Source organism: Chiroxiphia lanceolata, chromosome 3, assembly GCF_009829145.1.
Source record: "Chiroxiphia lanceolata isolate bChiLan1 chromosome 3, bChiLan1.pri, whole genome shotgun sequence".
Taxonomy (NCBI): domain Eukaryota; kingdom Metazoa; phylum Chordata; class Aves; order Passeriformes; family Pipridae; genus Chiroxiphia; species Chiroxiphia lanceolata.
Genome location: NC_045639.1, coordinates 116,570,650 through 116,692,545, shown reverse-complemented (window position 1 = coordinate 116,692,545; position 121,896 = coordinate 116,570,650). Strand labels below are relative to the sequence as shown.

Genomic DNA, 121,896 nt, shown 5'->3' with positions numbered 1-121,896 from the left:
GGGGAAGGAACGGGCGGCTGCTCAGACTCGATTAACCACAAGAATGTTTAATCTCCCCCCACAGCCCCATAAGGAACAGGGATTATTCCCACTGGGCTGTGCAGGGATGCGCCAGCCTGCGAGGGGACACAGAGCCTGGGGCAGCCCAGGGACCCCCAAACACTGCAGGGCTGCCAAGGGTGACCCTGCCAAGGGTGACCCTGCTCTGCTCTGCAGGGATGGGATGGGATGGGATAGAGTGGGATGGATGGGGAGTTATCCCTGTGCCTGCTGCCAGACCCAAGGAAAGGGCTTTGTCCCTGCTCGAGTGCTGGGGATGGGCACCCCCTGCCTCTCCAGTCCCTCCTGCACCCTGCATCCCAATCCCAGAGCCCCCATCATGGACCCTGCACCCTGCATCCCAATCCCACAGCTCCCATCATGGACCCTGCACCCCAATGCCACAGCCCCCATCATGGACCCTGCATCCCAATCCCACAAAAGTACTCTGCATCCTGCATGCAAATCCTGCATCCTTCCTTCTGCAACCCACATCCTGCCTTCCAGTGCAGCATCCCAGCCCTGCATTCCAGTCCTTCACCCTTCATCCAACATCCCAACCCTGCTTTCTTCACCCCACATCCTGCACAGTGCATCCCACATCCCAGTCCCGCATCCCAATCCTGCATTTTTTATCCCACGTTCCAATCCTTCATTCTCTGCCCTGCACCCCAATCCCGTGCTCTGCATCCTGCATCCCACCCCTGCATCCTTCATCCCACGTCCCAGCCCTGCGTCTCAGCCCTTTATCCTTCATTCTACACCCCGATCCCGCATCCTAACTCTGCATTCCAGCGCAGCATCCCAGTCCCGCACCTCTCATCCCTCATCCTGCCTCCTTCGTCCCCCATCCCAGCCCCGCATCCTTCGTCCCCCGCCCCAGCCCCGCATCCCCAACCGCGCAGCACAAAGGCCGCACTACAGCTCCCGGCGTGCCCGGGGGGAGCCGGGGGGGGGGGGGTCGCAGCGCTCCCGGGTGCGGGGGCGGGCGCGGGGGCGCGCTCGGGGAGGGGGGGGGCGCGCGTGCGGGTGCGCGCCCGGGCGCGCGGGTGCGTTGCGGGGCGCGCACCAATCGCCGCCCGGCCGCGCCCCGCCCCGGCCCGCCCCGCCCGCCCCATCCCCGCACCGGGCGGGGCGCAGCGGCCGCGCTGCCATGAGCGAGCGCCCGGCGGGGCCGCCCCGCCGCGCCCCGGCCCCCCGCGCCCCCCGCGCCCGCTCGGCCCCGGCCCCGGCCCCGGGGATGCCGCGGGGGCGGCGCGGCTGAGCCCCCCAGCCCCGCTGCGCCGCCGGCCCCGCCCGCCGCCGCCATGGCCGGTAAGCCCCGCAGCGGCTGCGAGGCGCTCCGGGTGGTGGCCCGGTGCCGGCCCATGAGCCGGCGGGAGGAGGCGGCGGGATACGAGCGCGTCCTGGAGCTGGACGTGAAGCTGGGCCAGGTGAGCATCCGCAACCCCCGCGCCGCCCCCGGGGAGCTGCCCAAGACCTTCACCTTCGACGCCGTGTACGACGCCAGCTCCAAGCAGGCCGATCTGTACGACGAGACGGTGCGGCCGCTCATCGACTCGGTGCTGCAGGGCTTCAACGGCACCGTCTTCGCCTACGGCCAGACCGGCACCGGCAAGACCTACACCATGCAGGGCGCCTGGGCCGAGCCCGAGAAGCGCGGCATCATCCCCAGCGCCTTCGAGCACATCTTCACGCACATCTCCCGCTCCCAGAACCAGCAGTACCTGGTGAGGGCCTCGTACCTGGAGATCTACCAGGAGGAGATCAGGGACCTCCTCGCCAAGGACCAGAGCAAGAAGCTGGAGCTGAAGGAGAACCCCGAGACGGGGGTGTACATCAAGGACCTCTCCTCCTTCGTGACCAAGAACGTCAAGGAGATCGAGCACGTGATGAACCTGGGGAGCCAGACGCGCTCCGTGGGCAGCACCAACATGAACGAGCACAGCTCCCGCTCCCACGCCATCTTCCTCATCACCATCGAGTGCAGCGAGACGGGGCCGGACGGCGAGGAGCACATCCGCGTGGGCAAGCTCAACCTGGTGGACCTGGCCGGCAGCGAGCGCCAGAGCAAAATGGGGGCCCACGGGGAGCGCCCCAAGGAAGCCTCCAAGATCAACCTCTCCCTCTCCGCCCTGGGCAACGTCATCTCCGCGCTCGTGGACGGCAGGAGCACGCACATCCCCTACCGGGACTCCAAGCTGACCCGCCTGCTGCAGGACTCCCTCGGGGGCAACGCCAAGACAATCATGGTGGCCACCTTGGGCCCGGCCTCCCACAGCTACGACGAGAGCCTCTCCACCCTCAGGTTCGCCAACAGGGCCAAGAACATCAAGAACAAGCCCCGGGTGAACGAGGACCCCAAGGACACCTTGCTGCGGGAGTTCCAGGAGGAGATCGTGCGGCTGAAAGCCCAGCTGGAGAAACGCGGGATGCTGGGCAAGAAGAGGAGAAGGAGCAGCCGGAGGAAGAAAGCGACGGACGGAGAAGGCACCGTGGAGAACGAAGGGGAGGACGACAACGAGGAGGGCCTGGAGAAGAACATGGAGAACTACTTGAAGGAGCAGAAGGAGAGGCTGGAAGAGGAGAAGGCCGCTATCCAGGATGACCACAGCCTGGTGAGCGAGGAGAAGCAGAAGCTGCTCCAGGAGAAGGAGAAGATGATCGAGGACCTGCGGAAGGAGCAGGAGGCCACGGAGCTGCTGGCCATCAAGTACAAGGTACGTGTCACCAACGAGGCCGGGGGAGAGACCTGCTGTGCCCCCAACCCCTCCCGGGGTGTGGGAATGGGCCCTGAGCAGGGAACCTGTGCCAGGAGCCCACCGGGGTGCCCAGGCAAGGGGGGCTCTCAGCGAGGTGCCCCCAAGAGCCCCTGACCCGGGCTGATGTGTGGGGCTGGGCCGGGGTTGCCCTCAGACACGGACGTGGGTGGGAACCCCGTGTGGAGCTGCAGGGAGGCGGCTGGGAAGGGCTCTGGGGGAGTGGGTCACTGGTGGCACGAGTTTGCTGTGCTCAGCTCCGGTCCCCCTCGGCACAACAAAGCAGCTCGTGGCAGGGAGGGGGAGTGACGGGAGTGATGCTGCAGATTCATCCCCGTGGCACCAAGAGCGTGCCCAGGGCTGGGGCTGGGGACACTGTGCACCTGCCCCCTGCCAGCCCCCCGGTTCTGCTGGGCTGGGCAGGGCTGGGAGCCCTTGGCACAGCCTGGCAGCTCTGCAGGGACCCCTGCCCCCCTCCCAGCCCCAAATCCTTCCTGGCACCCTGAGCCAGAGCAGGGTGGGTGGGGGCATGTAACTGGCACCACTACCAGCTCAGGGATGCTCAGGGATGTGGGGCTGAGGGTGAGAGGGGCCATGGCATTCCCTGCTGTGCTGGGGGTCTGGGGCTGCACCTCTGCCCCCACCCCAACCCTGCTCCTGTCCCCAGTGAGGCTGGGGGGGTCCTGACCCACCCCACATGCCCTTGGCAGCCGTGGGGCGGGACCACAGTGAGGGCGGTGGGGAGGGAGCCCAGACCCCTGACCTGGGGGGGGGACAGAGCCCCAGCCCCCTGACCTGAGAGGGGACAGAGCCCCAGCTCCCTGATCCGGGGGGGAACAGAGCCCCAGTCCCCTGATCCAGGGGGTTACAGAGCCCCAGCCCCCTGATCCAGAGGGGGTCAGAGCCCCAGCCCCCTGACCTGGAGAGGGACAGAGCCCCAGCCCCCTGACCCGGGGAGGTTACAGAGCCCCAACCCCCTGATCCAAGGGGGGACAGAGCCCCAGCCCCCTGATCCAGGGGGGTGACAGAGCCCCAGCCCCCTGATCCGAGGGGGAAAGAGCCCCAGCCCCGTGATCCGGGGGGGACAGAGCCCCAGCCCCGTGATCCGGGGGGGACAGAGCCCCAGCTCCCTGACCTGGAGAGGGACAGAGCCCCAGCCCTCTGACCCGGGTGGGGACAGAGCCCCAGCTCCCTGACCTGGAGAGGGACAGAGCCCCAGCCCCCTGACCCGGGTGGGGACAGAGCCCCAGCCCCCTGACCTGCCATGTCACGCTCCAGCACAGCCCCTCCAGCACAGCCTCTCTGGCACAGCCCCTCTGGCACAGCCCCTCTGGCCCCTCGGTGGCCCAGCTGCAGTGACAGGGCTGCAGCACAAGCAGGGACCCCTCTGGGGGGCACATGCTCGGAGTGTCGGGGCTGAGCAGGGGGGGTCCAGACCCTCCTCTGCGGGCAGGGCTGTGTTTGTTGCAGCCCCGGGGAGGCAGGGCCGTGCCCAGGGACACATGGCCGTGCCCAGGGATGCGTGATCATGCCCAGGGATGCGTGGCCGTGCCCGGATGCCTGCACAGAGACCCGTGGGAACCCGCTGGGGCAGAGCCGTGGGGGGGACACTGGTCCCTGGCTGGCACGGCGGGTGTCCCGTGGCTGTTGTCCTGGCAGAGCAGGATGCCCAGCCCGGTCCCCACAGCCACGGTGGGGTGCAGGCTGTGGGGTGCAGGCTGTGGGGTGCAGGCTGTGGCTGGCAGCTGTCCAGCACGGTCTCCTCATCTGGCACAGCACAGCAGGGCTGGCCCGGGGCCACCGTGTGTCCTGGAACTGCTGAGTAACAAGGCAGGGCCGGAGGTGAGGTGACACCACATCCCCTTTGGGGGCCTTTGGAGCCACTCTGTATGTGGGGACCCTCTGGCCGTGGGGGTACAGCACAGTCAGACACAGTCAGGCACAGTCACACCAGTGAGGTGTCACCTCAGGGAGCAGAAATCCCCCCTGTGTCAGCCCAATGCTCGCCCCACCGGGCACTGTCTGGGGGGCACTGCAGGGGACACTGGGTGGCCTCCTGGTGCCCACGGGCAGCTCTGGCACACAGCAGGGCCAGGCAAGGAGCCACTGGCTCTGCAGTGGCCGTGGCAAAGGCAGCCAAGGTGACTGGGGGGACACGGAGTACCCTCCACACCCAGGCCGACACACTCTGCACCCCGCGTGTCATCACACTGCTGGACGTGGGCTCTGCCTCTGCCACCCAGCTGGGTTAGTGGGCACCAGGGAGCTCGAAGAGGTGGGGGCCAGCCTGCCCAGCTGTGCTCCTGGGTGCCCAGATGTGCTCCTGGGTGCCCGGCTGTGCTCCTGGGCTCCCAGATGTGCCCAGGGGGAGGGTCAGTGCCATGGACAAGCCGGGTGCGGGTGCTGTGGGCCCTGACAGCTCTGCCGGGGGCTGAGGCCGAGGTCAGCGGGAGGGAAAGTGCTGGGAAGTTATTTGGGTGCCGGAAATAAGTTCCCGGGAGAGGCTTAGTGCTAAAGGAGATTGGGAGTCTCCTCGTTAGAGGGAATAAGGGCTCTGGCAGGGAGGAAACAGCAGCACTAAGAAACCCCTTAATCCGGCGGGGAGGGGAGGCAGCAGGAACATCATCCCTGCACCCACCCGGCCCCCTCCCTGCACCCCAGCGGGGGTGGGGGACACTCAGCATCCCAGGGAGCAATTAGGGCCAAGAACTGGGTTTGGAGGAGAAGGGTGAGGGGCCTGGAGCACCCCAGTGATCCCAGCCTGGCCACTCTGGGAGCCCTGGCAGGGGATGGCACAGGATCGAGTCGGGGGGCTGCCCTTGGGGGTCTCACCCCGAGCAGAACACCCGGCCAGGAACCCCCATCCGAAGGTGTTGGGGACAGGAGGAGGGGGAATCCCAGGGGTTGGGGTCAGGGGGTGGATGGGGCACCCCCCGGGGGCTGTGCCCCCGCGGTGCTGAGTGGCTGCAGGGCTCTCGTGAGGTGGGGGAAGGTGGGAGCTGGTGCTACAGTTGTGGGGTGTCCCGTGGGTGTTGGGGGGCTGCCTGCAGCACCCCAGAACCCCACAGTGTGCCCCCCTGCAGCCAGGAAGGGGAAAAATGGGGGGGGAAACAGGGGAAATAGAGTCTGGCCCCACATGGCTGCTGGTGGGAATGGGGGTCACTGGTTTGCTGGTGCTGGGGTACAGCCAGGGGACATGGCTTGGGACCCCCGTGGAGACCCCTGTGTGGGGACATGTGACAGCAGCATGAATGCCTTCTGTGCCCCCCGAGTCCTGGCACCCCTTGGGCTGGGCTGGTGGCCCTGCTGCCCCTCAGGGCCGTGGCTGTGGCAGTGAGGGGGGTCCTGGGAGTCCAGGCACCCTTGATCTGGGGGGTCCAGAAGGACCCTGTGGGCAGACACCAGTGGGTGAGAGAGGCCACGTGCTGGTGACGGGAACACCCCGGGGATGGTGGCAGAGGGCACACCCCGGGGATGGTGGCTGTGCTGGCTCTGTGTCTGGCAGGTTGATTTTAAAGCTGTGTGTGGTGTCACGGGGACATCGGGGTCCGTCCCTGCTGACACCCCGGAGCGCAGCCGTGGGGACCAGGGGCACCCTGAGGGGAGCAGGGCCGGCACACGGCCGCACACCCGGCTGGCACGAGCACTCACACACGGGCACACACGGGGTGCTCCCCTCCTGCACGGCTCTGCCACACACGGGGCTCCCACACGCACTGACACGCGTGTGTGAGCGTGTGCACCCCGGCATGGCGTGTGCACCCTGGGCCTGTGCACGTGTGTGTGTGTGTGTGTGTGAGCGCAGGCCGTGTGTGTGTGTGTGTGTGTACACAGGCTGTGTGTGTGTGTGTGTGTGTGTGTGTGTGAGCACAGGCCGTGTGTGTGTGTGTGTGTGTACACAGGCTGTGTGTGTGTGTGTGTGTGTGTGTGAGCACAGGCTGTGTGTGTGTCTGTGCATGTGTGTGTCTGTGTGTGTGTGTCTGTGTGTGTGTGTGCACAGGCTGGCTGTGTGTGTGTTTGTGTGTGTGTGTGTGAGGGGTGTCTGTGTGTGTGTGCACAGGCTGTGGGGGTGTGTGTGTCTGTGTCTGTGTGTTTGTGTGTGTGTGAGCACAGGCTGTGTGTGTGTGTGTGTGTGTGTGTGTGTTTGTGTGTGTGTGTGAGCACAGGCTGTGTGTGTGTGTGTGTGTGTGTGTGTGTGTGTGTGTGTGTGTGTGAGCACAGGCTGTGTGTGTGTGTGTGTGTGTGTGTGTTTGTGTGTGTGTGTGAGCACAGGCTGTGTGTGTGTGTGTGTTTGTGTGTGTGTGTACAAGCTGTCTCTGTGTGTCTGTCTGTGTGTCTGTCTGTGTCTGTCTCTGTGTGTGTCTGTCTGTGTGTCTGTCTGTGTCTGTGTGTCACAGCTGGTGGAAGGAGGGGGTGGAGGCCGGGCCCCGCTGCCGGAGCTGCTGCCCATCGGTGGAATCCCGTGGGTTGGCAGCTGTGCGGAAGGAAGTGGGACTGGGGTGGGACTGGAGTGGGACTGGAATGGGCTGGGCTGGGATCCAGCGGAGGGGGCACGTCACCCACACCCCCCCAGCCCCCCAGCCCCGCCCATGGAGCTGAACCGGCCCCGGGCTGGTGGGTGTCCTTAGGATCATGGAATTATTTAGGTGGGAAAAGCCCTCCAAGACCACGGAGTCCAACCATCCCCCCGCACGCCAAGGCCACCACTGACCCGAGTGCCACATCCACACACCCTTCAAATCCCTCCGGGGTGGGGACTCCCCCCTGCCCTGGGCAGCTGTGCCAGGGCTGGACATTCCATGAAGGAATTGTTCCCAATATCCAATCCTATCCTGCACAGCCCCCTCCCCATCAGCTGGGCACTGGAGTGTCTGCTACACGAAGACCTCCAGCCTACCCCAAAGCAGGGATGGGGACAGGGACCAGGGATGGGAGTGACCTCCCAGTGAGGGTGGCCTGAGGCAAACCCTGCGGGGTGGGGAGGGTGACAACACGCTCTGCCCTCCCTCTGCCCCCTCCCCAGGCGATGGAGAGCAAGCTGCTCATCGGGGGCAGGACCATCGTGGACCACACCAACGAGCAGCAGAAGATGCTGGAGCTGCGGCGGCAGGAGATCGCGGAGCAGGTACCGGCGGGGGGGTGGCAGGGGTCACTCGGGGGTGACAGGGGTCACTCAGGGGTGACAGGGGTCGTTTGGGGGTGACAGGGGTTGCTCAGGGGTGATAGGGTTCGTTTTGGGGTGACGGGTCACTTGGGGATGACAGGGGTCATTTGGGGGTGACAGGGGTCACTCAGGGGTGACAGGGGTCATTTGGGGGTGACAGGGGTTGCTCAGGGGTGACAGGGGTTGCTCAGGGGTGACAGGGGTCGCTCAGGGGTGACAGGTCACTCGGGGGTGACAGGGGTCATTTGGGGGTGACAGGGGTCACTCAGGGGTGACAGGGGTCATTTGGGGGTGACAGGGGTTGCTCAGGGGTGATAGGGGTCATTGGGGGTGACAGGAGTCGCTCGGGGGTGACAGGGGTCGTTTGGGGGTGACAAGGGGTTGCTCAGGGGTGACAGGAGTCACTCGGGGGTGACAGGGGTAATTTGGGGGTGACAGGGGTCACTCAGGGGTGACAGGGGTCACCCGGGGGTCACGGGGGCCGTGGGCCGTGTCCCCTCCCGGCTCCGACCGTGTCCCCTGCGCCGCAGAAACGCCGGGAGCGGGAGATGCAGCAGGAGGTGCTGCTGCGGGACGAGGAGACCATGGAGCTGCGGGAGACCTTCACCTCCCTGCAGCAGGAGGTGGAGATCAAAACCAAGAAGCTGAAGAAGGTGAGAGTGTGGCGGGGACGGGGATGGGGACGGGGACAAGGACAAGGACGTCCCTCCCCAGGGCTCACTGCGGCCCCGGGCGTGGGGCTGAGGGGGCCGAGGGTGCTGAGGGTACTGAGGGTGCTGTCCCCCCCAGCTCTATGCCAAGCTGCAGGCCGTGAAGGCCGAGATCCAGGACCAGCACGACGAGTACATCCGAGTGCGCCAGGACCTGGAGGAGGCCCAGAACGAGCAGACGAGGGAGCTGAAGCTCAAGTAGGTGGTTGTGGGGTGGTTGTGGGGCACCTGGGCCTGGGGTGTGCTGGGCTGAAGTGGGGTGTACTGGGCAGAATTAGGGTGTGCAGGACAGAGCTGGGGTGTACTGGGCAGAATTGGGGTGTGCAGGACAGAGCTGGGGTGTACAGGACAGAGCTGGGGTGTGCCGGGCTGAAGTGGGGTGTGCCGGGCAGAATTGGGGTGTGCCGGGCAGAATTGGGGTGTGCCGGGCAGAATTGAGGTGTGCTGGGCAGAATTAGGGTGTGCAGGGAAGATCTGGGTGCACAAAGCAGAGTTGGGGGGCACAGGCCAGGCCTGGGGTGCACAGAGCACAGTTAGGATGCACAGAGCATAGCTGGGCTGTGCTGGGCAGAATTGGGGTGTGCAGGACACAAGTGGGATGTGCAGGACAGAGCTGGGGTGTGCTGGGCAGAATTGGGGTGTGCTGGGCAGAATTGGGGTGTGCTGGGCAGAGATGGGGTTTCCAGTGCAGAGTTGGGGTGCTCAGGGCAGAGATGGGGTGTGCAGAGGAGATCTGGGGTCTCAGAGCAGGGCTGAGGTGTGCAGGGCAGACCTGAGGTGTGCAGGGCAGAGCTTGAGTGCACAAAACAGAATTGGGGTGTGGAGGTCAGAGTTGGGGTGCTCAGAGCAGGACTAGGGGGCTCAGATCAGAGTTGGGGTGCTCAGGACAGAAATGGGGTGTGCAGAGGAGATCTGGAGTCTCAGAGCAGGGCTGAGGTGTGCAGGGTAGACTTGGGGTGTGCAGGGCAGAGCTTGGGTGCACAAAACAGAATTGGGGTGTGGAGGGCAGAGTTGGGGTGTTCACAGCAGGGTGTTCACAGTTGGGGGCTCAGAGCAGGGCTGAGGGGCTCAGGTCAGAGTTGGGGTGTTCACAGCAGGGCTGGAGGGCTCAGGTCAGAGTTGGGGTGCTCAGAGCAGGGCTGGGGGGCTCAGGGTGGGTGCAGAGCTGGAGGGAGCAATCCCCCACTGCCAGGGACAGCTGAGCCCTTCCCACCTTTGCTGGCTGTGGCAGAAGGTGTTGGAACCCTGAGCGCCGGGCGAGCAGCACTCGGGGTGTCTGAAAGCCGCTGAGAAAGGGGAAAAGCAGAAAATATTCCAGCAGAAACACCAGCACAGCAGCAGCACGGGCTGGGGGTGAACCCGGGGGGTGGCAGCAGGGGCTGGGGGCATCTGGAGACCTGCTGTGGCCCCAGTGCCATCCTCAGAGGGCGAGCGGCTCCGGGGGGACTCAGGGTGAGCCCGGCCCTGTGGGAGCTCCCGGGGCACAGCCAGGCAGCCTTTGCCTTCCGGGAGCCTCCCACAGCAGCAGCTGCTGCTCCTCCGCCCCCGGGGGTTTGTTCTCACTTCAAACACTCATCTCTTTCAGTACTTTATCCCCCCCAGACATTTACAAGCACTTCAGCGTTTTTGGGGGAAAACGGTTTTACTGGGAACAGAATCCCATCCCCGATCTCCCCCTTTTCCCTCCCCACACGTGGCTGTGGAGAAGCTGCAGTTGGGAGAAGCAGCTCGTGGATGGGGAACAGTTTTTGGCAGCTGCTCGATTTGCCCCAAAAAACACGGGAAAAAAGATTCCCTTCAGGGTCTGTTTGGCATCGTTGAGCTGCCCTTGATTTTGGGGTCAGGCTGCCAGGGGAGGAGAGGAGGGGGGTGGTTCTGATCCTGCCTGGAGCCCCAGAGCTCCCAGGGGTCCTGGCTCCTCTCTGATGACTGTCACCCCCGCCCTTCCTCTCCTTCCCCTCCCCTCTCCGTGGCTGCATCTATTCCTTCACCCTCTCCACCTCCATCCCGTTTTCATCCTCTGGATGTTTCCTCTCGCTGCGCTGTCTCCCTCTCTTCCTGCCATCCCTTTCCTCTCCCTTTCCGGGCTGTTTTCTGTCTCCTGTCTCATTAACTCCTTCCTCTCCTGCTCCTTCCCCCCATCACTCCTTCTCCTCCCTCTCGGCCGCTCCCTGGCTCAGGTACTTGATTATCGAGAACTTCATCCCTCCCGAGGAGAAGAACAAGATCATGAACCGCCTCTACTTCGACGGCGACGAGGACCAGTGGAAGTTCCAGCCGCTGGTGCCCACCGGAGGGTACGTCCTGGCCCTGGCCTGGCCCTGGCCCAGGTGCTGCCCCGGGGTTGGTGACCCGTGGGCACTGATGTCCCCAGGGCTGGTAGCCCGTGGGCACTGATGTCCCCGGGGCTGGTAGCCCGTGGGCACTGATGTCCCCAGGGCTGGTGGCCCGTGGGCACTGATGTCCCCAGGGCTGGGGGCCCGTGGGCACCAATGTCCCCGGCACTGCTGGCCCATGGGCACCGATGTCCCCGGGGCTGGTGGCCCGTGGGCACTGATGTCCCCAGCGCTGCTGGCCCGTGGGCACCAATGTCCCCAGCGCTGCTGGCCCGTGGGCACCAATGTCCCCAGGGCTGGTGGCCCATGGGCACTGATGTCCCCAGGCCTGGTGGCCCATGGGCACCGATGTCCCCAGGGCTGGGGGCCCGTGGGCACCAATGTCCCCGGGGCTGGGGGCCCGTGGGCACTGATGTCCCCAGGGCTGGGGGCCCGTGGGCACTGATGTCCCCAGGCCTGATGGCTCGTGGGCACTGATGTCCCCGGGGCTGGTGGCCTGTGGGCACCGATGTCCCCGGGGCTGGTGGCCCAGGGACCTGCAGGTGCCCACGTGTGGAAATCCCCTCCCGGCCAAGCCCCAGCGGGAAGGGCCACGAGCCCCCTCAGTCCCTGCTGGGACACGGCTGTGGTCAGTTCGTGCTCCCTAAGGCGGGTTCTCCCCCCCTCCGTGCCCCAGGAACAGCTCCCAGATGAAGAGGCGCCCGACCTCCGCCGTGGGCTACAAGAGACCCATCAGCCAGTACGCCCGCGTGGCCATGGCCATGAGATCCCACCCCCGCTTCCGGGTGCGTCACGGGCACTGGGGTGGGCCAGGGGCACTGGGGTGGGCCAGGGGGGGCACTGGGGTGGGCCGGGGGGCACTGGGGTGGGCCAGGGGTACTGGGGTGGGCCAGGGGCACTGGGGTGGACTGGGGGGCACTGGGGTGGGCCAGAGGCACTGGGGCGTGCCAGTGGGCACTGGGGTGTTCAGGGGGGCACTGGGGTGTTCAGGGGGGCAGTGGGGTGGGCCAGGGGGGCACTGGGGTGGGCCAGGGGCACTGGGGTGTGCCAGGGGGCACTGGGGTGGGCCAGGGGGCACTGGGGTGGGCCAGGGGCACTGGGGTGTGCAGGGGGGCACTGGGGTGGGCCAGGGGCACTGGGGTGGGCCAGGGGCACTGGGGTGGGCTGGGGGGGGCACTGGGGTGGGCCAGGGGGGGCACTAGGGTGGGCCAGGGGGCACTGGGGTGTTCAGGGGGGCACTGGGGTGGACTGGGGGGCAGTGGGGTGGGCCAGGGGGCACTGGGGTGGGCCAGGGGGCACGGAGTCCACGGATAGATGGGATGGGTGGGTGGGTGGATGGATTGAGGTGGGTTGATGGATGGATGATTGGACAGATGGGTGATGGATGGTTGGATGGAAGGATAAGTGGAGGTGGATGGGTGGGTGGATGAGTGGATGGATGGATGGATGGACGGATGGATGGATGGATGGATGGATGGTTGGATGGAAGGATAAGTGGAGGTAGATAGGTGGGTGGATGGATGGGTGGATGAGTGGATGGATGGATGGATGGAAGGATAAGTGGAGGTTGGTGGGTGGATGGATGGATGGGTGGGTGGGTGGGTGGATGGACTGAGGTGGGCTGATGGATGGGTGATTGGACAGATGGGTGGATGGATGGATGGATGGATGGATATGGAGGTGGGTGGATGGATGCTTGGATAGATGGATGGATGGATGGATGGATGGATGGATGGACGGACGGATGGATGGATGGATGGATGGATGGATGGATGGATATGGAGGTGGGTAGATGGATGCTTGGATAGATGGATGGATGGATGGATGGATGGACGGATGGATGGATGGATGGATGGATGGATGGATGGATGGATGGATATGGAGGTGGGTAGATGGATGCTTGGATAGATGGATGGATGGATGGATGGATGGATGGATGGATGGACAAACACTGTGACAGAAGATGGAGTAAACAAGCTCACAGTGACCTGGGATATGCCAACTCAAGCTCCCAGCTTTATCCCACCCCTCAGTAGATCCCTGCTCTCAGCCACTCCCGGAGCTGCTGGCCCTGGCTCCAGCAGCTCCTGCCCTTGGGAAGGACCCGCTGGGAGCTGGGCCAGGAGAGCCCTGGGATAGGTCAGGAGAGCTCTGGGATAGGCCAGGAGAGCCCTGGGATAGACCAGGAGAGCCCCGGGATAGGCCAGGAGAGCCCCGGGATAGGCCAGGAGAGCCCCGGGATAGGCCAGGAGAGCTCTGGGATAGGTCAGGAGAGCCCTGGGATAGACCAGGAGAGCCCTGGGATAGGCCAGGAGAGCTCTGGGATAGGTCAGGAGAGCCCCGGAATAGGCCAGGAGAGCCCCGGGATAGGCCAGGAGAGCCCTGGGATAGGTCAGGAGAGCCCTGGGATAGACCAGGAGAGCCCTGGGATAGGTCAGGAGAGCCCTGGGATAGGTCAGGAGAGCCCTGGGATAGACCAGGAGAGCCCTGGGATAGGTCAGGAGAGCCCTGGGATAGGTCAGGAGAGCCCTGGGATAGGCCAGGAGAGCCCTGGGATAGGCCAGGAGAGCCCTGGGAGAGGTCAGGAGAGCCCTGGGAGAGGTCAGGAGAGCCCTGGGATAGACCAGGAGAGCCCTGGGATAGACCAGGAGAGCCCTGGGATAGGCCAGGAGAGCCCTGAGATAGACCAGGAGAGCCCCGGGATAGGTCAGGAGAGCCCTGGGATAGGCCAGGAGAGCCCTGGGATAGGCCAGGAGAGCCCTGGGATAGGCCAGGAGAGCTCTGGGATAGACCAGGAGAGCCCTGGGATAGACCAGGAGAGCCCTGGGATAGGTCAGGAGAGCTCTGGGATAGGTCAGGAGAGCCCTGGGATAGGCCAGGAGAGCCCCGGGATAGGTCAGGAGAGCCCTGGGATAGGTCAGGAGAGCTCTGGGATAGGCCAGGAGAGCCCTGGGATAGGCCAGGAGAGCTCTGGGATAGGCCAGGAGAGCCCTGGGATAGACCAGGAGAGCCCTGGGATAGACCAGGAGAGCCCTGGGATAGGCCAGGAGAGCCCTGGGATAGGCCAGGAGAGCTCTGGGATAGACCAGGAGAGCCCTGGGATAGGCCAGGAGAGCCCGAGCAGAGCCGTGGGCCGGGTGGAGCTCTCCTGTGCCGCAGCAGCCGGAGCGGGGCTCGCCAGGGCCGGTTCTGCCGCGCGGTGACTCCCGTGCCGGTTCCCCCGTGCTGTGCAGGCCGAGAACATCATGTTCCTGGAGCTGGACCTCTCCCCCCCGGCCATCTTCGAGTTCGAGCGGAGCGGGGACGGGGCGGAGCAGGACCCGCGGGCGCTGCACCTGGAGCGGCTGATGCGCCTGGACAACCTCCTGGAGCGGCCGGCGGCCTCCCGCCTGCGCAAGTCCCGCTCCTGGTGAGGGGCACGGGGGGCTGGGGCAGGGCCGGGATGCTCCCCGGGGACAAAGGGGGGGCTCGGGGCAGACGGGGGAGTCGCAGCGGGGCTGCAAACCCCCTCTTCCTTTGGGGGCTGGAACCGGCCCCGAGTCGCTGGGTGGGATCGGAGTTTAGAATGTGGATCATGTTGAGTTGTCACCGTGCACAGCTCAGTGCAGGAGGGACGTGGAGCTGCTGGAGAGAGTCCAGAGGAGGCCCCGGAGATGCTGCCAGGGCTGGAGCCCCTCTGCTCTGGAGCCAGGCTGGGAGAGCTGGGGGTGCTCAGCTGGGGAAGGGAAGGATCCAGGGAGACCTTGGAGCCCCTTGCAGAGCCTAAAGGGGCTCCAGGAGAGCTGGAGAGGGACTGGGGACAAGGCCTGGAGGGACAGGACACAGGGAATGGCTTCCCACTGCCAGAGGGCAGGGAGAGATGGGAGACTGGGAAGGAATTGTTGGCTGGGAGGGTGGGGAGGGGCTGGCACAGGTTGCCCAGAGAAGCTGTGGCTGCCCCTGGATCCCTGGAGGTGTCCCAGGCCAGGTTGGAGGGGGCTTGGAGCAACCTGGGCTGGTGGGAGGTGTCCCTGCCCATGGCAGGGGTTGGGATGAGATGAGCTCTGAGATCCCTTCCCACCCAAACCATTCCATGACTCCATGATACTCAGATATCCCCCCCACAAGGTGCTGCCCTGCCCAGCACAGGGTGCTGCCTGCAAATGACAGAGAAAACAGCCGGATTTTGGGGATTTTGGGGCCAGTGGGAGGCAGGGCAGGGGCAGCAGAGCAGGGCAGTGTGTCCATGTCTGTCCCCTGCAGGAGGCAGGGCAGGGGCAGTGTGTGACAGTGTGTCCATGTCTGTCCCCAGTGAGAGGCAGGGGCAGGGGCAGCAGAGCAGGGCAGTGTGTCCGTGTCTGTCCCAGTGGGAGGTAGAGGCAGCAGAGCAGGGCAGTGTGTCCGTGTCTGTCCCCTGCAGGAGGCAGGGCAGGGGCAGCAGAGCCAAGCAGTGCCCCTCTGTGTCCCCCAGGTGCCAGACGCCGCGGTCGCTGCCCTCCTCCACCACCCACGTGTCCCTCACCTCCGGCGCCGCCTGTGCCGCTGCGATGCCAGCTCAGATGCCAGCTCAGATGCCAGCTCAGATGCCAGCTCAGGAGTGACATCCCGGAGCCCCGGTCTGGACTGAGCCCCGGGGGGCCGAGGGAGGGCCCCGCTCGTCCTTGTCTGCAGCTGCTTTGTGTGCGTGTGTTTGTGAGACACGAACGGACCTGCCCTTCCCTCCCTCCCTCCCTCCCCGGCCCGGATCTGTCACTTTATTTATTTAACCTATTTATTTATGGAGTGGTTGGTGGCGGAGGCAGGAGACGCGCTCGGACTGTTGGACGTGCAGGGCTGGCCCTGGGCACTGTGCTGACCCCCTGGGTTTGCCCAGCTCCCAGCCCTGCCCAGCACAGGGCTGGGCATGGCCAGGACTCACTCACCAGCCAGGAGGGGCACGGGACCCTCTCCGGGGGCTTTGGCAGGAGCTGGTGCTGCCTTTGCTGTGCTGGATCCCAGGGAATTCGGAGATTCCTACGCGGGTTTGGAGACTCGGTGCTGGCAGCGCCTTGTCAGAGTCCCCCAGTGGGACTCCCCAGCCTGACGCCGATGGCAGCAGGGACATCTCACGGACACGGGCACGGCTGTCACTCCAGGAGCACCAGCTCCATCCACAGGGATCACGGAGTCACCAAAGTCAACCAAAGCCAAGGGCTTTGTCCACCTGTGCCACGCTCTGGAGACACTCTGGAGACAGCCCCGGCCCGTCACGGTGCCTGACACCATCTCCCGTCCCTGGGGTGGGACTCCTGACTGCAACAACAAGAGGTGGAACTTTCCAGCCCCTTCCATCCGCCCATCCCAAAGGCAGGCAGCGTGGGGAGCGGCGCTGCCTGTGGAAAACAGAGCTGTGGGAGGAGAGAGGCTCCATCCTGCAGCTGAAGGCAGTGGAGAAACGTGGGACAAGGTGGTGACGCCCAGGGCAGGGAGGTCATCGCTCCCCTCCGGGCTGGGCAGTGCCACAGGGAGGTCACTCCTGAGCTGGGGGAGATTTCCAACCTGGGGGGGGGAGGGATGGGTGTGAAATGGGTGATGGGGAGGGGGGTCTGCTGGGGCTGTGAATCCCATCCCGGCTGCCGCACGCGCTCGGTGTCCCTGGGGGATGCGGCTTCCGGAGGGAGGGAAGGTGGGACCTTGGTGAAGCCCCTTCCTGGCAGTGCCAGGCCAGCAGCTGTGCTTTCCCTGGCATGGGGGAGGTGAGGAGGTCTGTTTGTGTGGCACGAGTCCCATGGATAAGGGAGTGATCCCCAGCTCACCTGGGAGGGTGTGGATTGGCAAAGGGCCGGGCACAGGGAGTCCCGGGGCACAGGGAGTCCCCAGGCACAGGGAGTCCCGGGGCACAGGGAGTCCCCGGGCACAGGGAGTCCCCGGGCACAGGGAGTCCCCGGGAGGGCAGGTCGGAGAAGATTGCAGGGAGGGAATGTCTCCTGGAAACAAAGAGAATTCCTTCACAGGATGGTTGAGATTGGAAGGGACCCCTGGAGTTCATCCAGTCCCCCAGAGCACGTTACCCAGGATTGTGTCCAGCTTTGGAGTATCCCCAGGGAGGGAGAGTCCAGAAGCTCCCTGGGCAGCCTGTTCTGTTCTCCCATTGTTGGACTGGTCACTGCTCACCCCATGGTCCTGCACACAGGACGGGGTGAGGGAGCGAGGCACAGGCTCGGAGCAGGAACAGCAGGAGCAGGAACAGCAGGAGCAGGAGAACCGGCTGTGCTGAGCTCGGAGCTGGGCAGGTCCCCCCAGCCGTGTCCCGTCGGTGCAGCCGGGGGAGGGAATCCTCCTGCACTCACCTCTGCTCTGGCACGGGGTGTCTTCTCCCCATCCCCTCTAACATTGTCCTGCCTCAAGCTCTCAATCATTGCCCTCTGGCCCCACCTTCCCCTCTCCACCTGCCTCCCATAGCACCTTCTGCCCCTCCAAAACGTTCGTCCCTTCTCCCCCCTCCCAGCGCCTGGCTCAGAATCCAGCTGGGAGCTGTAGGTGCTCCCGGGACAGAGCTCCCTCCCTCCTGAGCTCAGCCTGGGGAGGAGGGTGCAGGGGAAGGTGTTTGAGGAGTGAGATGGGTCCCTTCCACAGCGTGGGGTGGGTCTGTGTGCACAGGGACCTCAGCAGCCAGGGGTGTCCGTGGGCATCCCCCACAGCAAGCTGGCCCCATAAAACCATCCCCATCCCTGCAAGTGTCCCAGGCCAGGTTGGACAGGGCTGGGAGCAACCTGGGCTAGTGGGAGGTGTCCCTGCCCGGGGTAGAGGGTGGCACTGGGTGAGCTTTAAGGTCCCTTCCCACCCAAACCAGTCTGGGATTCCATGATCCCCTAGAACACGGTGGATGGGAGAGGTGGAGCTCTTTGTTTAGTTTCCAGGAAAGCGTCTGGGAGTCGGGGTCGGGAAGCACAACCTCAGAACGGGGAGAAGCTGGGGGGGGGGGGAGGCTGTGGGAATAGATTTTCCTCCTTTCCTTGTTTTCCACTGGCCCCAGTTCACCTTGGGCGGATCAGCAGCTCGTGGAGCCCCGAGGGGTTGAACCAGTGACCGTCTCTGTGGCTCGGGTGTGGGACACAGCGCTGACGGTGCCCTCGCCCCCGGGCCAGGGAGCACCGCGGGCAGGGGGGGTGTGTGTGTGTGTGTCCTCTGGGCGTCAGGGCGAGGGACAGGCCCCGCTCCAGCTCCAGCAGGACTGTGCTCACGGTGGGATCCACGCGGGAGCCCCTCCAGCAGAGCACGAGACGGGCGCGGGAGCTCCCAGAGCAGGGGACGGGATGAGCCCTTTCCAACATCCAAGTGCCGCTGGTACCCCGGGGTCCGCTCGTCCCGCGGGGTCCGGGAGCCTCCCGAGCGCTCCCCCCGGCCCTGCCGAGCCCCCCCGGCCAGCAGAGCCCGCGGAGGGGCCGAGCAGGTTCCCCGCGCCCCGGGCCGTGTTCGTGGCGTCCGTCGGTGTCCGTGTGTGTCCCACCGAGTGTGTGCCGGGTGTGGGGTGTTCCCGGGGTCTGGGACCGTCAGTGTGAGGGGCTGCACGGGGAGAAACCCCCGGGGGGACGGGGCTGGGCTGGGGCTTCCTTCTGTTGTTGTTGAACTGTTCCTTTGGGTTCCAGGTTTGGAGGTTTTTCCGCGCGGGGGTGGGTGCGGGTCTGTTCCGGGTTCGTGGACAAGGTGAGGGCCTCGATTAGGACCAAATTTTCGTGCCTGTTGCTCTGGTGATTTATTTAGAAATCAAAAGTTCACTGTCTGGTGGCCCATCCTTGTCACTATACATAGGAATATACAGGACATATTATAAATATATATATATTATACATACTGTATGGAGAGAGGTGCCCGTCCCCCCGCTCCGGCCGGGACGGACCCTCCTCCCTGTGCTGTAACGTAGCTTCGACCCCGCGCTGGGAGCGCCCCGGGAGCGCCCGCGCCCTCCAACACGGCACCGACACAATAAAGGAATGAGCATCATGGCCAGGGCGTGCACGGCCTCCTTCATCCCAGCGCCGGACACCGGAGCCACCGGAGCCACCACGGCACCGCCCGGCACCGCCCGGCACCCCCTGCCCTGCTCGGGGGGGGTTTGGGATCATCCTCGGGGGGAGGAGTTGGGATGAGGGCACGGACACCGGGCTGCCGGGATTCCTCCACCTGCTTCTGGCTCGTGAGGTGGAGGGTTTGTCCTAAACCAATTCCAGCTCGGTGATGAGGGCGCCGGGAACGGCCCCGGCACAGCCCGGTTTGTCACACGGACACAGCCTGGGGGGTGGTACGGGGGGGGTGGCACAGGGGGGGTTGGCACGGGGGGAATGGCAAAGGGGGGGTGGCACAGGGGGAATGGCAAAGGGGGGGTTGGCACAGGGGGAACGGCACAGGGGGGGTTGGCACAGGGGGGGTTGGCACAGGGGGGGTTGGCACAGGGGGGTTGGCACAGGGGGAATGGCAAAGGGGGAATGGCAAAGGGGAGGTTGGCACAGGGTGGTTGGCACAGGGGGTTTGGCACAGGGGGAATGGCAAAGGGGAGGTTGGCACAGGGGGGTTGGCACAGGGGGGTTGGCACAGGGGGTTTGGCACAGGGGGAATGGCAAAGGGGAGGTTGGCACAGGGTGGTTGGCACAGGGGGTTTGGCACAGGGGGAATGGCAAAGGGGGGGTTGCACAGGGGGGTTGGCACAGGGGGGTTTGGCACAGGGGGACTCGCCAGGGGCCCTGCCCGGATCACAGTGTGAGGAGAACAGTTCTTGCAGAGGAAGGAGGGAAGAGCCTGGGGGTAGGAAATGGGATTGAACAGGGACAGTGAGAGCCCACGAAGAGAGTGAGGAAGGGTGGACACCAGTGAATCCAGGCTGCTGGTGGAACAGGAGTTTGGGTGGCCTCGCTGTCTCAGGAGCGGCCCTTTGGGGTGGGGAAGAGCCTGGTCGTATCCCAAGGGCTGCTGCGTTTTTCCCTTGCCACTGGAAATGGGGGAATTCCCATGGCTCGGGCATTAAAGCAGCTCTAACAAAAAAACCACTGCAAGGGCACGGAATTGGTTTGGGGGAAGGGACCTTAAAGCCCATCCAGTGCCACCCCTGCCATGGGCAGGGACACCTCCCACCAGCCCAGGTCGCTCCAAGCCCCATCCAACCTGGCCTTGGACACTTCCAGGGATCCAGGGGCAGCCACAGCTTCTCTGGGCAGCCTGTGCCAGGGCCTCCCTGCCCTCCCAGGGAAGGATTCCTTCCCAATATCCCCTCTCTCCCTGCCCTCTGGCAGCTGAACTCCCAGCTCCTCTGTTGTCCCTGGCAGAGGGATTTCAGAGCCCTGTGGAGGTGGCCCTTGGGGACAGGGGTGAGTGGTGGCCTTGGCAGTGCTGGGGGAACAGTTGGACTTGGTGCCCTCCGAGGGTTTTTCCAGCCCAACCGCCCCCGTGTCTCTGTGATTCCAAGCACACAGAGATTTGTTTTGCCCCAGTCCTCCTGGGAAAGGTCAGCTGTGATCAGCTGAGTAACAACAAACGCCAGTGACAGGGGGCTGAGGCTGAAATAAGAAAATGGAATATTAAAGGTCTCTCACAGACGCTGGATGTTCCCAAATCAGCCAGGGCGGATTTAACTCACACAAAGGGAATTTGGTGAAGCAACCCTGGATCTGCCATGAGGTGTTTTGGGATCTTGTAGAGAAGAGGCCGAGTGTCTGAACAGGAACAGGACAAACACAAGGAATATCCTTAAAATGGGGAAAGGGGGACTCAGGGGGTTCTGTGCTCAGTTTAACCTCAGCTCCTGAAAGGATCGAGTGGATCAATAAAATCTGTAAGTCCTGATGGGAACACAGAGAAGGGAACGGCCAGCACGGGCTGGTCCAAAGCAAATCCCACCAAACACAGCAGGAAACAGTGAGATGGGAATTTGGGATGGCTGTGGTGAGGCCCAGGGACAGCACAGCTCACCCAGGAGCCATACAGGGCTGTGTCCAGGGGAGAGCAGATGGCACTGACCCAGCCAAGGACAGGTAGTGACGCCGGAGGGCAAAGGACAAACCCTGAGCATCCCTCCCAGTCCTGCTTTCCGTGAGTCTGGGATTGGAAATTCCTGCAGGGCTCCAGGCTGGGTGCCCGGGAGGACAGCGGGACCCTGGGCAGAGCTGGGAGAGCTGGAGAGGGGTGGGATAGGGGAGGGAGAAGGGGGGGTTTGGTTTAACTGCACCCCCACACCCAGGGCAGGCTGTGAGCACGAGGTCCCTGAGGGACACTGGGAATAAAAGGGGGACAGTGACAGAGCAGAGCTTGGGGGACAGTGACAGAGCAGAGCTTGGGGGACAGTGACAGGGTAGAGATTGGGGGACAGTGACAGGGCAGAGCTCAGGGGGACAGTGACAGGGCAGAGCTTGGGGGGACAGTGACAGGGCAGAGATTGGGGGGACAGTGACAGGGCAGAGCTTGGGGGGACAGTGACAGGGCAGAGCTTGGGGGACAGTGACAGAGCAGAGCTTGGGGGGACAGTGACAGAGCAGAGCTCAGGGGGACAGTGACAGGGCAGAGCTTGGGGGGACAGTGACAGAGCAGAGCTCAGGGGGACAGTGACAGGGCAGAGATTGGGGGGACAGTGACAGAGCAGAGCTTGGGGGACAGTGACAGAGCAGAGCTTGGGGGGACAGTGACAGGGCAGAGATTGGGGGGACAGTGACAGGGCAGAGATTGGGGGACAGTGACAGAGCAGAGCTCAGAGCCCACTGGGTTAATGGCTGAGGGGATCCTCTGCCTTTGTGTCCCCCCATCCCTCAGAGCCCAGGGCAGGAGTGCCTGCATGGCCCCAGGAGTGCCTGGATGGCCCTAGGAGTGCCTGGATGCCCCCAGGAGTGCCTGGATGGCCCTAGGAGTGCCTGGATGGCCCCAGGAATGCTTGGATGGCCCCAGGAGTGCCTGGATGGCCCCAGGAGTGCCTGGATGCCCCCAGGAGTGCCTGGATGGCCCCAGGAATGCTTGGATGGCCCTAGGAGTGCCTGGATGCCCCCAGGAGTGCCTGCATGGCCTCAGGAGTGCCTGGATGCCCCCAGGAATGCTTGGATGGCCCCAGGAGTGCCTGCATGGCCTCTGCTCCTGCAGCCATGAATATTGATGGCCCAGGTTCATGAAATTTGCAAGGCAGCAAATCCCCAGGGGGGTCTGGGCCTGTGGACGTGTTTGCTCCTTCTTTGGCTTCTCACAAATGGAACCTCTGCTGTGGTTCCACTGATGGGAACATCCCCTGGATGCAGCAGCCAGGGGGGTTCTCATCTCAGATCCAAAGTTTCCCTGGGAGAACCACCCCCTGCAGGCCCGTGGGATTGCACAGAACCCCACTGTTTCTATGAGAATACTGAGGTTACAGAAATATGGTTTGAAGGGTTATGTCCCATCTACTGACAGCTCAAAAAAGATTATAATTTTCAATTGAACCTTAGAAAATTTAGGGTAAATTCACTGTAAGAACTTTGGTTTCTTTCTTACTACAATTCATAGGGCTTTTTCCCTCATAAACCTAAAATTTATGCTTGAGGTCCTGGCACAGGTTGCCCAGAGAAGCTGTGGCTGCCCCTGGATCCCTGGAAGTGTCCAAGGCCAGGAGGGATGAGCCCTGGTTTAGGTGGATCTCAGGACAAGGTTCCTCTCCCAGAGGGTGGTTGGCACTGCCCAGGCTCCCCAGGGAATGGGCACAGCCCCAAGGCTGCCAGAGCTCAGGGAGGGTTTGGACAACACCCTGAGGGACAGGGGGGATTGTTGGGGTGTCTGTGCAGGGCCAAGGGTTGGATGGATGATCCCTGTGGGTCCCTTCCAGCTCAGGATATTCCCTGGCTCTACTGATTCCATGGCTAAAGCAGCAGTAAAGCTTTTTATCATCCTTGTGGAGTGTTTGGGGATTTATTTGTTATAAAAAGCTATAGAAGAGCCGAACATTCTCACTCCTGGGTGGAGTGTAAGTATTTCAGCACCAAGGGAAGCACAGCCACGGGAATTCCCTGTGTGCAGCTCCCGAGGCAGAGGCTCTGTGGGAAGCCTTTGGTGCAGAGAGGGTTTGGGGGCTTATTTTGTGGTTTTTTTTTGCTGTTCCCTGACACTCTGATGACACCCTGTGGGCTTCCCCCTCTACTACTGTAGCTTTGCCTCCCCGGTGCTTCTTCTACTCCTTTCCCTCCATTTTCCTCTGGTGATTTTTCCTTCGGGCTGTACTTCAGCCTTTAATGAGGAGGAGTCACGTCACTGCTGTGGCTGCCCCTGGATCCCTGCAAGTGTCCAAGGCCGGGCTGGACGGGGCTTGGAGCAACCTGGGCTGGTGGAAGGTGTCCCTGCCCATGGCAGGGGTGGCACTGGGTGGGATTTGAGGTCACTTCCCACCCAAACCATTCCATGATTTGATGATTCCATGCCAAGGACAGTCAATACTCTGCCAAGGTGAGATTCAGACTAAACCTCGGATGAACAGGATGAAAACTCTGGGATGAATTTTATCAGTAATATTTGGATGAATTTTATCAGTAGTATCTGGATGAATTTTATCAGTAATATTTGGATGAATTTTATCAGTAATATTTGGATGAGTTTTATCAGTAATATCTGGATGAATTTTATCAGTAGTATTTGGATGAATTTTATCAGTAGTATTTGGATGAATTTTATCAGTAGTATTTTCCCAAATGGCAGCAGCAGCAGCAGAGTCACCCCAGAGATCTGGTCGCCCTCCAGCTCGTCAGCAGGGCCAGACCAGCCAGTCTGGTTTGGGGAGGAGGAGGAGGCAGTGGATAGTCAGTCACCTCTGCAGGAATATCAGCCTTGTAAGTGTGGGAAAGAGAGGGAATGTTCCTCCCAGGTACAGCTCCCAGAGCTTTCACCAGGGGCTGGGGAACATCTCGGAGTGCTCCAGGCCCCCCTTTAAAATGTTGGGTGGAATGAACTGAATGGAGGCCTCCAGGATGGATGTTTCTCAGGAAATCACAGACTCACAGAACCAAGGAATGGTTTGGGCGGGAGGGACCTTAAAATCCATCCCATCCCAACCCCTGCCATGGGCAGGGACACCTCCCACCAGCCCAGGTTGCTCCAAGCCCTGTCCAACCTGGCCTGGGACACTCCCAGGGATCCAGGGGCAGCCACAGCTTCTCTGGGAATTCAATCCCAGCCCCTCCCCACCCTCCCAGCCAGGAATTCCCTCCTCATATCTGAATTGTTTATTATCTGATTAACATGTTAGGTGTCCACTGGAATGATTTCTGCTCGGAAGAGCCCGTGGCACCCTGCTGGGAGCTGTCAGGAGATGGAGCTCAACCAGGGGTGATGAGCAGAGCTGGGCAGCCACAAGCTCCCTCTGCAGTGGTGATTCCAGCCCATCCCAGACCCCAGGGATTAGTCACACTGTTCCCTGGGAAGAGCAGTCCATTGATTTCCTCTTCCCCCGTGGAATCCAGCACTGGAGGCTGCCCTTCCTCCCCCTGTGCACAGCGAGGGTGGGCAGGAAAACTGCAGCTCCTGCAGACAGGTCCTGAAATCCAGAAATCCAGCTGTAGGGAATGACCCCTCTGCTGGAATGTCCCGTCTGGTGCTCAGTGCATCACTTCCCAGGGAAGGGGAAACAGAGGCTGCGTCCTTCTGTGGAAACAGAGCAGAGTGATCTCGCTGTTATCATGGCTGAGATCTGTGCAGGAGAGGAAGGTCAGACCCTGTCCCAGAGTGATCTCACTGTTATCATGGCTGAGATCTGTGCAGGAGAGGAAGGTCAGACCCTGTCCCAGAGTGATCTCACTGTTATCATGGCTGAGATCTCCTGTGCAGGAGAGGAAGGTCAGACCCTGTCCCAGAGTGATCTCACTGTTATCATGGCTGAGATCTGTGCAGGAGAGGAAGGCCAGACCCTGTCCCAGAGTGATCTCACTGTTATCATGGCTGAGATCTCCTGTGCAGGAGAGGAAGGCCAGACCCTGTCCCAGAGTGATCTCGCTGTTATCATGGCTGAGATCTGTGCAGGAGAGAAAGGTCAGACCCTGTCCCAGAGTGATTCACCTCGTGTGACCGGTGAGATCACCAGCCTGGGGCTCCTGGGAATGACTCACACCTGAGTGTTGGAATGACATCCCACTGTCACCTGGATCCTGGCGGGCTCTGAAGTCACTCTGCTCCACATCTTGCTCTGGACGTGCCCTCAGCAGAGGGTTGTGATGCTCTGGAGGAACATGGGGGTAATAAATGACAATGAGACGATGGTGCTGAAGTTGTGCAGATCAGGTAAAATCTCCCACGAGAGACTTCCTTCTCAGGAAGAGATTCTTTAAGAAGGAATCCTTCTCTGGGAGGGTGGGGAGGCCCTGGCACAGGTTGCCCAGAGAAGCTGTGGCTGCCCCTGGATCCCTGGAAGTGTCCAAGGCCAGGTTGGACGGGGCTTGGAGCAACCTGGGCTGGTGGGAGGTGTCCCTGCCCATGGCAGGGGGTGGCACTGGGTGAGCTTTAAGGTCCCTCTCCACCCAAACCAGTCTGTTATTCTATGATTTTCACAATACTCCCTCAATCCTCTCTAAACTCATCGTTTCTGTAGCTCTCAGTGTGGCAGGCAGTGCAATGGCTGCAGCAGAAACTGCAGCTCCTTAGGGATATTTGGAGTGAGTGGCTCAGGCACCAGCTGCTCTCGGGGTCGTGCTCTCTGATCTAATTTTATCTCTCGGAGCTCTGTGGCAGGAAGTGAAGCACAGCTCGTTGTGAGGGGATCAGTCCATCCCTGATGGTAAAGGGAAGGGCTGACCTTATTGGAGCTGCACCAGCACCATCCCAGTAGGAAAAAACCAGGAGCAAGGTTGTTAAAGTTTGCTTTAAGCTTGAATAATTCGTATTTGTTAAACAGGAGTTAATGCTAAAGCAGAATGGGTAATGACAGAGTGAGAATGACAGACTAGTTTGGCTGGGAAGGAACCTTAAATCTTATCCAGTGCCACCCCCTGCCATGGGCAGGGGCACCTTCCACCAGCCCAGGTTGCTCCAAGCCCTGTCCAACCTGGCCTTGGACACTTCCAGGGATCCAGGGGCAGCCACAGCTTCTCTGGGCAACCTGGGCCAGGGCCTCCCCACCCTCCCAGCCAACAATTCCTTCCCAGTATCCCATCTAATTCCTTCCTAGTATCCCATCTAATTCCTCCCCAGTATCCCATCTAATTACTTCCTAGTATCCTATCCAATTCCTTTCTAGTATCCCATCCAATTCCTTTCTAGTATCCCATCCAATTCCTTTCTAGTATCCCATCTAATTCCTTCCCAGTATCCCCTCTAATTCCTCCCCAGTATCCCATCTAATTCTTCCCCAGTATCCCCTCTAATTCCTCCCCAGTATCCCATCTAACCCTGCCCTCTGGCAGGGGCTTGGTGGTCTGGGGGAAACTGAGGCAGGGGCCGTGCAGGGGTTGATGTAAGGGGGGAATCGGCCGGCACAGGGCACTGGGGGACAGTGGAGGTTTTAGGACTAAACTAGAAACAGAGTCTGGTTTATAAAGGAGACGTTGCTTGTTCTGTGCGGGGCGTAAGGTGGAGGTTTCCACAAACGAAGCGCCCCAAGGAGTAAAAAAAATCACATTTACACAGTAGTATTTTCATCAGCTCACCTGTGCCATATATAGCTGCCGCCTACCTGATGCACATTTATTTAGCCGGTGCAATCAATCTTATGCAATCCTTGTTTCTGTGCCAGCACGGATTCACTCGGGGGGCTCTGGGGGTCGTTTGGGGAGGTGCCCCCTGTTCAGTTTTAGGCAAAGTCCCTCACAGGATTCCTTGGCAAGCAAGATGTGACCCACTGCCCCGGGGCCCAGCTTCTGAACAGCACTTAAACCCACATTTACATCCTGCGGCCCAGCCAGCTGACAGGAGACACAGCCGGTGACAACTGTGCCATAACAGCCCAGGTGGCCCTTTGTGCCAGGTCCCTCCTTCGAGGCCATGGCACCTCTTTCACTGATAGGCCAAGACCCTGTTTCACAACCCCTTCTCTCATTCTCTGTGACTCTCTGGGCGAATTATTTACAATTTCTGAGCCTTGAGATGTTGGCATTGGTGTCACCAGGAAGGTGGTGGGCACCAGGTGGCTGTGAAGGGCAGTTACAGCTCTGAGGGGGCAGTTGTGGCTCTGAGGGCCAGTTATGGCTCTGAGGGAGCAGTTGTGGCTCTGAGGGGCAATTATGGCTCTGAGGGGCAATTATGGCTCCGAGGGGCAATTATGGCTCCGAGGGGCAATTATGGCTCTGAGAGGCAGTTATAGCTGTGGCTCTGAGGGGACAGTTATGGCTGTGGCTGTGAGGGGGCAGTTATGGCTCTGAGGGGGCAGTTGTGGCTCTGAGGGGGCAGTTGTGGCTCTGAGGGCCAGTTATGGCTCTGAGGGGGCAGTTGTGGCTCTGAGGGGGCAGTTGTGGCTCTGAGAGGGCAGTTATGGCTCTGAGAGGGCAGTTATGGCTGTGGCTGTGAGGGGACAGTTATGGCTGTGGCTGTGGAGTGGGCGACGGTAGCTCTGAGGGAGCCGGCGCCATCTTTGCCCCTCAGGCGCCGCGCGCGCGGCGAGGGGTGAGGGGACCGCCGGCGGCCGCGGAGGAGGGAGCGGAGGCTGCGGGTGGCACTTGGTGGCAGCGGGCGAGGGCAGGTGGTGGCGGCGACACCCGGACCGCCGCGGTCGGGCAGGACACGGAGCCACCACGGCGCGGAGAGCGAGCCGCCCTCTGGGGAGCCCCCTCCGCCATCTCCGCCCCCCCCTCAGGCGCCGCCGCCATCTTTGCTCCTCCCTCAGCGAGGCGGGAACGCGGCGGGGGAGGAGGGGGGAGGGAGGGCGAGGCACCAGCGTGACGCGGGGGTGGGCGTGGCTTGTCCCCCCGCCCCCCGCGCGCTGTGGGCGGGGCCGGCGGGCGGGGTCACATGACCGCGGCCCGTGCGCAGCCCGAGCCAACATGGCGGCGCTGGCGGGCGCAGGGGCCGCGCTCGGCGCTCCCCGCGTTTGAGGGGCCGCCCCGGCCCCCGCCGCGCTCCCGCCGGCGGCAACGACCCCGCAGCACCCCGAGCCCCGCCGCGTCCGACATGAGGGAGAAGGGCCGCAGGAAGAAGGGCAGGACCTGGGCAGAGGCCGCCCGGACGGTGCGCGGGGGGGGCCGCGGGGCGGGTCGGAGGCCGCGGGGCGGGCCGGGGCGCTCCCGGCGGGGCTCGGGGGGAAGGGGCGGGTGGAGGGGCGGCCTCGGCCTCCGGGGCCACGGGGCCTGCCCCCGGGGCTCCGCTCCGCCGCCCGCGCTCGCATAGGCAGGGTTTTGTTTTTTTTTTTTATTTTGACCTGTTCTCCAGTTGCTTAATGCTTCCCGGCAGGAATTTCCCTGGGAAGCGCCGTGGGGGAGGGACTGCCGCCTGGATTTGCGGTGGTGAGCGAGGGTTTAAGTCGCATCCGCGCACAAGTGACACGCACAGGGGTGGGTTTTTTTAAGTGTTTGCAGCGTGTCGGTGGCTCGCGTGCCGTAGGAGCTGCGGAGTCGCCCCGGGTCAGGCGGAGTCGCAAACCCCGAAAGGAGAGTTTTTATCGCCCGGTTTCCCATCCCGACGGTGTTTTTTTTGCCGTCCCGTGTCCAGGCTGATCTCGGGGGTAGTCCCTGTGTGGGACGGGCGCGTTACAGGGCGGGGAAGAGAAAAGGGAAGTTGAGGAGCGGGACGGGGATGAGAGAGGGAACCGCAGCGACGCGACCTGCGGGAGCTGGGCTGGAGCTGCGAAAGCCCAGCGAAGATCCCCGCGGGGGCAAAGCCCCCTCCTGGAGAGGGGGAGGAGCTGGAGCTCCGCGAACCTCTCTGGAAGAGGGATCTGTTCAAACAGGACTTGAAAAGTCTGGCTGGGAAGCAAATGTAAATAGAAACCTGCGGCTGAGACTTGCAAGGGGTATTTTAATAAATAAACGCGTTTGGACCTTGTGTTTGCAGCTTGGGAGGCGTCAGAGTAGCTGCTCTGCTTTCAGGAGGTGGGATGCAGTTGGAGATTTTAAGAAATAAGATACTGTCCCACAGGCAAACACTTTGGTGTTTCTCTCTGTGTGCTTTTGGGTATAATTTGTACCTGTTTGTTTTGAAAGAACAGTGGAAGAACGTCCAGTGGAGGGTATAGAGGTGGGACCAGATCTTTTTCCAGCCCCTGTGCCCTGCTGTCCATCCTCTGAGCCCTTAAGTGGATTCTGGGAGAGCTCAAACAGGTCTTTAGCCAGAGGCTGCACTGAGGCCTCAGAACTGCAGGTTCCACGTTGCCCAGTCAGGACAGGGGCAGACAAAAGCAGGAAAAGATGAGTAAACCCCTGCCAAAACCTCAGCCCTGGCAGATGTTTCTGTTGGTGTGCTCAGCAGGAATGTTAAAACTGCTCTGGTCAAACTCCAGCTCCAGTATTCCATAAGTTCCCCTGCGGTTTTTTGGGTTGGAATCGTGGCTTTTGGTTCCTGCCTTCGCCTGTGTGCCTGGGCTGGGCTCTCTGCTGCTGCCCGGGGTTTGTAGGGAAAGTTATAAAACCACACTGAGAAATGTGGCAGCTTCCAGATATCCTGTGCTTCTGCTTTTGGGAGGTGACATGGAACTGTCCTCAGGCTTGGGAAACCTCCCAGTTTGTGTCTGAGCTCCGAGCTGGCCCTGGGCTGGGGTGACCCCAAAAGGCTGCAGGGGAAGGGCCTGGGGCTCTGTGTTTTCCTGGAGCCCTGCTCCTCACAGGATCCTCCAGGTTGGAGAAGCCCCTCCTTGTCACTGTGCCCAGAGCCCTGAGCAGCAGCCTCAGGCCATCCCAGCTGGATGTTCTGGTGCAGTTCTGTCCCCCCTCCACCTCCTCCTCTGCTGTCACCTCCCCACTGCTGCTTGCAGGTGGTTAATGCAGCCAAACCTGCAAAAAAAAACCCATTGGTTTTTATAATTAACTGATCATCTGTTCTCGTGCCAGTTCAGTCTTCCCAGCCAGGAGCTTGGGGTGAGTGTCCTCCAGTGCTGGGGAGATGGTGGGAATGTGGGGAGGGGAGAACACCAAGGTAGTCTTCTCAATTTGCTTGGTCCCTTGGAGCAGCTCAGTATTAGCTGGAAACAAGATAAAGCACAGAAGTGTGGCCTTACTGTCTGCTGGGGAGATCTGGGGAGGGGTGTGGATGAGGGGGTTCAGGGGGACCCCGGCTGTGGATGTTGTTCTGGGGGGTGTGGGGCTGTTGTGTGGGGCAGCAGGGCAGGCTGAGGGGAGGGAAGGTCCCTGTGTGGGCAGGAAGTCACTGTTGATAAACAAGGTTCTTCTCATTTCCTGGCTCGCTCAAAGTGCAGCTGCAGAGGGCTGGGGACTGGTGGCTCTGCTGGGACAGGGGCTGGCTGTCCCTGCAGCTCAGACAGCCCACCCTGGATGAGGTGAGGAGCTCATGGTGCACAGAGTACACAGCACAGAAGCTGAGGAGAGCAGGGCACAGGTTTCAGGTGCCCCTGGCAGCCCAGCCTGTGCCAGTTCTTGAGCTGGACCAGCCACTGGTGTCCAGGCTCAGCTGGTGATCCTGCAGCCAGACCTGTGCCAGGGGGATGCCTGTGCTGTGCCCAGCTGGGGCTGAGCTCAGACAGGGGCTGTGGCAGCCCAGAGTTCAGCAGAGCTCTGTGAGTGCTGCCTGTTAACCCAGGGAGAGCCAGGATTCCTTAGGACTGGATTTAGCCTGATTTGGGATGTGTTATCCTGCTGCATTCCCACAGCATGGGCAGCAGGGCGGGGGGGATCTGCCCCTGTGCCCCCTCAGCTGAGACCCCCCTGCAGAGCTGCCTCCAGCCCTGGGCAACAGCAGCACAAGGACGTGGAGCTGCTGCAGAGAGTCCAGAGGAGGCCCCAGAGATGCTGCCAGGGCTGGAGCCCCTCTGCTCTGGAGCCAGGCTGGGAGAGCTGGGGGTGCTCAGCTGGGGAAGGGAAGGATCCAGGGAGACCTTGGAGCCCCTTGCAGAGCCTAAAGGGGCTCCAGGAGAGCTGGAGAGGGACTGGGGACAAGGCCTGGAGGGACAGGACACAGGGAATGGCTTCCCAGTGCCAGAGGGCAGGGAGAGAGGGGAGACTGGGAAGGGATTGTTGGCTGTGAGGGTGGGGAGGGGCTGGGATTGAATTCCCAGAGAAGCTGTGGCTGCCCCTGGATCCCTGGAGGTGTCCCAGGCCAGGTTGGAGGGGGCTTGGAGCACCCTGGGCTGGTGGGAGGTGTCCCTGCCCATGGCAGGGGTGGGACTGGAGGAGCTTTAAGTCCCTTCCAGCCCAAAGGGTTGCTCTGTTCCCTCTCCCCGGGGTGGTGGCAGGCAGGGAAGTGGGCGCTGCCTGGGCCCATACGGAAGCCGTTTGTTGTTTGTGTTCCACGGGAAGTCCCCGTGTGTGACCCGACAAAAGGGTTTCCTGCTCCCGCTGCACGGCTGCCAGGGCTGGGAGTGCAGGCAGGGGATGGGCTCTGGGAGTGCTCCAGGGTCAGCCAGGAACAGCACCTGGAATGTTTGATGTGAGGGGGAGCTGCTGCAGCCATGGGCTTTAGAATCCCAGAGTGGATTGGGTGGGAAGGAACCTTAAAGCTCATCCTGCCATGGGCAGGGACACCTCCCACCAGCCCAGGGTGCTCCAAGCCCCCTCCAACCTGTCCTTGGGACACTTCCAGGGATCCAGGGGCAGCCACAGCTTCTCTGGGCAACATGTGCCAGCCCCTCCCCACCCTCCCAGCCAAGAATCCCTTCCCAATCTCCCATCTCTCCCTGCCCTCTGGCAGTGGGAAGCCATTCCCTGTGTCCTGTCCCTCCATCCCTTGTCCCCAGTCCCTCTCCAGCTCTCCTGGAGCCCCTTTAGGCCCTGGAGGAGGCTCTCAGGTCTCCCTGGATCCTTCTCTTCTCCATCTGTACATTTCCCTGTTGAGGTGGACTCAGGAGAGAGGGTGGAAGGATCCAAATTGTGGGAGTTGTCTGCAAGCAGCTGAGAGTGTTGTCTCACCCACACACACCGACCTGAAAACCTGGGGAGGTTCCAGGGGGCTGCAGACCCAGGCAGAGCTTGTGGGGGTCTGTGAGCCCCGAGCTGGAGGCTCTGCCAGCCCCCTGTGTGCTCCTGGGGAGCTCTGGCAGAGCAGCAGGGTGTGGTGGAACTGAACTGCACAGGGTGTCTGAGCACAGTGCTTCGTGTCACCAGGGCCTCAGAGGGCTGGCCATGGAGTCATGGAATGGGCTGGGTGGGAAGGGGCCTTAAATCCCATCCTGTGCCACCCCTGCCATGGGCAGGGACACCTTCCACTGGCTCAGGTTGCTCCAAGCCCCGTCCAGCCTTGGACAATTCCAGGGATGGGGCAGCCACAGCTTCTCTGGGCAACCTGTGCCAGGGCCTCCCCACCCTCCCAGCCAACAATTCCTTCCCAATCTCCCCTCTCTCCCTGCCCTCTGGCAGTGGAAGCCATTCCCTATGTCCTGTCCCTCCATGCCTTGTCCCCAGTCCCTCTCCAGCTCTCCTGGAGCCCCTTTAGGCTCTGCAAGGGGCTCCAAGGTCTCCCTGGATCCTTCCCTTCCCCAGCTGAGCACCCCCAGCTCTCCCAGCCTGGCTCCAGAGCAGAGGGGCTCCAGCCCTGGCAGCATCTCTGGGGCCTCCTCTGGACTCTCTCCAGTGGGTCGATGTCCTTCCTGGTTGCTCCAGGGAAAGGTCTGGAGTCTGGGGTGGAGCACAGCAGGTTCTTCCTGGAGAACCTGGGAATGGGCCTGTCCCTCCTCAACGAGGTGTTGAATGAGGTGGTGCTGCAGGAGATTAAATGATTAATCCCAGTTTGTGGCATGAGCTGGTGGCTGAAGCCTGGGGAAGGCTTCCTGGATTTTTTTTTTTTCTGGAAGGGATTGTTTGTTGCTGTGTTGGTTTTTTTTGATGGTGCTTTTTTTTGTTGCTTTAATCCCCTGAGTGTTATCACAGCTCCTTCCCTGCCCTGGGTCTGTGTCCAGGCACAGGAGCTGTGTGCAGGGGGGACGTGGAGCAGTGCTGCAGGTCTGTCTGTGCTGTCTGTTAAGTGCTTTTGCAGAGGTTTCTGCAGGACAGGGAAGGGCAGTTGGTGGCCACTGCCCTGGGGACCAAACCACGTGGCCCAGCGACGTGTCTGCTGGCCAGGGAAACACCTTGGCAGCACTTCCAGGGAAAGGGACTCGTGGCTGCCCAGGACTGAGCCCAAGCTGGCACAAACCCCATCACGTGTTAACAGAGAGCTGCAGCTCCTTCACTCCTCACTCCTGCACATCTCGGAGCAGCCACAGCCCTTGGATGTGTTTTTCCTGCGTTTTTCTGAATTGTTCCTTCAGGATTCCTGTGCTGGCACTGCTGGGGCACCTCCAGTGCTGGGGCAGCTCTGGGACCTCAAACAGGAGTCACAGGGAGGGGCTGGAGTGTGGGCAGGGAAGGGAAGGGAGCTGGGAAGGGGCTGGAGCAGCAGGAGGGGCTGAGGGAGCTGGGGGGGCTCAGCCTGGAGCAAAGGAGGCTCAGGGGGGACCTGACAGGAGGGGGGAGCCGGGGGGGGTCGGGCTCTGCTCCCAGGGAACAAGGGACAGGAGGAGAGGGAACGGCCTCAGGCTGTGCCAGGGGAGGCTCAGGTGGGACAGGAGGAGGAATTTCCTGCTGGAAAGGGTGGTCAGGCCCTGGCAGGGGCTGCCCAGGGAGGTTTGGAGTGCCCAGCCCTGGAGGTGTCCCAGGAAGGCCTGGCTGTGGCACTCAGTGCTCTGGGCTGGGGACAAGGTGGGCATCAGGCACAGGGTGGGCTCTGTGGTCTCAGAAGTTTTTTCCCACCTCAATCATCCCCTGACTCTGTGGGTTCCCTGTGAAGTCAGCAATTGCTCTGCAGGTGAGAGCTCTGCTTTGGCCTCGGGTGGTGGCCTCTGAGATCTGACCTTCTAGGTCCTGGAGCTTCTAGTGGGCTCAGAGTTGCTTTAAGCTCACCTTGGACATCTCTAACAGACACATGGAGGCTTTAAACGTGGGCTCCTGTGTGGAAGCAGAATTTGGAATGCAGGAGGTGGAAGTGTAATCCCCTCTAATGGTTGGAGCAAACCAGCAGACTACAAAATCCTTCTTCCAGTCACAATAATCCAATTATTGCCCTGCCATTTCAAATGCTGACTTCCAAGTCGAGGCCTGTGTTCTCCCACTGGGAATTTTAACCTGTTGAAGGCATCAAAACCCCCAGGTTGCAGCTGTGGAGGTGCAGGTGAGCTCGCTCTGGCTGGAGCTGGGTGAGGCTGTTTGTGGAGCTGATGGACAGACTTGGCTGTCAGTGCTGGGCTGGGTTCAGTTGGTTGTTATCAGCAGTACACCCGATTTCCAGAGCTGCCCGAGGGGCTGGCTCTTGGCTTGGGGGGGCAGTGGGTCCCCCCTGTCCTGAGGCACCAGTGCAGCTGGAAAAATGCTGGAGTGTTGTTTCCCTGCTGCAGAGCAGGGTGGGGCAGGGCTGGGAGAGCCCAGCAGGAAGGTGCCAGGAGGGGAATCCCCAGTGCCCCACCCTGCCCGGGAGTGCCACTCCCAGCAGGATCCCAGCCAGAGGTTTGGGCAGCTGTGCTCCTTGTGCTGTGCTCCAGGAGAGGAGCTCAGGGCTGGGGAAGGACCTCACACGTCTTATCTGTGCTCCATGGGGAACTGATTTGGGTTGGAAGAGACCTTAGTGCTCATCCAGTGCCACCCCTGCCATGGGCAGGGACACCTCCCACCAGCCCAGGTTGCTCCAAACCCCATCCAACCTGGCCTTGGACACTCCCAGGGATCCAGGGGCAGCCACAGCTTCTCTGGGCAGCCTGTGCCAGGGCCTCCCCACCCTGACAAGAAGAGTTTCTGTCCTTATTTAAAACAATCAATGGAGTTTAGATAACTAGTTCTACCCCAGATCTCTACCTTTGCTCAGTTGCTTCCATTAATAGTTTTGGCTCTGAAGGGTTTGGAGGTTCTGACCTCAGTGAGCTCCTCTCTGGCACTGCAGGGGCCTCCAAAGGCTTTTCCCAAGTTGTGTCTCCCCTCCAGTCAGCTCCAATCTGGCCTGAGCATCTCTGTGCAAGGCTTTTCCAGGTGAGGATGGTGGAGCACAAAAGCCAGTTGTGTTTCCTGGGTATGGAATCCCAGAAGGGCTTGGAAGGGACCCTAAAGATCACCTGATTGCACCCTCTGCACCAGAGGGGGCTGTGAGGGAACCTGGTCACTGTGCCCCAGCAGCTCTTGCCTGGTGTGTGAGAGAAGTGGCACAATCAGCATTTATGAGCTGTGGTGGATTCTGGGTCTCACACAGCTTTTCCTGCAGGAAGGGGGAAATCCCAGTCCTTTATGTGGACCCTCCTGTGCCCCAGGCTGTGTTTCTGTGCCCCAGGGGATCTGCAGGAGTGCAGATGCAGGGATGCAGATGGTGTTGCTGCCCAGACACCCCAGTGCCCAGGGAGGCTCAGCCTGTGGCTCTGGGCTCAGCTCTGCCCGTGCAGCCCTTCCCAAAGTGAGTGTTCAACACACCAGAGGCAGGTGCTTGAGATCTGGTTTTGTTTTCCTGTCACTGTGAGGTGTTCTGCTCCTGTGGTTCTGCTGGGAGCAGTAAAAATAGAGGGCCAAGAGCAGCCAGGACTAGTTCCAGTCCAATTCCTGTGGCGTCTCTCAAACATCTCTGCTGTAACCAGCTGTGGGACCTTCTCAGAGGTCTGCACTGCAGCCTCAGTGGGACGTGGGGAAAGCTCTTTCACTGATAATGAACAGCCTTTCACATAAAATGTGGGAATGGGATAATCACCCCCACTGCTGACATTCTGTGGATGCTCTGAAACCCTGCTCAGGATCCTGGGAGTGGGTTGGGTTGGGAGGCACCTTAGAGGTCACCCAGTCCCACCCCCTGCCAGGAGCAGGGACACCCCCTTGCACCAGCTTGCTCCAAGCCTCTCCTCTCAGGGAACCAGGGACAGGGCAAGAGGAAAAGGCCCCAGGCTGTGCCAGGGTCAGGTTGGACACGAGGAGGAATTCCTTCCTGGAAAGAGTGTTCTCCTGGAGCCCTTCTCAGGGCCTTCATGGATACTGGGCACTGTGTTTTCTTCTGATAGCTGCTGGCCCTGCAGGAGCCTGAGTGCACGAGTTCCTGGTGTTTCACTGGGTTCCCAATTCAAAATTGATTCCCTAAGATCACTTGGTAAAAATGGTCCTATTGCTTTTTTCCAGCAAGTCCTGCAATTTGTGTTCTTTTCGTTCCTGCGTCTCATGTGGGGTAATTTGACTTTGCTCTCAAAGCTCTTACAAGAAGCAGCAGTGAACATGGTCCCTGCTGGCTTGCAGAAGCTTTTCCTGAGCTCAGTGCCTGCTCTGTGCCCGTGGAGCATCCCCTGGGATCAGCAGAGCCCGTTTCCCATCTCCCCTGTGTGTCCTGGCACGTGAGGCACAAACGTGCTCTGTGCTCAGTTCTGGGCTCCACAGCTCAGGGCAGACAAGGAGATCCTGGACAGGGTCCAGCAGAGGCCACAGAGATGATTTGGGGTCTGGAGCATCTCTCTCTGATGAGGAGAGACTGGGGGAGCTGGGCCTGGTTAGTCCAGAGAAGGCTGAGAGTGGATCCCATCAGTGCACACAAATATCTCCAGGGGGTGTCTGAGGATGGTCCCAGGCTCTGGTCGGTGGTGCCCAGGGACAGGACGAGGAGCAATGGCCATGAGCTAAAGCACAGCAAGTTCCACCTCACCATGAGGCAGAACTTCTTTCCATGGAGGGGGCAGAGCCTGGAACAGCTGCCCAGGGAGGGCGTGGAGTCTCCCCCTCTGGAGACATCCCAACCCCACCTGCTCCAGGTGACCCTGCCTGGGCAGGGGCTTGGACAGGATGGTTTCCAGAGGGTCCTTCCAAGCCCAGCTCTCCTGGGACTGTGGGATTTTCAGGGCTTGCTGGTTTAGGTCCCTGTCTGTGGGTGGTGGGGTTTGTTGTCCCTCCCCGGCGTGTCCTGTGCTGCTCCCTGGCTTTGGATCCTGTTCCCCTGCAGGGTGTTGCTGTGGAAGGTGTTTGATGCTCCTGCTGTGGCTGTGCTTTGATCCCTGAGAGGGGAGGTGACCCTCTGGATGGTTTGGAGCTGGGTGTCCCTGAGGTGCTGAAATGTCAGCTCATTCTGTGGTAAAGTTCTGGCTCTCCTAAGGAAGAAGCAGAATCCTGTTAGATAATGACAGGAGCTTCCCAAATGGAGTGTTTTAAACAGGCCCTGGCTCTTAACAAACCTGTCAGGGGATGCTTCCCCTGGGTGGGGTCAGGGGGCTGCAAGTGGGAGCTGGAGCATGAGCTCCTGTGGGCTCCTGCCCTGCCCAGCCCATGGAATAGGATGGGTCCCTGTGCCCCATGGAATAGGGTGTGTCCCCTGTGCCCCATGGAATAGGGTGTGTGCCTGTGCCCTATAGAATAGGGTGTGTCCCCTGTGCCCCATGGATTAGGGTGTGTCCCTACCCAGCCCATGGGATAGGGTGTGTCCCTCTGCCCTATAGAATAGGGTGTGTCCCCTGTGCCCCATGGGATAGGGTGTGTCCCTCTGCCCTATAGAATAGGGTGTGTCCCCTGTGCCCCATGGAATAGGGTGTGTCCCTCTGCCCTATAGAATAGGGTGTGTCCTCTGTGCCCCATGGGATAGGGTGTGTCCCTCTGCCCTATAGAATAGGGTGTGTCCCCTGTGCCCCATGGATTAGGGTGTGTCCCTGTCCAGCCCATGGAATAGGGTGTGGCTGCCCCTGGATCCCTGGAAGTGTCCCAGGCCAGCCTGGACAGGGCTTGGATCAACCTGGGCTGGTGGGAGGTGTCCCTGCCCATGGCAGGGGGTGGAATGGGATGGGATTTAAGGCCCCTTCCCATCCAAATAATTCCAAATCAATGTCTGACTGGAAAGGCAGCTCCATCCACCACCTGTGTCTTTGTGTTTGACCTCCTGCTTTGGGACATCTGGTGAATTAACAGCCTGGAACCCCCCCTTTAGGCCCAGCAGTGCCCTGGCTGTTCTCAGTGCCGGGCTCACATCTTGGAATGCCACGTGAGACACGCTCAGGGTGTTGCTTTTCCCCGTCTCCCTGTGCTGAAAGGGTTTGCAGGGGGTTCCCTTCCCTTCCTTCTGCCACCTCCAGCTCTCACTGTGCAAATGGGAGTTCTGCAAAGTTATTTGTTTTTTTCTCTTAAAGCTTTCGAGCTGTAAATAAATGAGCAGCTCAGAAACCAACTGGTTTTATTTGGGGTCTCTACAAACAAGCAGCAAATGTGCTTCAGGTGCCATTTCTTGTGTTGTTTCGGGGTACTGGGGCTCCCTGTCCATCTCTGACCCAGTGTCTCCCCTAGAGCTGGGCACAGTTCCGTGTTTTCCAGCCCTAAAAGGGAGGGATGGGTGTCCAGGTTTCTTCTCTGCTGGAGGGGAAGGAATGTGTAAGAGCAGTGTCCTCCCAGAGAGCTGCCTGTGCCCTCCAGGGTCACTGGGCTGTGGAAACCCAGTGGCTCCAGTTGGCCCTGAGGGTTGGGGTCATCCTGAACTTACCAGGAAGGCCTGGCTGTGGCACTCAGTGCTCTGGGCTGGGGACAAGGTGGGGATGGGGCACAGGGGGGATCCATGGGCTGGGAGGGCTTTTCCCACCCCAGTGATCCCGGGATTCTGTGCCAGTACTGCCCTTACTCTGGCCTCTCCTCCAGCACCCTCGAGTGTGTGAGGCTGCTTGGCAAACTCCATCCTAAAACTTTTTTTTCCCCCTTGACTGAAAGGAAAGGTGCTGCTATTTTTAGCTGGGATCAGATCCCTGACCCTGTTTACCACCGGGCTGGGGCACGTGGCCCTGCAGCCTGGAGGGAGGAGCCGTGCCAGAGCTGTGGGACCACCTCCCAGCAGGAGTGTGGGGCTTTGCTGGGACATGGGGACACTGGAGTCCAACGTTTCTCTGCCCTGAGTGAAGCCAAGCCCCTGTCTGGGTTCAGCAGCTCCGGGTTGGTGTGGATGTGCCTGTGCTCTCCTGCACGGACCCTGGGAGCTGCTCCCGTGTCCCTGCCTGACCCGAGCAGGAGTTGGCTCTGCCCCTGGGCTGGCTGAGCACTGCTTGTTTTGGGGACTTCTCTGTGGGGCTGCTGTGCAGGCTGTGGGACTCTGAGCCCTCCCCTGTGTGCTCTCCTGTGTGCTCTCCATGATTTCCCTGCTGGGAACCAGGGACTTGTCCCAGCCCCGAGCCAGCTGCCTGCTCACCTGGCACTGAGAATGGAGGTGCTGCTGCAGGGCTGGAACTCCCATATTAATTTTATTGCCACTAATACTTACAGAGAGCTTAGGGCCTGACAGCTGGGTGTACAAAAACATCCCACAGCTTTGCTGAGCTTCTTTCAAACTTGTGAGTTGGACTCGGTTCTTGGGGGTCTGTTCCAACTCGTGACACTCTGTGGTTCCAAGAAACTTTATTCTCCACTTGAAGATGAGCTTGTCGAGCGTCTGGGTGGGAGTTTTGGAAGTCAGTGGGAGCCCAGTGTAGTCTGTGGAGTGGTCACGTTGTCTTTTGGTTGGGCAAGTTCTCCGTTAATCCAGATGAGGTTGGTTTGAAGCAGCACTTCAGTGTCCTCTTGGACGTGTCATTGAGATGAAACATCACAGATATGGGCAATTTAGAGGGTAGGTTTAGATGGGAGATTGGGAAGGAATCCTTGGCTGGGAGGGTGGGGAGGGGCTGGGATTGAATTCCCAGAGAAGCTGTGGCTGCCCCTGGATCCCTGGAATTGTCCAAGGCCAGGCTGGATGGGGTTTGGAGCACCCTGGGCTGGTGGGAGGTGTCCCTGCCCATGGCAAGGGTGGGATGAGCTGAGCTTTAGGGATCCTTCCAACCCAAACCAGTCTGGGATTTTCAGTTTGGTTCCTGCCTGTGCTGAGTGTGGGGCACAGCCTCCACCCCGTGTGCCAGTCCTGCCCCACCTCTCCAGCAGTGGAACCAGCAGTTCCTGAGCATCCCTGGCACTGCTGTGGCAGCACAGCCTGCAGTGCTCCGTGCCCTCCTCCAGGAAACGTGGCTGGGGGGTGTCACCTCTCCAGGCTGCTGCTCAACCCCCTCAGGGATGGTGTGAAGTGACAGCATTCCCTGGTGTTTGGTGGCACCTGGAATTGCCCATTCCTTCCTGACCTGGTTTTCTGGCTAAAGCCCCGGGCAGCATTTGGCTAATTGGATGAGTGGAGCAGATACTGCAATCTGGGTCAAGCCCTTCATCCCATGTTGTCCCTGCTGCTGTTCCTGTTGTCCCTGTTGTCCCTGCCCCTGTTCCTGCTGTTCCTGCCCCTGTTCCTGGTGTTCCCATGGCTGCTCCAGGGGGTCTGACCGAGCAGGAATTTCACATTCTCCCTGGGTTTTTTACAGCTGACCCACTTCCCTCTCCAGGGTTTGCGTTGCACAGGGAATGGTTTCCCACTGGAAGGGGATTTGCAGCTCTCGCTGGTGTCTGGAGCTCAGCTGGAATTCTCCTCCTGGAGGGGGATGGATGGCCGGGAGCTCCGAGGTCCCTGCTGGATGTGAGGAGGAGGAGGTGGAACCAGATGATCAGGTTTTGCTGTCTCTCTGCAGAGCATGCGGGGACTGAGGCAGGAACTCCTCAGGCTGCTGTGGATTCCTGGATTTGGGAAGTTTAAATGCTGTTTCCAGGAAGGAGTGCGAGCAGTGGCTGTGTTTGCACCATCAGGTCGCCCAGTTTTAAACCCTCCTTTGCACGAGGGAACAACCAGCAGCAGGAATTCCAAAGTGCCCTTCTCCAAAGGCTCTCTGAAAGCATTAATGGGCTGAGGTGCTCCTTCACAGCCAGCCTTGGAGAACCTGGGGATTAAACCCTGATGGGCTGATCCCTGTTCCAAACAAACACAAACAAACCCCAGCCACTTCAAACACGAGTTTCCAGGAGGCTTTTCTCCTCCTTCCCTTGGAATCCTGGCGTGGTGCACTGCTGGATTTACGTGGGCAGGCCTTGGATCACTCAGAGCTTGATTGGAACAGTGCAGCCAACTCCTGCTGCTGGCAGGGGCTGAGCTCTGAACCAACCTGGCCCTGTGTCCCAGGGAGAGGTGGTTTGTGCTGGGCAGCTCTGGGGAAGGGCAGCTCTGCTTTTGCCTCCCTCACTGAGGGTTTCATGGTCTGTGCTGGGCAGGTCTGAGGGAGGGCTGCTCTGGTTTTGCCTCCCTCACTGAGGGTCTCAGCCCCCCTTTCACGGATGGTTCAGTGCAGCCCTCCCAGGAGTGTGGCTGTTGTGGTGTCCTGGGGCTGCTCTGCAGCTCTTGGGGAGCCAGGAACCTCTGTCCAGGGAGTGTGTGGGGGGGATTTGTTCCCTGGGGCAGAGGCACCGTGTTCCCTGTCATTCCATCCATCCCTCCTGGCCCAGGAATCAGCACTGAACGTTGGGTTTTGTTTGGCAGTGGCTGAGTTTCCCGAGGCCCTGGTGTTGGATCTGGAAGGAGCCCGTTCCTGGTGTTCAATTTGTGTCAAAAATGGTGTGGCCACAGGCCCAGGGCAGTGCCTGTCCCTGTGCTGGGCACTGCTGGGGCACCCCCAGTGCTGTTTGGATCACTGTGGGTATGGAATCCCCATATGGGATCCCTGTGTGTGTATGGAGTCCCCATATGGGATCCCTGTGTGTGTGTGGAATCCCCATATGGGATCCCTGTGTGTGTGTGGAATCCCCATATGGGATCCCTGTGTGTCTGTGGAATCCCCATATGGGATCCCTGTGTGTGTATGGAGTCCCCATATGGGATCCCTGTGTGTGTGTTATCCCCATATGGGATCCCTGTGTGTGTATGGAGTCCCCATATGGGATCCCTGTGTGTGTATGGAGTCCCCATATGGGATCCCTGTGTGTGTATGGAGTCCCCATATGGGATCCCTGTGTGTGTATGGAATCCCCATATGGGATCCCTGTGTGTGTATGGAGTCCCCATATGGGATCCCTGTGTGTGTATGGAATCCCCATATGGGATCCCTGTGTGTGTATGGAGTCCCCATATGGGATCCCTGTGTGTGTGTGGAATCCCCATATGGGATCCCTGTGTGTGTATGGAGTCCCCATATGGGATCCCTGTGTGTGTATGGAATCCCCATATGGGATCCCTGTGTGTGTGTGGAGTCCCCATATGGGATCCCTGTGTGTGTATGGAATCCCCATATGGGATCCCTGTGTGTGTATGGAGTCCCCATATGGGATCCCTGTGTGTGTATGGAGTCCCCATATGGGATCCCTGTGTGTGTATGAAATCCCCATATGGGATCCCTGTGTGTGTATGGAATCCCCATATGGGATCCCTGTGTGTGTGGAATCCCCATATGGGATCCCTGTGTGTGTGGAATCCCCATATGGGATCCCTGTGTGTGTGTGGAGTCCCCATATGGGATCCCTGTGTGTGTATGGAGTCCCCATATGGGATCCCTGTGTGTGTGTGGAATCCCCATATGGGATCCCTGTGTGTGTGTGGAATCCCCATATGGGATCCCTGTGTGTGTATGGAATCCCCATATGGGATCCCTGTGTGTGTATGGAGTCCCCATATGGGATCCCTGTGTGTGTATGGAGTCCCCATATGGGATCCCTGTGTGTGTATGGAATCACTGGGAGAGCAGAGCTTTGGTGACCATCCCAGTGATCCAGTGTCCTGGGTGGAGATCTCCACTGCCCAGAGCTTTGTTCCATGGGGCAGGTGGAGTTGGGAAGGGGAAGAGCAGTGGTGGCTCAGTGAATTCCCACCTTTTCCTGGCATGAGGGGGTTCAGTGCAGGGTCTTTTTAAGCTCTGTAGGAAGAGTAACTTTCCTTTTCCTAGTGAGAAGCAGTAGGAAAATGTGGGGTGTAAGGAGCCATGACTTTAGCCTGTGTGTTTTTTAGGAAGAACTCAGGTGGAGTAGGGTGTGTGGAAATCCCTCCCCAGCTCAGCCTGGCCCTGCAGGTTCCAGCTCCACCTCCAGGTCCCAGCCCTGCCCTGGCAGAGCTGCTGCCTGAGCACTGAGGTGTCAGAGCTGAGGTTCTCACCACTTCCTTCCTGACCTGTTCTCACTCAGCCCTCAGTCCATCCATCCAGTCCCAGCCCTTGGCCTGCTCTCCTGCTTCCAGAGGATCTTCCTGTGGGTTCTCACCTCCTCCTCTGACAAAGGGCCGAGGAAAGGAACAAAACCCAGGAGTGGGCAGCCTGGAAATGCATTTTCTCGTGGCAGTTTTAGCTCTGTTGGACCAGAGAGGGAGCTCTGTGTGAGCAGTGATTTCCACTCACTGGGGAGCAGAGGGGGTAGATGTCCCACTGTCTGCAGGTACAGCAGCCCAAGACACATTTCCCAGGGTCACAGAACCATTTCAGCTGGAGGAGCCCTCCAGGATCACACAGAGTCCTGGCAGTCCTGGTTAGAGCGTGGTTGGGTTTAACTTTTGACACTCTCCCATTTACATGATATTGACACCAGTATCAGCTGATTCACACAAACATCTTCAGCAGAACCATAACACAGAAGAGATGAACCACAGGTTTGCTGAGGTTGGAAAAGCCCTTTAAGGCCACCGAGCCCAACCGAGGTGTAAAATTAGGAAACATCATTTCTTCTGATGATCCCTGGAACTAGAAAACAGGACTGGAACGAGACAGGTTGGAATGAGATGATCTTTAAGGTCCCTCCCAACCCAAACCATTCCATGATTAATGTTTTTTTGTCACTAAGGAGCCAAGTGGACTGTTTCCCCCCCTGAGGGGGTGTGATCTGAGCATCAGTGACCCCATCCCAAGCACTTGGCTTCCCCTGCATTGGGCTGACACTTGTCAGCATTCCCAGCTCTGCCCAGGGAATGAAGGGTCCCAGGACCCAGTGGTGGCACTTGCTGGTTTGTTCTCTGGGCTCAGCCCAGCAGAAAGGTCCTTCATAAACCCTCACTCTCAATCCTCCAGTGCCCCTCAAACCCAGCCCTCTGGCAGACAGGAGTTCTTATTTATCTACACACAGCAACTAAAAATGAAAGCTCTGATAGGGGATTACAGGGCAGAAGGGAGAGGAGGAGGTACTTCAGTGTATCTGGTTTTTTTAAGAGTCCCTTCAATCCTCACTCCTGGTTCCCCTGGCTCAGCCTGTGTGGCAGGAGCCAGCTCTTGGTGCAGCTGGAGGTGTGAACTGCTCTGTCCAGCCAACCAGTTAACATTCAATAAGTTTCTTGAAGAGCACAGGATGACTCTTATCAGGAGGGTGCAGATTATTCCTGGTCCTGGGGAGCCATAGGGGCCTTTTTGATGGGTTTCCCCTGTGCTGGTGGTTGCTGAACACGAGACACTTGGATGCTGAGTTGGCAAAGCCAGGGTGGCACTTGAGGCCGTGGGTCAGTGGTGGCCTTGGCACTGCTGGGGGTGGTTGTGCTCGGTGATCTCAGGGGTGTCTTCCAAGCTAAATAATTCTGTGACTCCAGGAATGTCTCCTGTGCAGCAGAGGAACCCAGCAGAGCTGGTTGATGTTCCGGGGTGACCTGAGGGCGGCCCAGCACCGTGGGCAGGGAGCAGGGCAGGGGTGGCAGGAGGCCAAGCTCGTCCTGCTGAGCTCAGCTCCGGGGAAAAGGCCTGTGGGAGGAAGAGGTGGGGGCAGGTTACCCGGGAGAGGTGCCTGGGGGCATCCTGGGGGCAGGCAGGGATAGAATTGGGAAAGCTTTTCTATAGAATTGGGAAAGCTTTTCTTGCTCCCTGCACTCGCTGGTGAGAGTCCTTGGTCCAGCTCAGCGTTAATTGGCACCGTGGTGGTGAGGAGTTAATGAGCTGAGGGGTTGCTGCGAGATGGGGCCTGTCAGGAGCAGGTCCAGGTGGTGAAAGTGAGGAGAGCACAGTGCCCAGGGAGAAGAATGCCCGGTTGGGTTTGTGTGTGAGCAGTGGGCAGTGCCCCCAGGCTCCCTGGGGATGCACTCCCAGCACTGCCTCCTTTCTCTCCTGGCTTTGCTGCCTGCAGTGGGAAGGTGACACTGCAGATGGAAATGGAGATAAACCTCATTTCTTGCCCTCACTTGGTGCAGAAGAAGCTTTCAGACTGAGCTCCTGGGCTGGTGGAAGGTGTCCCTGCCCACGGCAGGGAGTGGAGCTGGGTGATCTTTGAGCTCCCTTCCCACCTGAACCATTTTGGGATTGTCTGATCCTCTGAAAGTCAGGCTTTAACACCACTTAACAAGAGATTTACCAGGATGGGGCCATCACCTGGAGCTTCCAGAGCTTCCAGATGCAGCCAAATGCAGGGGGTTTTGTTCTCTGAGCAGGGAGAGGCTGCAGCCCAAGCCAAGTCCTTTCCAGGAGAGCAGAACCCTTGTGGGGATAACGGGGTGTTCCCAGAGGGAAGGAGGTGCAGGGGTTCAGGAGGAGCCCTGGGTCCTGCACAGCTGCTGAACAGAGGAACTGAAACTGTTGGTTTCCTCCTGCAGAGTCACTGTCAGGGTGGGCACTGTCAGGGTGGGCACTGTCAGGGTTGGCACTGCCAGGGTGGGCACTGTCAGGGTTGGCACTGCCAGGGTGGGCACTGTCAGGGTGGGCACTGTCAGGGTGGGCACTGCCAGGGTGGGCACTGTCAGGGTTGGCACTGTCAGGGTGGGCACTGTCAGGGTGGGCACTGCCAGGGTGGGCACTGTCAGGCTGGGCACTTGTCAGGGTGGGCACTTGTCAGGGTTGGCACTGTCAGGGTGGGCACTGTCAGGGTTGGCACTGTCAGGGTGGGCACTGTCAGGGTGGGCACTGCCAGGGTGGGCACTGTCAGGGTGGGCACTGCCAGGGTGGGCACTGCCAGGGTGGGCACTGCCAGGGTGGGCACTGTCAGGGTTGGCACTGTCAGGGTGGGCACTGTCAGGGTGGGCACTGTCAGGGTTGGCACTGTCAGGGTGGGCACTGTCAGGGTGGGCACTGTCAGGATTGGCACTACCAGGGTGGGCACTGTCAGGGTGGGCACTGTCAGGGTGGGCACTTGTCAGGGTGGGCACTTGTCAGGGTTGGCACTGTCAGGGTGGACACTGTCAGGGTGGGCACTGTCAGGGTGGGCACTGTCAGGATTGGCACTACCAGGGTGGGCACTGTCAGGGTGGGCACTGTCAGGGTTGGCACTGCCAGGGTGGGCACTGCCAGGGTGGGCACTGTCAGGGTGGGCACTGCCAGGGTGGACACTGCCAGGGTTGGCACTGTCAGGGTGGGCACTGTCAGGGTTGGCACTGTCAGGGTGGGCACTGTCAGGGTGGGCACTGTCAGGATTGGCACTACCAGGGTGGGCACTGCCAGGGTGGGCACTGCCAGGGTGGGCACTGTCAGGGTTGGCACTGTCAGGCTGGGCACTTGTCAGGGTTGGCACTGCCAGGGTGGGCACTGCCAGGGTGGGCACTGTCAGGGTGGGCACTGTCAGGGTTGGCACTGTCAGGGTGGGCACTGCAGGCTCCTGTGGTTTGGGTCTGGTGGAAGCCCCAAGCCAGGACTGGGGGTTGCTGTGCCGGGCTCGGGTCAAAAGCTGATGACTAAGAAGGAAACGAGGCATTTCCTGCCCATCCCCCAGCACAAATGACTGCCTAAAATATCCAAATGACGTGTGGTAACTGGCATCTTCCTTCAGAAGCCTCAGACATCTCTCTGGCCACTCTTTCAATCCTACTTTTGCATCTCAGTGCCCTCGGAAGGGAGGAGAGCTGGGCTGGGGAGGGGTGGGGATGTGTTTGGCAGTTTACATTTCCGTGGACCACATTTATGGACTTTGAAGGCTGACCTGTGTGCAGAGAGTTCCCAACAGTGTCAAACCCCCCCCTTTCCTTCAGCTTCTTTGATCCTTTCAGCCAAACTGAGCAGCAGTTTCGGGCTCAAGGATTTGGGGTTTTTGGGAGTGTTGGGTCTGAGGTATCTCAGAGTTCCTGAAGCATTCCAGGGTGGGAAAGCTGGTGGTTGGGGAGCTGCCCCGGTGCTGTGGAGCCTTTGATTCTCCACAGAGTGCTGTCTAGGGGCAGCACATTCAAAATAAAACTCGGGAATTGCACTGAAGTCCCTCAGCTGCTCTCTGGAGTCCCTCTGCTCCCTGTGTCCTTCAGGGGGTGGCCATGAGGTGGGAGAGGGTCAGCAGTCCCTTCCCTTGGAGAAATCCAAACCATTAAGTGTAGGTTGAATATTAAAGTCAAAATGCAAACGAGTGACTTCCTCTCAATCTGCTTTTGCCTGCCAGGTCCTGGAGAAGTATCCCAACACACCCATGAGCCATAAAGAGATCCTTCAGGTTATCCAGAAGGAAGGACTTAAGGAGATCAGGTGAGTGGAGCACCTGTACCAGTCAGACCCGCTGGTCCCAGCTCAGGGTGGTTTGCTGTTAAACCCCCATCTCCTGGGGATTTTTGGGACTGGAATGGTGCAGGTTTGGTGTCTGGGTCCCATCTGCAAACAAGCCCTCAAGTCACCAGTGCTTTTCCCCCAAGGGAGCTGGAAGAGGGTCATCCCTGATTCCCAGGTGTGCAGGACTCCAGCTCTTTTATGGGATAACCCAGAGCTGATCAGGTGCTTCAGGCACTGCAGGAAACACAGCAGGTTTTTTAAGTTGTCTTTTGACCAAGAAGTGAACTGACAGTTCAGCTGAGGTGTTGAAATGACCCAAACCACACTCAGAGCCGCCCAGGAAGTGACAAAGCAGCCTCAGCTCAAGATCCTGATGCAGAAAACTTCATGCCTGCTGCTGTTTTCCTTGGAATTACCTGGAAGGGGGTGTGTGGTTCTGCCTGAGGGACCTTCCTGCTCCCAAGGGATCAGGCTCTGGGGTGCTGGGCAGGGTTCCAGCTCCCTGGTTCCCATCTGGTTTGGGCACAGGGCAGCTCCAGGGCAGCTGAATTCCAGAGTCCTGGCTCCCCTCCTTCCCAGAGATGGGTGAGGGGACAATTGTCCATGTGAGGTACGAAGTGTTTCTTCTGTTTTCTGAGAGCACATGAAAAGAGAGGGGGGGATAAAGAGGGTTGTCTGGGCCTCTTCTTCTGTTTTGGAACTAAGCAACCATCCCAAACTTGCCTCTTTGCACTGCTCTGTCCTGGTGGCAGAGCACAGGGCCAGCAAACACCCAGGCATGGGGGCTCAGGACCCTTTTTGGGGGACTCAGGACCCTTTTTGGGGGACTCAGGACCCTTTTTGGGAGACTCAGGACCCTTTCTGGGAGACTCAGGACCCTTTTTGGGAGACTCAGGACCCTTTTTGGGGGACTCAGGACCCTTTTTAGGGGACTCAGGACCCTTTTTGGGAGACTCAGGACCCTTTTTGGGAGACTCAGGACCCTTTTTGGGGGACTCAGGACCCTTTTTAGGGGACTCAGGACCCTTTTTGGGAGACTCAGGACCCTTTTTGGGAGACTCGGGACCCTTTTTGGGAGACTCAGGACCCTTTTTGGGAGACTCAGGACCCTTTTTAGGGGACTCAGGACCCTTTTTAGCAGTTCAGGGTGTTCTCTCTCGGGGCAGAGCCTCGAGCAGGAGCTCAGGTGGCACCCAAAGGGTCCAGTCTCTGCCTGCTCAGGCCACATGTGGGACCAAACAGCAAAACCAAAAAGGGCAGACCAGAAGTGCAGCAGTGCCTGTAACCCTTGTCAGCCTCTCCTCCTCCCCTCAGGGTTGGGCTGGGGGTTGAGCCTGGGCTGGGGGAGTTGTTTTCCCCTCTCCAGGAGCTGGTGCTGAGCACCAGGACAGCACAGACTCCTCAGCTCCAGTGCCAGGGGTGTTGGTGGGAACAGCCAGGGGGGAAACTCATCTCAGCTCCTCCCCTTGGCCACACCTGGGTGCTGGGTAGGGATGGTTCCCCTCAGGTGTTAAATTGGTGTAATGAAGCTTTATTTGGGTTAAACCCTAAAGGATTGTCCCATTTTAAGCACTTACATTGCAGTGAGGGCCAGTGCTGGTGGCTGGGTTGGGGTTCTGGCGAGTCACAGCCCGTGGCAAGATGGGCTGAACACAAAATCAACATTTCTTAGAGGAAAACTGCTGTTAGGGGAGGAGGAAAAGGCTGTCAGGGGAGCAGGGGGAGCTCTCCAGGCTGTGGAGGTTCATTCTGGCAGAGCCCCTGGCAGCAGGTGACAGCAGTGCCCTGTCCTGGCTCCTGCCTTGGGTGAAAGGTGAGAGTCTCAGGTGTTTCTAGAGTTTTGGGAGTTGTTTCTCAGTGCAATTCGCTTTCAATAAACCAAATTGCAGATTTCTTGGTAGCAAAGCACTCCCACCAAACACCTCATCCTTAAACTCTGCCAGCTCCCACTGCAGGGGGTGTTTGTTGGGTTTTTACTCACCATTTATGGCCTCAGATCCTCAGTTACGTCAAACCCTTTAGAATCCCTGATTTCCAGGGAGAAAACAATCCCAGAAGTGACAGGTGACCTTCCCAGGGACGTGCTGGGGTGAGGCAGAGGGGAGTGGGAGCCCAGGGGATGTCAATTTGCTGTTTGCAGGGCAGCCAGTCCCTGTCCCTGCAGTGATCCCTGGGCTGTGCTTGGGCAGGAGCTGCTCCTGGAGGAGCTCGAGGGAATGGGGGGGGAGTTCAGGGGACTCAGGGCACTGGTGCTGCTGTAGAGGGTTTGGAATTGCAGGGAAGAAGGAGAATATAAAACAGCTTGTGATATGAAACAACAGCAGCTGAGGGAACAGAGATCTCTGCTGCGTGCAGGGCAGTTTGGCCGAGTTTTGGACAAGGCAAGATCTTTCATAACGTTTTTTTTTGGTAACAGAACAGAAACCCAGGGTGATACTGGCTGGTTGCCTCACCTGTATTTAGGATTTTTTTGTCCTGGTGCTCCAGGAGCCAGCTGGGAGAGTTCCCTGGGGTGGATGGGCAGTGAGAGGCAGCAACAGGGAGTCACGTTTGTTTGAGGAGAAGCAGCTTTTTAAATCCACGTTTTTTAATTTCCTTGATCTCCTTGGACGTGTTAAAATCAGTGAATATCTGACCAAAATTAGCATTCTCTGCTGGCTTCTTCTCTTAATGGCCAGGAGTGTTTGGTTTTCCTGTACCTCAAACCTCCTTCCAGGGGGCTGAATTTGCAAACTGTGAGCTGGCCTGGGAGGTGCTGCAGCCAACTGGACCATAAATAACTTCACACATTGTTTAATTCACAGCTGCTTTTGAAGGTGACCTCCAGATGAGCTGGGACACCTTGAATTCGTGTCCCCTGGCTTTGACATTGGTGGTGTTGGGTGTGTTTGGGGGGCAGGACAGGGACATCCACGTGCCTTGCTGAGGAACCACCAGCCTGGGTTATCTCAGACCTCTCCAGTGAGTGAGATTTTTGTCTCTCTCCTGGGAGATGGCTCTTCTAAAACGTCCCTAAAAGCACTGCCAGCCTCTTAGGGCCGTGCTGTGCAGGATTCCTGACTCACAGCTGGGGTCCTGGGGCTCTTTGCTGATGTTTTCCCGGTGGGAAAGGGGAATTTTTTGGCAGTGTTTTAATTGCAAGGGGCTCTCCAGGGTTTCTCCCTGGGTTCCTCAGGAGTGGGGCTGGGAGCAGGGAGGGTCAGGAAGGCCAGGGCAGGGAGTTCTTCAGGCAGCTCAGAGCTGGGTTTGGTGCTTTCTGGAGGGGACAAACAGTGACCAGCTGACATTTGTAGCTGAGGGCAGAGCAGGGGGTGTTGTCTGAGGCCTCTGGGATGTGTTCAATGAAACCCCTGTGGAAAGGCTCCGGTGTAAAGTCCGGGTCAGAGCTATTTTTGGATCAGTGCCTGTCAGGTGGAGTCCCAGGGAGGGCTCCAGGTTAATGTTTAACCAGGTCACTGGTGTTTGGGTGTCACCTCTGGGCACTCCTGGCTGTCCCCTTGGGCAGGGTTCTGTGCTCTGAGCCAGGCAGGAGCTTCTACCAGGACAATTCCCAAAGTGAGGAAAAGCTGGAGTTGCCACTTCTGCCCCTTGAACACTCTCCTTGAGAAGAGAAGGATCCAGGGAGACCTTGGAGCCCCTTCCAGAGCCTAAAGGGGCTCCAGGAGAGCTGGAGAGGGACTGGGGACAGGGAGAGTAATCCTGTGTTGATGAGCACTGCAGGAATCAGAGCTTGGCTCTCTCCTGGAGAACAGAGGCCTCAAAAAACTCAGCTCAGGGTTTCTCTTCAGTACGAGCTGGCTCATGGTTCTGTGCCAGAAACACAGAGGGGGAACCCAAAAGCACTGGAGCTCTTAACTCTGTGCCCCAAAAGCCTTAGAGGAGGGGGCTTCCCCTGAGTGTGGCTGAGACCTCTGTCTGCACTCCTGGTCCTGCCCCAGCTCCTGGTTTGGGTGCACGTGGCAGCTCCAGGAACCCTCAGGATCCTCCTGTGCAGCTCCAGGAACCCTCAGGATCCATGTGTGCAGCTCCAGGATCCCTCAGGATCCCTGTTTTCAGGCAGAGCCCCTCACTGGCAGTGCTGGTGTGCCCAGAGGGGCTGCAGGGTGTGAGACAGGGTGAGGGGAGCCCCAGTGCTGGGGGGAGGCCCAAATGTGCCTGAGTTGGCATTGTTGGTAGCTTGGTGAGACCATGGATCATCTGTGGGGCTGGTGAAGGTCCTGCTCCATCTGACCCTGGCAGTTTGGGTTCCAGGGCTGCTCTTTGAAGGTTCTGCTCCATCTGACCCTGCCAGTCTGGGTTCCAGGGCTGCTCTGTGCCCTGGGGCTGGTGAAGGTCCTGCTCCATCCCACCCCTACCAGTCTGGGTTCCAGGGCTGCTCTTTGAAGGTCCTGCTCCATCTAACCCCTGCCAGTCTGGGTTCCAGGGCTGCTCTTTGCCCTGGGGCTGTGAGCTGAGAGTTGTGCTGAGTGGGCTGAAGGAATAAGTTCCTGTTCCACTGTATGTCTGCACGGGGCAGACAGACAGACTTCCAGAGGGCTCCCCTGGCTCCTGGGAAGCTCATCCCCAGGGAAGGTGACAGTCCTGTGGTTGGAGCTGCCCTGGGAGCAGACTGGACCCCCCTGGCAGTGCCACCTCCCTCCCCAGGGCTCCCCTGGGCTCCACATTCCCACAGGTCGACCCCAAAACATTTAAAATGTGGCTCTGGTGGATGGAGGGGGGGGAGGGTTTGTGTGAATTAACCATGAGTCCGTTGTTTTGCTCGAGTTTTTAAAGGGGTCTTTCTCTCCTTTTTTTGGGTTGCCCTCCACCTGCAGAAGGTAAGAACCCACTGCTGCCTGCCCCGAAGCTGCTCCTCCCTAACCCCCCCTGCCAGCCCTAATGCAGAGCCCCTGCTTTGCCCCCCTGAGCCCCTGCCCCTGGTCCTGGCCCTGGTGTGACCCTCCTGGCCCTGCCCTGCCCTCCCTGCATGCCCTTTGCCTCCCTCTGGGAATGATGTCCCTGGGGGGTGCCCGGCTCCTCGCTGTGTCCCCTCCCTGTCCCTGCTGGTTTGGGGTGAGGGGGTGCTTGGGTTGCATGTGGGGTGTGTGCACCTTGTCTGGGGCCACCACTGGGTGCTGCTTGTGGGGAAAAAGCCAAGTTTAACGTGGGACCCGAGCTGGGATCCCCCTGCTTTCCTAACCCTGCCCCTGTCTGACGTCCTGGGTGGGATGGGGATGGGGAGGGGGCTCTTGGCTCTGCCCTGGCACTTCCAGACTCCTGGAACCAGGGTCTTCTCAACCACCACCTTTTAATACCTTGCTGAGCAAAAAGCTGTTGGTGTGAACGTTCTGGTTCACGTGGGAAGTGGGGAAGAAGGGGATGCTCCAAAGGGAAAAAAAAAATGGGAAATGCTGCCCCCTGAGCAAAGCCCGGCCCCTGGGGCAGGTTTGGGGGAGGTTTGTGCAGTCCCTGGGGCAGGGAGGGTGGGAATGACTCTCCCTGCTGGGTCACCTGGTGCTGTGTCACTAATGAACCCCTCCCTGTGCTGGGGGCAGCTCCCTGGGGTGGAACCAGTCCCCTTTGGGTGCCCAGCAGCAGCTGCCCCTCTGCCTGCGGGATCCCTGGCACAGGGTGTTGCTCCAGAGGGATCCCGGGGCAGGAGAGTGCAGGGATCTGCTGGGCCCACATTGAAACTGCAGCTTTAACCTGGAGTCACCCCTTGGTGGATAAATCACCCTGTGGGATGTGCTGAGGGGAGGGTTTGGAGGTCCAAATACGGCACAACTGGAGCACTTTGACCATTTTTGTTTGGTCACTTTGGTTTTAAAATCCAGCCCAAGGCAGCTCAGGCCCTTGGAGCAGGGAAGGGGGGAAGGGGGGATGATCTAGTGGGATTGCAGTGCAGGAAGGGATGCTCCAGTGGGATTGCAGGGTGGAAGGGATGCTCCATTGGGATTGCAGGGTGGAAGGGATGCTCCATTGGGATTGCAGGGTGGAAGGGATGCTCCATTGGGATTGCAGGGTGGATGGGATGCTCCATTGGGATTGCAGGGTGGAAGGGATGCTCCATTGGGATTGCAGGGTGGAAGGGATGCTCCAGGGGGATTGCAGGGTGGAAGGGATGCTCCATTGGGATTGCAGGGTGGAAGGGATGCTCCAGTGGGATTGCAGGGTGGAAGGGATGCTCCATTGGGATTTCAGGGTGGAAGGGATGCTCCATTGGGATTGCAGGGTGGAAGGGATGCTCCATTGGGATTGCAGGGTGGAAGGGATGCTCCATTGGGATTGCAGGGTGGAAGGGATGCTCCAGTGGGATTGCAGGGTGGAAGGGATGCTCCAGGGGGATTGCAGGGTTAGAGGGATGCTCCAGGGGGATTGCAGGGTGGAAGGGATGCTCCATTGGGATTGCAGGGTGGAAGGGATGCTCCATTGGGATTGCAGGGTGGAAGGGATGCTCCAGGGGGATTGCAGGGTGGAAGGGATGCTCCAGGGGGATTGCAGGGTGGAAGGGATGCTCCATTGGGATTGCAGGGTGGAAGGGATGCTCCAGGGGGATTGCAGGGTGGAAGGGATGCTCCAGGGGGATTGCAGGGTGGAAGGGATGCTCCATTGGGATTGCAGGGTGGAAGGGATGCTCCAGGGGGATTGCAGGGTGGAAGGGATGCTCCAGGGGGATTGCAGGGTGGAAGGGATGCTCCAGGGGGATTGCAGGGTGGAAGGGATGCTCCAGGGGGATTGCAGGGTGGAAGCTCCACCTCCTTCCATCCCTTCCCCAGGCAGCTGCTGGGGGCAGAGTCTTCACCTTAACCTTCATTTCCCACTCAACCCCCTTTTTCCTGCTCAGTCTGAAGAAGCTTTTGATTCAGTGGGGGGGGGGGGTTAAAACGTCCTGTTTGAAATGTTGACTTTATTTTGGGATTTCTGGGCAGGAAAAGGTGGGATGTGTGTGTTGGGCTGAAATGCTGGGCAGCTGGGAGAACTCCTCAGTGGGGGAGAGCTCAGAACACCCATTCCTTGTGCTGTGGCCTCACAGCTGCCTGTTCCCCACAAGAGCCACCCCTGCCGTGCTTTGGCCCTCCCAGCATCCAGATAAGTGAGGAATGTGCCTGTCCTGCTGGCACAGGGACAGTCCCTGGCTGGGAATCCCCCTGAGATCAGTTCTCCAGCTCATCAGTGACAGTGTGCACGTGGAAAATGGTGATTTTCAGAACTGAGTTAATATTTACAAGTTCCCAAACCCCCTTGTTCGGGCAGTAATGTAAAAAAAAAAAAATGCAATTTGTGTGTCAGTCATGGGTTTATAAATTCCACGGGTCTGTTAAATTGGTTGGTTTTGGCTGGCATTAGCAGGGAGTCATTACTAACCCCCTCATTTCAGTGACTGGCAGCACCAGGTTGCTCCAAGCCCCGTCCAACCTGGCCTTGGACACTGCCAGGGATCCAGGGGCAGCCACAGATCCTCTGGGAAACCTGTGCCAGGGCCTCCCCACCCTCCCATCCAGGAATTCCTTCCCAATCTCCCATCTCTCCCTTCCCCCTGGCAGTGGGAAACCATCCCCCCCTTGTCCCCAGTCCCTCTCCAGCTCTCCTGGAGCCCCTTTCAGCCCTGGAAGGGGCTCTGAAGTTTTCCTGGAGCCTTCCCTTCCCCAGGCTGAACCAGTTTTGGTTCCAGCTCAGCCCTTGGGTTGATTCCAACTCAAACCATTTTGCCTCTGGCAGAGGAAGCTGTGAGGGGTGGATTTGTCCCTCCCTGGTTTTTCCCAAGCCTCAGTACAGTGGGAGTGAGGATAAAGCATCAGTTCTGGGGAAGTGAAGGGACTTAAGACTTCAGGCAGACAATGAGGAGGGCACAGGATCTTGGCCCGTGGCCCCTGCCCTGGCACCACCAGTCCCTTTGTGCTGCCCTGGCTGGGGCAGGTTTCACTCAAAGGCCCAGCTTTGCTGAGCTTTTATTTTTTTTTTTTTTTTTTGGAAAAGGAAAAGCCAGGAAGTTTCAGTGTGTGCTGGGAATGCCATGGAAACCAAGGGAGCCCTGGTAGAGGCTGCTGGAGTCACCCCCGAGCCCCCCAAACTCTCCCAGAGGGATGTTTGTGCTTTAATACCAGCTCATTCCAGTGCACAAAGCCAGCTGGATTTGCCAGCCTGTCCTGATCCAGGATCCTGATCCCAGACCTCCCAAGGGTTTCTCAGCTGAGGTGGGAACCAGTGTAACCCCAGGACATTGATCCAGGTTTTCCCAGGGCTCCTGTCCATGTGTCCCTGGGCTGTCCCCAGCACTGGGTGATCATCCCACCCATCACCACACCACTTCAAACAGGTTTGCTCTCCCTGAACACACAATTCCCAGCTGGAATAAAGTCAGGATAATGCACTGCTGGGAGTGCATCAGTGACAGTCCAGCTGCAAAGGCTCTTTGCTCCCAGCAGCACACCCAGCTCGGGTCTGCACTCACCCGGGGTGGCAAATTCTGAGCGGGATTTGCATGGAAAAGCAGAGCTGGGAGTGCCAGGGGATGGATAACCCGGATCCAGGCTGTCCCCCAGGGCTGTATCTGCATCCTTGCCTTGGTGCACTGCTGGAATTTTGGTCAGAAATGGGTGTTGGAAGCACTGGGTGAGGCACCAGTGGCTTTTGGAGGTGCAGGATGCCTGAGTCAGTGTTCCCTGTGTCAGGATTTATCTGGTTCTCATCAGGGAAGTGCTTCTGTCTCCAGGGAAGTGTCCTGACCAGGCAGGTCCTGCCTGGTGTGTCAGAGCAGGCTTGGAAAGGGCTCCTGTTCCTGGGCAGCACAAAGTTCCAGTGCCCTGGTGCTACCTGTGTTCCATTTCCAGTGCATCAGTGAGATTTGGGATGGAAACAGCCCAGGCAGATCCAGGGAAATCAGCCCTGGCAGGAGCCAGGCCTGGCTCTTCCTACAGTAAATTCCTGAGGGAAACACGAGTTCAGAGAAATCCTAAACGTGCCCTGTGCAGATGCAGCACCTTGATCCAAGGGCTTGGATTTGTGGATGGAATCCTGTCTGGGTGCAGTAAAGTGGAATTTGGAGCTGTCCCTGCCCCTGTGTCCCGGGTCAGCACATCACACACCAAGTGAGGAGGAGACAATGGCACCCTGAGCCATGGAATCATGGAATGGTTTGTCTGGGAAGGGACCTCAGAGCCCATCCAGTGCCACCCCCTGCCACGGGCAGGGACACCTCCCACTGTTCCAGGGTGCCCCCAGCCCCATCCAGCCTCATCCTGATGCCCCTCCTGCCTCTCCAGCCCAGCAGGTTTGTGCATCTGCACCTCAGACCTCTCATCTTCAAGCCAAGAGCCAAACCTGAGCTCAGCTGGAGCCCGGGGTGGTCCATGGCCGTGATGCAAAGCAGGAGAACGTTCCAGTTCGGGAGCTTTGGGAATAAAACTGAGGGATTTGAGCTGCAGCAGGTCTGGCAGAGCCCTGACAGGACACCAAGGAGCAGAGCAGTTACAGGCTGGTCATGGCACAGCCTTGCTGAGCTCCACAGGCTCTTCCCTGAAGGATAAATCCCGGCTGGAGATTCCCTGCCAGCAGGTCTGGCGTGTTACCAGCTGGCAGAGCTGGAGCTGCCCGTGGATCCCTGTGGATTTGGGAGGGATTGGAGTGAAATTGGGGGTGGTGATGCACCTGGAGCAGACAGAAACTCATCTTTGCATCACCTGCTTGGTTTGGGGTGGAGTGGTGGGAGCTGCCAGAGCTGGCTGTTGGTCCAGTGTGTGTTCCTGGCACAGGGAGGAGATGGCCTTGGGTATAAAGTCAGGGAAAAAGGCACTAAAATCACTGGAAGAACAACATCTGGATCCTCAGGCTGCTTTTGGGCAGCTCTGGCACTTCAGGTAGCAGGAGGTGGGCTGGGTGCAGAGCACAGGGAGTGGAGAGAGGGATGAGGGAATGCTGGGGGATTCCAAGCACAGGGAGTGGAGAGAGGAGTGAGGGAATGCTGGGGGATTCCAAGCACAGGGGCAGCAAAGACCCAACCAGGGGTGAAATCCCTCCATCCAGGGAGAACAGGTTTCATCTCCAAGGATAAATGTAACCCCAGTCCCAGTGCAGGTGTATTTGGGAGCAAACTGCCAGGGCTGGGGAAAGCCCCCTTTTATCCAAGGAAAGTGTTTCCCTGGGATCAGGCAGGGTCAGCACAGCCCCCATGCCTTCTGGGGTCTGGGGGAGCACCTTGGCTTGTTCTCTTTTGTCTTTTTGGGTGAGATTTGGTGGTTTTTTTCCAGTTTGGAGGTTTGTGTTTCTAGTTTGGAGGTTCCAGTGCCCGGTTCGGAGGTTCCTGTGCCAGTGGAGATCCAGATCAGCTCAGGTGGGAGCTGCTGGTGCAGCAGCTGCCCTGAGGGACTGGTCAGACTGGTTGGAGCTGGGAACCACCATCCTGCACCCAGAGCAGGGCTGGGAGTGAGGGACAGTCCTGGGAATGGGATGGTTCCCGTAGGGATTGGGTGCTCACGAGGACTCGCCCATAGAGGCAGAAAGGATGTGAAATGACCATGTATCTTCTGCCCAAATCCAACCCATTTCTTTTCAAAGTGAAGTGGGATTTGTTGGCTAGTTTTAACTTTAAAAAATTTAATAATAACTTGTGTGACAGGCTGGAGTAGTGTTGGATTTGTGCCAGGGATGGGCACGTACCTTGAGAGGGGCAAACATGAGAAAACAGGGAATTAAAAGTAAGGAGAAGCTGTCAAACAGGGAATTAGTTCAGGAGGAGCAGTGGAGGTGCCAGATGAGTAAAGCTTTTGTAAAGATGGGTCCTGCCAAGGCATCATTCCTTGGGGAGCTTCCCAAGCCTAGCTCTGCCCACACTGCTGTGAAATGCTGGGATTCTGCTCTGGTGCAGTTTTTAAGAGGATGTGCTTGGTGAGGTGCAGGTCAGGGCTGTGGCAGAGCTCTCCTGCCACCCTGAGGCTTCCTGGGAATGGGAGGGATTTGGAGAGATCCCTGCTCCTCCACAGGCTTTGGGGAAAAAGGCATAAAATCATCAAATCCCAGAATGGTTTGGGTTGCAAGGAGCATTAAAGCTCATCCCATCCCACCCCCTGCCATGGGCAGGGACACCTTCCACCAGCCCAGGGTGCTCCAACCTGGCCTTGGACACTTCCAGGGATCCAGGGGCAGCCACAGCTTCCCTGGGCAACCTGTGCCAGGGCCTGCCCACCCTCCCAGGGAAGGATTTCTGTGCTTCCCTAAAACAATCAGTGCAGTGTGAAAGGGTTTTCCTGCAGAGCTCAGCTTTGCTGGGTCTCACCTTTGGGCCCAGCCCATGGATCTGGCCTGTCCTGATCCCAGCAGGGAATGGTGCCTTGCTGCACAAGGCCCTGCCCAAATCCTTGGAGGGCTCTGCTCATCCCCCCTGTATTTCCCTCTCCTCCTTTTTTCACCCCATCTGGGGGGGTTTTTGCAATGTTTGGGTTTACTGCAGGCACAGCTGTGCCTCCTGCTCGGGGAGTTCACTCCAGCAGTCACAAATTCGGGGTGTCAGTCAGTTTGGTGGCTCTGGTTCCTGAAGGATTCCCCATTTGTGTGCTTTGGGAGCAGGGACACCTGGCTGGGAGAGGCTGTGATCCCCCTGTCCCTGCAGGTCACCCCTGTGCCTCCTGGGTTTGCTCCTGCCTGCAGCAGGGTGGGTTTAAAAAGCCAAACAAAAGACACCTCACCGGTGAAAAGAGGGATCCTCTGCCTCCACCCTCCTGCTGGGATTGGAGATCTCCCCTCTTTTCAGGGGAAATGGTGTAATTTATCCCATTCTTTATCCCACAGCCCTCGTGTTTGTGAGATGTGGGTTCTATTTTGGAAAAAAAGCCCCCCAACACACCTTCAAATCCCCGTGCAGCCCGTTGTGAGCTCCCACCAAACCCGCTCCGAGGTCCACGCCAGCAACCTGGAGCATCCAGAGCCTGGAAAACCCTGGGACTGGGCTGATGTCTGGCTAAAAAGTCTTGGAGAGCCTGAACGTGGGGGCTTTTTTCGTTTGCTTTTTTCCCCCTGGCTGGAGCACTCGTGGAGTGGTGTCCCTGTGGCAGCTCCAGCTCGTGTCCTCCCTGGGAACGCGAGCTGGGTCTGGGATCTTTGTGCCTCTGCATGAGTGGGATAGTTGGGTGAGGGTCCCCCCAGCAGGCAGGAGATGAGCTCCCAAAGCCCCCTGGGCTCTAAGCTGGTGCTCTGTTGCAGTGGGACGTCCCCCCTGGCCTGCCTGAATGCCATGTTACACACCAACTCCCGCGGGGAGGAGGGCATCTTCTACAAGGTGCCGGGACGCATGGGAGTCTACACCCTGAAGGTGAGTGAGTGAGTGAGTGTGTGAGTGAGTGAGTGAGTGAATGAGTGAGTGAGTGAGTGAGTGAGTGTCCTCCTGGCACCTCCCTGGGGTGCTCAGGTGACTTTGGTCCGTTTAAAAACACCTTGGGTTGGGATCTCGGAGTCCCTGGGGTTGGAAAAGCCCTCCCAGCCCAGGGATCCCCCCCTGTGCCCCATCCCCACCTTGTCCCCCAGCCCAGAGCACTGAGTGCCACAGCCAGGCCTTCCTGGGACACCCCAAACCTCCCTGGGCAGCCCCTGCCAAGGCCTGACCATCCTTTCCATGAGGAAATTCCTCCTGATGTCCAAATTATCCAGGATAATCCTGAGTAGGGGACTGTTCCTCACTGGCAGGAGTTGGAGTGTGGACGTTCCCTCCTGAGCACTGGGTGTGAGGGCACAGCTGGAGCTGCTCTTGTTACCCACAGGGTGGTTTGCTGATATCAGTCACTGTCCCAGAAATGAAGGAATAATTAAAATGTCAGTGGAACTTCAGCCCTGAAAGGGTGACTTCACCTTCAGTGCTCTCAGCTTGTCTCTAGAAATGAAAAATCACCTTTTGTCCTCAGTCTGTTAGGAAGACAGAGGGAAAGATATGGGAGGATCTGATTGGTGTATTTAAAAATAATCTGTGTTTTAAACACTAGAAGGAGGCCTCACACCATTCCTGGTTTGGTGTGGATTGTCTCTGCAGGCTGTGCCCAGACCTGCTCAGTGTGGGGGGTCCCCACGGGGACACTTTTCCTCTCTCACTCCCTCCTGGACAGAGAGGAATGGAACCACAGGGTCATTAACACTGACAGCCCTTGTCACCCTAATTGGCCTTGGGTGTGGAAGTCACTCCTGGCTCTGGTTTCAGGGCCAGGACAAGGAGTCAGTTGTCTCCAGGTCCGGGCAGAGCTGTTCTGAGGTGCTTTTCCCAGCAGAAGGGATTCCCTGTGGGACACACCCAGAGCTGTCCAGCTGTTCCCTCCTGCTGCCTCACACATTCCTAAGGATTCTTTGGAATGAAGCACCAGTTCTTTGGAACTTTGGCACCAGTTCAGCCTTGGCTGAGGGGGTGGCACAGAGGCAGAGCAGGGATGAGGGTTGGGATGGGCCACAGTCCATCTCCTCCTGGCTCAGCACCTCTGGGAGGTGCCCAGAGCTTTTCAGGTGGGGGAGCAGGGGGGACATGACCCACCACACCTGGACAGCTCAGCAGCAGGGAACAGCAGGGAACAGCCAGTTCTCCTGCCCTGGAAATGAGTGTTGCAGTGTGGATCCCATGGGATCAGCACTAGAGGGCAGGCTGGGCTTGGTGTGGGAGGGATGGAAGAGCTGCTGCTCCCTCTGAGGGGAACAGCCCAAACCCACAGGTGAGTGCAGGTGCTCCCCCCACAGCCTGGGCTGCACAGGGCTTTCACTGAATCCCAGAATCCCAGAATCCTTGAGGTTGGAAAAGCCCTCCCAGCCCATGGATCCCTCCTGTGTCCCATCCCCACCCTGTCCCCCAGCCCAGAGCACTGAGTGCCACAGCCAGGCCTTCCTGGGACACCTCCAGGGCTGGGCACTCCAAACCTCCCTGGGCAGCCCCTGCCAGGGCCTGACCACCCTTTCCAGGGAGAAATTCCTCTTCCTGTCCAACCTGACCCTCTCCTGGCACAACCTGAGGCTGTTCCCTCTCCTCCTGTCCCTTGTTCCCTGGGAACTGGGGACCCTCCTGGCTCCCCCCTCCTGTCAGGGAGTTGTAGAGCCAGATTGTCCCCCCTGAGCCTCCTTTTGTCCAGGCTGAGCCCCCCCAGCTCCCTCAGCCCCTCCTCACAGGGTGTAAGGACCACTCAGAAACCAGTGCCAGGCGTGTTTTCCCCAGGACCTGTGTTGGCAGGTCAGGGGCTGCTCTGGTCTGGTGGGAACAGGATCCCATCTGACCCCTCTGGCAGTGGGGAGCCATTCTCCTGTGTCCCGTCCCTCTGGGCCCTTGCTTTGGAGTTGGTGATCAGGGGTGGAGAAATCAGGGTAGAGCAGTTAAAGCCTCCTGTGAGGGATGGTGAGGGTGGTGGTAAGGACGTGTCACCTGCACTGAGTGTTTAAATGGACTCCCAGAGGGCAGCAGAGTGTTTGAGGCCAGCGGTGGAGCAGCTCTGACTCTGCTCCGGAGCAGCAGAAAATCCCCGGTGGATAAAAACCTCCCTGTTCTGAGGGTTCTGCTGCCCGTGGGAGGGGCTGGCCCGGGGGGTGACTCTGTGTGCCTGTGTCCCCCTGCAGAAGGACGTCCCAGACGGGCTGAAGGAGCTGTCAGAGGGCTCGGAGGAGAGCAGTGATGGCCAGTCCGACTCGCAGAGCTCCGAGAACAGCAGCAGCAGCAGCGACGGCTGCGCCACCAAGGACGGCAGGAAGAGCAGGTGGAAAAGGAAAGGTGGGTCCCTGTTCTGGGAGCAATGGGCTGGGGAGGGCCTGGGGGGGTTTTATCCATCACTTCTGGTGCCTTAACAGCAATCCCAGAGCCTGGAATGTGCCGTCCCTTCGGAGCTCAGGTGGGATGTGCCCCCCTGGGCAGTGAGGGGCTGCAGGTACCTGATCCTGGGAGGGGTTTTGGCCCCTCCACATCCCAGAGCAGCTCTCTGGGCTCCACACCCAGGAGCTGCCACTCTGCTCCTCCCAGGCTTTCCCTGCCTTCCCCCCGTGTTCCCTGGGAGAGGGTGAACTGGGGGGTCCTGCAGGGTTTGACCTTGAACCACTGAGCTTGGTCCTGTCCTGGTTTGGTCTCCTCTCCCTCCCAAACCAGGTTTTGGTGTTGAACCCTCTCTAGCCCAGCTGGGGCAGTGGGTGCTGGGTCTGGGGCTGCTCAGCTCAGGTGGTTCAGAGGCATTTCTGCCATCTCCAGATCCTGGCTTTTCTGTGGAAGCAGTGCAGGAGTGCCAGGCAAAGGAGAGGATGGGTTTCACTCTCTGGGGTGAATCCTGATGTCACTGGGCACCCTGGGAAGGGAATGTCACTTATCCCACAGTCACTTATCCCCTGTCCTGCTGTCTCACTGTGCCAGGCACAGCAGTACAGCCTTCATTCCTGACAAACTGCATTTCCCTCCTTCCAACATCTCAATTCTTCCCTCCTTCAAAGCTCTGCTCAGACACTTCTGGGCTGCTGAGATGCTCTGAGCTGAATTAATGAGAAAAGAGCCCTAATGCCCTGTGGGGCTGTGACATACATTGCTCTGGGACCAGGGGGGACTCTGTTCACTCCAGTGCTGTTATTCCCAGTTAAAAATGAGTGTTCCCTCCCTGCCAGCTGGGTGAGGGAGCCTGGAGCCTCCCTGCAGGCAGCTCTGGGTGGCCTGGAGAGCTGGTGCTGCAGCTGCTCGTGCTGGAACTTTACCCTTCAATCCAACATTTTCCTTTTCCTTTTCCCCTCAGTCATGCACAGAATTTCTTGGCCGAAACAAGACATTGTTTAAAACACATTTCCAGTGCAATGAGACACCTGAGTAGGAACAGAGGGGGTCTCTAAAGCTGTTACAGGCCTGCTCTAAGCTGCCAAACCCTGCCCTGGTGGGGAGTCACTGCAGGAGAAGAGGCTTTTACTGCTCACCTGGGCCAGACCCGTCCCTGGAGCCACAAGACAATAAAAAAGAAGCATCATGTAGAATTTTAAGCATTTAAAGCACCATGAAAGTACAAAATTACATATGACTATAAAAAAGTGTAAGTATAAAAAACCCCCTAGAAGTAAAACTTGACTCCAGATCCATCCTTTGACAGGAAAGCCATAGATGGTCTGTCTGAAATATTTTCATTTCTGACAAATCCTCTCAAAATGTTTGGTCCATGAGGGGTTTTTGGGGGCTTCTTGCCCTACACCTCCAATGTTGTGACATTGGGTAAAAACCTGTGAGGGAATTCATGTATCTCTTACAGAGATCTTTATGTAGGAATCCATTTGATAGATTTTATATAAAGGTTTTGTATATCACAGCACTGAATGGCTGGAAGGGCAGGAGGAACCCAGGTGAGAAGGAATGGGAATCCTACCCTGAAATGGCTGCTAAAAGTGCCTCAAACCCAAAACCCAGAAGAAAATGGGTTCAGTACAAACACAGAAAAGGGGGTTTGCTGCTCTGTGGGGGCTGGTGCTGATGGCTTTTATCAGGAGTGGCATTTGGACCTTTGGCATGAAGCCACGTTTTATGGGTGTTGCTGGAAGCCCAGTGATTAGTAAATTAGAAATTAAGGGGGTATTGGAAAGGTAGGGGGTGGCACTGGATGGGCTTTAAGGTCCCTTCCCACCCAAAGCAGTGTGTGTTTCTGAGAAGCCCACAGGGGAGGAGATGATCTTTCATTTCCAGTGTTTCATTTCCTTTATGGTCTGGAAGGATTCCTTTGGTTTCCTCCAGCAGACGCTGCAGTTTCATGATCTTGGTACACAGAAAAACTAACATTTAATGTCTAGAAAGCTGCCATGGGGAGCAGAATGAAAGCAGAAAGTGGCTTCAGCTGGATCCCAGCCTGCAGTCAGGGATGAGTGGAGTGGGAAGTGAGGGAATGTGCAGCCCCAGGAGCCCCTGGCAGTGCCATCCTGACCTGGGGGGGATCAGAGCTAATTCCAGCAGGGATCCCTGAGGTCTCTCCGAGCCTTTTCCCTGCTGGTTTTATTTTCACTGGGTTCTGCTTTTATTTTCACTGGGTTCATTTATTTGCTCTTCTTTTAACCAGCCAGACATGACATTCCAATTGGGGAGATTCCTTTGGCCAGGAGCTGGGGAGCATCAGCCCTGGAATGCAGCACTCCCACACAGGGCTGTGCCGACCTGGAGCACACAAAACCTCCTTCCTCAGGGAAAAAAAAATCCCAGATCTCACAGTCAAATCCCAGAATAGCCCAGACCTGGCTGGAATTGTCCCGTGGCAGCGTGGAACGTGACAGGGGGTTTGTGTGACACAGGGTTTGTGTGACAGGTTTGTGTGACAGGTTTGTGTGACAGGTTTGTGTGACAGGGTTTGTGTGACAGGTTTGTGTGACAGGGTTTGTGTGACACGGGGTTTGTGTGACAGGTTTGTGTGACAGGTTTGTGTGACAGGTTTGTGTGACAGGTTTGTGTGACAGGTTTGTGTGACATGGGGTTTGTTTGACAGGTTTGTGTGACAGGTTTGTGTGATGGGGTTTGTGTGACAGGTTTGTGTGACACGGGGTTTGTGTGACAGGTTTGTGTGACAGGGTTTGTGTGACACGGGGTTTGTGTGACAGGTTTGTGTGACAGGGTTTGTGTGACAGGTTTGTGTGACAGGTTTGTGTGACACAGGGTTTGTGTGACACGGGGTTTGTGTGACAGGTTTGTGTGACAGGGTTTGTGTGACAGGGTTTGTGTGATAGGTTTGTGTGACAGGTTTGTGTGACAGGTTTGTGTGACACAGGGTTTGTGTGACACGGGGTTTGTGTGACAGGTTTGTGTGACAGGTTTGTGTGACACAGTTTGTGTGACAGGGTTTGTGTGACAGGGTTTGTGTGACAGGTTTGTGTGACAGGGTTTGTGTGACAGGTTTGTGTGACAGGTTTGTGTGACACAGGGTTTGTGTGACACGGGGTTTGTGTGACAGGTTTGTGTGACAGGTTTGTGTGACAGGGTTTGTGTGACAGGTTTGTGTGACAGGTTTGTGTGACACAGTTTGTGTGACAGGGTTTGTGTGACAGGGTTTGTGTGACAGGTTTGTGTGACAGGTTTGTGTGACACGGGGTTTGTGTGTTGGGTTTGTGTGACAGGTTTGTGTGACAGGTTTGTGTGACAGGGTTTATGTGACAGGGTTTGTGTGACGGGGTTTGTGTGACAGGGTTTGTGTGACAGGTTTGTGTGACAGGTTTGTGTGACAGGGTTTGTGTGACACAGGGTTTGTGTGACAGGGTTTGTGTGACACAGGGTTTGTGTGACAGGTTTGTGTGACAGGGTTTGTGTGACACGGGGTTTGTGTGACACAGGGTTTGTGTGACACAGGGTTTGTGTGACACGTTTGTGTGACACAGGGTTTGTGTGACACAGGGTTTGTGTGACAGGTTTGTGTGACACAGGGTTTGTGTGACACTGGGTTTGTGTGACACGTTTGTGTGACACAGGGTTTGTGTGACAGGGTTTGTGTGACAGGGTTTGTGTGACACGGGGTTTGTGTGACAGGTTTGTGTGACAGGTTTGTGTGACACGGGGTTTGTGTGACAGGTTTGTGTGACAGGGTTTGTGTGACACGGGGTTTGTGTGACAGGTTTGTGTGACACAGGGTTTGTGTGACACGGGGTTTGTGTGACACAGGGTTTGTGTGACAGGTTTGTGTGACACAGGGTTTGTGTGACACAGGGTTTGTGTGACACAGGGTTTGTGTGACAGGTTTGTGTGACACAGGGTTTGTGTGACACAGGGTTTGTGTGACACAGGGTTTGTGTGACGGGGTTTGTGTGACAGCTTTGTGTGACACGGGGTTTGTGTGACGGGGTTTGTGTGACAGGTTTGTGTGACAGGTTTGTGTGACAGGGTTTGTGTGACAGGGTTTGTGTGACAGGTTTGTGTGACAGGTTTGTGTGACAGGGTTTGTGTGACAGGGTTTGTGTGACACGGGGTTTGTGTGACACAGGGTTTGTGTGACACAGGGTTTGTGTGACAGGGTTTGTGTGACAGGGTTTGTGTGACAGGGTTGTGTGACAGGTTTGTGTGACAGGTTTGTGTGACAGGTTTGTGTGACACTGGGTTTGTGTGACACGTTTGTGTGACAGGGTTTGTGTGACAGGGTTTGTGTGACACGGGGTTTGTGTGACGCAGGGTTTGTGTGACAGGTTTGTGTGACAGGGTTTGTGTGACACGTTTGTGTGACACAGGGTTTGTGTGACACAGGGTTTGTGTGACAGGTTTGTGTGACAGGGTTTGTGTGACACAGGGTTTGTGTGACAGGTTTGTGTGACACAGGGTTTGTGTGACAGGTTTGTGTGACACGGGGTTTGTGTGACACAGGGTTTGTGTGACAGGTTTGTGTGACACAGGGTTTGTGTGACAGGTTTGTGTGACACGGGGTTTGTGTGACAGGTTTGTGTGACAGGTTTGTGTGACAGGTTTGTGTGACACAGGGTTTGTGTGACAGGTTTGTGTGACACGGGGTTTGTGTGACACAGGGTTTGTGTGACGGGGTTTGTGTGACACAGGGTTTGTGTGACAGGGTTTGTGTGACACAGGGTTTGTGTGACAGGGTTTGTGCTCATCCCCACATCACACAGGAAGTGTGCTCAGATAACATCACCAGCCACTTCCTTATATGTGCAGAAAACAAAGTGCTGTGCCAGCAGCCAGAGGGACACTTTGATTTTGGGGTGAATGTGCAGCCCCACATGGGACAGCTCTGGAGCCAGCCTGGGAGCAGCAGGAATGCTCATGGAGCAGCTCTGGGCACTGCCCTGGGCAGGTAAGGGGAGGGGTGGCTGTGCCAGCAGGGAGATCGGGCACAGTTCTCCCTGCAGGGGCCTTTGGGGTCCCTCGGTGCCCGTCAGAGGTGAGACAGACCCCACTGCTGGGCCGTGAAGTGAAAGAGCTGCTCGGGGTGGTCCGTGGAGTTTGGTGGTGAGAACAGCTCTTCTGGGACACAGGGCTTGTGGGAATGGCCTCAGTGGAACCATGGGGGGGTTTCAGTTGGATATTGGGACAATTCCTTCCTAAAAGGGGCTGCCCAGCCCTGGCACAGCTGCCCAGGGCAGGGGGGGAGTCCCCATCCCTGCAGGGATTTCAAAGCCCTGTGGATGTGGCACTTGGGGACATGGGTCAGGGGTGGCCTGGGCAGGGCTGGGGGATGGTTGGATTTGATCTCACAGGGCTTTTCCCAGCCAGACAGTCCCATGATTCTGAAAGGATGCTGGTGAGACCCTTTGGGTTCTGTGGTGTTTTGAGCCATCCTGGAAGTTCAAGTGTGAAAATGCCTCAGTGAGGTGCTTTTAGCACCAGCTCAGGAATGTGGTGTAGGACGAGCTGCAGGTGGATGTTGTGAACATAAAACACAGTTGGCAGTCGTGGGTCTCCTCCAGCAAAGCCCAACCCAAGTTTCCTGTGTAACTTCAGGGGAAAAGGAGCAAATGAACCGGGCAAGGCTGTGGATAATCCTTCTCCACTGGCCAGTGATCAGCTTGTCTTGAATCTCTACACAACTGAGGGGGTCCCTCCTGGCTCCCAGACTTCTGTTTAACCAGATCAGTGTTCAGAGTTGTGGCAGTTTGAGCCACTTTAGAAGCCCAAAAAATATATTTGGCAAAATGTCAGGCACTGAAAAGAGGTCAGAAGATCTGGGTGAGGCTAAAACAGGTTGTGACCAGAAACTCCTCTTACCTGGGGCAGCGAAGGAAAATACCTGGAGGGGTTAAAGTCTGCTCTGTGCTCACTGCCAGTGGCTTGGGAAAATGGGAATTAGGGATGAGACACTGCCCTGTACCTGAGGGGACCCCTGGGAGTCACAGGAGGGCCAGGTCACAGCTGGAGGGGGGCACCTCTTTGCTGTAGGAGCTTTGTGTGGCTCTGGGTGTCCCCAGCAGCCAGGCTCTGCTGCCTGCCCCAAAAACAGCTGCCAGAAACAGCTAAAAAAAGGAGTTCTGTTTGGTTTTTGTCGCTTTGCTTCTTCCTGCTGGAGAGATTTGGTAGAAATATCAGCATTTCTAAATGCAGCCAGTTCCTGCCCCTGCCCGTGACTGGGGAGGAAGCTGCTTCCCCGGGATCACATTGTGCAATCACTGAGGGAGCTGCACACACGGAGCAGAAATGTCCTTTTTGCCTTGGTTTGGGTCAGTGGAGCTTCTCTCCAGGCTGGGGTCGAGTCCAGCTGTGCCCAGTGCCCCCTTGGCCAGTTGTTTGTGCCTTGTGGCAGAGCCGTGGACTGGCTGGTGTTTGGGGCAGAACCTGCCACCTTTTGGCATCTCTGTTTGTTTCCACAGCCCCAGGGGTGTTTTTGGGGCAGCTGAGGGGGTTTGTGCCTCACACCTGGCACCGTCAGGCCTCGGTGGCAGCACCAGCCCCATGCAAATTGTGTGTCTCTGGGGGGGCTTGTCATAAACACTCTGAATTTGGTTGAATTTCCTGTCCAACCATTATTTAAAGTAGAAGTACAATGTATAACCTATATATATATATATATATACAGACAGACACACAGACTGTTGGATGTAGGGACATGAGGACTCTGCAGGGGGGTTGGTGGGAGTTGCAGTGTTTGCCCTGAGTGACTGAAAACATGCAGATTCACCAATCCGGGATAAAAGGCTTTTATCCTTCCTGAAGTGGGGTTTTTAGGAAATGGGTATCACTGCCCTGTGTTCTCTGCAGAGCAGAGCAGTGTGCCCAGGGGGGCACGAGGCCAGTGGCCCCGGGGCTGTGCCAGCACTGCTCCCATCCTGCCCAGGGAGGTTTGGAGTGCCCAGCCCTGGAGGTGTCCCAGGAAGGCCTGGCTGTGGCACTCAGTGCTCTGGGCTGGGGGACAGGGTGGGCATGGGGCACAGGTTGGACTCCCTGGTCTTGAAGGTCTTTTCCAACCTCATTGATCCTGGGATGCTGTGAAGCAGCATTTCTCCTGCACTGTGCTTTTCAGAGCCCCTGAAATGGCCTCTGGGTAACTTCAGCATCAGTGGCAGCAAAGTTTCAATTTCCAGTGACATTCCCAGCTGGGCCATCGTCTTCACCTGTGAAGGACTCACAGCAATAAATAATACATTTATTATCTCAACTGCTTCCTTTGCTTCTCCTCCAGGAGGAGGATTTTCCCATTCCCTGTTTCCAGTGGGGGATGTGGTTCCCTGTGGTTACTGATGCTCTGATTAGTGTCCCATAACAAGTTGCAGTTTTCAGTTGTGCTCCTTGTCAGTTGTTTTTCTTACCAGTCAGATTTGCTCTGTTTTCATCATTTGTGGGAAATTAGGTCTTTTAAAATGAAGAACACGTGTCAGTGCACCAGACATCCCTGTCCTTACTAAGCACAGCCTGGGCACACTCCCTGTGCCCTCAGCAGTTCTCCATCTTCCAGGCCAGGGGTTCGTAGGATTATGGAATGGTTTGGATTGAAAGGGACCTTAAAGCTCATCTCATCCCACCCCCTGCCAAGGACAGGGACACCTCCCACCAGACCAGGTTGCTCCAAACCCCATCCAACCTGGCCTTGGACACTTCCAGGGATCCAGGGGCAGCCACAGCTTCTCTGGGCAGCCTGTGCCAGGGCCTCCCCACCCTCCCGGGGGAGAATGAGTTAATAGCTGAAGAATTAGATAATAGTTGAAGAATTAGTTAATAGTTAATCCTTTTCCTCCCAAAACATGGCTTGAGGCAACTTCCTGACTTTTAGGAGCGTCGAAGCCCCTGCTGGTGCTCCCGTCGGGGTCGGGGACTTTCCACTCTCCTTCGGAGTGTTCCCGGCAGCCCGTGAGCTTTGTGCTGCTGGTTCCCATGTTCCTCTGGAAGCAGCTGATGGCTCAGAGCAGGCAGCTCTCAGTAAGTGAAGCAGAGGGGAGGATGCTCTCCCTGCCTCTCCCTCTGTCCCCCGTCCTGTCCCGGCAGTGCTGCGGAGAGAACTTTCCCCTTCCCTTCCCAGCAGCACATTCCCAGAGCCGTGGGGAGGCCATGGAAGTGGGAGTGCCTGGAGCTGAGGCTGCCCAGCCAGCTGCTTTTGGAGACGTCCTTCTCTTGCCAAAGTTTAGTTCAGAGGCTCGGCCGTGTCTGTCTGGGGAGGGGGAGTGTCTCTGCCGAGGGCAGGATCTCTCCGAGGGTGCAGTGCCGGGGAAGGGAAGGGAAGAGAAGGGAAGGGAAGGGCTTTGTCCTGTTCCCAGTCCCTGTCCCTGTCCTGTCCCTGTCCCTGGCAGTGCCTCAGCCCTGGGATTCAGCTCTGACTGCGCAGTTCCTCGCTGGAGAAAACAACCCAAGCCTTGCCTGGTTCCACGACCCTGCGGCCGTTTTGGGGCCGAGGATCCGGGGGGGAACGGCCGGAGCCAGGAGTGGGCCCGGGGCTGGCACAGAGCAGGGTTTGTGGTGCTGTGTGTTCCCTCCAGAGCCGTGAGTACCTCGTTTGTGGTGCTGTGTGTTCCCTCCAGAGCCGTGAGTACCTCAGCTGTTCCCTCGATCCCATCCCTGAGCTGTGGGATCCGTGGTCGGAGCACGGGACCGGCTGGTCCGGCTGCCCCGTGTCCAAGGGGGATTTGGGGTCAGAGGCAGGGCTGGAGCTTCCTGGGCTATTTGTAGTATTGCAGATTAGCAAACAGGGGTTCGGGGTGTGAGCTGGAAGTGCTGCTGGCAGTGAATTCCACATGAGCCCCTGAGCGAGCGATCCCATCTGGAGCGAATCGGGAAGAGTTAATCACAAACAACTGGGGGAGGAACAGCTCAAATAGCTTCAGTTTGATGGGGTTTGACAGTGGTGGCTGGGAACTGGTCTCTCAACGGCAGAGAAGAAACTGAATTTAATCTTGGCTAATCCCTGGAAGTGTCCAAGGCCAGGTTGGAGCAACCTGGGCTGGTGGGAGGTGTCCCTGCCCAGGGCAGGGGCTGGAATGGGATGAGCTTTAGGGTCTCTTCCCACCCAAACCATTCTGGGATTTGATGGTTCTGAGTTTTGACAGTGCACCCTTGGCTGGATGTGTTACCCCCTGGGCTGGCTCCTGGATCAGAGGCCATGGGGCTGATGCTCTGCACAGGATTCCTGCCCTGGGGAGCTTGTGGTGGTTTGTTTAAGTGGCAGCAGGTAAAATCAGGGAAGGGAATGCAGGGAAACAGCTGAAGTTCATCTATACTGGCTGTCCTTTGACCCCAGATTTAGGACCTGGAAGCACAGGCCTGTATTTCAACTCTGTGCCCTGGAACTGGGGGTAAATGGGATCACTGGTGTTGTATTGTCCTCATCACTTCCTCTGGATAAAATTGTTTTGGAGGATTCCTAAATAGTCTGAGATAACTGTTTCCAGGTCAGCTGTGTGGTTTTCCCAGTGAAGAACGTGCTCCTTCATGGGGTGACAAACCAGTCTGGGATTGGATGTTCCATGTGTCCCTCAGGAAGCTCCAGGGAGATGCTGTGGCTCGGGAACACACGTGTCCCCTGCACCCTGTGGTGTCCCAGGCAGCCACAAGCACCACTCAGAAAGAGAAGATGTTTTACTGAAGGATTCTGTAAAGAGGCAGAAGGTTCTTCCCTGTGACATCCAGGGGTTTTCACAACCACCTGCTGCCCCAGGGGCTTGAGAGGGACAGAATTGTCCAGGGTGTGTTTCACTGCAGGTGTGACACTTCTCCGGAGCTCCACTGACTGGGTCCTCTGAAAAATGCATTGTTGTTCAAAATGCAGTGACACCAATCCCAGCAGGCAGCAGAAGGTGCCTCGAGCTCTGTGGGCAGCTCACACTTGGCAGCACGAGGCGAAGCTTTGGGGTCTGACAGGCTCCTCAGGGACGTGGCACAGCTGGAGAACCTGCTTGGCAGAGAGTGCCACCAGTGCCTGCCTCCTGTGTGTGTGTGTGTGTGTGTGCTGTGCTGCTTCAAATCCAAGCACTCCTGGGAATGCAGTGAGTGACCAGGGCGGGCAAACCCACTGGGGCAGTTCCACGTGGGCTCCTGGGTTTGTTTGCTGTCAGTGTTAGTTTGGGGCTGCTGTTGTAGAGCCCAAGTGCTGGGCTGTGGGATGGGCTGAACCTGTTCAAACTGCTGGGCTGTGGGATGGGGTGAACCTGTTCAAGATCCAGCTGCTGGGCTGTGGGATGGGCTGAACCTGTTCAAACTGCTGGGCTGTGGGATGGGGTGAACCTGTTCAGGCTGCTGGGCTGTGGGATGGGGTGAACCTGTTCAAGATCCAGCTGCTGGGCTGTGGGATGAGGTGAACCTGTTCAAACTGCTGAGCTCTGGGATGGGGTGAACCTGTTCAAACTGCTGGGCTGTGGGATGGGCTGAACCTCTTCAAACTGCTGACCTCTGGGATGGGCTGAACCTGTTCAAGATCCAGCTGCTGGGTTTGTGCTGCTTTTCCATGAATCCTCCATTCCTGCTCCCACAGTGCCTTGTTGATCCTTAAACCCATAGTATTGTTGAATCCCAGACTGGTTGAAGTGGGAAGGGTCCCTGCCCGTGGCAGGGGGTGGGACTGGATGATCTTTAAAGTCCCTTCCACCCCACAGCAGTCTGTGATTAACCAGAGACATTTCTGTGCTCCTCAAAGCGTGTTTTAATGACTTCACTCCAAGTTTTCCATGTGATACATCTGGATCCCATTAGCTGTTTCAAATTGGGTTATTTTAAGCTTAAGACTGCTCACAGTTGGAGGGGGGGGGTTTGTATTTTTAGTTCAGCTCAACTGTACTTCCAGCCCAACTGAGTGAAGGGCAGCTGTGGATGTGTCGTGGGGCAGATGAGCCCAGGGTCACACAGCCACCCCTGGAGCAGGAATTTGGGATGCCCCTGGATCCCTGGAAGTGTCCCAGGCCAGGCTGGTTGGGGCTTGGAGCAGCCTGGGCTGGTGGGAGGTGTCCCTGCCCATGGCAGGGGGTGGAATGGGATGGGATTTAATGTCCCTTCCAACCCAAACCATCCCTTCCACCACTGCCTTTGGATGGCACCTCCAGGGATGGGACTCCACCCCTGCCCTGGGCAGCTGTGCCAGGGCTGGACAGCCCTTCCCAGGAAGGAATTGTTCCCAATATCCAACCTGAACCCCCCCTGGCACAGCTGGAGGCCGTTCCCTCTCCTCCTGTCCCTTGTTCCCTGGGAGCAGAGCCCGACCTTCCCCCCGGCTCCTCCTCCTGTCAGGTCCAAGGATCCCTGGATACCTCCTGTCTTTGCTATTTGCAGCACTGTACTGCAGTTTTCCTAAAGGAATTGTTATCCACTCATCTTCCTCAGTCAGTTCTTGGTGAATAAATCTCACTGCTCCTCCTCCTGCCCAGTTTCTTTGTGCATGTGTGTGAGAGGAGTGACTGACCAGGGGTCTGGGGGTTGTGGGGAACAGGCAGAGCAGCCCCTGGAGTGTTGTCACATCAGTGCTGCTTTCCAGGGTCCATCCTGTCAGCATTCCTGCAGCTTCCCTCGAAACACTGAGCATTTAAAGGCACCAGGAGGCAGAATCTCAGCTCCACATCCTTTTCAGTTTGTGAGAAAGCCAGAGTGAAGACAGATATCCCACACAGACACAGCCTGTGCTTGGCAGCCCTTGGTGTGACACCAGGGTTGGGTTATTTTGGCCTTTGGAGTGGTGATTCTGCTCTCTGTGCCCTGTGTCACCTCTAACCTGGGGCAGGGATCACCTGGGGGTGTTCAATCCCCTCAGGGACTGTTGGATGACCCCTTCCTCACCCAAACCCTTCAGTTGCTGCTGTATTTCCTGGCCTTCCAGAGGCTGGGATTGCCCCCTCTCCTCTGTGTGTGCCCCCTGAAAACCTGCTCCCTTCATTGAATCCGAGCCACCCGTGAGGGTTTCACATTTTATAGTTCATTGTTGCTAATTCTGTGTGTTCTGCTGAAATGTTGCTCTCTGGTGTTTGCTGTCCCTGCCCTGTTTCTGGGAGCTGCCCTTCTCCCTGGATGCTGAGTGGGATCCCTCTGGCTGTGGCTGGTGAAGAGCTGGGTCATTATCTCGTGGCTCCTTCACTGCTTTATTCTGGTGTGTTCAAGAACTAATTGCTTCAGGAAGTGATAATTTAATTGGTTTAGATGGGAATGTGTTTGTTATGGCAGGGGTCACCCAGCATCAAACACTGTTTTACTCCTCACTTGGTTTCTTTGATCTCTCAGTGTTTGTTTATCCCACAAATTCACGGGCTGAGACATTCACAGACCAGGAATTTGCTGACTCAGGGCTTTTCTTTTTAAGAGAAGGCTCCAGGGAGACCTGAGAGCCCCCTCCAGAGCCTGAAGGGGCTCCAGGAGAGCTGGAGAGGGACTGGGGACAAGGGCTGGAGGGACAGGACACAGGGAATAGATCCCACTGCCAGAGGGCAGGGAGAGATGGGAGATTGGGAAGGAATTCTTCCCTAGAAGGATTCAACCCTGGGCCAGGCTGCCCAGGGAAGCTGTGGCTGCCCCTGGATCCCTGGAAGTGTCCCAGGCCAGGCTGGTTGGGGCTTGGAGCACCCTGGGCTGGTGGAAGGAGTCCCCAGAGTTGGGGGTTTTGGGTGTCCTGTTCCAAACCAGTTGGTTTGAGCCACACAAGCAGCTGTTGTTCAATCCCCATCCCCAGTTTGTTGGCTGTGACGAGGCTCTTTAAGGGTTAAATCACCTGGAACTGGATCCAGCCTCACTCCAGGACTCCATCTGGCTTGGACAAGACTTCTTTACGTGTCTGCACTCACCCACTGGGAATGCACCTGCATTTCCTGGGATATCCTGTATGTTCCCGTGTTTCTTTTTTAAAAGGAACAAGTGCCAGTGAAGCTCCACTTCCTCTGCACCCCGTGGGTGTCCGCAGTGCTGTGCAGGTCTCTGGGTGTTCCCAGTGCTGTGCAGGACTCTGGATGTTCCCAGTGCTGAGCAGGACTCTGGGTGTCCCCAGTGCAGGACTCTGGATGATCCCAGTGCAGTGCAGGTCTCTGGGTGATCCCAGTGCAGGTCTCTGGGTGTTCCCAGTGCAGGACTCTGGGTGATCCCAGTGCAGGTCTCTGGGTGATCCCAGTGCAGGTCTCTGGGTGATCCCAGTGCAGGACTCTGGGTGATCCCTGTGCAGGTCTCTGGGTGTTCCCAGTGCAGGACTCTGGATGATCCCAGTGCTGTGCAGGTCTCTGGGTGTTCCCAGTGCAGGACTCTGGGTGTTGTTCCCAGTGCAGGACTCTGGGTGATCCCAGTGCAGGACTCTGGGTGATCCCAGTGCAGGACTCTGGGTGTTGTTCCCAGTGCAGGACTCTGGGTGATCCCAGTGCAGGTCTCTGGGTGATCCCAGTGCAAGTCTCTGGGTGTTCCCAGTGCAGGACTCTGGGTGATCCCAGTGCAGGTCTCTGGGTGTTCCCAGTGCAGGTCTCTGGGTGATCCCAGTGCAGGACTCGTCCTTGCCCCGGTGAGGAGCTGCTGTCAGTGAGGACCCCAAGCACAGGTCATTCCAGAGGGACACAGCCACGGCCTGCCTGGTGTTCCCATTGGGATCTGGCTCAGCCTGGAGCTTTTCCTCCCACTGTGCAGCTGTTTGTGGGGTTGATGACACAGAGATGGAGCCGAGGTGGATCAGCTGAGGTTGGAGCCACGGGAGCTGCTGTGGGAGAACCTGTGCCTTGGTGGGGAGGAGGGGACAGAAAGGACCCTTCAGCAAACAGGCCCAGGAGCTTCCTGAGATGCTCTGACGTGGTGAGGGAAGGGCACAAGGGTTGGATTGTGTCCATCCACGTTTCTCCCTCTCTCTCTCCCCGCAGTGTCGTCCCGCCTGTCCCAGACGTCGTCCCCGCAGTCGGGCTGCCCGTCCCCCTCCATCCAGGGCAAGGTGCTCTCCTCCTCCCAGAAGCACAGCAAGAAGGCTCTCAAGCAGGTGAGTGGCCCGGGGGATCTTCCTGAACATCCCTGCAGTGCTCCTGGTCCTCTGGGAAGTGGTATTTCCTGGTGAAACTGCACCCTGAAGGGAATTAATCCGGGAATTCCCGGTGTCCATAAACGACATTGGGCTGAAACCTCCCCCTCCCCTGAAGGGGATCAAAGTGTTGTGCTGTTCCATTCCTTTGCCTTTTCCCTGAATAAGCATCAGGACCTTTTTAAAGTATTATTTTAGACAAAAGGCCATAAAATGTGATTTGTTTTCCCCCAGCCCTCTGCTGAGTGCCCGCAGCTTTCCACAGTCCCGTTTAGGAAATGGTTTTAGTGACTTCAGTTTTTCTGGGGAGAAGAATTAAATGCACTGACTTCTTCCCCTGGTTCCCTTCCACGGAATTCCAGGGGTGCTGTGTGTCCACGTGGAAGGAAGGGGAGGAGAGCAGGAATTCTGTGGGTGCTCTGTCTGTATGGAGGGGCAGGAGGGCAGGAATTCTGTGGATGGTGTGTGTGGAGGGGCAGGAGGGCAGGAATTCTGTGGATGGTGTGTGTGTGGAAGGGAAGGAAAGCAGGAATTCTTGTGGATGGTGTGTGTGGAAGGGAAGGAGGGCAGGAATTCTGTGGATGGTGTGTGTATGGAGGGGCAGGAATTCTGTGGATGGTGCAATGTGTGTATGGAGGGAAGGGGAAGTAGGGCAGGAATTCTGTGGATGGTGTGTGTGGAGGGGCCGGAATTCTGTGGATGGTGTGTGTGGAGGGGCTGGAGGGCAGGAATTCTGTGGATGGTGCAGTGTGTGTGTGGAGGGAAGGGGAAGGAGGGCAGGAATTCTGTGGATGGTGTGTGTGGAAGGGAAGGAGGGCAGGAATTCTGTGGATGGTGTGTGTATGGAGGGAAGGAGGGCAGGAATTCTGTGGATGGTGTGTATGGAGGGACAGGAATTCTGTGGATGGTGTGTGTATGGAGGGGCAGGAATTCTGTGGATGATGTGTATGGAGGGACAGGAATTCTGTGGATGGTGCAGTGTGTGTATGGAAGGAAGGGAAGGAGGGCAGGAATTCTGTGGATGGTGTGTGTGGAGGGCACACAGCCTTTGTGTTGCATCTCTGCTGGTGCTGTGGGGGACAGAGGGGCTCTGACTCTTGCCCATGCTCAGGAATGGCTGTTGTGGATCCTGTTCTCTGTGTGCACAGCACAGGCTGGGAGGTTGTTTTGTGTTTGTGCCTCCCATGATTTGCTTCTCCCCATGAAAAGTTCGGGGTGGATCCGTCCCCCAGTGTGGGATTTGCAGGTGTTTCCCCAGCTGCACTGCTCACTCTGCCATGATCCTTGGGAAGGAAATGCTTTATTGGGGTTGGATTTACTCCTCAGGAAGGGAAGTGTCTGTGAGGAGTTATGGATGCAGTGCAGGGGGGGTGGGAGTGCAGGGGCTGTGGGATCTCATCCCAGCAGATGGAACTGGAATGTGTCCCCACAGGATTTACCTCTTCCAGCCCTGCCCCTTTTCCTGACCTTTTCCAGCTGAGAAGCAGCCCTCAGGATGGCATTCCAGAGGTGCCTTGACCTTGGGGAAGGACCTGCAGTGAGGCAGGATGAGCTAATTAGGGCCTGTTGTTCAGGGGGTGATGGAAGTGGCACAGGTTGCCAAGGAAAGCTGTGGCTGCCCCATCCCTGGAAGTGTCCCAGGCCAGGCTGGAGCACCCTGGGCTGGTGGGAGGTGTCCCTGCCCATGGCAGGGGTGGAATGGGATGAGCTTTAAGGTCCCTTCCCACCCAAACCATCCTGGGATTCGATGATTCCATGAAACAGGCTCAGGGTTTGGTACAAACCTCTTTCCCTCCCCGTGCTCAGCAGCTCCTCTTGGAATCCTGGTGGAGTTTTGGGCTGGAAGGGACCTTGAAGCTCATGTTGGTTCCCCCCTCTTGGCATTTTGACCAGGTGTCACATCTTCCACTGCCACAGTGGGCAGGACAAGTTATGAAATGCAGATAAAAAGAGCAAATAGAGAGAAGGAGGCAGCAGGGCTGGACAAACACAACACTGAGTGAAAGGAGAATTAAAGGGAGTTTTCCTGTCCCTGATCCTGCCCGTGCCCCAGGAGCACTGGTTGGGTTCAGCCCTCCCTTCTCCAGTGCCCAGTAATTACAACATTCCTGGAGGGCAGAGGGAAGGGGCATTTCTGAGGGAGAGCCTTTAACCCTGGAACTCTGCTCTGCCACTGTCACTGTCCCCTGGGGCTCATCTTCAGGGGACAGTTTGGAAAAGCTTTCTTGGGCTCCTTTGTGGATTTTTGGCAGGTCTCCCTTTTTATCTCTCTATTTTTTTTTTAGAAACCTTTTGACCTCAGTAAGAGGAGGTCAGTTCACTCTTGCCACGTTTTGCTTTGGCTGAATGTTTTCCTAACCTGTGGTGGAAGTGGCTAAATAGGAACTATTTAATAAATGGGAAAACAGGATCTGAGGTGTCTCTTCACTGCCTGGATCCTTCTGCTGTCACTGCCTCGTTTGTGCCTTTAAACTCTGAAAGCCACTTCTGCTTTCCCTGGGAGGCAGATCCTGCAGGTTCCTGCACTTTTTTATTCCCTCCCCTGGTTCTAAGTGTGTTGTTATTATCATTATCCTCGTTGTTAATGTTATTGTTTGAGACAGTGATGATCTCCAGTGAGCAGTCCCACTGCACATCCTGTTACTTCCTCTTCTGAAATTCCAGGGGATCCTTGATCTGTTGTTGTAATTTATTCTGCTCTGGGGGTTGGTTGGGTTTGGATTTCAGCTTTTGCAAACAGACACTTTGGTTTGCAGTTTAACCAAATCCCTCCTTCCTTCCTTGGCTCAGCCACGGGGCCTTTTGGGCTCTGTCCTGGCTGCTGCTTGAAGAGTCTGTCCTGAAACAAAGGGGGTTATTTTCTTTTCTTTAGTGTTTGAATCTCTGTTACTTTGCTAATTAAAAAACCTTCCCCTGATGGGCAGTGCCTCTTTTGAAAGTTTTTTTAGGAAGTTTCTTCTTGCTTCTCCCCGGGAGAGGGAATGGATTACACCGTGGTACTTTCACTTTGAAGTTATTTGTGGGTGTTCTGTGACCATTAACTTTCAGCTGTAGGTGCAAAGGGGGGAATTCTCCTCTTGACAGTGCATTTATCACATTTAATCCCATTATCACCTGCCTCCCACTGCACACACACAGCAGGGCCTGGGGGGGGACTGGTTCGGTCAGAAGTTGTGCTGAACTTTTGCCGGAGCAGGAGGAGGATCCAGCAGTTTGTGCCGTGCCTGGATGGTTTGTAAGGACCCAGCTGAGCTCCCCCCTGTCCCCCCTGTGCCCCCAGGCCCTGAAGCAGCAGCAGCAGAAGCAGCAGCAGCAGCAATGCCGGGGAATGCCCGTGTCCTCTAACCAGCACGTCCTGCTCAAGGCCGTCAAGGCAGGCGGGGATTCCACTCCAGGTAAGTCAGGTGTGTGCAGGGACACTGGGGTGGGAGAGCCCCTCTGGGGTGGGAGAGCCCCTCTGGGGTGGGAGAGCCCCTCTGGGGATGGGGGAGCCCCTCTGGGGGTGGGAGAGCCCCTCTGGGGTGGGGGAGCCCCTCTGGGGGTGGAAGAGCCCCTCTGGGGTGGGAGAGCCCCTCTGGGGATGGGAGAGCCCCTCTGGGGTGGGGGAGAGCCCCTCTGGGGTGGGGGAGAGCCCCTCTGGGGTGGGGGAGCCCCTCTGGGGGTGGAAGAGCCCCTCTGGGGTGGGAGAGCCCCTCTGAGGATGGGGGAGCCCCTCTGGGGATGGGGGAGCCCCTCTGAGGATGGGGGAGCCCCTTTGGGGATGGGAGAGCCCCTCTGGGGTGGGAGAGCCCCTCTGAGGATGGGGGAGCCCCTCTGAGGATGGGAGAGCCCCTCTGGGATGGGAGAGCCCCTCTGGAGATGGGGGAGCCCCTCTGGGGGTGGGGGAGCCCCTCTGGGGATGGGGGAGCCCCTCTGGGGTGAGAGAGCCCCTCTGGGGATGGGGGAGCCCCTCTGGGGATGGGGGAGCCCCTCTGGGGATAGGAGAGCCCCTCTGGGGATGGGAGAGCCCCTCTGGGGATGGGAGAGCCCCTCTGGAGATGGGGGAGCCCCTCTGGGGATGGGGGAGCCCCTCTGGGGATGGGGGAGCCCCTCTGGGGTGGGACAGCCCCTCTGGGGTGGGAGAGCCCCTCTGAGGATGGGAGAGCCCCTCTGGGGATGGGAGAGCCCCTCTGGGGTGGGAGAGCCCCTCTGGGGTGGGACAGCCCCTCTGGGGATGGGGGAGCCCCTCTGGGGTGGGAGAGCCCCTCTGAGGATGGGGGAGCCCCTCTGGGGATGGGGGAGCCCCTCTGCTCCCTGTGCTACCCAGGGGACAGCAGGGAACCTGCTCTTAGCTGTGCTGTTCTCCTGCTCCTGCCATGGCCCAGCTGCTGTTTCCCTGGCTTTGGTTTCAGTGGGGATGCACTGGGGCAGGGATGGATCTTGGATGGTTCCCACTGTGCCACTGCCTGGTTAAAGCCTCTCCCCGTGCTCAGCTGCTGCCCAGGGCTGGGCAAATCAGGGCTGTTTGTCCTGGCATTGATGTTCTCCCAAGTGGCTGCTCGTTCCCCAGGGTGGATTCTGTGTCCAGGTTCTCACCTGAGAGATCCCAGAGAGGTTTCCAGCATTTGTGCTGGGTTAGGAGTGAAGGAGGTCCCTGCCCTGCTCTGGCTGACCCAGCAGGGCAGGAGCTCCCTGACCAGCAGCAGCATTTCCCAGGGTATCCAGAATTCTTGGGAGTTACTTCCAGCCCGTTTTCCCTGAATTCTTTCCAGAGCCACGGTGGGTCCTGGCTCTGTCAGCCTGGTTCTGAGTCACAGAATCATCAAATCCCAGGCTTGGGTTGGGAGGGACCTTAAATCCCACCCCCTGCCATGGGCAGGGACACCTCCCACCAGCCCAGGGTGCTCCAAGCCCTGTCCAACCTGGCCTTGGACACTTCCAGGGATCCAGGGGCAGCCACAGCTTCTCTGGGAATTCCAGCCCAGCCTCCCCACCCTCCCAGCCAACAATTCCTTCCCAGTCTCCCATCTCTCCCTGCCCTCTGGCAGTGGGAAGCCATTCCCTGTGTCCTGTCCCACCATCCCATGTCCCCAGTCCCTCTCCAGCTCTCCTGGAGCCCCTTTAGGCCCTGGAAGGGGCTCCAAGGTCTCCCTGGATCCTTCCCTTCCCCAGCTGAGCACCCCCAGCTCTCCCAGCCTGGCTCCAGAGCAGAGGTGGGAATTTCCCAGTGTCTCTGCTTCAGCTTTCTGATAAATGAGAAAGCTGAAAATGGGAAGGAAACCCCATTTTTTCCAGCAAGTGTAAGAGGAAATAAAAGGTGGTCCCTGTTTGGCTGCAGGAGGAAAGGTTGATGCTCCTGTCCTGGCTCTGGTTGTCTGAGGATTCCCTGGCACAGCCTTGGCTCTCCCAGCAATCCTGGGCAGGGCTGGGCTCTCCACACTCCTTCCCTGGGATGTGGAATGTGGCCAGCAGTGCCAGTCCCTCTCCAGGCCAGGGGAATTCCCACTGTCCCCGGAGCAGAGGCAGCCAGGGAAGGTTCTGGAACAGCAGTAAAACAGTATTAGCACGAAAAACAGTTTCTCCTGCATGTTCTGGGTGTAACTGTGGGACTGTTCAGCTGAAATTCCCTGTGCAGGCTCAGGATTTTCCCAGAGCCATGAGCAGCTCAGCCTGGGAGTGCCCCTGGGAGCTTCCCTGGTCCTCAGCCTGTCCCAGGGCAGGAGTGGGATTCATTCCCAGGGCAGGAGTGGGATTCATTCCCAGGGCAGGAGTGGGATTCATTCCTGGAGCAGGAGTGGGATTCATTCCCAGGGCAGGAGTGGGATTCATTCCTGGAGCAGGAGTGGGATTCATTCCCAGGGCAGGAGTGGGATTCATTCCTGGGGCAGGAGTGGGATTCATTCCCGGGGCAGGAGTGGGATTCATTCCTGGGGCAGGAGTGGGATTCATTCCTGGGGCAGGAGTGGGATTCATTCCCGGGGCAGGAGTGGGATTCATTCCCGGGGCAGGAGTGGGATTCATTCCTGGGGCAGGAGTGGGATTCATTCCCGGGGCAGGAGTGGGATTCATTCCCGGAGCAGGAGTGGGATTCATTCCCAGGGCAGGAGTGGGATTCATTCCTGGAGCAGGAGTGGGATTCATTCCCAGGGCAGGAGTGGGATTCATTCCCAGGGCAGGAGTGGGATTCATTCCCAGGGCAGGAGTGGGATTCATTCCCAGGGCAGGAGTGGGATTCATTCCTGGAGCAGGAGTGGGATTCATTCCCAGGGCAGGAGTGGGATTCATTCCCAGGGCAGGAGTGGGATTCATTCCCAGGGCAGGAGTGGGATTCATTCCCGGGGCAGGAGTGGGATTCATTCCCGGGGCAGGAGTGGGATTCATTCCCAGGGCAGGAGTGGGATTCATTCCCAGGGCAGGAGTGGGATTCATTCCCAGGGCAGGAGTGGGATTCATTCCCAGGGCAGGAGTGGGATTCATTCCCAGGGCAGGAGTGGGATTCATTCCTGGAGTAGGAGTGGGATTCATTCCCAGGGCAGGAGTGGGATTCATTCCCAGGGCAGGAGTGGAATTCATTCCTGGAGCAGGAGTGGGATTCATTCCTGGAGCAGGAGTGGGATTCATTCCCGGGGCAGGAGTGGGATTCATTCCCAGGGCAGGAGTGGGATTCATTCCCAGGGCAGGAGTGGGATTCATTCCCAGGGCAGGAGTGGGATTCATTCCCAGGGCAGGAGTGGGATTCATTCCCAGGGCAGGAGTGGGATTCATTCCCGGGGCAGGAGTGGGATTCATTCCTGGGGCAGGAGTGGGATTCATTCCCAAGGGATGTTCCCCAGCCTGCTCTGGGAGGTGCCACTGACTGGTGCAAGGGCCAGAAACTGCCAGCAAGTCTTGCCCTTCCTGCTCTGTACCTTCAGCCCTAAATGCTTTCCTTGGGCTCAGATCAGGACCCTTTCTTGTTTCCAGGCTTTTCCTTGACTTCCTCCTCTGATTCCAGGTGGGATCAGTGGGAGTTCAGCACCCCCAGCCAGGCTGTAAATCCATTCCTGGCACAGCTCTGGAGGTTCCTGTGGCATGAGGGGCTCTGGGGGGTTTTTATCAGCACCCATGGAGTCCCTTTTCCCCCTCCTGTCCCTGTGGCAGTTCCCAGGGACAGCTCCCAGCTGGGATAGTGGGATGTGTGGGGGGAGGAGGAGTAAATTAAATGTACAGGTGAGGAGGGAACAATGTTCTGCTGGAAAGCAATGCACTGATTCCACAATTTCTGGGATTTAGTCAGAGCCAGAACAGCCCATGTGAGGAACAAGGGAGGGAAAGGAACCAGAGAAGGGGAAGAGAGAAACAGAGCTGGCACAGCAGGGGAAGGAACTGAGTAGTGCAAGTCATTAATTGGAGCCAGCATTCATTTAGTTTGTGACTTAATCCTATGTCACAACTCCCGTGGAGTTTCTCTTCCAAGACCTGGGACTTCAGCACCTTTCCAGGCTGGGGGACTGCCTGGTGCTCACCTAAACTAAAGAGAGCAGAGGGGAGAGCAGCTCAGGGTAATTCCTCTCCCTTGGCAGGAGGAGGGACAGGGAGGCAGGAGGAGCTGGGGAAGAAGCTCTTCCCAGCAGCAGCAGGAATTCTGCTGCCCAGAGAGGAAGGTGGGTGTGAGGGATGTGTGAGGAGAATCCCAGGGGTGGGATCTGTCTGGTTTGGAGAGTGGTGACTGGGAAGGAGGACATGGAACTGTCTCCTGAGTCCTGCAAAGGGGAGGGAAGAGGAATTCCCAGGGCTGGGCTGAGGGAACAAAAGCTGTGACAGTGAAGTTTAGAAAGGACACATAAAGTATGAAGAGGTTTTTTCCTGATAGTGAATTCTAACAGGAATTCCCTTAACTCTGAAGTGTTAACAGGACATTCCTGGGTTGGATTCCCACTATTCCAGGTGGGAGATAAATGGGGACTCCCAGGGAAATAGACTCAAACCACACCATCCCTTTGTTTTGGGATGGTCTCATGGTTCCAAAGGGGTCTCCTGCATTCAGCCTGTTGGGCAGTGAGTGCTACAAGAGCAGAGGAGTGTTTGTGTCCTGCAGGTGCCTGTCCCTGACTCCAGGGCTGGGACTGTGTGTTAGAGAACCTGTTCCATCCAAACAGAGCCTTGCTCTGCCCGTGCCCATGTCCCAAGGTCTCTTTCCCTGCAGGTTGGGAAGGGAAGCAGGCAGAGGGGCAGTCCAGCAGCCCCCAGAACTCCACCTGCAGCTCCTCTCCCTCTGTGAAGCTCGAGAACTCCCTGCCAGGGCTGGGCAAGAAGCCGTTCCAGAGATCCGACAGGCTCCATGCAAGTAAGAGCCCCAGTGCCCTGCTGCCAGAGCTCTGGCTGCTCCAGGGGCAGAACAAAAGCCTGAAAGAGCAGAACTGAGTGAAGTGTGTTAGTTCTGTTGCTGGGGGGACTTCTGGAGAGCCCTGGGAGGTGCTGCCAGTCTGCTGTGGGAACTGGCATAAAGAATTAGGATGAATAATTCAACCTTCCATGTGCAAATCAGCCTCTCTCAGTCCTCCTCATCAGGGCTTTTTCCTGGGAATTTGCAGCTGTTTGAGAGCACAAAAGGACCTGCACTGTTTGTCAGACCTTTTAATGTCTTTACACACCCTGATAACATGAACAGGGAAAAAGAAATCCCTTCCAGATCCTCACCCTTCAGACCCTGCTGTGGTTTGGCTCCTGGCCCCTCACTGGGATCTGGGCTTTCTCAGCCCTCCTGACCTTTAGGGTTCTCTTTACATTTACCAAGGGTGGTGTTGATCTTCTTATAGGATCACAGAATGTCCTGAGCTGGGAGGGACCCCCAGGGATCATCCATCCAACCCCTGGCCCTGCACAGACACCCCAACAATCCCCCCTGTCCCTCAGGGCATTGTCCAAACCTTCCCTGAGCTCTGGCAGCCTTGGGGCTGTGCCCACTGCCCTGAGGAGCCTGGTCAGTGCCCAACCAGCCTCTGGGGGAGGAACCTTGTCCTGAGATCCCACCTGACCCTGCCCTGGCCCAGCTCCAGCCCTTCCCTGGGTGTCACTGCTGTGTTCCATTTCCTTTGGGTGCATCCCAGTCTGGCTGGCCACACCCCACAGGGTTTGGAGCTTGGATCAGAAGTGCATTATCAGCAGAACGGGAGATATTAAACATCTAAGCTTAGATGGACCCTGTGGGTCCCTTCCAGCTCAGGACATTCCATGATTCCCTGAAATGCTTCCCGTGTCATCCCCCCCTGAATCAGCAGCACAGCCCCAGAGCTGTGGCACAAAGGGCAGTGCTGGACTTGGGGGCTCTCACACAGCAAAGCAGAGGGACAGCAGGGTCCCCCTGGGGTTCCCCTGTGTCTGCTGTGGGGGTTTCCACACGAGCACAACGAGCTGATTGATGGATTTTCCTGGAAGGCTTTTTGCCATGAACAAAGTGGGAGAGTCCAAGGAGAAATCCAGAGGATCAAACTGACCTTGACTGGAGGCTTGAAACAGAAAATTGATGTGGATAAAAGGAGTTCTAGAAACGCTCCTGAGAACCCCTTCTTGAGTGACAAGAGGGTGGCTGAGCCAGGCTGCAGTGCCTCAGGTGTGGAGGGTTCTGGCTGGGAAGGAGCTCCCACGCTCTGCTTTTGGCTGCACGTGCAGAGTCAAACGTGATTCTCCAGCCCCAGAAAGGGATTCCTGCTGTGGAATCCCTGCAGGGGGGACTCCAGAGGGGCCCTGCAGCCCCTTGGGGTTGGTGTGACGGGGCTGTGGTTGGTTGCAGGGCAGCTCAAGAGGGCCAAGTGCGCCGAGATCGACGTGGAGACGCCCGACTCGATCCTGGTGAACACGAACCTGCGGGCGCTGATCAACAAACACACCTTCTCTGTGCTGCCCCCCGAGTGCCAGCAGCGCCTGCTGCTGCTGCTGCCCGAGGTCGACAGGCAGGTATGGAGGGACTGGGGGGGCTCACACGGGGGCCCTGCCCAGCAAACTGTGCCCTGGAGGTGTCCCAGGCCAGGCTGGAGCGACCTGGGATAGTGGGAGGTGTCCCTGCCCCTGGCAGGGGGTGGCACTGGACGGGCTGTAAGGTCCCTTCCAACCCAAACCATCTGGGGTTCCTGTGGTTCCAGACACCCAAATCCTTTATTTATGTCAGTGGGAGCAACCCTTTTCTTCAGTGCAGGAGGTAAAACAGTCGGAAAATCCTTCTGGGATTCATTTGGGGGGGTGTTGCTACCACGGATGTGTGGGCAGCAGCAGGGCTGTGGAGGGCTGGGCTGAGGTGAGGGTGAGGAGGAGCTCCCACAGCTCTGGGGATCCAGCCTGGAGCTCCCACAGCCCCTAGGATCCAGCCTGGAGCTCCCACAGCCCCCAGGATCCAGCCTGGAGCTCCCACAGCCCCTAGGATCCAGCCTGGAGCTCCCACAGCCCCCAGGATCCAGCCTGGAGCTCCCACAGCCCGCAGAATCCAGCCTGGAGCTCCCACAGCCCCTGAGATCCAGCCTGGAGCTCCCACAGCCCCCAGGATCCATCCTGGAGCTCCCACAGCCCCTGGGATCCAACCTGGAGCTCCCACAGCCCTGGGAATCCATCCTGGAGCTCCCAGAGCCCCTGGGATCCAGCCTGGAGCTCCCACAGCCCCCAGGATCCATCCTGGAGCTCCCACAGCTCTGGGGATCCAGCCTGGAGCTCCCACAGCCCCCAGGATCCATCCTGGAGCTCCCACAGCCCCTGGGATCCAACCTGGAGCTCCCAGAGCCCCTGGGATCCAACCTGGAGCTCCCACAGCCCCCAGGATCCAGCCTGGAGCTCCCACAGCCCCCAGGATCCAGCCTGGAGCTCCCACAGCCCCCAGGATCCAGCCTGGAGCTCCCAGAGCCCCTGGGATCCAACCTGGAGCTCCCACCAGCCCCCGGGATCCAACCTGGAGCTCCCACAGCCCGCAGGATCCAGCCTGGAGCTCCCAGAGCCCCTGGGATCCAACCTGGAGCTCCCACAGCCCCCAGGATCCAGCTTGGAGCTCCCAGAGCCCCTGGGATCCAGCCTGGAGCTCCCACAGCCCCCAGGATCCAGCCTGGAGCTCCCACAGCCCCGGGGATCCATCCTGGAGCTCCCACAGCCCCCAGGATCCAGCCTGGAGCTCCCACAGCTCTGGGGATCCAGCCTGGAGCTCCCACAGCCCCCAGGATCCAGCCTGGAGCTCCCACAGCCCCCAGGATCCAGCCTGGAGCTCCCACAGCCCCAGGGATCCAACCTGGAGCTCCCACAGCCCCAGGGATCCAACCTGGAGCTCCCACAGCCCCCAGGATCCAGCCTGGAGCTCCCACAGCTCCCAGGATCCAGCCTTGGCCGGGCACGGCCGGACTGACACTGTTGCTTTTCCCCGCGCGAGTTCCAGGGGGGTTCCCGAGGGATCTGTGGCAGCCCTGGGATTCCTGCCGTGTTCCAGGGTGATTCCCTGCCCTGCCCAGAGGTGACCTGCCTGTCCTGTGTGTCCTGTGTCCTGCTGCAGGTGGGGGCTGACGGGCTGATGAAGCTCAGCGGCTCCGCGCTCAACAACGAGTTCTTCACCTCGGCCGCCCAGGGCTGGAAGGAGAGACTGTCAGAAGGTAAATCCTCCCCTCCCTGAGCCCAGCAGGCTCCCAGCTGGGCAGGGTCTGGGGAATGCCTGGAGGCTGTTCCATGGGACTCACTGCAGGGACTCACTGCAGGCTGCCCAGCCTCTGGAAGCGAAGGCAAGCCCAGAATTCTGGGACCTCAAGGTCAGAGACACTGCAGAGGGAGTTCTCTGTTCAGCTTAAAATGTGGAATAGAGCAAATCTCTGGGAAAGATGAGAAAAGAAGGAAAAACGTGTTTCAAATGCCTCTGGAGTGACGGTGGAGCTGTGGCACTCCAGAGTCGTGGTACCTGAACAGAGACACTGCTGAGCTCAGGAGGGAAGGGGAGTTCTGTTCCCAGAGCTGGGCACTGTGTCCTCAACCAGGGTCAGTGTGGTGTCCTGGGAGATGTCAGTTTGGATATTTAGATTGGATACTAGGGAGAAATTCTTCCCTGTGAGGGTGGGGAGGCCCTGGCCCAGGTTGCCCAGAGAAGCTGTGGCTGCCCCAGGATCCCTGGAAGTGTCCCAGGCCAGGTTGGACGGGGCTTGGAGCAACCTGGGCTGGTGGGAGGTGTCCCTGCCCATGGTAGGGGGTGGAACTAGATGGGCTTTGAGGTCCTTTCCCACCCAAACCATGCCACAGTTCTGTGGTTCTGTACAGCACAAAGTCAGCCATTTGCTGATCTGTGAGGCTTCTGCACCTTCGACATTCATTTTACCTTGAACTTACAGGTGTTTATTTCCATTATTTGATCACATCACATCACTCTCTGTGGGCAGGGACCACCTCCTGCCCTGTGGAATTGAGGCATGGCCTGTTCCCAGAGTTTTCTAAAGACTGCAGCACCAATCCTGAGTGCCTTCAGAAGGCAGGAATATCAGTTACTCATGCCCAAGGGATTCCCCTTCCAGGGCTGACCAGGCCATTCCCTCTCCTCCTGTCCCTTGTTCCCTGGCAGCAGAGCCCGACCCCCCCCGGCTCCTCCCTCCTGTCAGGGGGTTGCAGAGCCAGAAGGTCCCCCCTGAGCCTCCTTTGCTCCAGGCTGAGCCCCCCCAGCTCCCTCAGCCCCTCCTGCTGCTCCAGCCCCTTCCCAGCTCCCTTCCCTGGACTGCCCCAATTCCACCCTGGCAGGAACTGTGCTCCCAGGGGACACTCAGCTTCCCTTTGGACAGATTTCAGTCACTGCACAGAGAACAAAACTCAGCAAGAATTTCTTACAGTCCTGTTATTTGAGCAAATTGTCGAGAGTCCCAACTGTGCAGTGATGGAAACATTCCATGTCTGTGGATCCCTTTGGGGAATCCCCTCTCTGGTAACTGCAGCGTTGGAAAAGACCAGATTCCTGTCACTTCCCTCCTGGGAATGGTGTGGGAAGGAGATGAACCTTCAGGTCATCAAAGCCCTGCCGTGGTGTCAGCGATGCCCTCACAGGACCAACACATCTCACACACCTTCATGGTTTCCAGAGCTGCTGGGGAGGGCTCTGAGGGCACAGGGGAACAGTTCTGGACAACCACAAACTCCTGGGTGGGAATGTGCCCCTCGGGGGTGTGAGGGGGGTTTGTTTCCCTGCCTGTGCCAGCAGAGTGCCCAGAGGAGCCCCTGGGGCTCAGGCAGGGCTGCAGCATCCTGGGGTGCAGCATCCTGGGGTGCTGGGGCTCCTGGGACAAGGCTGTCCTGGGGTGTGAGGGCTCTGGGCTGTGCCTGGTCCATCCACCCTTTCCTGGCTCTGACAACACCCCTTTGGCACCCGCAGGAGAGTTCACCCCGGAGATGCAGCTCCGGATCCGGCAGGAAATCGAAAAGGAGAAGAAGGTGGAGCTGTGGAAGGAGCACTTCTTTGAGAGCTACTACGGGCAGAGGTGAGAGCTCAGCTTGTGCCTGTGCCCTGCTGTGTGTCTGTCCATCCACAGACACTGCTGTCCATGAGTCCTGGACCCTGAAGAGGGTCTCTGGCTTCACCTGCCCGCCAGGGAGCTGGGAAGTGCCAGAGGGATCCAGGCCAGGCACGAGGTGTTTGCTGCCCCAGTGCCTCGTGCTTTGCCCTGGGCAGCCCTGTTCTCCTTAGGCAGGATGTCCTTGGGCTTCACACCTTTTCCCACTCCTTGCCACGACCCCTTGAGCCACTCCCGTGGTTCTGTTGGGGCTCTGGAGGTCCTTGGAGCTGTGGTGACCGAGCGTGTCCCACCTCTGGTGTGCTGCCCACGTCTCCAATCCCACAGCTCTTGGTTAAACTCCCAAACCTGCCCGTCTTTTATCCTGTGTTTCCTCTTGGTTTAAGATTTTCCCACCCTCTGGGGCTATGGAGAGGTTTCCAGGTTTCTGTGTGAGTTACTGAGAAACCTGGGAAGGAGCAGACACATATAAATAACTGATAAGGGATTTCTTATCCTGCATTTCTGCTTGTTATCCAGATTTTCTGCTTGTTCTGGGCCTGCAGGTCCATTTGCTTCCCATTAATCCAGGGTGCTTTAACCCTCCAGAGCATTTGGGTTATTTCTGTCATTCCATGGTCTGATGGGGGTGCTGTGGGTGTGTGTATGTACAAGCTGTAGTGGAACTTTACTCAGCCACCTGACCCAGGGCTCTGGGTGCTGAAAGGTGACAACAGCCACAGTCTTGGAGTTTTAGGGGGACAGGGGACAGCAGGACAGTGTGGAGGGGACATGTGGAATAGCAGGACCTCAGTTCCCTCCAGCTCCTGAGACCTTCTCTGGTAGGAGCCATTCCCAGGGTCTCATTGGGCCGGGCTTCCTCAGGCTTCATGGGGTCGTGTTTGGGGAACAAAACAGAATTTAATGGTTTTTTGAGAGGGGTGGATGAAGTTAATCACCCTGGGAATTAGATTCCACGGTTTTTCCATGGAAAAAATGCTGGGCCCCTTTTCAGTGTCCCTTCCTGCCAGAGTCACCGTGTGGGCCCAGGGCAGCCCCGAGCTGGGGGCTTGTTCCCACCCTGCACAGGAGCCTGTGGTGGCTGATGCAGGGAATATTTACTGTTGGCCAAACCCCTTGGATTTGCAGCCTGGAAAATCAGTGTCTGGGCAGAGGCCTGGAGCTTCCTGGTATCCCATTCAGGTGGTTCTAAACTTTGATACCGGTTCCTGTTTTTCATGTAAGAAGTAACAGCACAGGAGGTTCTCAGAGCTGTGTGGGACCTTTATTCGGGGTGTGGGGTGCAGAGGACCCTGCCCCTGTTTCCCCGAGGATCGTGTGTGGGTTTGGCACCGATGTTTTACCAGCTCTGCCTCTGTTTCTGTGCCAGTTCTGGGCTGAGCCCCGAGGAGTCGGAGCGGCTGACGGCGCATCCCGAGGCAGAGCCCGCCCCGGCAGCACCACGCCGGGAGCACGGCCCCTCTGCCCCCGAGGCCCGGGCACAGCCAGCCCAGGAAGCACCAGCAGCGAGAAAAGGAGGAGAGGAAGGAAGAGAGGACGCACCAAAGCCAGCCAAGCCCCCCGAGGCCTCGGTGAAGCCCGGCGACCGCTCTGCCCCTGTCAGAGAGAGAGTCCAAGGGGAATCCGCTCAGGAGAGACCCCAAACTGCCGCCAGGCAGAAGCCAGAGGAAGAGAGGAAGCACAGTGCAGCGAGGGAGGTGCCAGGGAACGAAGGTGCCCCCAGCAAACCAAAGAGCCCCGGGGCAGGGGAGGCAGCGGCGAAGGGGCAGAGCCCGGCGGGGGCCCCGGCCCCGCCTGAGAAGAAGCCCCCCGTGAGTGAGGACATGGAGGTCAGCGTGGAGGCCCACAAGAGGAAGTCAGAGAGCCACGAGGAAGCTCCAGCCACCCCTGAGAAGAAGCCCCGGGTGGTGGAGCCCTGCAGGCACCACCAGGCGTTTCGGAGCCAGCCCCAGCCCTTTCCTGCCGCCGGGACCCCCGTGCCACGAGTGCCCCCCCTCAAGGTAAGGGGGACAGGGGCAGAGCCACGGCCCGGCCTCACACGGGGGCCTCTCCTGGAATCTTGGAATCCCAGAAGGGTTTGGGTGGGAAGGGACCTTAAAGCTCATCTCATCCCAGCCCTTGCCATAGGCAGGGGCACCTTGCGCTGTCCCAGGTACCAGGGTGGAACCAGGGGAGCTGCAGAGGGACTGCCAGGCTGTAAGGGCAGAGCAGGGGTGCAGAGAGCCCTGTGGGTGTGGGAGGTCCAGCTCCAGAAGGAATGCCATCCACGGCTTCCTGAGAGCCAGTCCAGCACTCCTGTGTCTGGAACAGGCCACGTGGCACCACTGCAGGTGTTTGCAGCAGCCGAGGGCAGCTGAGGAGCAGGGAAGGAGCATTTGGGGGAACACCTCAGTTCCAGAGGCCCCTGAGCTGCCCAGTCTTCCCAAGAACCCACCTGGGAAAGGAAATGGGAATTGGTCACTGCTGGGACGGGCAGGACAGGAACATTCCAGGCTTTGCCCCTCGGGTTTGGGAGCCAGGTCATAGGACCAGGTTCAGCTGCTGAACCTGCTGGTTTGGGGCCTTAGGCAGAAGCTATAAATGGGAAACCACTTAATTCCTGCATTTCTATGTGCCCTGGGAATTCTGCTCCCCTATATCAGTATCCCTGATTTACTAAAAGGCTGCAAACTCAGAACTTTAACAGCAGTTCATTATTCTCACCATGTTGCTCAGTACAGCACCGAGGCAGGAAAGCAGCAATGAAATTGTCAGTGACATAGAACTGGGGGTCCATAAAGAGACCTGGAATAGCACCCAGGGAGGCTGGTTGGGCTGCCAGGGAAATAAAGGGGTTGGATTTAACAGGGTGAGTTGAAGGGGACTGCAGATGGTGACTGCAAAAGCAGGAGAACATGGGGGCAGGTGTGTCATTCCCAAAACAAAGAGAGAAGCGGTGAAGTGGCTGCTCAGAGCTCAGTGGGACTCAGGGAGGTTTTGTGGGTACGGAAAACAAATGTAACCTCAAATAAACCCCCTGAGGTCCCTGCAGGGGGGACAGGGGAGCACCCAGGGCAGGGCAGGGCTCAGCTGGAAAGAGCAAACCTAGAGAAAGTCAACTGGGACACTGAGGGGAATGTTTTGGAAGAAAGGACTGAAATATTGGCATTTAATCTCCAGGTGGAGGGATTATTATGGTTTGTAAAAGACACTGAGGGGACAAGTGGTGGGTATGCAGGGGGAAGAGCAGGATGGTGACACCAACCTTCCAAAGGGCAGAAATTCCATCTGAAGGAAGCGTGGAACAGAATCATAGAATCATAGAATCGATTGGGTTGGAAAAGACCTCTGAGATCATCGAGTCCAACCCTTGGTCCAAATCCAGTCCATTTACTAGATCATGGCACTCAGTGCCACGTCCAATCTGCGTTTAAAAATCTTCAGGGATGGTGAATCCACCACCTCTCTGGGCAGCCCGTTCCAATGCCTGATTACTCTCTCTGTAAAGAATTTTCTCCTGATATCCAACTTAAATTTCCCCTGGCGGAGCTTAAGCCTGTGCCCCCTTGCCCTATTGCTGAGTGCCTGAGAGAAGAGACCAACCCCCACCTGGCTAGAACTTCCCTTCAGGTAGTTATAGACGGGGATGAGGTCACCTCTGAGCCTCCTCTTCTCCAGGCTAAGGGCCGGGATGTGGAACAGCCCCGCAGGGAGGAGCTGGGTGGGCTCTGAGTGATGGTGTCCGATGGTTCTGGCTCTGACTGTGAGGGACGAGCTCCACCCTGTGCCGCTGGGGTTGTACTGCACTTAAACTGGGTGTGAGATCCAAGGGCCCTGCACCTCTCCTGTTACTTATTTGGAGAGGAGGGATGTCTCCAAAGGGGTTTCCCCAAAACTGCAGCCGGTTCTCTAAGACTGAACTGCCAGCCCTGAAACTCTCAGCCCGCGGGGGGGACGTTCCCCGTGTCTCAGCCGCGCTTTGCTCTGCTCTGTTCCAGATTCCCGTCTCCAGGATCTCCCCGATGCCATTTCCTGCGGGCCAGGTCTCTCCCAGGGCGCGTTTCCCCCTCTCCCTCGCCAGTCCGGGCAGGACAGGGGCCAGGACCTTGGCCGACATCAAGGCGAGAGCCCAGCAGGCCAAGGCTCAGAGGGCAGCGGCCGCAGCCGCCGCCGCCAGCGCCGCCGCCGCCGCCTCGGCCGGGGGAGCTGTGCCGGGGCCCGGCCCGGGCGGGGGGACACCCCCGGGCAGCGGCACCACCCAGACCCAAACTGGAACGGCGGGAAACCCACTGGAACTGGCAGGAGCTGGAAGCGGGGGAGGTTCGAGAAGGTTTCTTCCCCAGTGCCCAGGGCCCCGCTCCCAGGTGGAGAGCCCGGCGGCGGAGCAGGGAGCTCCTGGCAATCCTTCTGGAGCACAACTACAGCCAAGGGGCCCCGCCCAGCCCAGAGCACCCGGCTCCTCCTGCACAGCCCCGGCACTAGGGAATGGGAATGGGAATGGGAATGGGAATGGGAATGGGAATGGGAATGGGAATGGGAATGGGGGGGCCGAGCCGAGCCCCCCGCGGGTGATGGTGACCCCGGGGACGGGATCCCCGTGTGCCGGGAGCGGGGACAGAGCGGGGACAGCCCCCTGTGCCCGCGGGGCTCCGGCGCTCGGGGACGGGCCCGGCTGTGGCACCGGCACGGCCGTACCCACGGGAGCACCCACGGCCTCGGGAGGGACCAGCTCTGACGAGTCCAAAAGCAAATCCCCTTCCCCCCTGGTGTCCTCACTTCCATCCGCAGGCCCCCAGGCCCAGGCTGGAGCTGTGGGTGCTCCTGCCCCCGTCCCACCCTGCAGTGCTCCCTCAGCAGCACCCGGCCTTAAAACCCCCCCGGGCGGGGCCCTGCCCAAAGCCAGCTCCAGCATTCCTGCCAACAACCCTTTGGTCACCCAGCTGCTCCAAGGCAAGAGCGTCCCTCTGGAGCAGATCCTGCCGAAGCCGCTCACCAAAGCAGAGATGAAAGCGGTGCCCTTGGCTCCTCGGGAAGAGAAAGGGGCAGCGGCTCCTCCCGCTGCTCCCGGTGCCGAGGCGGGCGACACGCCGTCGGGTTTGCCCTCACAGCAGCTCGGGAAGATCTTCTGCCAGAACAGGCCTCTGCCTCACATTCCAAGGACCTTCCCGCTCCCCTCGGGAAAGGAGCCCGGCCATGAGCAGCAGCAGTGCCACGAGGCGCTGAGCAAGGCGACCCAGGAGCAGATCCTACAGACCCTCATCAAGAGGGTGCAGAGGCAGAATTTGTTGCCCGTCCTTCAGCCCTCGCAGCTGAACCTCCCACACTCAGGTTTCCCAGTGGAAAACAGCTCCACCAGCCAGAGATTCATGCTGGGCTTCACGGGCAGGAGGACGTCCAAGCCTGCCATGTCTGGTCATTACCTGCTCAACATCTCCACCTACGGCCGTGGCTCGGAGAGCTTGAGGAGAGGCTTCTCCTTGAACCCCGAGCTCCGCCTGGGGCTGAGCAGTCCCGCGGAGGGTCCCAGGGCAGAGTTTGGGGAGTGCGAGGAGGGGGCCGGCCCGGGCAGCAGCAGCGAGGAGGACGCGGATGACGAGAGCACCGGCGACGAACGGGAGCACTCGGGCGTCAAGGAGGAGCCGCAGGCGTCCGGTCAGCGTGAGAGAGAGCGGGGGTCTCACAGCACCAGCCCCGTGGATCCCGGCTCCCTGGGGACGAGGGCGGGGAAGGCCGAGGCAGCGCTGGCAGCCGGCCCCAAGGAGAGCAGTGCGGCGCTGGACGGCACCGCGCTGGCCCGGGACCTGCTGCAGGCCGCGCAGGAGCAGATGGCACACGCCATGAGGGGGAGGATGCACAGCAGCCCGGAGCTCTTCGGGCCTCCCACCCCGGACTCGGCGCAGCCTCCGCTGCTCCCCGCCCCGCACCCCCCGAAGGGCTCTGTGGGCGCCGGGGCGCAGCTCCTGGGGCCCAGTTACAGCGGCACAATAAACGTCTCCACCTCGCCCGACGTGAGCCAGGGCTCGCTCATCACGGGGCTGTCCGAGTGCAACCAGCTGGCCAGTTCCATGGGGAACGTCATGTCCTTCTCCGTGACCGTCACCACCATCCCCGCCGGCCAGGCCGTGAGCTCTGGCGGGCACGGGCAGCCCCTCCCGGTGCAGGCCTTCGCCGAGGACGGCGGCGTGGAGGACCCCCCTTCCAAATGTTACTGCAGGTTGAAAGCCATGATCATGTGCAAGGGCTGCGGGGCCTTCTGCCACGATGACTGCATTGGCCCCTCCAAGCTCTGCGTCTCCTGCCTCGTCGTGCGGTAACCGGGACGGCACGGGGGGAAGAGGATGGCTCCATTTAGGGTTTGCTTTCGGAACTGTGTTGGGAAGAAACAGGAATTTTACTGCCTTGCACAAGAGACACGTTACTGAATCAGGAAAACAGAGTAGAGTCCTTCTTTCATTAACGAAAGAGCACCTTCTTGTACAGGGAGTCGAGATCGCGCTCGGCTGCGTGAATTGTGACAAGAGTTTGCACTTAAGGAATTATGTAAATATGTCACATTATTTTGTTTAAAGATATTTTTTCAATCTTTTAGGAGGTAGTGTTTGACTTGTGCTGCAGTTTCAGTAACCCCAGCCCGCTCTGAGCGTGTTTGCTGAGCTCTGCTCGACGCGGGGGCTCCAACCCGTAGCCTGTGGTTGGTCTTCTCCTGGCAAGGAGGAGAGTGGGATAATCCCAATCCATCCGTGTGTGCTGACCGGGGACAGAGCCCTGAGAGGGCTCCCTTGGCTGCCCTCTGGTTCAAATCTTTGGGAGTTGGGAGGCACTGCCAGTGTCGTGCCAGCCTTTCCAGCCATTGCCTTCCCCCCCTGTGACCTGGCTGTCCCCAGGAGGCTCCTGGGCTGTGCAATATGGGCTGGGGTTTCTGAGCTGCAGATCCTCTCCCAGGAGGCACTTCCACACCACATTGTGAGGGAGGTGGTGTTTGGGTGTGTGACTGGGCAAACTGAAAGAAGGAACTGTCCCGGCCGTGGGGTCCAGAGTCCCTGGAACAGCTCAGGAACTGGGATTGTCGGTGCCCCCTGAAGCACTGAGAGCAGAGCTCACACAGCTGTGCTTGGACTGGCAGGAATCTGCTCTCCTGGGCGTTCCCAGTGAGCTGGGAGGTGCCCTCCTGCAGCCCAGGGCCAACAGCTGCTGGGACACGGGGGCAGGTGAGGGGCACAAAGCGTCACCCTCGGTCCTGCCACGTTCTGGGAAGCGTTTTGTGCTCCCCCAAACCCCCCCGTGGTCAGACATCTCCAGTTTCTATCCAAGATTCTGTGTTTATTCCGTGTAGGGAAAGGCAGTGAGTGTCTGGTTGGGCCTCTCTGGGCAGCTCTCCGTGTTTGAAGAACCAAACCAGGCTCAGCTCAGCTCGGGTTGGGCTCAGCTGAGGGGAAGGATGGGCTGGGGACGGGGCTGCCCCTGCCCCTTGTACCTGGCAGGGCCAGACACAGCTGGGGATGCTCGTCCTCACTGTCCATTCCCGGATTCCTTCCTCTGGAGGATGGAAACTAAAGCAGTCCCGCGGTGGCCCCGCGTTCCCTCGGGAGCTGAGGACGGGCTCACACGGGGCACTCGTCACACCAGGGCTGTTCAGAGACCACCAGGCTCGGTGGGCCCGTCCAGTCCCACCCTGTCCCTGCCCTGGCAGGCAGGGAACTCGCTGCCTCCTGGTCAGGGAACAGAGCTGGGCGTGTTTTTGATGGAAAAGCACTGAATTCACTTTGAATCCAAAGGCCTTTTAAAGCTGAAGCAATATTCCCATGGCAGTGGGACGGCTGGGTGGTGCACGGGGTCCTCAGCCCTCCTTTCCTCTCCCTGGGCTGTACTGCTGCTTCCCCTTCCCTTCTGCCCCCGGGAACCTGGCACGTGGTGGGGAGGAGCAGAAATAATTGTCTGGGAGGTTTTCCAAGGAGCAGGCACTGCCCAAACCTGCCAGAGCTCCAGGAGGGTTTGGACGACGCTCTGAGGCACAGGGTGGGGTTGTTGGGGTGTCTGTGCAGGGCCAGGGGTTGGACGTGATGGTCCTTCCAGCTCAGGATATTCCATGGTTCTGTGATTTATTTGGTGATGGTAAGGAAAAGGGAGTTGCAAACTAAACCCCGTGGTAGCAGGAGTGTTTCCTTCCCTGCCCTGCGAGCGCAGCTGCCTCCGGAGCAGGAGCTGCAGCGTCACTTGGTCTGGGATCTGCTCACCTTAAATTCATCGCAGAGCAGTGGCCCCCCCTCTGTCTGAGTCCACATCACTGCTCAGCCATCCCCTGCAGAGGATTTAGGGATTAGAAATAAGCTCAATTTTTTTAATCTAAAGCTGAAATCTCCAGAAAGCTGCACAAAATTGCCCCCGCGAGCGTCTCGCGCTGGTGGTGGTCGTAGCTCAGGAAACCCCCGGGCTGTGTGTGTTCCCACCACTTCCCACTTCCAGCTGGAATTCTGAGTAACTCTGTCCTTGTCTAGGCGTGAAGGAGGTCCCAGCAGTGTAATCCTGGGCAGGACAATCCTGTCCCCTTCCTCCCCAGGACAGCCCCGGGAGGATCCCATTTGCAGGCTGTGCTGGCTGCAAAGCAAACTGACCTGGTGGCTCGTGCCCTAAAGGAGAGGGAGAGGTTTTGCTGCCCAGCTGGAGCGGGTCTGGTCACTCCCTGGCTCCCCTCGTGTGTTTTTCCAGGCTGAAGGAGAGGATGAGGAGGGACCATGGGCAGTGACCTGCCTGTGTCCCTGAGCGCTCGCCGGTGTCTCACGGGCTGCCGCTGGAAAGGCAGCTCCAGTGCTCCTCTGGCATTTCCCAAACCATCCCCGCCCCAGCTGCGCTTCCAGATCCTTCATCCCGTTAAATCTCACCGGTGTCCTCTGCTGTGCATGGACTGGGGCTCTGTGCCCCTTCCCTGGCAGTGCAGGGAGCTGCTGGGCCCTGAGCTGTCCCTCGGGAGTGTGCCCGCCTGGGCCTCGCTGGCCCGGGTGGGATGGCTGGTGATCCAGGGGGGATGGCTGGTGATCCAGGGGGGATGGCTGGTGATCCAGGGGGGATGGATGGTGACCCAGGGGGGATGGCTGGTGATCCAGGGGGGATGGCTGGTGATCCATGTGGGATGGCTGGTGATTCAGAGAGGATGGCTGGTGACCCAGGGGGGATGGCTGGTGATTCAGAGAGGATGGCTAGTGACCCAGGGGGGATGGCTGGTGACCCAGGGGGGATGGCTGGTGATCCAGGGGGGATGGCTGGTGATTCAGAGAGGATGGCTGGTGATCCAGGTGGGATGGCTGGTGATCCAGGGGGGATGGCTGGTGATCCATGTGGGATGGCTGGTGACCCCAGACATCAGGGTGGCCCCAGGCTGGCACTGGCCAGTGCAGGACCGTGGGTGGTGGCTCGGGAGTTTACACCTCTGTCAGTGCCTTAGTTCCATTTCATGGATCAACACTTTGCTTGGGCTACTCTTCTTCTGTTCAGACAATAAATTCTCTTAGGCCCGTCCTTGGGTTTAACAGGCTCCTGGTGCAGGCTGGTGGAGCAGCTCTGCGGGTGTGCAGAGGGCACTGGTGGGGAGGAAATCCCTGGGATAATGGGCTTGGTGTAATAAGCACTGCAAGTACCCCCCTGGAACAGGGATAAAGCCTTAGAAGCTGCAGCTGGCTGTGGGATGATGTGTTTTAGAAGGGGAGATCCTGTGTAGCTGCTGGCATGGGATCAGCCTGTCCCACTGCTGAGGCTCCTTCCTGCAGGACAACAACCCCACCTTCACACTGGATTTATAAACAAAGGGATGTCGTAATGTGGGTTAGACTTGGGTTCCCAGGGAATTCATCCAACAGCACTGCAGGGAATGCTGGCATCTCAAATCCAAAAGAAACGATTCTAAAGCCTGACGTCGGAGTTTTGGTTTTGGCAGGGAAAGGAACCTCAGTGAGGAAAGAGATTCAGGTTTCAGTTTCCCTGTTCAGGAAGCAGAACTGGAATTACAGCCTGACCAACACTCCTCTTCCCAATCCCAGACCCCACGGACGGGTTGTGGCACTGGAAGTGCCAGCACAGCTCTGGGAGTTCAGGTTTTGAGCCAGGTGGGAGCCAAGGGAAGGAATTTGGTGTGGAGTGTCACTGTCCCTCCCTAAATCCCCAGGAAGGAAGAGGTTCTGAGCAGTTGCACTGGTTGGGGAGCTGTGTCTTTGCTCTGGTTGTACGACACAGCTGCTGGGGTGGTGATTCCAGGTCAGGTCGTTGCAGCCCGAGGGATCCTCAGGTCCTCACCCCCGGGGGTGTTGCTGCTCCAGGGGCAGCTCCAGGGGCAGCAGAGCCCATCCTGGGGCGGGAGGGAGGACTGGAAGCGGGTTTGGGGCCTCTCTCCTCTGGGGGAGCTCAGTGCGAGGGTTCAGGTGAAGCCGGGAGGGTTTGGGGAACAGGACTGGGATGGGGTTCCCCTCTGCAGGGACTCAGGTTTGGCTCAGGAATGGCCTCACTGGGCAGGGATCCCTTGGGAGCTGAGCTCGGGCTCAGCTGGGCCCCGGGGTCAGCGCTGGAGGGGGCTCAGCTCTGAACTCTGGGATCCCCCAGCGGGAATGCGGGTGGCTCTGGGAATGTGGGGGGCTGCGGGGCTGGGAGGGGCTGGGGTGGCACTTGCACCCTGAATTATCACTTTGATTAGCACAGATTAATTGGGGGGGGGGGAACACACCATTCCCAGGCTGCCAGGGGTGTTCCAGGCCTGGGGGAACACATGGGGTCCGTGTGCCGCCGGTGTCTGACGGGGATGGAGCGTGTGCTGGGAGGGAGAGATCCCGAGTTTCCCTTGTTCCCTGGGTTGTTTTTAAATGCTATATGTTTGCTATAACTGCAGAGCGAGTTTAAGAGCTTACAGTAATATATTTTAAGTAATATATATTTTAGTATCTGTAAAAAGCGTGGACAGAGGGTGATTTCTGAGGTGGATAACAGGGTACAGGAGGGAGCAGTTCCTCGGCGAGGCCAAGGGGGGGGTTCTTGCAGGAAAACTGAAAAGGTTCAGTTTTTGCCATTAATGCAATAAAAATGGGAATTCTCACAAAGAAGCAATCCAGTGCTGTTTCCCAGAGGCTTTTCCTGTGTGGACAACAGGCCTGCAAACGCAGTTCCAAAATTCCTAAACCTTTGTCTTTTGCCTTTTTAAAAGGGACTTCAATTGGGCTCAAGGGGCTGTACAGCGAAATCAAGGCGACACCATTTGAAAATGTATTTTTACACAAATAATATAGAAAAAAAAATCATATTTTACATAAGAATTTTAAGTATTTGAAATATGTGTATATATATATACTGTATGTACTTCGTATATGCTTTATTTTACATTTTCAATGTATTAAAAAGTATTTGAGCTGGTTGGATCCGAGGTGTGATGATGTCTAAAAGGCACAGAACCGAGGCAGAGGGGCCGGGAGGGATGAGCAGGCGTGAGCTCTGCGGGGAACCACTCGACTGTCAGAGCTGCCCTGGGCAGGCTGAAGGGCTTTCACCCCAAACCCACTGCCCTGAGGGGTACTCAGGGGAACTTGGGGGGCTGTGAAGGGATGAGCACTCCTGTGCCTCAGCTCCCTGTCCAGAGGGATCCCACCTTCATCCCACTCCTCTCCATCCCAGCTCCATCCCCCACCTGCAGAACCACCTCAGACCTGAGGGAACGACAGCTCTGGGAGTTGGTTCACATTTAAGGTGAGATAAAATAAAGAATAGCAGAGGGGTGGAGCTGCTGCACTTCCAGAAAGACATTCCTTACTCCCCTGGTACTGCTGCATCTCCCAGCCCTTCCTCTCCCAGTTTAAAGTTGAACTGAACTGGTCTCCTGCCCCTTTCAGGTCAGGCTCCCCCAGTGCTGCAGCACGGATTTTATGCTGGAAAAGCTGGGCCAGGAGTTTCACACTTGGAGGCCTCTGGGCTCCTCCTCGTGGTCAGATTCCAGGGATGTGATCCCACGGGTGTGAACACGGTGCAGCTGCTGCAGCTTCCTCCGGGCCTGCTTCCCAACAGACAGGAGTTACCTGTCCTGAAGGGGCAGGTGTCACCTTGAGCCTCATGCACAGAGGTTTCAGGAATAGTTTTTTAATCTGGTGGACAGTGGTGTCCCAGGGATGTGCCCAGAAACCGGCTCCATGGGTTTTCCAGCGCCTTCCAGGTGAGTGCCAAGCACAGGCCCTGTCACAGGCCACACTGAAATCAGGAAACTGTGGGGGTTGTACAGGAAAAAAAAAAAAAAAGGCAATTTTAAGGCAGTGAGGTGATTTCTGGGCATTTAAACCAGCAGGGAGCAGTCCCAGCCAGGAGCAATCCATCAGGAACACGCGTGTCCGTTGGGATGCAGCCGTGCCCAGCACAGGAGCAATCCGTGTGGCCATTGGGATGCAGCCTTTGGCAAAGGTGGGGTTAGCAGGTCTGCCACTCGTTCTGCTGACGGGGAACTGCACCTTCCTGGCTTTGTAAGCTGGTTTTGACACCCATTACATCATCTTTTGGCTCATTTTAAGGGGAAAACTTTGGTTTACTACTAAGCCTTAATAAACCCTCTGCAGTTCCCTCGCTTCTTGGGGTCCCTAAACACTTGGGGAGCACTGAACTGTAGGTTTGGGAAGAAGAAAGAAACAGGAAAAAAACCTGTGTCAAGTGATGGGAACTTGATTTCCCTGAAATGGAGGGATTCGGGGAAACAGGTGTGAAACCAGCTCTCCCGATTTTCTGCCAGGAAAGCTCTGAATGCCCTTAACAAACTCGGTAAAACCAGCAGGAGCATGAGACACCCGAGAATGTGCAGGAGCCTGAGATTTCTTTCCCCTGAATACATTAAAAATACCAAAAATGTCTATTTTTGAGTACGGAAAGGTGTTGTGAAGGGCTTGGGAACCTGCCAGTGGGAATAATCCATCCTGACCCTCGTTGCAGCTTGGTGACATCACTAGATTTTAATTTGTTGTTCTCCTCCTTTTTAATTCACGCAACTAATTAATTAGTTAAGTAAATAAGATCCTAAGCTCTTCTTAGCCAGGCAGGACTCCCCTGGGACCCTCGGGAAGGAGGAGGGTGGGCACAGCCCACAGGTAGGAAAGAGCAAAGCCTGAACTCTCCGTATCAGAGACATAAATAACTAAAGCCAGGGCACCACCTGGTGTTTTTCCAAGTTCCAGCATTTTTCCCCACAGCCCTCACTGGGTTTTTTCCCAGTGCTGGTTTGGCTGGGCACTGCCAGGGAGGTGTTGGGGGAGAGGCATGGAGGGTGGGTGGCACCTGTATCCAGGTGGGATGCAGGTGGGAAGGGATGGATACGGTCAGGGAATCATGGAATTGGTGGCACCTGTATCCAGGTGGGATGCAGATGGGAAGGGATGGATACGGTCAGGGAATCATGGAATTGGTGGCACCTGTATCCAGGTAGGATGCGGGTGGGAAGGGATGGATACGGTCAGGGAATCGTGGAATTGGTGGCACCTGTATCCAGGTAGGATGCGGGTGGGAAGGGATGGATACGGTCAGGGAATCGGGGAATTGGTGGCACCTGTATCCAGGTGGGATGCGGGTGGGAAGGGGTGGATGCAGTCAGGGAATCATGGAATTGTCTGGGTTGGAAATGCCCTCTGAGACCATGTTATGACCCGCCCCAGAAAGGGGAGAGAAACCCAGGCTCTTATTAATAAACCCCTCGGGGTGGATTAGCGTGAAATGACACCGAACAATCGGTGTTTGAAAACATTGTCTATGTGGGGTTTATCGTAGGACAATTTTCTTTCATAGGTAAACAGGTATGTTGCCATTTTGGGTGTCATCATCTGTATCTATAGCAATAGGGTATAAAGATAACCTTTAGCGAAAATGCGTAAGGGAGAGAGGGAAACACAGGGCTGTGTGTGTGAGGGGTGGGGGGACGGTTGTGAGGGCGGGCTGTGTGTGTGAGGAGTGAGGGACGGTTGTGAGGGCGGGCTGTGTGTGTGAGGAGTGAGGGGACGGTTGTGAGGGCGGGCTGTGTGTGTGAGGAGTGAGGGGACGGTTGTGAGGGCGGGCTGTGTGTGTGAGGAGTGAGGGGACGGTTGTGAGGGCGGGCTGTGTCTGTGAGGGGTGACCGGACAGTTCCCGGCTCTCGCTGTGCCTCGCGCACCCCCGATCCCCTCAGCGCAGGCCGGGGGCGGGGCCGCGCCCTCAGCTGTTTCCCCTGCGCCTGCGCGTTCCCGCCGCGCCCGCGGGGTGAGCGCCGCGCGCGCGTTGGAGCGGAGGCGGGAGCGCGGCGGGGCGGCGCTGGCCGCCGATTGGCCGGAGCGCGCGAGGGGGCGGGGCTCGGCGGGCGCGGATTGGCGGGGGGCCGCGCGCCGCCGGCAGGGCCGGGTCGTGATTGGCTGGGGCGGCGCGCGGCTGCGGCCGGGACCGTTGGAGCGCGGCCGGGGCTGAGGCGGCCCCGCCGGCCCTGGAGCCGCACGGACCCCAGAGGACCCCTCGGGAACCGCCGGGAACCCCGACTGCCAACCTTGGACAGGTGGGAGCTCGGGGGCACCGGGCTGGGCCCGGGGGAAGCGTCCAGCGGGGGCCGGGCTGGGCCGCGGGGGAGCCCCGGCGTGCAGCGGCCCCGGGCTGTGCGGGCAGCGGGGCTGGGCCGGGCCGGGCTGCGCTCTGCTCCAGAACAGCGGCTACTGGGACACGGAGGGTGCGGCTCCAGCGCTTGGGATTAACGGGAGACACGGAGTGTTCTGGCTCCATCCCTTCGGGTTTAACGGGACACACCATCAGGGCAAAAGCAGCACCGTGTTGTGTCTGCGAGATAGGGGGGATGTAATTTTTCTGTGGAAAACCGCTGCTTTCTCGGAGGAAAAAACAAACAAACAAACTTCCTTTTTTTCCTCGTCTTTTTAGGTCGTCAGTTAAATGTTTGGAGAAGGAGCCGAGCCCAGGAAAGTGGGAGCTGCCCAGAGAGGCTCCTCAGTGTGATTCAGGTACTGTGATCTGTTGGACTGACTGTGGGATCGAACATAAATGCTGTTATCAGGTGTCTGTTTCTTGCACTCACGGAACTGGTACTGAATGTTTCATTTCTGACAAACCTGTGGCCTGGAGCAGTGATTTCTGCATTTTCTGTCATGTATAGGACATGTAAAAATATTCCTCTGTGAGATACACTCCTCTACTTGAAATTCCCACAGAATTGCATCGTTGTGTGACACATCCCTTGGCTGGGGAAGGTGAATCTCATGATGGAATGGTTTGTGTGAAAAGGGACTTTAAAGAACATTTAATTCCCCTCTCCCTGCCATGGGCAGGGACACCTCCCACCAGCCCAGGTTGCTCCAAGCCCCATCCAACCTGGCCTTGGACACTTCCAGGGATCCAGGGGCAGCCACAGCTTCTCTGGGCAACCTGTGCCAGGGCCTCCCCACTCTCAGAGCCCCACTGTAGTGCTGTCTCCTTCCCGAGGGGATTGCTGAGCCACAGGGAACGGGATGGGTGGCACAGAGATACTGTGGAAATTGTTTCTATGCTGCTTCAAGTCTCAGGTGGGACAGAATCAGAGTTCTGGAGGTTGGGCAGTAGTTGTGTGTTGCTGCCCTTTAACTGTGCTCTGTACTTTCAGTTTCTTTGGTTACTCTGGTTCCTAAAACTGTTTCTTTCTTCTTCCTGTTTCTTTCTTCTTCTTTTTCCTGTTTCTTTCTTCTTCCCAAACCTGCAGTTCAGTGCTCCTGAAGTGTTCAGGGACCCCAAGAAGTGAGGGAACTGCAGAGAGTTTATTAAGGCTGATGCTGGCCCAGGTTGCCCAGAGAAGCTGTGGCTACCCCTGGATCCCTGGAAGTGTCCCAGGCCAGGCTGGACGGGGCTTGGAGCAACCTGGGATAATGGGAAGTGTCCCTGCCCATGGCAGGGGTGGCACTGGATGGGCTTTAGGGTCCCTTCCAACCCAAACCTTTGATCACTCTGTGCTCTGTCTGGTGTGGCTGCCCAGTGACAAACCATTCCATGTGCCAGTTGTTCAAAAAGTTTCAGTTCCAGTTTTCCTCTGACCCCTAAATCCTCGCTGTGCTTCCACCTGCCCAGGATGCTGCTCCAGAGGTGTCTGGCTGAGGCCTCTTCCTTGACCATGTTGTCCTGTTAAATCCTCTTTGGGTTCCTCCTTGTTCCCGTTATCACACACAGGATTCTTGTCTTGCTCTCTGCTTTAATCCATCCCAAACCTGCTGCTGGGCTCAGTCCCAGGGCAGCAGCTCCCCACTCCATGGTTGGGCTGCCAGGGTTTGTTCCTGCTTTTTCCAGGATCCCACTGGTAAGGGGGCACATCCAGGACCTCCTGTAGGTGCCATGGGGCTCCCCCTCATTGTTCCCTGCTGGTTCTGTGCTGCTGAATGCAGAAGCCATGCCAGGATTGTCCCAGGACTGTCCCAGGCTCCCCAGGGTTGTCCCAGGATTGTCCCTGGATTGTCCCAGGCTCCCCAGGATTGTCCCAGGGTTGTCCCAGGGTTGTCCCAGGGTTGTCCCAGGGTTGTCCCAGGGTTGTCCCAGGATAGTCCCAGGGTTGTCCCAGGGTTGTCCCAGGGTTGTCCCAGGGTTGTCCCAGGATAGTCCCAGGCTCCCCAGGATTGTCCCAGGATAGTCCCAGGGTTGTCCCAGGGTTGTCCCAGGGTTGTCCCAGGATAGTCCCAGGGTTGTCCCAGGGTTGTCCCAGGGTTGTCCCAGGGTTGTCCCAGGATTGTCCCAGGATTGTCCCAGGGTTGTCTCAGGGTTGTCTCAGGATTGTCCCAGGGTTGTCTCAGGGTTGTCTCAGGGTTGTCCCAGGGTTGTCCCAGGGTTGTCCCAGGGTTGTCTCAGGATTGTCTCAGGGTTGTCCCAGGGTTGTCCCAGGGTTGTCCCAGGGTTGTCTCAGGGTTGTCCCAGGGTTGTCCCAGGGTTGTCCCAGGGTTGTCCCAGGGTTGTCCCAGGCTCCCCAGGATTGTCCCAGGCTCCCCAGGATTGTCCCAGACTCCCCAGGGTTGTCCCAGGCTCCCTGTTTTTTTTGGAGCAGGCTGCTTCTTTCACAGGCTGTGGGTCATTTAGAATTTGTTGGCTGTGGGAGAAGAAATCATGATTTTTGTTGTCTCTGTTTGGTTTAGTGCTTATTAAAACACTCATGCCAGTGGAGACTTTTAGGCAGCCTAGATCTGGGAGAAAAGGCAGGAGACCTTATGATGTGATATCTGTTGTGGAGTTTTATCTGGCCAGGTGCATCTCTTTGGAATCAAAGGGAATTATGATGGCAGGTGCCAATTCATTACTGAATTTTAAAAGGATTGGATGTCTAAAGGATGTTCTGTGGTTCAAAACCACTTAAAATTATAATAATTCAAAGTAGTTACTGATTGACCACAAGAGTGAGGTATTTTTCAGTCTTCATCAGTGCAGATTTTAACTTCATTTGGGTCAAAGGACTTGCTGAGGATGGAGGTCTTTTCCAAGCTAAATGATTCTGTGATTTAAGAGATGGGGGAGTGAAGGGGGTGTTCTGGCCTAAGGCAAAGAGGGAGGGAGCTGAGGCCTTAATTTAACTTATTTTTTTAAAACAGAAAGTGCCAAAGCTTAAGGGAGTTTTAGTTTTCAGTGCTTGGTTTTACAGAAGCAATGGCCTGTCACCAATTAAAGTTTTACTTCTGGCTTACTTTGTTTTTCCTTTTAAGTTAATGTAGGAGATGAAATTAAAGAATTAAAACCAGGCAAGCTCTTTTATCCCTGACTCAGCTGTGATCAGGAGAGTGGTTCACGTTTCCAGGTGTTTCTCACTGCCCCTGGACTGGGATTACTGGGATTGCTGGGATTTCCCATCCCTGCAGCTGTGCCAGGGGAGCTCTGGGTGAACTTTGCTGAGGGTTGGGTTGGTCCTGTCAGTGCTCCCAGCTGTGTGTCCCCTGCTGCATCTCCCACTCGGGGTCAGGAGGGAGAGGGGCAGAAATGGAGCTCAGAACATCTCCTGGTAATGAATATTCCATTTGGCTCTGGAGTTCTCTCCTGTGCTCTGTGAGCAGTGCTGGGCCCCTGCAGGGTGCAGTGGCTGGGAAGGGTTTGCCAGATCCATTTTGGGAAGCACAGCTCTTAATTAGGGTATTTCCAGCTTCTTGCTGCTTGAAAATCCTGGTGGAACGTTTCATTACCTTTTCTAACAGTGGCACTGCTTTGTTTTAAGGAAACAGTTTCAGCTGCTGGATTTGCCCTTGTTTGCAGGCTCGTGGTAAATCCCACCCACAGACATTACCTTCAGCCTCCAGCAGATTGTAAAAACCCATTCCTGCTGCTCAGGCTTTGGGGCAGCTCAGTGAAATCAGAGTGTTTGGCTCTCTGGTTACTCAAGTAAAGCATTTCAGCGTCGTGGGCACTGAGTGTCCTGAATTCTCTGCCCCCTCCCTGTGGTTTGCTGGGGAACAGATGTGAGCGTGCAGAGCTGTGTTAGTGAAACACAGAGTGTTGTCCTGCAGAGCCTGCAGGTCTGCTGGGCCCCAGGCTGAGTGATTCCTGGGGACTGGAGAGGAATGTGTGCTGCTGGGTACCTAAAATAACTCCTGGGGCAGGAGCCACTGTCACCCTGGTCACGGGCTGACCCCTGAGTTCTTCAGGGTTTCTCTCTGTTCTGGGCACTGAGCTGACACTTGCAGACCTGAAGTGACAGAAATGCAGATGGTTTGGAACTCTCCTGGGTTTGAATTTGTTCTGTTTTGTCCTGAGGGAACCTGGAGCTTCTTTTTAAAAGTCGTGTTGAAAGCTTTGGAAGGTTTTCAGAGAAACCCGCGGTTGATGTTGTTGCTTGTTCCATCTTTGTTTAACTTGCATCCAGGAAGATCTTTATCCATTTCTGACCACGTGGGCACGTGAGGTTGCTGGGCTCACACTGGGGCTTAGGCCAGGATGTTCTCATGGAATCACAGAATGATTGAGGTTGGAAAAGAGCTCTGAGATGGAGTCCCCCCTGTGCCCCATCCCCACCCTGTCCCCAGCCCAGAGCACTGAGTGCCACAGCCAGGCCTTCCTGGGACACCTCCAGGGCTGGGCACTCCAAACCTCCCTGGGCAGCCCCTGCCAGGGCCTGACCACCCTTTCCAGGGAGAAATTCCTCCTCCTGTCCCACCTGAGCCTCCCCTGGCACAGCTGGAGGCCGTTCCCTCTCCTCCTGTCCCTTGTTCCCTGGGAGCAGAGCCCGACCCCCCCCAGCTCCCCCCTCCTGTCAGGGGGTTGTGGGGTGGGAAAAGGTCCCTCCTGATCCCTCTTTTCTCCAGGCTGAGCCCCCCCCAGCTCCCTCATAATTCCTCCATACCCTTCTCCTGCTTCTCCAGCCCCTTCCCAGCTCCCTTCCCTTCCCTGCCCACGCTCCAGCCCCTCCCTGTGTCTCCTGTGTGAGGGTGCCCATGGATCCAGCCTGGCCAGACCCCTCTGCAGGCCCTTCCTGCCCTCCAGCAGACCCACATCCCACCCACCCTGGTGTCATCCACAACCTGACTGAGGTGCCCCCAACCCCCTTGTCTGGACGTGGATGAGAACCTTAACCAGGGCTGGTCCCAGCTCTGATCCCTGTGTGACCCACTGGAGCCCATTCCCAGCTGGATGGGACTGCATTCCCCCATCCCCAGCCCAGGTTTATCCCAGCAGGACTGTCCCTGGCCATCCAGTTCTTTCCCACAGCAGTAACTGGAGGCACTGGGGGGTGGCTGGGGCTGTGTCCTGCAGGAACAAACCAGATGGCATCTTGGGGAACCTCACAGTTCCAACAGGAATGGCAAAGCATGGACAAGGGACAGCTTTATTTTTTAGTGTTAATTTTTTTCCCCTAAACTACTTGATTGCCTGTTCATGTTTAGTGAGGTTTCCTGTGTTATATGGGCAGGTTTTTGCAGAATGTTCCAAACCAGCTTTGGATCCACTGCATTTCTGGGGGTAAAAAAAAAGGAACCTTTGGCTTGTACAGAATTTCACTGCAGAGTTCTAATCACTGAGGAGTTACAATCCACTCCCTGGCCCTTGGGAGTTTTTCACTCACACTCTTCCAGGCTGAAGTGAGTTTTGGTTTGAGAAGGTCTCACACCAACATTTGAGTCCAGAACCTGTAAAAACATCCGTGAGACATCTGGGCCTTCAGGGTTTGGGGCACCTGCTGCTGGAAGGTGCCTCTTGGTTCCCAGAGATGCTCCTGTGCTGGCTGGACACACAAAAATAACATTTTAAAGTATTTTCCCTGCTTTTGTGCACAGTTGGTTCTACTTCAGTTACTTATGCCTGCAGTGGCTGGAACAGAGTTTGAGATTTTAAGTTAAATTGGAAGAATTATCAGAAATGGTTGAAATAGCCTTTAAAAGAAGATGTTGCCAGACCATTTGAATATATAGAAAAGGTTTATCTTTTCTCCCCCTAGGGTTGGATGTGTCCCTCTGGAATCACTTCTAGATCAGTTTGTCCCCCTAGGAAGAGGCTTAGGGGAAAAACAGGACTATTTTTGGTCAGTTACCTTTATTAATGTGTGACTGCTGAGGAAAGGGAGGTTGGGATATGAACCATGAGCTTGAAGGGCAAAGAAATGAGTAAGAGCATCCACAGAGGGAGATGAGGGAGTGAGAGCAGTCATTGTGGGGGTCTTTGTTCAAATTAGGAAAGAAAAGTAAACATACTTCATATTTTTACTGAAATCTAAGATGAGGAAATGTAAACACCCTTATATAATAAATAAACTTAATTTTATGCTTCAACAAAGTATTTATTACGGTTCAGAAATTATTTTAAACTATTTAAGTGAAATGTGAGTTGAAGCCCAAAGCAGTAACTTCTTCTGCCAGTGCAGGTGTGCCCTGAGTTTTTATTCAAGATCTTAGTCCCAATTATATTTTTAAGAGTGAAGGAGCTGAGGGGGGATGAAAGGTTTTCCTTGAACCACCAGGAATATTTGTTCCTCCAAATCAGAAAGTCACTCAGCTTCCTTCTGTGTGTGTGTCAAGCACAGCTCAGATCATCCTGTGCCCCAAAGAGGGACTCTGATTTATTTTAGTTACAAGTTATTTCTGAGCACAAATAGGTCTGAGCACAATTTTACCCTCATGCAGCAGCTGCAGTTAAATATTATTTGTGCTAGTAAAATGCAACATCAGGAATCTGAACAGACTCAGATTTAACAATTTGTAAATTAACTTTTTTTTTCCCCTTTTTCTGTTCTCTTTGGCTGGTGAGGCTGAGTTTCAGTGCAAACCACTGCCTGGAGACGGTTATCAAATCCTAAAGGTCAGAGTCTCCCTTGGAGTAAAGGTGGAGATAAAACAAAATAAAACAAAGTTGACTGTCAGAAGAAAAAAAAAATAAAATCTTTGGCCGATTCGGTGACTTGGTGACTAAATTGGAGTCCTCCAGCAGCAGTGAGGAGGCACCTGGAGCTGCAGGTATGGAAGCCAAGGGCCAAGGTGTCCAGAGGAGCAGGAGGGCAGAGGAGGAGCAGTGGGGGCAGGAGGGGAGGAGGAGGAGCCTCCCTGGGCCGTTACCTACAGCTGATGAGCTCCAAGAAGAGCGAAACCTCTTAACAAAGGTCCTGTAGTATTGGCCTAAAACCTGGGAGCACACCTGGGAACACCTGGGAGCACACCTGGGAACACCTGGGAGCACCTGGGAACACCTGGGAATACCTGGGAGCACTTGGGAGTACCTGGGAGCACCTGAGAGCACACCTGGGAGTACCTGGGAATACCTGGGAGCACACCTGGGAGTACCTGGGAATACCTGGGAGCACACCTGGGAGTACCTGGGAATACCTGGGAGCACACCTGGGAGTACCTGGGAATACCTGGGAGCACCTGGGAACACCTGGGAGCACCTGGGCTGGGGAACCACAGGAACGTGGGGCAGAGTCAGCACTGCTGGACCTGCTGGAGCAGGGCAGGGAGAGCAGCCAGCAGGGCTTTCCCTGCATTTATCCAGGTTTTCCTGCAGCCAGGTGTGTGTGTATCCATAACATGGATATGTGAGACCTGCCCGTGCTCTGGGGGTGGGAGGGAGAGGGAACCTTTAAAGGTGAGGAAGAGGGAGAACCCTGGAGCAGAAGGGTGGATGTGAACGAGGAAAGGAAAACAAATTCAAACAGGAGAAATCAGGAAAGTGTTTAAGTTTATGGTGCAATTCCATTGTAGGTGGTGGCTGAGTGTGGGATTCCCCACGTTTATTATTATAAATCCAATTTATAAATGAGGTTTTCTGTTAGCTGTGTCGGGGTTGCTCGTGTTGCTCCCGAGGCAATGAAGGTGTTTACCTGCTGCAAGGGGGGGCCAAGGTGAATGGATAAAGGGAGATGGCAGAATTTTGGAGGTTTGCATCAAACACACTCACCTGCAGTTTTCCAGGGCGTGGCATCTCTGTGTTCTCTGAGCTGAACACTGCACTGCCCCTGGATCCCTGGAAGTGTCCCAGGCCAGGCTGGATGGGCTTGGAGCAACCTGGGCTGGTGGGAGGTGTCCCTGCCCGTGGCAGGGGGTGGGATGAGCTGAGCTTTAGGGGGCCTTTACACTCCAACCATTCTGGGATCCAGCAGTTCCCTGACTCTGTGTCTGAGCAGGTTTTCCCCACGTGTGCCCATGGAATGTGAGCAGCCATCCCCAGGATTTGGGCTGCCACGTCATTCCAGCCCCTGGGTGTGTTTCTTGGCACTTTTCTCACCCATTGTGCCACAAATGTTTAAAAAACAAGGTACAACCAACCAACCAAACAGAAACCACCCAAAAAATGCCCACTGAAACCCCAAACCCCTTCCCCCCTCTCCAAACATCCAACCCAACCAGTGCAGGACAAGCTGCTGCTCCCCCTCCCTGTGCTGGGAGCCCAGCTCTGTAATTTGCATCCCAAACATAGTTGCAGTTACTGTGGGTTTGGTTCATTCCTGTTTTGAACTTGAGAAAGAATTCCCATCTTTCTTCTTCCCAGCCTCGTCCCCGAGGGATCCTTCTGTGTCTCCTTGTTCAGGAATTAAAGCAGGTTTGTCAGTTATTCTGATGGATTCCATAGGGACATTCCCAAATACCTGCCAGTGGGAGTTGGGCTCTTCTCCCAGGGAACAAGGGACAGGGTGAGGGGGAACGGCCTAGGGCTGCCCAAAAGGAGGTTCCAGGTGGGATGTTGGGAACAATTCCTCCCTGGAAAGGGCTGCCCAGGGAGGTTTGGAGTGCCCAGCCCTGGAGGTGTCCCAGGAAGGCCTGGCTGTGGCACTCAGTGCTCTGGGCTGGGGACAGGGTGGGGATGGGGCACAGGGGGGATCCATGGGCTGGGAGGGCTTTTCCAACCTCAGGGATTCTGGGATTGTGGACAAAGCAGGTCCCTCAGTCAGGCAACAAGAACAGATCACTGACTCATTTTCCTTGTGGAGAACACTGGCTGCTCTGGGATTCTGGAAGTGTGTGTCCTGGTCAGTCTGACCTGCTGATCCCTGGGTGGCAGTGCTCTGTGAGGTGCCTGTGCCCCCTGAATGGCCCCTGGGGCTCCCATCCCGAGCCCTGCTGTGCCAGGGAACCCCGGGAAGCTGTGGCTGCCCCATCCCTGGAGTGTCCAAGGCCAGGTTGGATGGGGCTTGGAGCAGTTGGGCTGGTGGGAGGTGTCCCTGCCCACGGCAGGGGGTGGAACAAGGTGGGATTTAAGGTCTCTTCCCAGCCAAACCAATCTGGGATTTGATGACTGTGTGTCTGTAGGGGAAGGGAGGGATGAGGGACATGCACCAGAGCCCAGGCAGAGGGAGGTCTCGTGGTATCTTTATTTTTCTGGGTGTTGCAGGAGATTCAAGTGTTATTGTCCCTTATGTGTTGGTAAAATACCCTCTCCTAAAACCGGCTTAAAACATGAAATCACTATTTCCTGTGATTTCATCCAGTCCTCCAAGGGGATTTCTGCCCCTCGGAGTCCTGTGGAATTTAAAAGGGTGCAGTGGGAATAAAGGTGATTTTAGGGACAGCACCTGGTGGGCTTCAAGCTGACCTGCATATTTGATGTGATGGGGAAACAGAGAGAAATATTCCAGAATTCCTGAAGCTTGGGGCAGTGTATGAGGGTACCTGGAGCTTGAACAAGATGAATCTCAGGGACAGAGTCCCAGTGTCCAGGACACTGAACTCCTGCTCTTACCTGCAGTGAGGGCCAGGTGAGTTCCTTGGGAGAAACCTGGGCTGAGATACTCTGTTTGAATATGTTCATTGAACTTAATAAAATGGATTTATTTTAGGAACCTGAAAAGGGAACAAGAAAACCCAAACCTTTACATCTCTCCAACAAATGCCACTGAGGTGCTTTCCTTTAGGACAATAAACCCACAGCAGTGTGTCAGTTCTGAGCCTGTGCTTTTCTACAGGAGGGAGAAATAAGGCAGTAAAATATATCTGCCTGTTGTAATAACCCCACGTGCTTGTTTTCCTTTGTGGAAGGGAAGAAGGAGGAAGGCTGTGGTGGGTCTGGAGCTGGATGTGCTGTGAGGCTGTTCCTGGGCAGTGCCAAGGCACAGCTCCCTGTTCCCTGGGGACATTCCAGGCTGATGCAATCGGGGCTGCAGGAGGCTGAGCCCACTGACTCCAGAGATCTTGGTGGAACTGTAGGAGAACTGTCAGGGATTTTTGCCTGTTTTAGGTTTTAGACACTTAAAAACCCTATTTATTGGTTTTTAAACAGCCTGGTTTAAACTTAAGTTTTGAACCATAAGTCAGTGAAGCTGGTAACAAAAGAATGATTTAGTAATTAAGTGAATCATAAATTAGATTTCACACTGATAACTGGATTAACTTGCGTTTTTTCACTGGAGTTGACTGAAATTCTGCATCTTTCAGGACTATATGGAGCTGTGAGAGGGGCTCAGTTGTCCCTGTGCCCTCTTACCTGGGGGCACAAGTTCCTCTCTGTCGCTGTCACCTCTTTAATGTTTCCCTGAGAAAGGGAGGCCTGTGCCACCAACATACTTGGTTTTATTTCCAGCTTAATTGCACTTAAGTTCTTTACTTCCCTGACAGGTATGGTTTGACCTCAGGCACTGGGTTTCAAAGTGAAATGAATTTTTACAAGTTTTCTTGAAAAGACAAGGGCCCCACAATCCCCCCCCAAACCCCAGCATCCCCCCAAATCCTGGGAGGCCTTTTCCAGCCTCAGTGATCCTGCAGGGAAGAGGATTGTCACTGACCTCTGGCAGCCAGGGGAAAGAGTGGGATGTGCTTTCTCCTCCTGAACCCCAGAGGCCCCAAAATCACCTTTTTGGCTCAGCTTGCTCTGTGCTTTGCAGACAATCCCCCTTTGAACACAAAGGAATTCCTTCTGTGGTATTTCTGTGTGTATTAATGCTGCTCTGAGCTTTTCAGACTTAGCAGGAGCAATTAAAACGTTCAGAATTAATGTTTCCTGTGCCCCCCCTCCCTCAGAAAGGTGTTGAGGAGCCCAAAGTGTGTGTGTGTGGTGGAACAGGGTAATTATGGAGGGATGTCTGTCTGTCTGTCTGTCTGCTGGTCTGCTCACTCACCAGACAGGATCAGGCTGTCTCTGGTGAGGGATGAAACCACGTTGTTCACAGCAAGTTGCTCTTGTAACAGCAATTCTGACACAAACAGTGTTTGCCATTTTTGTCTCCAGGATGATTGAAGAGAGTGGGAAGAGGAGGAGGACCATGGCAGAGAAGAGGCAGCTGTTCATGGAAATGAGTAAGTAGGAAATCTGAAGGCACAATGTCGTTTATTCTTTACCAAGAGCTCCCCTGTGACAGTTTTGCCACATCACTCCCATCTCCTTCCACGAGACATTGCCCCACCCAGGGAAAAACATCCCGAGTGCCCCTGGGAGCTGCTCAGGAGGAGCAGCACAAGGTGGGTCACACCTGCCAGGAAGGTCATTCCTTCCAGGGTTTTGGGAAGCTCCTTTTCTAAAGAACGTTCACATTTCTCATCTCTGGCAGTATCTGAGGTTTGTGGGCAGCTGTTGAAATAAATACTGACAACAGGCAACAGAGCACCTTTTGCCTTAAAAAGATAAGAAATGGCCCTGCAATGCTGGTGTGACTCAGGAGAGGAACAGTTTGTGCAGGATCACTCCTGGCAGAGGGGCTGGGATTGTTAAACACTGCATGTTTGCCTGCCATCCCCTCATTCTGCTGTCCTGTGGGAACACAGGGCTGAAGGAAACGCCTGGATTAGGCCAGCATGTCCTTAATTCCAGTTACAAACTGATGGAGGTGTTCCTTAAAACTGGATGTTGATACTGTTTTGCTGAAGGAATTCCACAGTAGCATTTTTATCATAGAATGTGATGGTTTGGGGGGGAAAGGACCTTAAAGCCCAACCCTTTCCATGAAGAAATTCCTCCTGTTGTCCAGGCTGGCATGCTGGAGGGAATCTCCTCAGAACCTTTTCCAATCCAACAGCACATCCCCACTGGATTGGCTTTGTCTGGTGCCTCAGGGCATCACTTTTGCCTCATCACTCCCAAGGGGTTTTCTCAGCTTGTGATCATTTAGTACAGAAGGACCACCTGCAGGGTTTTACCCTTGGCTAAATTGTTAGAAGTGTTCAGAATTCTGGTTACCTCCATCCAGGATGTGTCTGTGCAGCTCAGGTTGTGTCTGTTCAGTGCCACTGAAGTGCTGGGCTGTGGATGTTCCCAGGCTGTGGCTGTTCATACCAGTGAAGTCCTGGGCTGTGGCTGTTGCCAGGCTGTGGCTGTTGCCAGGCTGTGGCTGTTGCCAGGCTGTGGCTGTTGCCAGGCTGTGGCTGTTGCCAGGCTGTGGCTGTTGCCAGGCTGTGGCTGTTGCCAGGCTGTGGCTGTTGCCAGGCTGTGGCTGTTGCCAGGCTGTGGCTGTTGCCAGGCTGTGGCTGTTGCCAGGCTGTGGCTGTTGCCAGGCTGTGGCTGTTGCCAGGCTGTGGCTGTTGCCAGGCTGTGGCTGTTGCCAGGCTGTGGCTGTTGCCAGGCTGTGGCTGTTGCCAGGCTGTGGCTGTTGCCAGGCTGTGGCTGTTGCCAGGCTGTGGCTGTTCATACCAGTGAAGTGCTGGGCTGTGGATGTTCTCAGGTTGTGGCTGTTCATACCAGTGAAGTGCTGGGCTGTGGCTGTTCTCAGGTTGTGGCTGTTCATACCAGTGAAGTGCTGGGCTGTGGATGTTCCCAAGGGCCTTTCTGTGTGAGGCTCCTCAGCACATCACTGGGAGGAGCCCGAGGTCACAGGATCAGGGAATATCCTGGTTTGGGAGGGACCCCCAAGGATCATCCATCCAACCCCTGGCCCTGCACAGACACCCCAACAATCCCCCCTGTCCCTCAGGGTGTTGTCCAAACCCTCCCTGAGCTCTGGCAGCCTTGGGGCTGTGCCCATTCCCTGGGGAGCCTGGGCAGTGCCCAACCAGCCTCTGGGGGAGGAACCTTGTCCTGAGATCCACCTGACCCTGCCCTGGCACAGCTCAGAGGTGTTCCAACTCCACCTCTCCATTGGTGGAATATTTCCCTTTGAGGTCACACATCAGTGTTTTTCCTTTCCAGGTGAGCTTCATACCCAGAGAAGGTCCAGATGTGTAAAATTGGTGCTTTCAGGGACCTTTTGTTGTTTTGGCCAACATACAAATTGCTCATGTGAGTCAAGAGCAGACCTTGGTGTCCAACCTGGCCTTGGACACTTCCAGGGATCCAGGGGCAGCCATGGATCCTCTGGGCAGCCTGTGCCAGGGCCTCCCCACCCTCACAGGAAAGAATTTCTTCCCAATGTCCCATCTCTCCCTGCCCTCTGGCACTGGGAAGCCATTCCCTGTGTCCTGTCCCTCCATCCCTTGTCCCCAGTCCCTCTGCAGCTCTCCTGGAGCCCCTTTAGGCTCTGGAAGGGGCTCCAAGGCCTCCCTGGATCCTTCCCTTCCCCAGCTGAGCACCCCCAGCTCTCCCAGCCTGGCTCCAGAGCAGAGGGGCTCCAGCCCTGGCAGCATCTCCGTGGCCTCCTCTGGACTCTCTCCAGCAGCTCCACGTCCTTGTGCTGCTGTTGCCCAGGGCTGGAGGCAGCTCTGCAGGGGGGTCTCAGCTGAGGGGGCAGAGGGGCAGGATCCCCTCCCTCCTGTGCTCCATGGGGTGCTGCCTGAGTGTCACAGAGGACATTCTGTGTGTTGCAGGGGCTCAGAACTTCGATGTCATCCGGCTCTCCACGTACCGAACCGCCTGCAAGCTGCGCTTCGTGCAGAAACGCTGCAACCGTGAGTCCTGCTCACCCTGGGCTGCAGGCAGGGCTCGTGCATGTCCCACACCCTCACCCCTGCCAGTTCTGGGCGGGCTGGCAGCAAGCACTTTGTCAGGCAGGGGCAGTTGTTACTTTAATGGAACAGAGATTAGGTGTATAGTTAAAAAGAAGCAGCAGTCTTCGTGTGATACTGTATAATCTCTTGGGGTTTGTTCCTTACTGTTCAGAATATTTAAAATGTAAGGGCCAGCACGATGTGTTTCCTTGCCCTCAGTGCTGGGTGCAGGCAGCTGGAGCTGTTTGAGGTGCTGTTCCACCCTGGGGTGCCCCAGAGTAGCTGCCAGCAGGGCACAGGGACAGCCCCTGGGGGAAGGTGTCCGGGTCTGTCCCGGTGGCACTCGTGGCATGGAGCAAACATAAAGAATTCTGCATGTTCGTACTCCACTGCCAGTGTAAGTTTTCTCCTCCTCTTCCCTGCCCCTGTGAGCATGGACAGCTCCCCAGAGCAGAGGTGGATCCAGGGGAGGGGTGGGACACTGTGCCGAGCCGGACGCAGCAAACGCCGAAGGAGCTGAGGTGTGCAGGAGCAGATCCCCCTCCCAGGGCACAGGAGTTGGGCTGTGTGGCACAGGGGAGACCAGGAGAAGAGCTCAGGTGCCCTGGGGAGGACTCATGTCCCTGCACATTCCCCACAGGGGCTGTGTCATGGGGCTGTGGTGACCATTCGCTGGGTGGGTGGCTCGGAGATTTCCCATCCTGGGGAGAAGTGTTGGTTCCTGGCTGTAGCTCATGGTCCAGGATTGAAAATCTCTCCAGCAGCAGAGAGGTGTTAAGGAATGCTGAGTGTAGGACGTTGCACTGGGCCCAGTTCAGTGCTGCCCTGAGCAGCCTTGGCCATCCCTGGATCTGTGGGTGAGGCTGGGCAGTTGGAGCTGTGGCTGAGCCAGGGTGGGGGTCACAGCTTGGCTTCTGTCCTTGGGTGGCTTTTATGTGAGAAATGGAGACAAGCTGAATGTGAGAAATGTTCAAGCTCACCCTGAGTACAAATCCTTTTTTGGGGAGATCCCAGGAGTGGTGAACACACATGTCTGTCCTCTGTAGCTGCTGGATCACGTTCAGTTTGGGTTGCTGTTGATCCTTGGATGTCTTCTCCACAATCATGCATGACTTAGAGCTTTGAAACATTTCAAAATACTGTTTAATGTGGTTCTGCAGATTTCCCCAAACTGTGGTTTGGGAAATGTTTTCTCCCCGTGGTTAACACTCCTTAGATGTGTGCTTATATGTGGCAGGGTAATTTGGAAAAATGCTTTGGAGTTGTAGACCTGTGCTGTGCTCAGGATTTGGGAACTGGATCAACTGGAAACGGTCACAGTTCAACTGGAACATCAAGTTCCTCCTTCGATACTCTGCTAGTCAGCACGAGGGTGTTCCAAATTACTGTAAACAGTTTGCAGGGAATTCAGAATATCGTGGGATCATGGAATGTTTGGGGTTTGGCAGCACCTCAAAGCTCATCCAGTCCCACCCCTGCCATGGGCAGGGACACCTTCCACCAGCCCAGGTCGCTCCAAGCCCTGTCCAGCCTGACCTGGGACACTTCCAGGGATCCAGGGGCAGCCACAGCTTCTCTGGGAAACCTCCCCACCCTCCCAGGGAGGGCTCGTGGCTGATGTCTCTAACTCTGCTAAAACACACTGCATGCTGGGGGGGATGGCTTTGCTCCTCTAGGAATTGTTTCTGACAGAGCACCCAGATGCTGAAGGGTGGAATAAAAGGCACCTGAGGTGTCTGGGCACTGCTCTGTTCCTTTAAACAGCTGTGAGTATGAACTCAGGGGTCTGTCTCTCACTTTGGATACAAATAACTGTTCATTCTAAGGAAAAGCTAACCCGGTTTTCACAAGCAGTGCCACCAGAGTGACCTTGCATGCCTTACAGAACAGAAGTTAATTTTTTTCCCCCTTTGTTTTTAGTTCACCTCGTTGATATCTGGAATATGATTGAAGCCTTCCGAGATAATGGCCTTAACACTTTGGATCACAGCACAGAGCTCAACGTGTCCCGGCTGGAAACAATCATTTCATCCATCTACTACCAGCTAAACAAACGCCTCCCTTCTACTCACCAGATCAGTGTAGAGCAATCCATCAGCCTCCTCCTCAACTTCATGGTAGCAGCATATGACAGGCTAGTACTGCTCCAGCTGTATCCTTGCACTGGTTTGCTCCCCGAGGCTCTGGCAGTCGTGTGGGTGCCGCGGCGAGGGGCCATGTGTGCCACACACCTGGGTTTGGTGGCACAGGGCTGCCCACGGGCACTGGCAGTGCCACAGCAGCGTGGCTGGGCCTCAAACCTTGCCTCCTGAGGTGATTCAGAGCCCCGTGGGACTGGTGGGAGCCGTGGGCTGAGCTGGGTGTGCGGTGACACCGTGAGCTGGTGGTTTAGCGCTGGTGTGAGGAGCGAATGTGTTCTGTGGAAAATTGCTCCAAAGGACCCTTTCCTGCTGCTGCCTTGTCTGGACAGTCAGTTTGGGTCCCCTTCCAATGTGCTGGGAGCCCATAAAGGCCGCTTCCCATCTCCTGGCTGGGAGCAGCTGGATTTCTTGCTCAGGGCTCTCTCCAGGCCTCTCCTCGTGTCCAATTTACGAGTTCCTTTCACAACCTGTTCCTGCAGGGTTTGCTCTGCTGATCTGGGGTGGCTGTGCCTCTGTGGGCTCTGCAGGTCCTTCCCTGTGGTTGGCACTTCTTACTTTTGCTCTTCTTGTTTTCAGCATCAGCTGTTACTTCAGTGGGATCTGTCTTCTGCTGTTGCCCCAGGGAGGGGTTTTACCCGAGACAATCCCCAGCAATGAACGTACCAAATAGTTGTTCTGTTTGTGATGTCCAGGCTCTGATCCTTTCCTAATGTGACAACTTCTTATTGCCACTAAACAGAAGCTGGGCTTGTCCCTCAAAAAAGTCTGAGACCTAAAAACAGTCCCTGTCTCACTGAGGGTGGATTAAACCAACACAGAGCTCAGAGCAGGGACACTGGGACAGCAGAACCAAGAGAGGCTTTTCTGATCTGATTTGACCTTAGTTGGGAGACAAGTTGTGAGGGTTGGCTGAGGGTTTAGTTATTCTCAGATCACACTAGAAAACATAGACTTTAAAACCAGGAATGGTCATGTTCTGGGGAGCTGCCTCAGAAGATCAAGGCTTTAGTTACAGACAGGTTTTGTCCCCCACTTTTCCCCAACCCTGCAAGCTCTGCCTTTTCTGCAAGCCCAGCAGCACTTTTGATCCCAGCACGGTGCAGCAGCTTCCCTTTTCCTCCCTCTGCCTGGCATGTGGGATTGAGGGAGAAGCTGGGATGCTGCCTGGGAGAGCCAGGAGCAGGAGGAGAGGCAGGGCTGAGGCTCCCTCTCCAGGAGTTCAGCAGCGTGGCAGGCAGTTAGTTTATAAAGATGCACATCTGGGCTGGAATTGCATCCCTGGGCTGGCTCTGTGCTGGAATTGCATCCCTGGGCTTGCTCTGTGCTGGAACTGCATCCCTGGGTTGGCTCTGTGCTGCTGGAATTGCATCCCTGGGCTGACTCTGTGCTGGAATTGCATCCCTGGGCTGGCTCTGTGCTGGGATTGTATCCCTGGGTTGGCTCTGTGCTGGGATTGTATCCCTGGGTTGGCTCTGTGCTGGGATTGCATCCCTGGGCTGGCTCTGTGCTGGGATTGCATCCCTGGGCTGGCTTTGTGCTGGGATTGCATCCCTGGGCTGGCTCTGTGCTGGGATTGCATCCCTGGGCTGGCTCTGTGCTGGGATTGCATCCCTGGGCTGGCTCTGTGCTGGGATTGCATCCCTGGGCTGGCTCTGTGCTACTGGAATTGCATCCCTGGGCTGACTCTGTGCTGCTGGAATTGCATCCCTGGGCTGACTCTGTGCTGCTGGAATTGCATCCCTGGGCTGACTCTGTGCTGCTGGAATTGCATCCCTGGGCTGGCTCTGTGCTGGAATTGCATCCCTGGGCTGGCTCTGTGCTGGGATTGTATCCCTGGGTTGGCTCTGTGCTGGGTTTGCATCCCTGGGCTGGCTTTGTGCTGGAATTGAATCCCTGGGCTGGCTCTGTGCTGGAGTTGAATCCCTGGGCTGGCTCTGTGCTGGAATTGAATCCCTGGGCTGACTCTGTGCTGGAATTGAATCCCTGGGCTGGCTCTGTGCTGCTGGAAGGCACAGAGTGCTGGAGCTCCTTCCAGCTGTGCTGGTGGGACC

The 121,896-nt window shown here is 57.5% G+C and overlaps 3 protein-coding genes and 1 long non-coding RNA gene across 18 annotated transcripts in view; 3 read left to right on the top strand and 1 right to left on the bottom strand.

Annotated features, from left to right (window-relative positions):
* The first annotated feature begins 1,345 nt into the window (after positions 1–1,345).
* KIF3C (kinesin family member 3C) lies at positions 1,346–15,788 on the top strand. Its single transcript, XM_032683453.1, has 8 exons — positions 1,346–2,759; positions 7,822–7,923; positions 8,493–8,615; positions 8,752–8,870; positions 10,853–10,969; positions 11,685–11,793; positions 14,242–14,417; positions 15,459–15,788. Exons 1-8 carry the CDS (start codon positions 1,347–1,349, stop codon positions 15,586–15,588), a joined length of 2,289 nt encoding a protein of 762 aa, XP_032539344.1. The 5' UTR covers position 1,346; the 3' UTR covers positions 15,589–15,788.
* Positions 15,789–20,184: 4,396 nt separating this feature from the next.
* LOC116784658 lies at positions 20,185–27,143 on the bottom strand. The gene is made up of 3 exons (XR_004356192.1): positions 26,622–27,143; positions 25,065–25,172; positions 20,185–20,517 (listed from the first exon to the last, which is right to left on the bottom strand). It is a non-coding gene; the product is annotated as an uncharacterized LOC116784658 (long non-coding RNA).
* A 790-nt stretch (positions 27,144–27,933) lies between these two features.
* ASXL2 (ASXL transcriptional regulator 2) lies at positions 27,934–97,837 on the top strand. 2 transcript variants are annotated; one of them, XM_032683449.1, is made up of 13 exons: positions 27,935–28,108; positions 47,137–47,219; positions 52,055–52,057; positions 59,415–59,523; positions 61,788–61,938; positions 75,882–75,994; positions 79,314–79,428; positions 84,198–84,338; positions 85,785–85,948; positions 87,516–87,612; positions 89,361–89,466; positions 90,869–91,499; positions 93,477–97,837. In XM_032683449.1, exons 1-13 carry the CDS (start codon positions 28,052–28,054, stop codon positions 95,790–95,792), a joined length of 4,086 nt encoding a protein of 1,361 aa, XP_032539340.1. In that variant the 5' UTR covers positions 27,935–28,051; the 3' UTR covers positions 95,793–97,837. The 2 variants fall into 2 exon arrangements, with proteins under 2 accessions (XP_032539341.1, XP_032539340.1); XM_032683450.1 differs by lacking the exon at positions 52,055–52,057 and having other exon boundaries at positions 27,934–28,108.
* A 6,051-nt stretch (positions 97,838–103,888) lies between these two features.
* DTNB (dystrobrevin beta) overlaps positions 103,889–121,896 on the top strand; it is an 88,463-nt gene continuing 70,455 nt past the window's right edge. For 12 of the 14 annotated variants that reach the window (XR_004356188.1, XR_004356189.1, XM_032683455.1 and 9 more), the window contains exons 1-3: positions 115,082–115,148; positions 117,585–117,665; positions 119,625–119,838. Coding sequence is in view for 11 of the 14 variants with exons in the window: in XM_032683455.1 (XP_032539346.1) it covers positions 115,082–115,148; positions 117,585–117,665; positions 119,625–119,838 (362 nt within the window). In the remaining 3 variants the exon portion in view is untranslated. Of the gene's footprint in view, positions 103,997–104,370; positions 104,451–115,080; positions 115,149–117,584; positions 117,666–119,624; positions 119,839–121,896 lie in introns of those variants that run through there. The other 2 variants (XM_032683454.1, XM_032683456.1) reach the window with 2 other exon arrangements.

Coding starts and splice junctions, on each gene's coding strand:
- KIF3C (XM_032683453.1), top strand. CDS start 1,347: ATGGCCGGTAAGCCCCGCAGCGGCTGCGAGGCGCTCCGGGTGGTGGCC. Junction 2,760..7,821: donor TGCTGGCCATCAAGTACAAG/GTACGTGTCACC, acceptor CCCCCTCCCCAG/GCGATGGAGAGCAAGCTGCT. Junction 7,924..8,492: donor GGCAGGAGATCGCGGAGCAG/GTACCGGCGGGG, acceptor CCTGCGCCGCAG/AAACGCCGGGAGCGGGAGAT.
- ASXL2 (XM_032683449.1), top strand. CDS start 28,052: ATGAGGGAGAAGGGCCGCAGGAAGAAGGGCAGGACCTGGGCAGAGGCC. Junction 89,467..90,868: donor GAGAGCTACTACGGGCAGAG/GTGAGAGCTCAG, acceptor TTTCTGTGCCAG/TTCTGGGCTGAGCCCCGAGG. Junction 91,500..93,476: donor CACGAGTGCCCCCCCTCAAG/GTAAGGGGGACA, acceptor GCTCTGTTCCAG/ATTCCCGTCTCCAGGATCTC.